Here is a 144179-nt window from a genome sequence, read left to right as displayed (position 1 = left end):
AAGACCTGCAAAGCCCAGCTTCTCAGCTGTGAGCTCTGAGAACCTAGGGGTGATGTGGCCACCTGTGGCAATGGGATCAACTCAATTTCAGATCCTCCAACCTAGGGAACCGCCAGCAGGTTATTCTGGAGAAGTAAATGATTAGCTTCATCATCAAAGCCCCACTGGCAAATAACTAGGTTAGCACCAGTTTCTTTAATGTGCTGGGTCATCTCTTCAAGCTTCTCCATTTCACACTTCTGAAGAGCTTTAAAATCTGCCACAGATGTCACATCCAGCTTATGCTTCATCTTTGGTTTCGGTGGCTCAAATGAACATGTGAGGATTGCAACCTTAGCATCTTCCACTTGCTTGGGCACCTGCGGGTGACTGAAGTCTTTGTCCACAATCAAGCCCTTGATTAGCTTGGTGTCCTTCAGCCACTCACCCACCTTGCCTTCTACCTTGATGAGCTGGAAGTCAATGTCCCTGTGCTGCATGTCAGCCACAGTGAGGACAGTGCACGGTGATCTCAGCCGTTTGTCAGTGATAGCTGTTAATTACTTTGGAGCCCAGCATGGTCTTCGCTGTCTGGATCAGGGGCTCAGTGTTCTTCATGTCGACAAGGACACTGTCGCTGATCTTGTCCAGGTGCTCAATAATGATGCAGGCGGCCTGCTCCTGGCCATCGGTGATCCTGATTGGGGGAATGTGGAGGTCCAGCAGCTGCTCAGCCATTTCCAACAGGACAACCACTCCTGTGGTTCCATCTCCAATCTCATCATCCTGTGATTTGGACAGTTCAGCCATCAGGTTGGTGATCTGATGGTCAACATCCATCATGCTTAACAGGGGGGCACTATCATTGGTTACAGTCATGTCTCCATGCTTATTCACCATCATCTTATCAAGCCCATTTGGTCCAAGTGATGTTTTCATTGTATTTGCTACAGCCTTTGCTGCCATTATATGAGATTTGAGGGCCTCAAGTACCATAAGATGAGACTTGCAGTCCTGATCCTTGATGATGAAGAAAGGACCGCCATAATTGTCGAAGTCAAGGGTCCCCACGGACCCCATGAGGCAGTAGCAAGAGTTACTCTCCCTCAACCAGCGGAGACCATGCCAGAACTCAGAGCCCACCTTCCTCTTCAGGGCTATCTGTTGCTTCTTGATCTGCATACAGGTTTCTCAGGAGGCAGGTAAGGTGGTCTGGTACTCTCATCTCTTTAAGAATTTTCCACAGTTTGTTGTGATCCACATAGTCAAAGGCTACATGCCAAGTGCTGTTCTGAACTCTTACAGTGAACAAGTTAAGCAAAATTTCTACCCTCATGTCCCTGACATTCTAGATGTAGGGGAATTGACAATAAACAAACAATAAAGTAATGATTTCAGATATGACTAGTCCTATGAATAAAATAAAACACAGTTGGGGATTGGAGTGACTTGAGTGGGGAACTTCTAGATAGATTAGAATGTATCTTTCTCAGAATATGGCACTGAACAGGGTCCTGATCGTGAGAAGGAATCAGACATGTGAAGGTGTGGGAAGGGAATTTTAGGCATAAGGAAGAGAAAGTGTAAGGGGTTGAGTCTATGATGAGCTGAGTGGTTCTAGGAAAAGCAGGTGGGGCAGAGGGGCTGGAGGAGAGTGAGTAAAGTGTAGACTTATTGGAGCTGAGATGACACAGAGGCTAGGTCAGGGGACTGTACTCCATGGCAAAAAGATTTAAATTTTAAGGTGATGGCAGGTCATGGAGGGTTCACATGGGCTGATTCACATTTTTGAAAGGTCATACTAGATGAGGAGATTAAACTAATAGGCAAAAACACATAGGAAATACTGAGGAATGCAAACCTTTTTTTTTTTTTAGACATGTTGAGTTTGACATAGGTATTATACATGCAAGTGTGGGGTCTAATTGGAGAAGGAAATGGCAACCCACACCAGTATTCTTGCCTGGAGAATCCGATGGACAGAGGAGCCTGGCAGGCCACAGTCCATGGGGTCACAAAGAGTCAGACACAACTGAAGTGACTTAGCACACATGTGGGGTCCAATAGATGGTTGAAAACGTAAATCTTAGTGCTTAGGAGATAGGTCAGAGTTGGAGATGTCTATGTGGGAGTCCTCACTGTGTACATATAATCATTATGCTGGGCTTAGTTGCTCGGTCATGTCCACCTCTTTGTGACCCATTGGACTGTAGCACACCAGGCTCCTCTGTCCAAGGGATTTTTCAGGCAAGAATACTGGAGTGGTTGCCATTTCCTTTTCCAGACGATCTTTCCCACCCAGGGATTGAATCCGTGTCTCCTGCATTGCAGGTGGATTCTTTACTGATGAGCCACTGGGGAAGCCCAGTGGCTGAAAGAGAAGCCACTACCCTGAAAGAAGGGCTTTCAGGGAAGCCCTACCCTGAAAGAGATTTTTAAAATACTATCTTTTTTTCTGATGTGCACAATGAATACCAGAAGTTAACAGAGTGTGACTTGAATACAATTTTTATTTTCTCATTTGCTTGTTTAATAGCAACTAGATCAAAATTTAGGTCTTAAATAAGTCTTATCTTTCAAAGGAGCCAGGTGGGAGGGCTAGCCAACTGGGCCAACAAAGCCACCATTGCTCAGAACTTTCTTGGAGTGATTGGGGCTCCCTTTTAGATTTGCTTTTGCCTCACAAGAAAGTCAGCCTAACTTTTTCAAAGAATTATGTCTCATTTTTGATTGAAAAATAGAACCAACTTGGAAACTCATCTGCTGTTGTACTTATAACAAAGTTAAAAAAAAAAAAACAACTGAATATTTCACCAGAGGGAGATGACTTGATTCCACTGATGATTTTAAAATGACTTTGTCATTTGCTTTGGCAATTCTCAGAATGGTGTCTAAATATGTCTGGGTCAATAAGGAGATGATCGGAATAAGTACACAGTCTTCCAGGTGATAAGTTTGAAGGAAATACTATTTATTTAGATTTGAAGTTTTAGCTTTATTCATTCATTCACTTATTCATTCATGAAAAAGTTTATCATCTGCCATATTCCTGGTGGTTTTTTAAGCAGTGAAAAGACAGTTACAAACAATGAAAGGCGTAAAACAATGCTAGCTTTTAGTACTTCATCTTTGAACTGAAGGATACCTTAACCATCAAAAATCCCACTTTTACAAATGGCTCAATTAATCAACTTATTGAAACAAAAACATTCAAGTGAAGGAATAAAATTTAATGTGCTTGCTTTTGCCTTCCTCATCTGTTTTCTTCTTCCTGTCTTATTTCCAGAAACCTGCCTCTCAACCTCTGAGAGTTTTTTTTTCTTTTTTTTTTTAAGTCTAAAGTGATCTGTTCCTTATGCTGTAAATTTCCCCTCAGACACGGAACATCCTTTTACTTTTCTTTCTCCTCCCATTTTGTTACTAGAAGATATTGATGAATCTCTGGGATAAGATTCTAATACATGAATTAATTCATAAGAGGTATAAATGATTTGATGCTAATTTACTACAGCCTGATTTTTTTTAAACAAAAGAACAAAACAGATTGAAGAAATGCATCTGTAAAAATGGAAATTAAAGAATTTGCAAATAATAAAGTAATATATTTCTTGGTTGAGAGACTTCTCCATGTTTCTGAAATCACAGCTATATAGTTTATATTGCCAATCAGCATCTCTAGGAACAAGAAACTTTCAGTTTCCCCTGATGCTACTATCTTTTTTTTTCTTTTTGAGGGATATTCTGCAGCCCTCATGTGCCATGTAATATACTAGCAAGATATTGTAATAGTTTTGCTAGAGTGAAGGGCCAAATTTTGCCTTGGCCTTTGTTTAGCTGGAAGGTGCCTACCCCTGAACTGGGGCTCTCCACCACCATAGCGCCTTCAGCCTCATGCAACATATTATTACAATCAGCTTTACTTGTTCCCAGGGCTTTCAGCATCTGTAGTGGCAGCTGGCACATCTCCCATTTCATCAGGAAGTGCATTCAAGGGTATCCGGCTAGAAAGTTCCCCCAGCAAGCACTTCTTCATACTGCAAAATGAAGAAGCAAGGTTTCAGTTGGAGGTATTCATATTTGGGGTCAAGTAAGGTAGAGGAAAGTTGGGGAGCTCTTCCATCACCACAGTATCTTCTTCATGGGTGAGAGCAGTAAAAAAAATCCACTCTTTTTCTTCTAGTAGACTGGCATTCCTTTGACCCCGGGTTTAATCAGAAAAAGGATGAGCAGAATTATGCGATTGGCACTGCCCTTGTTTGTTTTCCAAATTCTCAGAGAGAATTGCTCTCATACCATGGGTTTCCCTCAAGATCTACGTTTCTGATTTCCATGGTTCAGTTTTATGCAGAGTTTTCTGTTTTGCCTGTGAACACCCATATTTCTCTTTCCAGCAGTTAATAGGAAAATTCCATTGTGCCGAGTATAGCTTTGCTCTTCTTTCCTGTGAAAATAACCTCTATTGTTCTCCACCTGCTTTTACCTCCAGCCATCTGCACTAAATGTAATTGCATGTCAAAGAGGGTGGTGATGATGACCAGCATATGTCAGAAACACTTGAAAACTGTTCTGGATAATTAGAAAGAGCTATGGTGTAGGAGATCGAGCTCAAGTGAAAATAATGTGGCCCAGAGATCTAACTCCTCTTCAACATTTTCTCCCTTTGAGAATAAGAGCTTTGGGACAACATTGCTCAAGTTCATTCCTTTTTATCTTTTAATTTATTAGTATGCCCAGTGTGTAGCCTGGAGTAGGAAATGGCAACCCATTTCAGTATTCTTGCCTGGAAATCCCGTGGACAGAGGAGCTTAGAGGGCTATAGTTCATGGGGTTGCAGAGTCGGACATGACTGAGTGACTGAGGATGGCACTGGCATCTTGTAATCAACGTTAGAGCCAGAAGCATTGAGCCTTCAGGAGTCTTTGATGGATACTGAAGTAGATGTATCTCCTGAAGAAAAATTAATTGAAGTCTGATATGTTTAAGGAAGCTAACAATTATTGAGTGCTTATTTTGCCAGGCAGTATGTTTAGAATTTTTGCACATATTATATCATGTCATAAATTCTCAAATTTTCTGTTTATTCTAGTCATCCGTTGGTGTCTGTGGGGGATGGTTTCAGGACCCCTATTTTCCCCACTAAAATCTACAGATGCTCAAGTCCCTTGTATACAATGGCATAGTATTTGCATACAATCTACATATAATCCTCATACACTTTAAATCATCTTTAGATTACTTATAATACCTAATAAAATATAAATACTATATAAATAGTTATAAATTCAATTTAAATTGCTATGTAAATAGTTGCCTATGTGTGGCAAATTCAAGTTTTGCTTTTTGGAAATCTCTGGAATTTTGGGGGGAATGTTTTTGATCTGCAGTTGAGTTAATCCATGGATGTGGAACCTATAGATATGGAGGATGATTATAATTGGAATATAGATTTTATTTGGTTTTATTCAAATCTTATTTTTATTATTCTGGTATGAAATGTTACCTATGTAGTTTTGTGCTTGAGGGAAAATATGGTTAGTGTTCTAGAAGAGCAGTGGTGGTTGTAAATAATTTGTAATTAAACTTGTTCATGACATACACAAATAAATTCAAAGTACACCAACAAATTTAAATTACAGAATCAAAACTGGTTAACACAATAAGAGTGAAGTAAGTTCACAGGGCAGTTTCATGAATTTGGTACTATGGTAGTCATTAGGAATATGCCTCAATATTTCCAGGCAGTGCTCTTGTGCCATATAAGAGCAATCAGTCCTTATAGTTAGACTGCATTAATCCACATCTTTAAATTATATGTGGCCACGTCAAGGCTGTATATTGTCACCCTGCTTATTTAATTTATATGCAGAGTACATCATGAGAAACGCTAGGCTGGATGAACCACAAGTTGGTATCAAGATTACTGGGAGAAATATCAATAACCTCAGATATGCAGATGACACCACCCTTATGGCAGAAAGTGAAGAAGAACTAAACAGCCTCTTGATGAAAGTGAAAGAGGAGAGTGAAAAAGTTGGCTTAAAACTCAATATTCAGAAAACTAAGATAATGGCATCCGGTCCCATCACTTCATGGCAAATAGATGAGGAAACAATGGAAACAGTGACAGACTTCATTTTTTTGGGCTCCTAAGTCACTGCAGATGGTGACTACAGCCATGAAATTAAAAGACGCTTACTCCTTGGGAGGAAAGTTATGACCAACCTAGATAGCATATTAAAAAGCAGAGACATTACTTTGCCAACAAAGGTCCGTCTAGTCAAGGCTATGGTTTTTCCAGTGGTCATGTACGGATGTGAGAATTGGACTGTGAGGAAAGCTGAGTGCTGAAAAATGGATGCTTTTGAACTGTGGTGTTGGAGAAGACTCTGGAGAGCCCCTTGGACTGCAAGGAGATCCAACCAGTCCATCCTGAAGGAGATCAGTCCTGGGTGTTCATTGGAAGGACTGATGCTGAAGCTGAAACTCCAGTACTTTGGCCACCTCATGTGAAGAGTTGACTCATTGGAAAAGACCCTGATGCTGGGAGGGATTGTGGGCAGGAGGAGAAGGGGATGACAGAGGATGAGATGGCTGGATGGCATCACCGACTCGATGGGCATGGGTTTGGGTAGTCTCCAGGAGTTGGTGATGGACAGGGAGGCCTGATGTGCTGCGATTCATGGGGTCACAAAGAGTTGGACATGACTGAGCGACTGAACTGAACTGAACTGAACCTGCTTCAGCCAAAGAAATGTGAGCAGAATTGATGAACATTTTGTGTGGGTGCTCAGTTGCTCAGTTGTGTCTCTGCGATCCCATGGTCTGTAACCCACCAGGTTCTTCTGTCCATGGGATTATCCAGGTAAGAATATTGGAGTTGGGTTGCCATTTCCTCTTCCAGGGGATCTTCCCCGCCCAGGAAATGAATCCATGCCTCTTGCATCTCCTGCTTTGGCAGGCAGATTCTTTACCACTGAGCCATCATCTTCAGGTAAAAGCTTGTAAGGCCAGTGCATAAGTCGCCATCTCCCTATTCTCCAGCCATAATGACCAACACTATTTCAGATGGTGAGGGTCTGCCAGTCTGAGTCCTGTGTGAAGATCATGTGATGCCAAATTCATTGTGTGTGTGTGTGTGTTAGATGCTCAGTCATGTCCAGTTCTTTGAGATCCCATGGACTGTAGCCTGCCAGGCTCCTGTGTCCTTGAAATTCTCCATGCAAGAATACTAGAGTGGGTAGTCATTCCCTTCTCCAGGGGATCTTCCTGACCCAGGGATCAAACCTGGGTCTCCCACATTGTGGGCAGATTCTTTTATCATCTGAGCAACCAGGAAAGCCCCACCAAATTCATTCCTGACTTCATAGAGACTTGGGGATTGTTTGGTACAGTAGCACAATGTATTTGAACTAATGTAGGCATCATTCATCCAGAAAGTAGAGACCCAAAAAGTCCTTCCTAAATGTACCTTTTTTCATTATCTGTGTAGTTTAACCAGAGGTTTGAATTGACCAGACCCTTGGAATGATTAAATGGCATCGACATTAAGAGGTCTGTACAGTCAGGCTGCTTCTGTTTAAACACTGGCCCTGCTGCTTTCTTCCTGGAAAGATTTAAATGAGTTACTTAATCTCTTTGAGTGTCAATTTCATTGCTTGGAAATTGTGGCTAATAGTAATACCTACCTTACAGAATTATTGTGAGATGAAATAAAATAATGTATAGAAAACACTTGGCTTTTCAGGTGTCTCAGTGGTAAAGAATCTGCCTGCCAATGTAGGAGAGGTGGGAGACTTGGTTTCGAATCCTGGGTCAGGAAGATTCCCCTGGTGTAGGAAATGGCAACTCCCTCCAGTAATTTTGCCTAGAAAATTCCATGGACAGAAGAGCCTGGCAGGCTACAATTCATGGGGTCGCAAAGAGTCAGACGCAACAGAGCACACACACATACACACACACACACACACGCACACACATGAAAAACACTTAATGTGGGGAATCATGCCTTGTCAGGTCTTGAAAAGAGGTGGGTGTGGAGAGTTCCTAATTAACAGGCATAAACCTTCAGTCGACCAGATGACTGAACTGTTGTACAACATTGCACCCAATAATACAATGTACACAGATACATTTATTAAGAGGGTAGATCTCATGTTAAGTATTCTTTCTACAATAATAATTAAAGAATAAACATTAGGTAGCATTCTATTATTATCCAGTACACTTGACAACGACTTTATGGAGTCTATCTTTTTCAGTCTAATTGTCTGGATAATTGATTGTGAAAGCCCCTTCCAGCTCTAAAACATGCTTTATGGTCCCTACCTTTCCTTAGAGTAGCTTTAGTTGTGGTTTGAGTTTTGTGGTGCCTAAATGAACTGATTGTAGCAGAGTTCCTCTGGCTTAGTGAGAACTCTACAAAAATCAATTTATTATGCTGCAGCTTTCTCTTCCTTCTTCTTCTCCATCACTCTTAAGGTTGTCCCAGAATTCTGTTTGACTTTGTAGTTTTCTGCTTCTTTCTCATTCTGAAGTATATTTTTCCTTTTGGTTTTTGACTCTGGACAACATAAATTTTTCTTTTAATTGATTTGCCCATGTATATAGTAAATAAGATCAGGACTATGTCAGGGAAGTTTCCTCAAGAGATCAGGCCGGTTTTTGATGGTGAGGAAAAACTTGTTAGACACTTACACATGTAAAATATGTCAAAACATTTTATATTACACATATTTGCAATAGTATTTCTGATTTATTGTGTTTATTTAACAGTGTTCTTTCTAGGAAAGAATAGATTGTCCCCTGAAAAACTAGTCATCATTAGCTAAAACTGCTTTGTCAAATATAAAAGTACAATCTTAAGTATTTTATTAGTGTGGTTGGGATCAATGACTATTGCTTTGAAGTGCAGATGTGGGTGGTGGAGCCGGGAATGTGAAAGGAAAATGGCATTGTCTAGGTGAGGGAAAAACCTAGACCAGTGTCACATGTAGTTGCAGGTCATGCCAAGATTGTAGAGAAGATAATGGTGGGAGGGTGCCTGAATTCCTGGGACAATAGCCTGAGAAGTCAGGCACTGGAAAGAGTAGAGGCAGGAAAAGTGAGCCTGGGGATGGAGGAGGGGGAAAATCCGAGGCAGGAAGAGGGACGAGATCAGAGAGGATGCATAATAAAGGCAGGGCAGCAGACAAAGGCCTCAGGAGCAAATGCCAGAGAGAATCCCGGTTTGTTTAGTGAAGAGACAGGAAAAAGGACATCCTCTCAAAGGACCTAGGTTATGGGACTGGATGGACGAGATAGATAACAGGAAAGAACCAGGCTTCTCTAGGGACCCAAAGAGCGAGGCCTGTCTCTCCTTCCCGCCGCGATCCCCCACCCACCCCTTCATCCCTGCCCAAACCCTTCATGTGTGTGTGTGTGTGTGTGTGTGTGTGTATGAGTTATTCAGTCATGTCTGACTCTTTGCAACCCTTTTAACTGTAGCCTGCCAGGTTCCTCTGTCCATGGGATTCTCCAGGCAAGAATCCAGGAGAAGGTAGCTATTTTCTTCTCCAGGGGCTCTCCCTGACCCAGGGATTGAACCAGGGTCTCCTACATTACAGGCAGATTCATTATCATCTGAGTCACCGGGGAAGCCCAACCTTTCTCATAGGATAATATAATAGCTTGACTTGAGACAAATGGGACAAACTATCTGAAAGGAGATAGAACCAAGTCCTCGAGGCAGGAGACTGCCAGAGCAGGCCTGTCAGGAAGTTCCAGCATACTGATGCATCCCTCAGTGACAGGCTGTCTCATGCTTTTTTTTTTTTTAACTTTTAATTTTGTATTGGAGTGTAGCTGATTAACAATGTTGTGATAGTTTCAAGTGGACAGAAAAAGGGTTTAGCCATATAGATCCATTCTCTCCTAAACTCCCCTCCCATCCAGCCTGCCACAGAACATTGAGCAGAATTCCTTGTGCTACACAGTAGGTCCTTGTTGGTTATCCATTTCACTTATTTATTTATTTATTTCGTGGAGGGGGAGGAAGAAGGAGGAAAGGAGGGGAAAAAGGAAGGAGAGAAGGAGAGGGAGAAAGAAAGAAAAAGAGAGGAAGCTCTATAGTGGCTCTTTTTTAAAAAAGTTTATTTGGTTAGATAATATATGCCAGTGTCTGTAAATGTTTATATATTATTAGAATTAACAGTGCTGTTTAAACTTTTTATTTTGTGTTGACGTATATCTGATTAACAATGTGGTGGTAGCTTCAGGCAGACGGTGAAGGGACTCAGCCATACATACACATGTATCCTATCTCTCCCATGCTCCCCTGCCATCCTGGCTGCCCCTTAACATTGAGCAGAGTTCCATGTACTATACGATAGGTCTTTGTGCTTAGTCGCTCAGTTGTGTCCGACTCGGACTGGGACTATAGCCCACCAGGCTCCTCTATCCATGGAGATTCTCCAGGCAAGAATACTGGAGTGGGTTGCCATGCTCTCCTCCAGGGAATCTTTGCAACCCAGAGATCGAACCCAGGTCTTCCGCATTGCAGGCAGATTCTTTACTGACTGAGCCACCAGGGAAGGTTATCTATTTTAAATGTAGCAGTGTGTACATGTCCATCCCAAACTCCCTAACTAACCTTTTCCCACATTCATCCCCCTTGGCAAAGCATTCTTTTATCAAATAAATGAATGTGTGGAGTGGAAAGTGGTGAACTTGAGCTGGGCTAACCAGCCGCATGGCATTCAACTTCAACTCTTAAAAGCTGAGATCCTGAAATGCCCTCCCAGGTGGTAAGATGTCTTGTCTGGATTTGGAGCCCATCGGACGCTGGGGGAGACAGCACTGAAGCTGAGTCAGCTGTGAGCGGGCCGTAGAGAAGGGGCAGAAGGGGTATGGTATCCTGGCTGGAAAGTGAGTGCAAACGTGGGGTTTCCCTCTTTGGCTTTCCCGCCTCTCTCAGATCAGGTGAGTAATGTGGAACCCTGGTAAATCCATCACACTAAGTAAGTTGTGTTGTGTAATTCACCGAAACATTTAAATTGTTTAGTCTACACTGGGGGGTCACTGATAATCCAGAGCAGATACAGGAAGCATTTTGAAAACAACCAATGCTAGACAAAGATCCAGGATCCTCTGTCAATTCAGTGTCATGAATCCCAACCTACTTTTCCCTTGCAATCTCCATGAATCCCAAGCAAATCACATGTGAGTTAGTCTTAGGGAATTTGGTGCCCCCACTTTGGGCAACTAGACCCCGAGTGTCCCCTGCCTCCCCTCATTCCTCCTGAGGGGGCTTCTCAAATATCTTCTGGGAGGATGGCCTTGGCTCTCCACTCGTTAGTTTTACGTCTTTAGGAATCTGCCTTGCTCACCTGAGCTTCAGTTTCCTCATCTATGAATTGGAGAATCACCACTACCACATGCTCCTGTTGCTGCTAGGTCGCTTCAGTCGTGTCCGACTCTGTGTGCCCCATAGACGGCAGCCCACCCGGCTCCTCTGTCCCTGAGATTCTCCAGGCAAGAACGCTGGAGTGGGTTTCCAGTTCTTTCTCCAATGCATGCATGCATGCATGCTAAATCGCTTCAGTCGTGTCCAACTCTGTGAGACCCTATGGACAGCTGCCCACAAGGCTCCTCTGTTCATGGGATTCTCTAGGCAAGAATACTGGAGTGGGTTGCCATTTCCTTCTCCATCACTACCACATGGGGGGTTGTATAAACCGATGACATGGTACACTGGAAAGGTTCCAAGGCTGAATGTGGGCTTTTATTGTAGCTCAGATGGTAAAGAATCTGCCTGCAGTGCATGAGACCTGGGTTCGATTCCTGGGTCAGGAAGATCCCCTGGAGAAGGGAAATGGCAACCCACTCCAGTATTCTTGCCTGGAAAATTCCGATGGACAGAGGAGTCTGGTGGGCGACATCCACGGGGTCTCAAGAGTTGGACACAACTTAGTGACTAAACCACCACCAAGGCTGGATGTGGTGTACAGAAGTTCTCCAATAGATGCTTTCCTTTTTTTCCTCTCAAAATGCCAGGCATCTAGTACATCATCTTTGCCCAAGTAATCTTGGAGGATCTTGCCCCAGAAAAAAGCAAGGCAAATTTGTGTGAGAATCTTAAAGACTGCTTCCAGAAGATGAGTTTTCTCTTAGCCAAATGGGCTTGAGCAATAGACAATCCACTGTTACTTTCATCCCCCAGCTGTAGACCTGTTCTTGGAACACTGGCTGCCTGAAGGGTAGAGCCACTAACCCCTCCTTAAGTCCGTCAGAGGACAGGTTTGAGAAATGGTAAAAATGAGCATCAGTACATGTACATGTAGCTCAAGCAGTAAAGAATCTGCCTGCTGTGCAGGAAACTGGGTTTGATCCCTGGGTTGGGAAGATCCCCTGGGGAAGGGAATGGCAGCCCACTCCAGTATTCTTGTCTGGAGAATCCCATGGATAGAAGAGCCTGGAGGGCTACAGTTCATAGGGTCACAAAGTGTTGGACTCGACTGAGTGACTAACAGTTTCACTTTTCATTTCATGCATACATGTTATGTGAGTTCTACTTTACTGAAGGTCAACTTGCAGGCAACAGGTCTCAGCAAGCCTAAGGATGGTATCAGACAGGAGTATTTGCCTGGTATGGCTTCTCAGAAACCCACATATCCTAACGAAAGACACTTTTATCTACCTTGCTGACCCTCAACCACATCAGCCCAGAACTCAGTATGGTCACTTCATGGTTGCAGTAGCATTGCGTTGCTGTTTTAGCCATGGCTATAAAATAATCATTAGGAGTCACATGAGTGCATCTATAATAATGCCTCACGTTCCAGCCATAAAGCCTAGGAGAGACTGAACACCTGCCTGGCTGTGACCTTCCGAGGCCTGCAGTGTTAGCACTGCCAGAGCCTGGAGCTCAGGGGTTTGTATTGTGTGGACTCCTGTACCTTTTGGTGGGATCCCTGAAGAGCTTATGCCATCTGCATTGCAGGCAACTACATTTCCCAGGTTCCCTTGACAACTGGCTTTCAAGCAGATTTGACCAATGGGCGGTACTGGTAGAAGACTGGAGGGCAGGACAAGCCAGAGTATTTCTCCTCGTTTTTGCTTCCAAAGAGGCTTCCAGCTCTGGCTGCTTGTGTTTGCTTGCTTATTTTGCGGTTTCAAGCCCATCCTCTGGGTTCCCAGCTCCTGCAGAACAGCTCCTGCCACAGAGCTAACTCTCACCCAGTGGCTTCAGGTTCTGGCCCTGGTAATATACATCCTCCCTGGGTCCCTTCAGCCCTAGGGATGGTGGCAGCTGACTGCTCTTGCTAACATCTGAGTTGCTTCGCCATCCTCCCTTTGGCCTTTTAGCTCTTTCATTACCTATGTTACCAATTCCCTATGTTAAGTTGATCCTATTTAAAATGCCACGCGTGGAGTCTGTTTTCCTGATGAGTTTCTCATTGCTTCACCTCCTTCAGTCAGCTCTATTTTACCTTCATGTTGAACCTAAGCCTCTCATGTAAGGTCTCTCCTCTCGCAGGCCATCCACTGGGAAACTGGGCAATGGTTTCTTCAGCTCTCAGGTTTCCCTGAACGTGTCCTGGATTTCACTTACTTCTGTGGGCTTTTGAACCCATGAAGGAGACAGAGTATTTTTCATTTCTTGGTGACCTATTTGATATAAACACCAGTCAGATTTCTTCAGATTGTCTTTGGCCTCCCACTCATTGGTTAAACTAATTTCTTTTAGAGTCCAAAAATGGCTGTAAGTTCACCATCTCTTCTCCTCCTTTCTTTGGTTTATGATATAAACTCTATGTCATCCTCCTAGACTTTGCTGTTGGGAGACAAGCCTTTAATAAAACAAACACAAAACCAAGCTAACAAGCACTGAGGACGCTGTAGATCCATCCATTAAAGTGATTGGCAGCTGCATCAAGTTCCTAGGGACAGCAATGGTCCAGGGCTGTCAGCAGTGTCTAGTGATGGGAGTGTGGGTCTGCTATGATTGCTGGTGGCATGATTTCTTTACCACTCAGGCTCTGCGGCATAATTTGAACATGATCCCTGAATGGGTAGTTTCTGAACTTGGTTCTCTGACTTTCCTAGAGATTTTGTAAGCTACCCAATATAATTTTCCCCTTTAAATCCTTAAAAATTTGTTTCTGATGCATGTAACTAAGTAATAGGTATGGAAATTGGAACCATGCAAAATGTTTTCTGATTCACAAAATCATGCATTTAGTTGTGTTCAGGTGCACTCTAATCTGATATGCTCTCAAAATAGGTACACAAGGTCTGAGTTTCATGTAAATATTCACAGAAAGTCCTGGAGTACTTAGATGATCAATAAGATCCGCTCTTTGAAAGCTAGTAGCTCTTTATCCTCAGCTGAGCTCAGTGGGCTCAGTAGTTGAATGACCACGGTGGCAGGAATTGACATATTAGCTCCATTATGTGAACTTCTTCACCAAGGCTCTCCCAGTATCACCAGCTTGCCAGCTCTAGTGACCAACCACGACTTTCCCAACTGATAACACTCCAAGGAGGCTAGTCATTCACATGATGGTAGGTTCATAGCATTTGATTCCTTCCTTTGTGGAGAGAGAAGCAATATGTCCTTACTAAAATAGATAAGATTTGGATTTACTTCTCTTCCCTTAATGCTTCTGCCAAAACCATAATCTGTAGGTATTCCGAATGCCTTTTTCACTGTCACAGTATCTCATTCTATGTTGCTTCTCAATAAGAACCTCACCTGTTAGGAGAGGAAGACAATGTGCTGATGCCCATGGAAATTCACGGTCTTATCTTAAACTCTGTTTTGGAAACAGCTGGCTTTAAACAATGGGATGACTGAAGTAGGAATCAGTCATGGTGCCAACTGAAACTCAGTGTCTTGAAGGACTGGAGTGCTATCTTAGAGCTGACACTGATATCTGCTTGTGTTTGATAGATAGTGCAGGCTCTTGCAGAAAATGTGGATCCAGAGACTGAGGTGAGAAATGGGAATGTCACTTCTCACAGTTACATTTTATATCATACCTTTGACTTTGGGTAATGCTCATATATGGGCTTTAATACTTGAAGAAAGGAAACAACAGAGACTGCTACCCTGCCACTCCACATTCTTTTTAACACCAGGTTGGGCTTTCTTGGTGGTTCAGACAGTAAAGAATCTGCCTGCAACACAGGAGACCTGGGTTTGATCCCTGGGCCAGAAAGATCCCCTGGAGAAGGAAACAGCTATCCACTCCAGTATTCTTGCCTGGAGAATTCCATGGACAGAGAAGTCTGGTAGGCTACAATCCACAGTGCTGCAAAGAGTTGGACGTGACTGAACGACTAATGCTTTTACTTTCGGGGAAAATATAGGCTATAGTCCATCCTGGTTATCAAAGGTTCTGATACATAGCATAGTCAGAGGGGAATGTGAATAAAATTCAGAGGAAACTCGTAGGTCTGCCCTGTCCAGGCATAAATTACGGGGTGGGGGGGGGGAGTCTATAGAAATTCTTTATAACCAGGGACCCCTGAAAACTCAGATCCCTCTGGAATAAAGTTTTGGGTCACTCCCTGGTTGGAACACAGGCCATCCGAAGAGAAATTAAAGCAAACATAGGATGAGTAATGGAGAGTGGAAATAATCAACCTTCACTGTGGCCTTCAAGTCATGGTTTGAGAATGGACATGAAGAAAGCAGGAAGTATCTACACTTGCAAGAACATAAAGGAAACCTCCAAAGCTTGTAATGTCTGGGATCCTCGATTTTATCTCATGTTTATAGTATTCCCCAAATAGTAGCTTAATATCTCAGTGTTGGGCACATAGTAAGTACAGTTTTAAAAAACAAAAAGCAATTGATTGACAGATTTTTGATTGATGCCTAATTGAGGCTTTTACTGAAATATAGGTGAGTTAGTATGTGTATGTATTTGAATATCTTTACCTCTGTTTCAAACTTTTAGTAAAGCTACACTAGTTCTAATCTTTTCTTTGATTGACCCCATGACTCTGCAGTGTGGATGAGTGTCTTACAGCTTCATGGAAAATCCACTTTTGATTCTGCAACTTCAACTCCATTTCAAAGAAGGCAAAGAGCAGACCCTCTGTCCTCTTCAGGCCTCTTCTAGCCCAACCTCTGTGGAAGGGGAGGTGCCCCCAGAGACAGTTCAATAATGTGGGCAATCAATCAACCAACTACATCTATGTAATGATGCTCTAATAAAAACTCTGGACTCCGAGGCTGAGTTACCCAAGTTGGCAATATTCTGTATTGTCACACTAATGCCAGGGGGAGGGGGCGTTCCTGCATCCTCAGGACAACAGAAACTTTGCATTTGGAATCCTCCTAAACACTGCCCTTTGTGAATTTTCCTTTTGTTGCTTCTAACCCTTCCCTATGGTAAATTATGACCATATGTATAATAGCTTTCAGTGAGTTCTGTGAATCTTCCCGGTGAATGGTTAAACCTGGGGTGGTTTGGGGAATGCCGCAAACCAGCAGCTAGTATGAGAAATAAGGGCGCCTGGGGAGACTGTGCCTTGAGACTGCAGTTTGGCTGACTCCGGTAATGACACCTCTCATTCCTCCTCTTTCAAGAGCTTGAAACGTGATTGGAATCATAATTTTGTATTATCGTAATTTAGGAGAGACAGAGCTGACCCTTGCTTGTGTTCTGATTTATTTTTCTGCCTACTCTGCTGGCTTCATTTCTACTGCCTTTTTCAACTTTTAGTTTCTCTCTTCATAATGTCCCTCACCATGTACTCCACCTTACCCAACTCCAGGGCTTCAGGAAGAAAGGTGGGCTAGAGAGGAAGAGCCACTTCTCAGCTGGTGCAGCCCACATTAAGGTACTCTAAAGGTCTCTGGCCTCCTGGAACCCAGTGAAGACCCTTGGCCACTGCTTTGCAAACTTCAGACTTCCCCTTCTCCACATCAGATGTGAACTTTGTGCTACCACAGCAGGTCATTCTGTGTCTGGGGACACTGGCTTTCTTTTGCATTAAAAACTTTTTCTGCCCATTTTGAGTACTTCCTAAAGTTGTTTAACCAGGTGTTTCATAAATCTAAGTGATCCTAAGGTTCTTGTTAAACGTTCAGGTTCTCTGTGTATCTCATGGAAATTTCAATTGTAGGTCTGAACTTTGACTCAGACTCTGTGCTCTTTTAATATACCTCCAGGCTTCTCTGTCCAAGGGATTTTCCAGGCAAGAATACTAGAGTGGGTTGCCATGCCCTCCTCCAGCAGATCTTCCCAACCCAGGGATCAAATCCAGGTCTCCTGCATTGCAGGGGGAGTCTTTACCAGCTGAGCTACTAGGGTATCCCAATATAAATGATAAGTATCTAGTTATTCTTTATGATCACCAATCTTATCCATGAGCTTGGACTTCTGCTTCATATCTGCTTTTAACTTTCAAGGACCATCAAAAGCCTTTTCCTGTCCCTACTAATGTAGGGAAGCGAACCTGAACCTGTCTGTATGCCCTCGGTGCTGGAGGAGTCATGCCTTCACCCTGGTCCCAGGGCTGGCATTTCTCCTACCTGGCATTGTTATGGCCAGCTCTCCTCTCTGGCACTAGGATCCTTCCTGTGCCCTATCCCAGTGTCTGTAGTCTTGCCACACATAGATGGATGGATATCTAATATGATGACCAACTCTACAAACAGCTTCATTTTACTCAATAAACATTTACTGACTTGAGTTATGTCCCAGGCACTGTGCTAGATCCTGGCAAGATGAAAAAAGGAAAATACTCATAGTTTAAAGGGTGTGACAGACACATAAAGAAACAGCCATAATATCGTGTGATAAATGCTTCAGCAGAAGCATGTACCAAGTGCTATGGAAACTCAGACGGGGGAGTAATTAATTCCTCCTGGGAAGGGTCAGGAAAAGTCACAGGGAAGAGTTTACATTTGGAAGGTGACCGAAAGTTCTCTCAGAGGTCAGGGAGAGGGGAGGGCATTCCAGGCAGAGAGCGAAGCCAAATTAAAGCCAAGGAGAGGGAGACTGCTCACTGTACTCAGGCAGCTTGGATGAAGTGGTTTCATGGACCAAGAGCAGTGTTTTTTCCAAGTGTGGTTCTCAGGCCATCTGCACTGTAATTCCCCTACAAGCCTATTGAAAATGCACATTTCAAGGACCCCACCTCACAGCTAGTGATTTAGAGTCTTAGGGGTGGGGGCCTAAGCAATATTTATTCTTAACAGCCCCACTAGATGATTTTATTTTTAAAATTTTGGTGCTTGCCAATCAAATAGGTGAAAAGATGCTATTGCACATAGTGTTTTATTTTATTTTTTTAAGATCCACTGGATCTTCATTGTGTGTGTATGGGGGGTGGGGGGTTTCCTCTAGGTGTGGTGTGGGGGCTTCTTCTTGTGGTGTGTGGGCTCAATAGTTGCGGTATGCCACCTTAGTTGCATGTGGGATCTTAGTTTCCTGATTGAACCCACGTTCCCTGCCATTGGAAGGCAGATACTTAACCATTAGACCACTAGGGAAGTCCCCAAAAGATGATTCTTAAAACAATGAAAGCAGTGATTCTTTAGTTTGGTACACTATAATCACGGGGCAGGGAGGGGAAGCTTTAAAAACTCCTGATGCCTGAGTATCACCCTCAGAGAGTATCATATAATGGGCTTGGGATGTGGCCTGGGCATCTGAATTTTTAAAGTTCCCTGGTGATTCTAATTGGAGAACTCCTGTACCCAGCTTGAGAACCATAGAACTAGAGCATCATACGGTCAAGCAGGCACATGAACAGCTACAAATCATGATGAAGATGAAAAAAGTTTATGAAGGGCTTCCCATGCCAGGCTGAGGAGTTTGGTTTTGATTTTGTAGGAGATGGAGAGAGAATGGGTGTGGTGGCGCCTACAAGCTCATACTTCTATTTAGCTCTTACGAAATGGTAGTTTTCGGAAACAAGACCCAATCTGCTTTGTACTTCCTTTGTGTTCGGGAAGAGCTGTTCTCCAGGGAGCTTGTCTGCATAAAGTGTCTCAGCTGAACCCTCAGGAAAACTGTTCTTTCCTGATATCTGGGCACGGAGTATTCCTGTTACTTTCTTCAGAGATGCATTAGACACCTATCCTGTGCCTGTGGTTGAAAAATCCCCATCTGTACCCCAGGCAAATTCTGAGCCATGACAAGTTCAAGGAGGCAAGACTGTAGGTAGATTGGTAGTAGGGATTACACATCCACATAGTCTCGGTTAGGCTCAGAAGTTAGAGGTAAAAACCTCAACCAAGTCCCTGAGTTTCATGAATGGAAAGAAGTATGTTGTGTGGGTTATGGCGCCTTTAGTGTGTAGAGAGAAGCTTGCAATGGATCGCAATGGCAGAGAAGAGGGAGAGGTCCCAGGTGAGAGAGAAAGTCTAGGAAAACAGCCAGTCACCACCCCAGGCTGAGGTCCAGGAACCTTAGTGGACCAATTTGATCAAGATAGAATCAGATATTTTGTGAGTAAAGGTGTGAAGAAAAATGAAAGGAGGTCAGAAGTCCAGTCAGGAACCACCTGAGGGTGCTACCTGGCAAGCGGTCATGCAGACACTCAATGAAAGTTTCTCCTTCTTATAATCTCAATTTTCTTCTCTTTTCTCTTCTTCCTCTTTCCACTCTTCTTTAACCCTCTGCATCTTCAGTATTATCAACAGTACTCCTGGGGACAACCACCAAAATTCACAACACTCCAAAGTTTTTTTTTCACGAGCCTGTGAGTCACAGTCTTTGTTGAATCCCAGAGTGAGCCGAGAAAAATGTGGGCAGTTCTTTGGTCCAACCCTTTCAATTTGTAAATGAAGAAACAGAGGCTTGGAGAGGCGAAGTGACTGCCCAGAGAGACGGAGATCACATAGCTAGTCAATGGTAGAATTATGACAGACTCGTGTCCCTGGCTTACTCTCTGAGCCTGTTCTACTTGACTAAGCTGTTGTCACAGTCGTGAATTCTTGTGTTCTGCATGCTTTGAGTGGTGAATTTCACATTCATCATGCTCAGTTCCTACAGCAACTTTGTAAGAAGTCTATAGCAATTAATTCCTCATGTTTGCTGAATCAGCTGAAGGAGAATAGAACTTTGCTTAAAGATACAAGTTTTCTCAGACAGGAACTAGAAGTTTATAAAATAGGGAATTTCAGGTTCACATGCTGTTAAGGCATGTGATCAGAATTTTCGTACAGTAGATTCCAGAATTACAGCTTACCATTATCATGATTTAGAGTCCCAGAAACCCCACCCTGGGATGAGGAGAGACTTTGATAGTTCTGTGGTCAAGTGCGGGAAAGAACATTAAGTGGTTTTGTTACTTTGGCACTTTGAACTTTGTCTTGCTTCCTTTTTGAGTCTTCTGACTTTGTCTGCTGGTGCTGTCACACTAGATTGTGGGAAATGAGCTCACTACTTTCCTCACCAAGCAACACAATGACACCTTTGGCTTTATAGAACCAGGGAGCCCAATGTGGTGTCTGACTCAGTACCTGGCACATAGCAGGCACTCAAGGGATATTTGTTGACCTGAGTTGAGATGAAGTCAGAGGAGCTGCACTGAATTACTATCAGGGCAACCTTAGGTAAGTCATTTCCATCCTCTAAGCTCATTCTTTTCTCCTATAAAATAACAGACAAGAACCAGACAACCTCTGATGTTCCTTCCCGCTCAGAGATATGTTTTGGCATCCCTTTTTCAAAAAATCCCAGAAATTTGGACCTAGGAGTGACTTTGAAGGTCAATTAGCTCAACCCACAGTTGTTCAAGGCAGAGCCAGACTATTCAAAGAAGTAGAGATTTGGCAACTCTGTGGTTTGTGTAATAGTGAAAGTCAGCCAGGAAGAATAATTCAGATTAAAAATCATTTGAGGGCCAGAATTATTCTCTTTTGCTCAATATCCATCAAGTTAATGAGAAATAGTTAAGTCTCTGCTTTGGTTTTCTTCTTTATTTTTTATTACTGCATAACTTCCAGCAAAAAGCACAGATCTTAAAAGTATAGCTTAATGAATCTTTTACATAGATATCTATCCATGCAACTACCTCCCTCATCAAGACATAGAACATTTCAACACCCAGAGAAACTTCCTCATACCCCCTTTCAGTCATACCCTCTCCTAAGGAATAAAGATCTAGTTTCTACCACCATAGTTTGGTTTTGCCTAGTTTTGAACTTTGTATGAACAGAATCACATAATATATAGCTTATTATGTCTGACTGTTTCACTTAATATTTTGTCTGAGATTTATCCATGTTGTTTCATATGTCAGCAGATGCTTTTTATTTTTAATTTCTAGATGTGAATTGTATGTGTGTATCACACTATATGGGCTTCCCTAGTAGCTCAGCTGGTAAGAATCTGCCTGCAATGCAGGACACCCCAGTTCGATTCCTGGGTCAGGAAGTTCCCCTGGATAAGGGGTAGGCTACCCACTCCAGTATTCTTGGGCTTCCATGGTGGCTCAGATGGTAAAGAATCCACCAGCAAGGAGACATGAGACATGGGTTTGATCCCTGGGTTGGGAAGATCTCCTGGAGGAGGGCATGGCAACCCACTCCAGTATTCTTGCCTGGAGACTCCCACGGACAGAGGAACCTGGCGGGCTACAGTCCATGGGGTCGCACAGAGCCAGACAGGACTGAGCGACTAAGCACAGCACAGCACATCACACTGTATAACTGTGACAACTGAGAATTCAGAATATTAGCTATATCGTAAGAGAAAAAGCCGGGAGAAATATCAATAACCTCAGATACACAGATGACACCACCCTTATGGCAGAAAGTGAAAAAGAACTAAAGAGTCTCATGATGAAAGTGAAAGAAGAGAGTGAAAAAGTGGACTTAAAGTTCAACATTCAGAAAACTAAGATCATGGCATCCAGCCCCATCACTTCATGGCAAATAGATGGGGAAACAGTGGAAACAGTGTCAGTCTTTATTTTTTGGGCTCCAAAGTCACTGCAGATGGCGACTGCAGTCATGAAATTAAAAGACGCTTACTCCTTGTAAGGAAAGTTATGACCAACCTAGACAGCATGTTAAAAAGCAGAGACATTACTTTGCCAACAAAGGTCCATCTAGTCAAGGCTGTGGTTTTTCCAGTAGTCATATATAGATGTGAGAGTTGGACTATAAAGAAAGCTGAGCGCCGAAGAATTGATGCTTTTGAACTGTGGTATTGGAGAAGACTTTTGAGAATCCCTTGGACTGCAAGGAGATCCAACCAGTCCATCCTGAAGGACATCAGTCCTGAGTGTTCATTGGAAGGACTGATGTTGAAGCTGAAACTCCAATACTTTGGCCACCTGATGTAAAGAACTGACTCATTGGAAAAGACCCTGATGCTGGGAAAGATCAAAGGCAGGAGGATGAGATGGTTGGATGGCATTACCGACTCCACGGACATGAGTTTGGGTAAACTCTGGGAGTTGGTGATGGACAGGGAGGCCTGGCGTGCTGCAGTCCGTGGGGTCGCAAAGAGTTGGACATAACTGAGCAAATGAACTGAACTGAACTGAGAAGGAAAAGTCAGAAGACTAGAGTTCTAATTAAGCTACCACTAAGGAGCTAAGTGAACTTTCTGGACCAGTTGTCCTCATTTGTGGATGAAGAGGTTGAACTAAAGCCATTTTTCCAACCTGAAGTTCAACAAATAATGTACTAATCACACACTCAATAAGCAGTTGGAAGAGAGTAACAATCTTATACCTGTCGGGCAGTCATAACAGCAATGTATAAGGATAGGGTGGGAGGAAAGAGACAGGCGAGGGATATATGTGTATTTATGGCTGATCCATGTTGACGTATGGCAGAAACCAACACAATATTGTAATTATCCTTCAATTAAAAATAAATAAATTAAAAGGACATAAAAGGGACTCCTATAAATCAGTAAGCAAAAAATATATACAACTCAACTAAGAACAGGAAATATGTTGTATGTGTGTGTGTGTGTGTTACTGTTGTTACAATGGAGGAGAAATTTGTTGAATGGGAAATCTTGAGGTGCTATGATGATGTAAAAATTGTTTAGACACTCAGAAACATTTGTTACCTACATGCTGCAGAGGCTGATTTTGTTAAAAAAAAAAATCCTTTTGTATTGTTTTCTATAAGGGAGACACCATGTTTAATGTTAATGCATGAAATGCACATAAAAGGCTTCATAAACTGTAAAGCTTTCTGCGAATGAAAGGCATTATTATTATTCCCAGATACAATATGAATGCAGCTGATATCAACTGCCATTCATTTCAGTTGCAGGTGTAATGACCAACACAAGTATTTTCCTTTGTTCCTTTGCCATGGCCATGGGAGAATGTCTGAACCCAACACAGAAATAACAGCTGTGATTTTAATGGAGACTTCTGAGAGGATAAGCAAGGTGTACATGGAACACATAGCAACAGATAGATTTTCACTTGGGCAGCCACATTATTATTTCCTCAGACTTTGAAAAGGGAAAGTTTTAACAGACCTCTTGGAAGCGACCCTTGTTTTCCCCCCACCTGTTCAGTTACTGTCACAGAATGCGTCATCTCTCTCCCACGCGCACAGTGGGAAACAACTTTGCCATTCAGAGCAAAGGCAGTGTTTTGCTGTGTCAGGGATCGGGAGTCTGCTTATGGTTCACTGTCCATTTCTCGATTAGGCTCCCTCCCTGGCTACTGGAGTTTCCTGCCCAGAGAGCCTACCTGGGATCCTTATCTTTTCAGCAGAAGTAAGTCGGCGTGAGAGGCGATAGTAAACCAGAATTTTGCCAGAATGCTTGTGGTCTCTGCCTTGCCCTTTTGAAAAATATTTTGCAATTCTGGTTTTGCCTTAGCAGGGTGGGAAATCATCCCAACAACGTAATCAGCCCAGATTGGTCAACCAAAGGGAATGCAGTGATTTGTTCACATGTGTTGCCTGTATCTTCTGGGACCAGGTGGTCCCGGAGCTCTGCCCCTCAAATGGGCTGTCTAACTGTTGGTATTCTCTTTCTAGTATTATGCACAGATGTGTTTCAGACTTTGTATTTGCCCATGAACATCTCCCCTATGATAGATTTAGCAGCTCTGTAGTAACACACACACACACACACCCCAATCTAAATACTGTAGTCATACACACTGCTAAACTTAAAATGGATAACCAACAAGGTCTTACTGTATAAAAAGGGAACTCTGCTCAATGTTATGTGGCAGCTTGGATGGGAGGGGAGTTAGAAGGAAAATGGATCCATGTATAGGTGTGGCTGAGTCCCTTTGCCGTCCACCTGAAACTATCACAATGTTGTTAATTGGCTATACTTAATACAAAATAAAAAGTTAAAAAACACTGTAGTTGTGGGGGTCTTTCCTGGTGGATCAGATGGCAAAGAATCCGATTGCAAGGCAGGAGACCTGGGTTCGAACCCTGGGTCGGGAAGATCCCTTGGAGAAGGGAATGGCTACCCACTCCAGTATTCTTGCCTGGAGAATTCCATGGACAGAGGAGCCTGACGGGTTATGGCCCATGGGGTTGCAAAGAGTCAGACAAAGTTGTAGAGTGTAAAGGGTCTCAGAGTCTAGAAAACCTTGGTTTGGATCCTGAACTTATTATTATACCCAATGATAGGCCTCAGCTGCCTTATCTGTGAAATGGGGATAAAAATACTTCCCTTGTTTCCAGGATTCTTGTGACGTCAAAGGAGGCAATGTGTATACAGCTTCCCAGAGAGGTCTGGTCCATAGTAATTGTCTCATAAACAGTGAATGAGATGAGTTTTCTGTAAATGTTGCTTCTGAGACTGTCACCCAGGACACAGAAGTGGCCAGCCCATTTTGCAGTAAATTACTGGCAGGCGCAGGACAAAAGCTAAGGCTCTTTTCCACTCCAGAGCAAAGGGAGCCATGTCCAAGAATTGCTTCTGGGGCTTGGGGAGGAGACAAAACAAAACAAAATGGAATGAAATACACTTCAATGAGATGAATTAACAAGCTTTGGTGATTTCTTAAACTTAGTGGCCTATAGTTGACTGTCTTGAAAGAGAAGTTTTTGGTTTTGTTTTTGAAATACTAATCTCTCTTTAAGTTTCAGTATTTTTTCCCTAATACAGCCAGTAATCTGTATTACTTTGAGGAGAACTAGGATTGTTAGATAAGGAAAGCAAAAGGTAGGTTTCTAGTAGGCTGCACAGGTTACAACAGAAGCGTGCATTTCAGTGCCAGAACTTTTGATTTTGAAGAACCAGGTTTGGAGAGAGGAAACAGTCACTGAGAATCTGAGATAAAGGTTCTTAAGGAAGCAGGCTATAGAATCTATGACATAAAATTTGGTGACATAGAGAATAGGGAAAGAACCAGGTTACTGAGTCCTGAGCCCCCTCTCTGGGCTGGCAGGTGGTGGTCTGGTTAGCTGATTAGGAAACGGAGAGGTGATGTGGTGGGCTGGGGGTTGGGATGAGCCAGCCATACCTGAGGGGACCAGGTAGAAGGGAGCTGGTGGGCACACATGGGTGGTGTGTCCTCCAGACTGTGCATGGCCATTTAAGGGAGGGCCATATTGGCTGCTTCTTTAAGTCTTTTCTGTTGAGGACCTTCCATAAACAGCATCCTGCATGGCACTCATGTATTGTCATCAGAAGTGATACCCCACAATCTCCCAAGATTCTGCTAAAGTCCATATGAGCTACCTATTTGGACATGACTCTTTTTAAAGACCAAGGATACCAATAAAAGGCTGTGAAACACAGGCATAGTCCCCAGAAGATGGATGGAGATGTGGTGGGGAAACCCCAAGCACTCATCCCCAGCCATCTTTGTTAGATTTAATTTCTGTCCATGGAATTCTCCAGGCAAGAATACTAGAGTGAGTAGCCACTCCCTTCCCTAGGGATCAAACCTGGATCTCCTGCATTACACATATATCCTTCACCGTCTGAGCCACCAGGGAAGCCTCAGTTATTAGGATTGTGTTCTCTGGAGTCAAGATGATTGCTTTGTATCCTGGTTCAGTTCCCTGATTAGTTGGGAAGTTTTGAAGAAATTTATGTAACTCTCGGCTTCCTCATCTGCTAGAGGACATAATCCCAATGTCTGCTACATAGGTCTGCAATGATCAAATGATTAACACACACAGAAGACTTGGTTAGAACAATGCCTGATACGTAGTAGGGTTCAATAATTGTCACTGACAGTTGTTCTTACTGTCCATGTTTAGCCACACCAGGGCAAGTGTGTGTGTCGTGTGTGTGTGTGTTAAAGAGCTGACAAACTCTGACAGCATTTTATAATAATCAAGAGAGAAGTTACATTTTAAGTCTCTTGACTTTATGGGGTTGTTCACTTGATTTTCTGTGCATTCATTGTATATGCTTTCAAGAAACATTGGGTTGGCCAAAATGTTCATTTGGGTTTTTCTGTAAGATGGTATGGAAAAACCCAAAGGAACTTTTTAATCCAACCCAATATTTATTGAGCCCTTTCTATATGCCGTCGGGCACCATGAAGTTGCTAAGGATAAAATGATGTATCCGGCACATATACTTGTCCTCCTTTAACTTGTAACCCCAACTATTCTCTCTCAGTAACCCTTTTCCCTTCATCTGATCTGGGGGCCAGGGTGAGTTTCTTGAGTGCATTCCCCAGTGCTGGCAATCTGGGGTCCTGCAACAGGCCATAAAATGCATGGTATATGGGTTTAATAATGTCAAGGGAAATTTTCAGTTAATCCCTTGGACTGTGGGTACACTCAGGATTCAAAGGCCAGACCAAAACGGCACGAAGAGAAACAGAGAACTGGTAATTATCTGGTGAATTTGGGTCATGTGGAAAGCCAAACCAAATTACTTTAGCCAAGGAAAAAATGATTTTTTTTTTCTCCTTGCATGAATTAGTCGTTTTGGTAAGATTTTGCTGGGGTCTCCCTTCCCCTTTTTGCTTTATTCCACCAGATATTTCCTAGAAACCAGCTCACTGTGGGAAATATGCAGACAGGACTTAGAGGGAAAGGACCACCATCCACTCACGGGAACCCTGGTTGTATTTCCAGTGCATCTGTAGATAGGAAGGTTGAAGCAGGATTCTCGGCTGGACTAAGCTCTAAGCTGGCAGTGCTGTCACAGACCCAGCCAAGTCTTAGGTGCTCGGATTGTGAACTAGATCTGACAGCCTCTCTCAGCTTGTGAAACAAATGTTTTGAGTTAGATGCTCTCTTATGTCTCTTTTAGTTCCAAATTATCTTATATCATGAATTTGTGTTTCTAAGGCAAAAGTGAATGAAGAGAACATGCTTTAATTTTTATGTTTCAAGTCATTTATTACCCTTTTAATAGAAGGTTTCAGTGTAGTCCCCCTCCAGGAAATGGTAATGGAAATTGCCTACTTCCAGGTGTGATCTATAAAATCTCGTTAAGTAGTATAAAGAGAATTTGTCACTTTGTCACCTAACTGACCTTTTACAATGCTGAGACCCACAGTGATGTGACACCCTCCCCAACTCAGATGAAATGCCCACATATTTTACTGTGTTCTCACCAAGAAAAGCCTTCAGCCAAAATTTCAGCTAGTCCAAGTCAATTTTCAAGCAAAGTGCATAACCAGAAATTGGCACAAACATTTGTGTATCATCCTTTCCATATTCAAAAGCTGTCTGAGACTCATTTGATTAAGCATAAAAATAACTCTGTGAATGTCATTAGAAAGGCTGATGAACATTCCATGTCTGGTCCCTTGAATTTGTATTCTGGAGATGTATTATTAAGTCACCGCTAAATAGTTTCTCTTGTAAGAACCTGATCATGCTCTCTAGAGTCTGAAGGAATTATTTTCATATTGAGTTTAGAAGGTTTAATTTTTCTATTTCCACTCAACAGAAAGGAAACAGCTGGTAAATTAAGGAAGGCCGGTATAATTTATTTGGCTATGTGGCCTCCCCTGGCTTCTTCGGTTAACAGAGCATCTTTATTCCAATGAGGGTCCCCTCGCTGCCAAATCTCCTCATTAAACTGAGTTGTGATTAGAAAAGAATAAATGACATTTCATTTCATATGCGATTCCTTCCAAGCTTCCATACTCCTCTTTAAGTTTTCCTCTTACACAACTTTTCCTTTGCCTGGCATTTCTTCTCCCTGGCAGCTCTTCAACACAGACTGTGCAAAGCTCTCGTCCAGTCCTGTAGTCGGCTACTCAAGGCAGCATCTCCTCAGCCCTTCCTTGGGTTCAGTTGTTATCCATTCATTTCTTTCTTCCATAAACATTAATTCTTACACACAACATGGCCTTGTGTTCTTTAGACTCAAGCAGTCACCTCTGAGGATCATGTATTGGTTCAGAAATGGAAACCTCATTTCACTTCCTCAGATTTATTTCTCTGTCATGCGGTGGTGGTGGAGTGCTTCTTTCAAAAGTCAGGATCCACCACAATATACCTTGCATGTGGTAGTGTATGTTCCACATGTGGGCTGATGTTGACTGAAAAAGTGCCACTTGAGGACCTTTTTCAAAATGGGAATTTTAGGAGCCTAATTTTCAAAAGTTCTGAAGCAGTTTAGGTAGAGCTCCGAGAATTCTCATGTATAGCTGACTTTGGTCCCTGTACTATGTAGGGCTAAAGCAATAGAAGTGGTTATGGAACAAGAGGACACATTGGGAAAGGATGGACCTAGAAGGTAGAATGGGAAGGCTTGACTGTTACACGTGGTGAAGGGAGTGAAGAAGAGAGAAGAGCCTTTATACATATTGTCCTCAGTTCATTTATAAAAACAAAAAGAATGCTTCTCATTTAAGGGATGGAGAAGCTTCCAGAACAGTTTTAATAAAACCATACCAAGGAGTATTCCCTATGTAATTCTTAGACCTCAAAAACAAAACACCAGTTAGAATGCACATTTTTTAAGAAGAATTTATTTTTAATTGAAGGATAGAATGCACGCTTTTTGACTGACTGTAAGGAGTTTACTGGAGGTTGAAGAAAGTAAAATTTAATGCTGTATTTAACAAAGACTTTGACCTTTTTCTCTAGTATATGCAACTGATAGCCGTAGACAAGTGGTCACACTGGTATCGCTGTGTATTTGCAATTATCACCTTCAAATAGACATTGTCTGCTAATGCGTTTCTCTCCTGTATGACCTTCTACCCTCTGCAACAGATAGATATCCCCTAATTACCCACCACAACGAATATATTTTTTACCTTTTATTCCCACCTCAGACTTCCACCTCCCCTGCCCCCTCTCCTCATCCCACACTACCCTCAATTTAAATGATGATCTTGAATCCTACTTCATGGAGAATATAAACATCATCAGATAGGCACACCTTTTTTTTTTCTCCTACAAATTTATAAACCTACCTGCAGCTACACATTTTTTTTCTTTTTCCCTGCATTGTTATCACAGAGGAAGTATCCTTTCTCCAGTCAAAGACCTTTTTTTTTTTTTTTTTTTTCAATCTGTTGGGGTCGGTCTGGATCTCATCTTCATGTTTTCCCTTTTGTCTCTTTTTCATTTTAAACTTTTACCTTTTTTACTGGGTCATTTCTATATGGCTGCCTCAAATTCATATGATGAAATCTTAATGCCCAATATGATGGTATTAAGAATTGGGGCCTTTGGGAAGGGCTTAGGTCATGAAGCCCTCATGGATGGCATTAGTGCTTCTATCAAAGAGACTCCACAAGGCCCCCTACTCTCTTACGCCATGTGAGGACACAATGAGAAATGTGCAGTCTGGAAGAGATTCCTCATTTGACCATGCTGGCACTCTTATCTCAGACTTCCAACTTCCAAGACTGTCAGAAACAAATTTCTGTTGTTTGAAAGCCACTCAGTCTATGGCATTTTCTTATAGCAGCTCAAATGAACTCAGATATCTGTCCTCTGTCTATCTATCTATCAGGCTCGTGCAAAAGTAATTGCAATTTTGCATTGCTGAACTTCACTGTTTGATATTGGAATATATTCTTAAATAAATGTGGTTATGTTATACATCAATTTAATGCACATTTCTTGCTTTATGTTTTTTGCTGATGACTTATTACTTGTTGTTTGTCCTATATGTAATTTAGACTATGGAAATGATGTTAGACAAAAAGCAAATTTGAGTGATTTTATTATTCGAGTTCAAAATGGGTTGTAAAGCGGTGGAGACAACTCACCAACATACAACGTATTTGGCCCATGGAACTGCTAATGAGCCTACAGTGCAGTGGGGTTTGGGAAGCTTTGCAAAGGAGAGGAGAGCCCTGAAAATGAGGCGTGTAGTGGCAGCCATCAGAACCTGACGATGACCAACTGAGAGCAGCCACCGAAGCTGATGCTCTTGCAACTACATGAGAAGTTGCTGAAGAACTCAACGCTGAGCATTCTTTGGTCATTTGGCATTTGAAGCAAATTGGAGAGGAGAAAAAGCTTGATAAGTCGGTGCCTCATGAGCGGACCAAAAATCAAAAACATCGTCATTCAGAAGTGACTTCTCTTATGCTATTCAACAACAACGAACCATTTCTCTATCAGATTGTGATGCGCGATGAAAAGTGGATTGTATACGACAACCAGCAATGACCAGCTCAGTGACTGGACTTACAGGAAGCTCCAGAGAACTTCCCAAAGCAGAACTTGCACCAAAGAGAAAGGTCATAGTCACTATTTGGTGGTGTCTGATCCATTACAGCTTTCTGAATCCCAGCAAGATCACTATACCCGAGAAGTATGCTCAGCAAATCAGTGAGATGTACTTAAAACTGCAACGCCTGCAGCCAGCATTGGTCAACAGAAAGGGCCTGATTCTTTTCCATGACAACGCCCGACTGCACATCACACAACCAATGCTTCAAAAGTTGGACAAATTGGGCTATGAAGTTTGCCTTCATCTGCCACGTTCACTTGACCTCTCGTCAACCGACTACCACTTCTTCAAGCATCTCAACAACTTTTTGTAGGGAAAACATTTCCACAACCAACAGGATGCAGAAAGTGCTTTCCAAGAGTTCACTGAATCCCGAAGCATGGATTTTTATGCTATAGGGATAAACAAATTTATATCTCATTGGTAAAAATGTGTTGATTGTAATGGTTTCTATTTTGATTAATAAAGATGTGTTTGGGCCTAGTTATAATGATTTAAAATTCATGGTCTGAAACTGCAATTATGTTTGTACCAACTTTAACATCTAACATCTGTCAATCGTTTCCATAGAAAATGTTTTTTTTTGCTGTTGTATACATGATATGTTATTACACATATCTTTATAAATCTTGCTTTTTTTATTTAGCATTATGTCTTGAAAATCTGATCATATATTTCATAGAGATCTACCTTATTATTTTAACTGTATGATAGTGTTCATTACCATGAATACATTCACTGTTATGTAATTGTTCTTCATACTGTGGACATTGATATTATTTACAGATTTTCGCTCTAACAGACAACACTTCAGTGAATATCCTTGTTCTTTCCTTTGTGGACATACATGTAAAAGGACAGAAGTAAAGTCAATGGACCACAGGATATGGGCATTTAAAATATTAATTATTATTGCCCACTTGCCCTTTAATGAACCAGCTTATACCATCCATAAGCAGGATACACATGAGAATATCTGTTTTCCCATACTCTAGTCAATACTTGGTATTACCAAACTTAAAAATTTTGTCAATATGAACAAAAATTCTATCTCATTGCTTTTTTATCTTTCTGCTTATAAATGAAATTGAGCACTTTTTTTTTCAAACACTTTTTTTTCCACATACAAAAGACAGTCATATGTATGTTTGTTTCCATGAGTTCTATGTTCATATCTTTTGCCCATTTTTCTACTAGGTTATTTGTATTTTTATACTGACTTACAGGAATTTTATATAGATACTGGATACTTCTACTTTTTTATATTTCATATTTTATTTACTCATTTTTATTTTTATTTTTTTTTTATTAGTTGGAGGCCAATCACTTCACAACATTTCAGTGGGTTTTGTAAGAATGGAACTGGAGGAATCAACCTGCCTGACTTCAGACTCTACTACAAAGCCACAGTCATCAAGACAGTATGGTACTGGCACAAAGACAGAAATATAGATCAATGGAACAGAATAGAAAGCCCAGAGATAAATCCATGAACCTATGGACACCTTATCTTTGACAAAGGAGGCAAGGATATACAATGGAAAGGAATCGGGTGGAGAGGGAGGTGGGAGGGGGGATCGGGATTGGGAATACATGTAAATCCATGGCTGATTCATATCAATGTATGACAAAACCCACTGGAAAAAAAAAAAAAAAAGACAACCTCTTTAACAAGTGGTGCTGGGAAAACTGGTCAACCACTTGGAAAAGAATGAAACTAGAACACTTTCTAACACCATACACAAAAATAAACTCAAAATGGATTAAAGATCTAAATGTAAGACCAGAAACTATAAAACTCCTAGAGGAGAACATAGGCAAAACACTCTCCGACATAAATCACAGCAAGATCTTCTATGACCCACCTCCCAGAATATTGGAAATAAAAGCAAAACTAAACAAATGGGACCTAATGAAACTTAAAAGCTTTTGCACTACAAAGGAAACTATAAGTAAGGTGAAAAGGCAGCCCTCAGATTGGGAGAAAATAATAGCAAATGAAGAAACAGACAAAGGATTAATCTCAAAAATATACAAGCAACTCCTGAAGCTCAATTCCAGAAAAATAAATGACCCAATCAAAAAATGGGCCAAAGAACTAAACAGACATTTCTCCAAAGAAGACATACAGATGGCTAACAAACACATGAAAAGATGCTCAACATCACTCATTATTAGAGAAATGCAAATCAAAACCACAATGAGGTACCATTTCACGCCAGTCAGGATGGCTGCTATCCAAAAGTCTACAAGCAATAAATGCTGGAGAGGGTGTGGGGAAAAGGGAACCCTCTTACACTGTTGGTGGGAATGCAAACTAGTACAGCCGCTATGGAAAACAGTGTGGAGATTTCTTAAAAAACTGGAAATAGAACTGCCATATGACCCAGCAATCCCACTTCTGGGCATACACACTGAGGAAACCAGATCTGAAAGAGACACGTGCACCCCAATGTTCATCGCAGCGCTGTTTATAATAGCCAGGACATGGAAGCAACCTAGATGCCCATCAGCAGATGAATGGATAAGGAAGCTGTGGTACATATACACCATGGAATATTACTCAGCCATTAAAAAGAATTCATTTGAACCAGTCCTAATGAGATGGATGAAGCTGGAGCCCCTTATACAGAGTGAAGTAAGCCAGAAAGATAAAGAACATTACAGCATACTAACACATATATATGGAATATAGAAAGATGGTAACGATAACCCTATATGCAAAACAGAAAAAGAGACACAGAAGTACAGGACAGACTTTTGGACTCTGTGGGAGAATGTGAGGGTGGGACATTTCAAAAGAACAGCATGTATACTATCTATGGTGAAACAGATCACCAGCCCAGGTGGGATGCACGAGACAAGTGCTCCGGCCTGGTGCACTGGGAGGACCCGGGGGAATCGGGTGGAGAGGGAGGTGGGAGGGGGGATCGGGATGGGGAATACGTGTAAATCCATGGCTGATACATATTTACTCATTTTTAAATTAATTTTTATTGGAGTTTTGTTGCCCTACAATGTTGTGCCAGTTTCCATTGTGCAGCAAAGTGAACCAGATACACGTATAAAAATACATTCCTTTTCGGATCTCCTTCCCATTTCCTTCACCACAGAGCACTGAGTAGGGTTCCCTGTCCTATACAGTAGGTTTATACATAGTAGTGTGTGTATTAATATGCTAGGCCTAGTCTCCCCGCTCATCCCACCCTCTTCTTCCTCCCTTGCTAACCATAAGCTTGTTCTCTGCATCTGTGACTCTATTTCTGCTTTGTGAACATATTAATCTGTACCATTTTTCTAGATTCCACATATAAGTGATATTATTCAATATTTGTTTTTCTCCTATGACTTATTCGGTATGATGATCTCTAAGTTCACCAACATCTCTGCAAATGGCATTATTGCATTCTTTTTTTATGGCTGAGTAATATTCCACTGTATATATGTATCACATCTTTGTTATCCATTCCTTTGTTGATGGACATTTAGGTTGCTTCCATGTCCTGGCTATTGTAAATAGTGCTGCAATGATTGGGGTGCATGCATCCTTTTGAATTCTGGTTTTCTCCAGATATATGTCCAGGAGTGGAATTACTGGGCCATATGATGGCTCTACTTTTAGTTTTTAAGGAATCTCCATACTGTTCTCCATAACGGTACCAATTTACATTCCAACCTACAGTGTAGGAGTGTTCCCTTTTCTCCACATCTCTCCAGTGTTTATTATTTGTAGATTTTTAGATGATGGCCATTCTGACTGGTGTGAGATGATACTTCTTTGTATTTTGATTTGCATTTCTCTAATAATTAATGATATTGAGTGTCTTTTCATGTATTTGTTGGCCATCTGTATGGCTTCTTTGGAGAAATGCCTATTTAGGTTTTCTGTCCATTTTTCAATTGGATTGTTTGTTATTTTGATATTGAGCTGCACAAGCTGTTTTATATTTTGGAACATATATAAAGATATAACATATCTTTAACATATATAGATATATATAGATATATATATATCTATAACATATATAACATATCTATCTTTATAACATATATAAAGATATATGGGGCTTCCCTGGTGGCTCAGTGGTAAAGAATCTACCTGCCAATGCAGGAGACATCGGTTCGATCCCTGGGTTGAGAAGATTCCCTGGAGAAGGAAATGGCAACCTGCTCTAGTATTTTTCCTGTGAAATCCTGTGGACAGAGGAGCCTGGCCAGCTACAGTCCAGGTGTGTATATGTGTGTGTTAGTTGCTCAGTCATGTCTGACTCTTTGTGACCCCATGGACTGTAGCCCACCAGGCTCCTCTGTCCATGGGACTTTCCAGCAAGAATACTGGAATTGGTTGTTATTTTCTTATCTAGGGAATCTTCCTGACCCAGGAATTGAGCCCACATATCCTGCATTGCGGGCAGATTTGTTACCATCTGAGCTACCAGAGAAGCCCATGGGGTTGCAAGAGTTGGACACGATTTAGTGACTAAACAACAACCACAACTACAACATGAGGATATATATGCAGATAGTGAGAAAGCGAACTTCGGATATATTTGTAATGGAGAGGTAATGGGGTTTGCTGGTGAATTTGATTGGAGCATGGGAGAAAGATATCAAAAAGGGCTTAAGTTTTTTTTACCTGAGTCCCTGGGTGAATAGTGGTATCATTTCCTGATATGGAGAGAATAGCAAGTTTAGGGGAACAGGATTATGAAGACTTTCCCCATTTACTCTGATAATACAGCATAGAAATTAAGAGCAAGGCCTTTGGGGTCAGATAGGCCTGGGCTCACAACTGGTGTTGTGTTTTAGGGCATTTACTTCATCTCTGTGGACCTTGGGATCCCTATCTGCAAAATGGGTGTATTAATAATATCTCCCACATAAGGTTGTTGGAATGATTAAATGTGACTATAGATGGACACGAGTTTGAACAAGCTCCAGGTGTTGGTGATGAACAGGGAAGCCTGGCGTTCTGCAGTCACTGGGTTCGCAAAGAGTTGGACACGACTGAGCGACTGGACTGAACTGAGCTGACACGTGAGGTACTTAAGCGTTCATGGCAAATAGGCAGTACTCCCTCTATAACACTTCTCTATCCATTATTTTGAAAGGATCCCACAAGGATGCCCAATGTTCCTTCAGTTGTAACCTTCTTTGATTCTGTTATCAGTGTGTTAGATTTGGAAAACTGATATAGCATCCACGTACAGGTTAGATGGGAATGGGGAGATTTGCTGTTGTTTATTTGCTAAGTGTGTCCTACTCTTTGTGACCCCATGGACTGCAGCACACCAGGCTCCTCCGTCCTCCAGTATCTCCTAGAGTTTGCTCAAATGTGTGTCCATTAAGTCTGTGATGCTATGAAACCATCTTATCGTCTGCCACCCCCTTCTCCTTTTGCCGTCAATCTTTCCCAGCATCAGGCCGTTCCCAGTGAGTCAGAAATGGGAGATATGGAAGTGTACTACAGCCACAGCCCTTAGCACACGGCTGTGGCGGTGCCCCATTACTGACCCCACCCCCGTTACCCGGCAACAGTGACCCAGTACCATTAGTAGTCCTGCTCCGCCACTGGTCCGTGCCTGTCAGAAGACCCCTCCCAAAGCAGGCAGCTTCAATGAGCAACCGCTAGTGGTCCTCCTCAGTCACTGGTCAGGGCCACAGTGGGCCCCTCCCACAAGCAACAAACTGTCAATGAGCGACGTTAGTGGTCCCATTTGTTGGTGGAATAGTGGTCCTCAAGCAGAGAGTGAGGTAAGAGGCAGATCCCGACTTTCTCCCCTGGGGCCCCCAGCTCATCGGGCCCTGGGCCAGCAGGGGAACTGGTGTTTCAGGGAGCAGGCTGGGACTGCATGTTCCAGCAGCACGTGGCCCGCTGGCCTTGGCCCAGGTCTTGAGGGGGCGGTGAACCTCTCTTCCATCCCTGTCTCTGTGACCTAAGGGCAGCAGAAGTCTGCCTGGGTCGCAGTCTGTGGGATCTGGCCTTCCCCCACCTCCCCTCCCTGTGGGGTGGCCTGTGGAGTCTGAGGACCAGTTGGGTCCTGGGCACTGCTACAGTTGGGCAGGGTCTGGGGGCCTGGCCCTGAGGAAGCTGCCAACTGAGATCTGCCTCCTCTTAGTTAGGACTGGGCCATCGTGGGGTGAAAGCTGTGCCTTGGAACCTTGTCCTTTCTTGTTAGAACAGAATAACATTTGTTTATTGGAGGTTTACAGGAACATCATTACCTGATCATGACCTGACCTCAAGAATAAAGGATCTGACAAGAAGAAGTTTACAACCCATGTGCCTCCATCACCTTCCTAGAAAAGGGCTTTGCTGAAAGCTTGTGGGGAGTTCAGGGGTTTTTAAGGCATGAGCTACAAACCTCCTTGCAGGGCCTTGTTATAAATCTGTCTCTGCCCCAAAGTCGGAAGTTTCGGTATCGCTTGGCCTCATTGTTCATCGGGCACACGGACTTGTGTTTCAGTAACATGAGCAGCATGTAAGCTAAGTTACTTCAGTTGTGTCTGACTCTTTGTGACCCTATGGACTGTAGCCCACCAGGCTCCTCTGTCCATAGGGTTTTCCAGGAAAAATACTGGAGTGGGTTGCCATGCCCTCCTCCAGGGGATCAAAACCACGTCTCCTGCATCTCCTGCATTGCAGGCAGATTCTTTACTGCTGAGCCACAAGGGAAGCCCAACAGGAGCAGAAATCACTAAATTATTCTTTGAGAGACATCAACAGCAGTGGTGTGGGAACAGAAGGGAGGGAGGAAATAGAGACCATGCTACAGAGGAAACATGACAAAATTTGGCAAATGATGAGCTGTGAAAAAAAAGGATAAGGATACCTGACTTCCTAACTTGGAAAAGTTGGAACAGAATCGTTAACAAAGGTAGGAAGGCCAACATATCAGCTTCCCAGGTGGCACTAGTGGTAAAGAATCCACCTGCCACTGCAGGAGATGTGAGAAATGAGGGTTCGATCCCTGGGTAGGCAAGATCCCCTGGAGAAGGAAATGGCGAACCACTCCAGTATTCTTGCCTGGAAAATTCCATGAGCAAAGGAGCTTGGCAGGCTACAGTCCATGGGGCTGCAATACAAAACACGTATAATACATAGGAAAGCCAAAATACAGAGTAGCCTTGGGGAAAGGGAAAGACACCTTCAGTTTGAATTGAAGTACTAGCAATACTAGAAGTTAGGTATCAAGTAGAATCATGCCTAGTATACAGTAAGTGCTCAATATCTATTGAATGTTTTGTAGATCTTCTGGGTAAGCACTGTCTGATAGAAATACAATGAGAGACACAAATGTAAGCCATGTGTCATTAAAAAATCTTCTAGCAGTCACATTTAAAAAAGTAAAGAGAAACAGATGAAACTAATTTTGATAATATATTTTACTTAATGCCAAAATATTATTGTGCCAACACTTAGTCAATATAAAAATACCAAAAATACTAATATATTTTCACGCTTAGTCTTTGAAATCTAGTACATGTTTTATACCTACAGTGTATCCCCATTTTGACCTGCTGTCCAGTAGCTGCTGTACTGGACAGTTCTAGGTGGAGGTGATTGTCAGGCAGTGGGTTATAGTGACTGAATTCCAGAAAAGAGATCAGCCTAGCATCATCTTCATGGTGGAGAAAACCAAATGACAGGACAGGCTCTGTTAAGGGAGAGAATGCTAGAGGAAAAGTGAACCCAAGGCAAAATGGGATAGTAATTCGTTTTGTAAGAATTCGACTTCTCCATTGGATTGCTTGGCCCCAGAAAAGAGATGAATTAGTAATACTGATTCAATCCATGTTTTCTTGAATTGCTCTCTTGTTTTCTCTACTATTTGAAAGTATCTTGTTCATATATTTGTCTACTGTTCACATTCCTCTTATTATAATGTAAGTCTTTTTTGTTCATTATTATATTCCCAGGATAGTATTGCTCATATTAGGGCTCAGTAAATACCTGTGGGTTAAAATCCAAATCTCTGCCTTCAGAGATTTACAATATGATTGATAGACAAGTGTTCCATAGAATAAAAAATAACATCATGATAGATTAGTAGAGAATTAAAGTCCTAATGAATAGTACTGCTAACGTGAGGTCCAAGAGTTCAAAAGAGATAGATCTATAGGGTTTCAAGTAGCCTAGAAAGACAGAAATGAAATATGCACTGTGTCTTTAATGGTAGCTAGCCTTTGGATATTTAGAAAAGAGGGGCATATGCAAAGATGGGGATGAATAGAAATAGTTTAGTTGTAATAGATTTTGGGAAAATGTAAGATATCAAGTTGTAACAGTAGCCACTGAAGTTTCTGAGAAGGTGTACAAAGCAGAATTTTACAAATGGTCTATAAAATGGATCAGAGAAGCAAAAGCTGCTAGGCAGTTATTATAATATCCAGAAGGTGATGAGATTTGGATTGTGGTGATGCTTCTGGCGATAGGCAGGAGACGAGATATGAGAGATGTTTGAATAAAGGCCTTAATGAATTTCGTTTTGGACTAAATATGCGTTGGATGGTCAAATGTGTTGCTAAGGACAGCACCAAGTTTCTGAACTTGGTTGACTGAGTGATGGTGCCATAAACTGAAAGTTCCAAATGGTAAATTCCTTTCAGGGGTGGGGGCTGAGGGAGGAAAATGGTTGAAGTCAAAATGATGGAAGCTATCCAAGTGGAAATTTCCAGTAAGCCTTCAGATGACTAAGGGATTCAGAAAATGTAGGCACTTTCCAAAACGTCTGTTCTTTTTGCCTATATACAAAGTGTTTACTTTATGTGTTTCCCTGTGGCTCTGTTGATTACATTCTTAAGTGTGGTTTGAAGCTCCTCTGGCTTCAAACTTGTATTTGTTTTGGGCATGGTTGGAGTAGAGTGCTAATGAGCACAAGGTCATAGGTTTGATCCCCAGAAGGGCCAGTTCATTTCATGGAGAGGAAAGTTGTGTTCCATGGTTCACAGACCTTACCCTTAATCCTGTCTGCCTGTCTCTAAACTATGCAGCATGGGTCCCCAGGGGGCCCAGTGAGAAAGTGTGAGTGGTTGTTTGCAAATCATTAAAACTACTGGAAGAATGGCTCCACGTGGGTTTATCTCGGGTGCTCCTTCAAAAAGCTTAGTCTTCCTTCCTCCCTCAGCTCGTGGGATAGAGATCAGATTTTCAGAGGTATTAGCCCGACGAAATGCACATGGAACTGTCCTGCTGATGGCCACCCACATCTGTTTCCCACATTCATTTACTTCTCAGGTAAAAAGCAGTGTACTGATCCAGGAATATGTGGTACTCCAGTGCAAGAGTTTACTTATGAGTTTTGGAGTTTTATCTGTTTGACTTTTAGAATTGGCTTATTAATACTATACAAATAAACCCTGGAGGGCTTGAACATGCCCCAGAGCCTCTAAGCAAACCTTTCACTGACTGATTTTCCTTATCTTATCCAGCTGCTTTTAGCTTGCTATGTATTCTTTCTGGGAAATACAACTCTACAGTCAGAATTCTTGCAATGGTCATACAAGGATACAGCATAGAATGTGCTGTGTTTAAAAGAGTGATGGTCTCCACAGACAGCCGCTGGGCAAACCCACAGAAGGCATCTTCCACAGAAGTGTAGAGTTGCCAGCATTTGCTGGGATAGCATCTGAGGTCTGTTTCTGTGGATACTGCATTTTCAAAAATCAATCCCAGAGATTCTCAAGTTGCTTTTCCAGTGACTGATACACCCCCTGGGTCCTGCAGGAGCAACCCCAAAGAGGATTCGGAATAATGTTACACATACAACGAAAGATAAAAACTAAATTCTCACAGCTTAAGAAGGACTTGAAAATATATTCTCTTCTCTTTCAGGGATGTGTTTGCCTCATGAGGGATATTTCTATTATTTGATATTATGGAAAATGGAAAAAACTGAGAAGTAAGAGACCAGACCATCTAATATCATTTAACAGCAATTGCTAAGAATAATCGTGATGACTTAGAAGAATATGGATTGGAACAAATATGACTAAAAGTAAAAGGCAGAATAATTGAAGTTGTGTGTTGAAAAAGCCAGTAAAACTGGTTGAGAAATTATTGAAAAATACAAAGCCAATGGAGATTTTGCATGATGACAAATAACTGACTTATTTGCATTGTTTCTTTGAGTTACTTAGATTAACTGTTTTGGTATTATTTAGGAAGGGCCTGAAAATACCATATAAATAGTTAAAAATCATTATATGGAAAATCTGTAGCTGTGCTGACTGGGATGGGCTGGGCTAGGGAGAAGAAAGAGAAAGGATTAAAGTGACACAGCAAGAAAATGCTAGACTTGAACTTTTACATTTGCTTTTGTAGTATAAGGATTTTTTTTTTTTTTTGGCTCAAACATTACTTTCCCCCTGAAATACTAAGTCAGAGTAAAATTAGGTGAGGAGGTGGTCACTTGTTCAGAATAGCTGGGGCTATGAGTCAGAGTGCGTATGGAAAAGGGTGTGACAAAGCCAATGGAGAGAACTGTGCCTTGAATATCTTGTATCCTTAATAAGTACTGTCATTCCTAATAATAATAATAGAAGTAGTGACAACAGAAGTATCAACAAGAACTGAGGAGCAGACTAGTGCTGGACTGTGCCAGAGTTTTCAACCGTAGAAAAACCAAAAAGATGAAAGGAATGAATGGAGATGATGTGATGTTTTCCATAAAGATTAATTTATTGAATTTAAGAAACTGCTCTTAAGTCTGAGATTATATTCATGTCATGTTTTCAAATGATTCTCTTTGAATCACATGGTGGTAATGACTGGTTTTTTAAAATGTCCTTACTTTAACCAGATAAAGACTTTGCCATCCTGTTTCAGTTTCTTGAAAATTTTACTCTTATTTTTGGAAATTTTACAATTTTGAGAACCCTAGAAATTTAGGAACTGTTACATGATAGTGTTTAATCCTCAAATAGCAGTAAGAGGTAGATGTTGTTGTTGTTGTTAATACCATTTTACAAAAGAGGGAACTGAGCCTCACAGAAGTTGTTTGTCTAGAGAACCCAGCCAAAGGGTCAGAGCCACAACACACACCCACATCTGCCTGATTTTAGCACCAATGCTTCTTACCTCTGTGTGATTCCTGTGGGTGTTAGTTAAGGTCCAGAGAGGGGAGCAGAAAAGATTCTAGGGATTTTAATCAGAGGATATTTAGTACAGGTGATGGGAGAAATAAGTAGTCAAATAAGAGAAGGGAGTCAATCTAGAGATTAACAAAATCAGGAAGTCACAACCATCTCTAGAACTAGGGAGACACAGAGAGGAAGTCATGTTCCCATCTGAGAAAAACCATGTGGATGGATCTAGGTCCACCGGGGGGATAGAGTGCTGCTCCAGGTGGGAGGCTAAGACTGCAGTTACTGCTGAAGATGCTACTTGAAGCAGAGAAAAAAGGGAGGAGACCCCTGGCTCCTTCCTTCTTCCTGATCTCTATTGCTGTCAGTGCCTCCTGTTAGCCAAACCTGCCTGGAAATCACAGAAACAGGAGCTAGAAAATGTGAAACAGTGCAGATAAATAGAATGTTGGGAAATGGATATGAGAGCAAATAGATGAACATACAGTACATTCTAGCATACATATATATTAAATTATTTCACTGTCTCTTTTATTACTGCAGTGAAGACTAGAGATACCAGAAGAGACTTTTCAATATTAACTAAGAGAATGGCTCAGATGGTAAAGAATCTGCCTGCAGTGCAAGAGACCCAAGTTCAGTCTCTGGGTCGGGAAGATCCTCTGGAGAAGGAAATGGTTACCCACTTCAGTATTCTTGCTTGGAGAATTCCACGGACAGAGGGGCCTGGCAGGCTACCGTCCAAGGGGTCGCAAAGAGTCAGACTTGACTCAGCAACTACACTTTCACTTCAGGAAAGGAATGGAAATGTTTCCATTTCCAAAAGATCTTTAAAGGAGAGAGAGACAGAAAAAGACAAAAAAAAAATAGGGAGAGAATATTGGTCCTGGAGTAACCCTATCTGAATATTTTAGATTCTAGAAGAGTGGCTGAATTAGAAGATCTGGGCCAAATAAGGAGTGGGAGTACAATCCTGAGTATGATTTCTGCCTCTCTTACTGCTGTCTCCTTCCCTCTCTAGGAGGACACTTTCTCCATCTCTGTTTGGATCACATCTTTTGGGCACTTGGATTTGGGAAGGAGAGTTCCGTGTTTGTAGGATGGAATGGAGGATTCAGCCACAGCACTCATGTAGAGAAGTTGCTGTGAATACAGACTAGGAATCCCCCAAATTTCCATTTGGAGAGCCTCTCCCTAGTGTTCCCTCTAGTGGAGGAGTTTGGGGACTAGTGGGAGCCAATGACTTCAATAAATGCAGTAGAGTTAGAAAGTCATAGGACAGTTACTCTTAACTTGCCTGGTAGTAACCATTATAAAGAGAAACCTCCCTTCTAGGCCACATTTCCGACCTTGCTTGAAATCCAAGGTCGAATTTTACTTCTGATGTATTGCTGCTATTGTCTCAAATCCAATTTACATCTGTTTCTGTTTTCAGTGATTGCTTTATTCTTTTCCAAATCATCTCATCCCATCACAGGGTGAAGGAAAGAATATTTAGAAAACAGATGTTGTATCAACCATAACCATTATCCTTTATTGGATCCCAAAGAGGTTTATCTTTATCCATAAACAGGTGAGGAAGATACAAGCTTTCAGCTCAGCTCTACATTTAAATGCCTCACTGGGAAGAGGGCAAAGGCTCTGCCATCCATCTGTCATCATGACTCAGGTAGGATCATAATTGTTGTATTCAGCCCTATCATACCCAAAGCTCTCCTTTTTATAGCAAACATTTTATGATATACTCTTTAATATCCCAAAGTGAAATTCATAGATAATACATACACAAGTTCAACAAAAATAAAAGTGATGCCTGAACTGTAATATAAAGTAGAATGAAAACAGTTTGTAGCAAAATAACATGCATTGCAAGATAGAAATGCTAAGGCTCAATTCTATTAGAAAACATAGTGGTCAGATATTCACCCCATGTGGAAAATTATGAACATGACAGCTGCAAGACGACTGATACAGGTAGAGAATGAAGAGATTCAAATAGCACAGTTAGCATTGCCATCAATGATGCTTTTTTCTGGAACAGTGGGCAATGTTTGATAAAGTTCCAAATGAAATAAGTTACCACCTTCTACTTAGTTTACAATGGTAGCATTCCTGGAAAATTCAGTTTATGTTAAAATCATGCTTAGATAATTATAAATAGGTTTTATCATTTGCATGAAGTGTCTGGAACTCTAACCTCTGCCCAATAAATATCCATAATATCCCCTAATCATTGTGATTGACAACCCCAAACGTCCCTGCACATTTCTAAAATGCCATTTAGGACCAGAACTATACCCACTGGGAATCCCTAGAGTGGGATAATTGAGGCCTTTTTGAAAGACAGGGATATAGAAACTAGGAACATGGACCCTGGGAGTCCACATTTTTGTCTGTGGAAGCCTTGCTTTGACCATGTTTCTTGAGACCTCACTGACTTTGACAAAATGTCACAACAACAGTAGGCGTATTGTTGCCAGAGCCCTTGGCAAGATTCTTTGTGGTCAGTTTCTAGTTTTAGTTTTTTAGAAAGAGTTTATTTCTGAACTGTGTAAGGACTCAAGAATACCCTTCCTGGCTGAGACTGATTTACCCTTGGGTATTATCTGCATGATGGGAAGGGCTATCACAGAATGACCCTGGGATGTGGACTGTGGAGGAATGGCCGTAGGTAAGGTTAAAAGCCTGGTTAGACATATTGATTATTGAGCAGAAAAGCTGATTTACCTGAAGTTCATATTCAAAAATAGTTTATCACTCAAACGTCCAATTAGCTCTGTTTCTGCCTCGTACAACCGAATATGAACAAGAATGTATCAGTGTATGGAATTGTCTTTGTGTCTGGATTGGGGCATGAATGATGAAGTAGTGAAAACACATGTTTTGAGGTCTTCAAACCCAGCTTCGGGGCTGCTCTGCCTGTCTCTGAGCTTCAGCAAGTTAAATAATGTCTTTGAACCTCCATTTCCTCATGTGTATAATAGGGTTCATAATAGTGCCAAACTCATAGGGTTTTTATAAAGACTAATGATAAAATATGTGTGAACCCCTTAGTGTAGTGACTGATCCATAGTTAGTACTCAGCAAATATTAACCATTGTTGGGGTGGTGATAATTTGTCACTCACACAGATCTTATAGGAAGGGAAAATATAATTTTTAAAGAGAGACTATAATTTGACCTTGATGATCTTGAAAGGAGGCAATTCTTTTGTTTAGGAAAGAAACAAGTTTTGGGCATATGCAATGATAAAAGGCGAGCTGGCCTGCCCCAGTTCCCACTATGGGCAAAGCTGTGGTGGACAACTGTAGTAGAATTTTCTTGCAAGTTCTTTCAAGAGGGGAAGATGAAGGGTTGGATAGGAAGTAATTTCTGGGAGAGTTTGCAGAAGAGAGGAAGGGAACTTACTAAGATGACAGTTATGTTTGACATCTTTCTGCCCTCTGCCTTCACCATCCACAAAACTTCTAATGAAAAGGCTGTACCCAGACGAGCCACGCACATGTCACATCCGTACACAATGCACTTAGAAGCTTATGGTCACAGGAGGCGTGATGCTGAGCACAAGCAGAATGAGGAGGTTTAGTCCTCCCGTTGGTCCTAGGCAGAACCATGGAGACTCTGAATGAGTGAAATTGGGTGTAGTGGTGAGCCCCATGTGGGAAAATGATACAGGAAACTTTAGTAATATTATTAGTTCCTTAAAATCAAGTGCAAAACTTGTGAGCCTTTTTACATTTAGGTAAATTTCCCAATAACTCACGGAGGGTTTAAGTAAAGGGAAACAGAATGAGATGCTTTCAAACAACAAGAGGGAAATTATCAATACTAACTTCCACCTGGTGCTTCCACAAATGCTACTGTGAGTTTGATATTCACAGTGTCTATTCAGTAAAGAATTAGATTTATTGAAACAAAAATTCAGTGTTGAGAGATCACATTCTTATAACATCTCTCCACATGGGAGTGTATTAAATGCTGCTTGTATATTATGTACCCTGCGTGATAGAAAAGTTTTTCCCAAATGCTTTGTGTCATGGGTTATAACTCACTGTTGGATTACAGTGAGTGGGATGGCTTACTTAAAACTGCTTTATTGTTAATGCATCTATTGTACAATTCATACATCTCTTACATAGTTTATACAAGTTCTTTGAAACATTTATTTTTAAATATAACCTGTAAATTTTGTAAGATATCTCCATTCTGGTGTATGATTAGTTTTATTTTCTGGGTAAGTTTTCATGTTTTATTTGCTGCAATGATCTTAATAAAAATGCTACATTACAATAGAATTCTTAAGGAATGACACATTACACCAACATTGTCCAAAAGAATGAATTAATCAAACATGATTAATTTTAATGTAACTACTAAAGAAAGATATATCATTTTATTATGACGCTCTAGCCATACATTTTCAAAATATGCTTATTAAACAGTAAATGTCAGATAATGATTCAGTTAGTTACATTTTTAGAAGTCATTAGGATCAATATTCCTCTGCCATAAATGAATTGAATAATAATTTCAAATACAGAGTTAATTTAATAAAAAATATGTTTTGAACTAAGACAGATATAGTGAATGACCAATCATTATTTTCTGGTTTCAGAGTAGCAGGGAAGATTAATTCAGTGTCTGTAAGTTTACTTATCACACTTGGCCTATAAATGTGATAAAAACAAATGAAGCAAAACACACGATGTAATCCCAGGTTTCAACTTCATTAGCTCTTTCAGCAAAAAGAGATCTGACATAGTACTTGGGGCCTTTGTATAAACTGAATACAAGCTGCATGATGTTTGAAAGTTTTTGATATTTGAATAGACATTTTAATAATACACAGACACAGATAAGAGATGTGAGTAGGCGGCTTGAGGTTTCAGAGTCCCTCCTGCAGTGTGTTTAGCAGCAGGTACAAGATAAATACCCAAAAAAAATCAGATTAAGGGATTAACAGTAGTGATTTTGCTATGGGTAGGTGAGTGGGGCCAGTGGGTGGTTTGGAAGGGATTTTTGAGCTCTTCTTTCATTTTTCCTACTTTTACATCAGTGCATTTAGGCCTGGGCAATTAAAAGAGGGCATATCCTAAGGAGAATGAAGGCCATTTGAAGGTGACAGGTGAGATTCAGTAGGGGTTAAATTGGAGAAACTATATCTTAATTTACATTTCAATTGGGCAGTGACAATCGAATTTTTGTGTTCTCTTTTTAAGTGATTTTATCTTGAAAGACCTTATCAATGACAGTTGAAGAATGGGGAGAAATGGGGACCATGTTTAAGATCAATGTGGCTTCATAAATTAAGAAAACAGGTGAAATGTATGTTTTAAAAGAGGTCCCTTTCATTTCAGGGTTTCAGTTTGGTCAGTCCTCTACAAAATTTTGAGACAGATACTAAATGAATAAGGACTAAGAGGAAAAAAAGAGTTTGAAAACTTCCCTGGGCCTCTGTCTCATCTATGAGAGGTTCTCTACAAAAAGTATTGCTCCAGATAGGATTTGATTGTTTAAATTTGTATCTTTATCCTGTACCACACGCACTTAAAGCTCAGACAGTCATCTCATCTCATCTTTTTTTTTTTAAATAGAAATCACACAAAAAAGATATCTATGTATCAGTTTCTAATACCTAACAGAAAAGTCTTTTAAAATATTAACACAGCAATAAGCAAATATGTACTATAGGATTAAACACTAGCATAAAAAACAAACAAACCCAAAACAAAGAACCAACAAAATTTTCTCTTGTTTTCTGCCCCTTTCAGATTTTGGACTTTACGAGCATTGCAGGAGAGGGGCATGAAGAATCACACTTATTTTATTTTAAAATTTGAAAATAAATGATGCCATAATGATGCATAAATCAGATTATTCTTTCAAAAACATCGATGGGAAAGCCCAGGTGATTTGAAGGGAAATGCTCTTTCTTATGAAGAGAGCCAAATAGGATCTGTCTCTAATAAATTAGTACAATCTTTTAAGATTAAAAATAGCAAACACATTTTTAAATAGTCTGATTATAGCTTCAACAAGTCAAACATACATTTCTATCTAGCCTATAGTTTTAAAGAATCAGTCTATATGGGTTTAACTTATCATCCCTTATTCCAATATAAAAAAAGAAGAAAAAAACAAGTCATTTTTGAACATTAAGATATTCATAAAGACTGTATAAAGTAAAAACAAAAACAAAAAAATCTTCACAGATTGTTAGCCATCTCTTTCAACGATTTCTCATAAATTCTTCTCTGTCCTTATCAGTAGATAACCCCCATCTCAGAAGGAAATACTTTCCAACACTTCCCAATGAGATCAGTGATTGCTTTTATGAGAGCTACTGCTCTTTGAGATGTTTAGGTGAAGGGAGAATATCTTCTATTAAACCAGTCGATGCCAAAGAACTACTCAAGGGGGATGTGGCAGAAGCTATTTTTAGCAGGTGAATCTATGCATTTTTCTCTTTGTTTTTATTTTCTCCACTTGCTGAGTATGTTTTAGAGCAGAGAGTACACACACACACACACACACGCACGCACACACACACACACAAATCAATGAATAACTCAATGATCTTTTCAATTCTGCCATTTGCCTATAAGGTCTTTTTTTTTCTTTTTCTTTTTTCTTTCCCTTCTATACTCCATGCTCCTGAATCAAACAGCATGTTCAGATTGGATAATATATTGCTAATTTTGTTGAGTTTGAGAGCCAACAAAACAATGGAGCCTTCTAACTTAAAACAATTTTCATCTTCAGCCCTTGCACCCCCAAACTCACAATTTGGTGAATAGTACACTACTTGCAAGTGATAAAAAGTTGAAAGGTGGTGGTGACTAGACCTAATGCTATTTTCTTATGCCATCTAGCTATAGAATTGTTGTTTTCATACTTTAAAAAAATATGTCTATGCTTTCTTTTTTTTCTTTTTTTCTTTTTTTTTTTTTTAGTCAAGTACTTTCTTAAAGAAACATTAGCACCACATTGGCATAGCTGGCCAAACAATAAATGGGAAAGCAAAATGTGCTACATCTTCCGTTTTAAAGCATTCTCCCAAGTGCATAAACTAGTAACAGAAACCCTGAAGCCACAGTGCATGAGATGGTTTCATCTACACAAACATTGACATTCCAAGGAGGGGAAGGATTCTCCAGGGACACCAGGCTTTTTTTTTTTTTTTTTTAAGATTTTTCAAAGAAGCGATTTCTTCTCAATATTCCATTGGACTCTTAGGATGAGTGTGTGTGTGTGTGTAGGGTGAGTATTGGGAGAGTTTTCCCTTATCTCTAGAAGAGTGGATTCTAATGGAAAGATGCTTTCACTTTTTTAGTGGGTCTTCTTCATTTTAAAATGTTCTAATAATGCAATTATACTATTTGGGGAACTGGGAATGGACATTTGACCTAGGTATTGTGTTGTCAATTAAACTGAAAATCAACCCATAAATTGAAAGCTCACTCTTACATGTATTTATAGTTCTTTTGCAAATATCTTGATATTGCCTCATCTTAAAATTCTAAAGTAAAGCTTACAAATTGAGCTGTAAGATTTTATGTGCTTCCTTCTGTCAATACTGGGTCATTCTGCTGTACTGTATAGTGATCAGCTGGTTTTCGGAGTTGACAGCAATTTGACTTCTAGTTTTAAATCATTTGAAAATAAGACAGTGGGTTAGCATAATTAGCTAATTTTTAACTAGCTGATTTATGATACAGTTGAATAGGACTGTGTGTTAGAAAAAATTAAGAAAAGTAATATGGCTTTCCATATTTAAGCTTTCCTCACTGGAGTATTTTTGGTTATGAATAGAATTATTAGTGAATCAAATAAGTCATAGACACTCTTAGAATTAACATATTCACCTATGTCTGGAAACATAAGTCTGTTGAAGGTTGCATGTAACATGTTATTGGTAGTCAGTAATTTAAAAAGGTATACACTAGGAATAAGAAATAAAAATCAGAAGTGCCATTTTGGGAAAATGTATCCATTTTCCCAGTGGATCCACAGAACCCATATGTCTAGAAAACAGATGAAGAGCAAAACCGCCTATGGTTTCTTTTACATTGTCCACAGTGATCAGAACATAGTTCAGCATGCTGGAGGTGCTGAATTCAAATAACACTGTGGACTGAGGTTAAAATACCAGTTGGCTGAAAGGGACATCCATTAAAGAGGCCTCTTTTTGCATAAGTTTGGAGATACAAGAAATCTCTTTTTTTCTGGCCTCTGAACCTTGAGGTGAACCAGTGGAATGAAAACCAAAGATGCTATTTTTGTTTTGCATGTACACTCTCCAAGAATAAAAGGGATATAATTTACATGAAATAATCAAGTCTGGTTGCTTTTTACCAAAAAATTCTAAGGCAGATAAAAAGATATGAATGATGAATGATTTGTTGTTTTAGTAAGAAAACCTTGATATATAGACAGGAAATATTTTTCTAGGTTAGCACGGACTTGTTCTTATCACTGGGTTTTCTTGATACCAATTTTCAATTGAATGGATAAGATACATCCACAGAGGACTAGAAGCCACTCTTCTAAGCAGACAAGAGTTATGAGCTAGAAAATTTCTAGCTGTGAAAGAAACTTTTGTCTCTCAACTTGCAACTCTGGTTAAGCATGTTTTTGTGGAAAAAAAATTTAAAAATATATGTTTATGTATATACTTCCAAGGATAAGAACAAAATACATTCAGGAAAGTAAATTTGTGACTTTTTACTAGTTATTATTTCAGTATTTGAAATCTTGGGCTTAAAGAGAGGAAATAACTGTGACTTTCAAAATGAATAGTCTCATTTATGATATTAAAATAAGTATTATTAGATTGGGTTTCCCAGGTGGCTCTGTGGTAAAGAATCTGCCTGCCAAGCAGAAGATGTGGGTTCGATCCCTGGGTTGGGAAGATCCCCTGGAGGAGGTAGTGGCAACCCCCTCCAGTATTCTTGCCTGGGAAATCCCATGGACAGAGGAGCCTGGTGGGCTATGGTCCATGGGGTCACAAAGAGTAGGACATGACTGAGCGACTAAACAACAACAAATTATTCGATTATTAGTAAATGCCTGGAAGAGTCAACATGTGCTAACAAAAGGAGTAACCATTCTTTCACTTGTAGAAATCTGTTTTTCTCCTTCTTTCTTTTCCTTTCTCCATTTTCACTTTATATTTATAAATCCAAATGCAGAATTCAAAATCAAATTGTAGATGCAAATGTTTCTATTTTGAAAAGTGTTTTAAAAGAGATTGAACTGGTAGCTTTTAACAGATAGTTAGTTGGATAGCCATACTGACAAGAACTGGCATGTCAAGAGCATTCAGCTTATCAATTTTCTAGCTATGCTGTGAATGGGTTGTTTATAGAATTCTTTGCATCCTAGCAACTCAAGGGCTCTGATCTTGATGCCCTCATAGCAACTCAGGATAAAAATCTGGAGCTTTATCTTTTTAATCCTCATACCACCCCTGTGAGGTAGGTAGATTACATATTGCCCCCATTTTGCAGATGAGGAAACTGAGGCACAGAGAGGTGAAGTGACTTGCCCAAGGTCACACAGTGGTGAGTCCATGGCAGAGTCGTCAGATGTTTGTTTCTTCAGCGAGAATAAGAAACCAGGATTATTAAACTCCTAGCCTTCTGCTTTTTCTACTCCTCTCTGGACTCGCCAATCAAATTTGTATCAGTGGACTTTGTGTCTTATTTTCCTTGGAAGCCATAATTGGGGAGCTTTTCTTTCCCAAATGTTTGAGTTTTGAGTACCCTTCCCCTCTGTGTAACCTTTGACTCCAGGCTTCCTCTTCAGTTTTGCTTTCACCTTTTACCGTTTTGGCCAGACTCTTTCATATAACAAACTACAAAATAGCACCATTGTACTAAAAAACAGAGTTTTACATACTGTTTGATATATCCTGTAATATTGATATGCTAAATTTACATAGTGCTCTATATGGAAGAAATAAAAAGAGAGAAGTACTGATCAGGTCACACACTAACTCATCTCTTGAAGGAACCACTCAGAGTTTGAGACTTTCTATGCTTAAAACATACGCCTAAAATGATTGGCCTCAAAGTTGTAACTACTTGCATCTTTTAGCAAGATGTGGAAAAAATAAAGCTTTGTGTCTAAAATAAATGCATCCAACTTATATTTGGTACAAATGCCACAGATGGGATCTTGTGGGTTAAACACTGGTGTGCTACTTAACTGCTTGCTGCTGCTGTCTCGGAGGCCAAATTCAGCAAATATAAAGGTGATGGAGAGGGGGGCGGGATAGAGGAACAAGGTTTTCAGACACTGTAAAACAAACAGCCTGTGTTGCGTAGAAAGAAGTGCAAATAAAAAAATTAATAAACCACTTAGACAAGCCTGCTGAATGAATGTCTCTAGCAGCCAAGATTCAGAGATAAATTTAGTGCAACTGGATCTATACAACACCCATGCATTTGTGGCTCTCGAGAGGCAGGGACTAAGGTCTATATATATATTTTTTCTCTATAGAACATTATTGATAAAGGATCAACAGCAATCTACCAACTCCAGGGTCATTTTTGCAAGGTGCAAAGCTTTGAACAATCACTCCTAAAGACAATGTTGGAATGTTTACTCGTTTCACTGGGGGGAATGCCCATCTTCTGAAATGTTATCAAACTTGTTTTTGGTGGGTCTTCTGGTGTTTGACCGGTGACTCGTGCAGAGCGAAGGGTCCTGCCGGTGGCGCATCATTCTTCACTCTTTGGGGAGGTCCTCCTACATCCTGTAGTTCTTGCTTCCTGCACTGCCTCTGCTTGTGTTCTTCAAATGTACTTCCTAAAAACACGGGAGAAAAAGTGACATCACTTGGATGAATTTTTATGTACCCAACCCATCTATTTCTAACACTGGGTCTCAACCTTCATACCTTATGTCTCACCAGTCAGTTTAATAGACAACTTGGGCCAGGGTTTTCTGAGAAAGACATAAACAAGTGGATGGCCTTGGGTTTTTCATTTAGACAAACCTCACTAAAGCTACTTCAATTTACCCTTGATGGCATGGGGACCACAAATTGCTTTGTAATCACACAAAAATATGTGTTTATTCATCTGCCACTATCACAGGTTCTTTGGCAGAATGGGGATCCTTTAAAATCCAGTCTTCTGGCTTGGAACATCTTTTCCTAGTGAGAAAAAAAAATCATATGCTGGGATCATCCTCCATTGTTTTATTGCTTTTTGTTCTGTTTTAGTTTCTGTAAAAAGGAGATAACTTTTCACTTTCTTCTTTTTCTCCTCTGGAGAGAGGCAGAGGTTTTGAAGTAGAATATTGGGAAGTTTTGTACCTGATTTGGAAACTACAAAATCACAGACATTCTAAGCTGTGCTCAAATCCTGGTTCTTCTATTTTCTAGCTATGTGAACTTGTGTAAGTGACAATCTCCCATGTCTCGATTTCATCCATAAACTGTGATAATAATAGTTTCTACCTTTTAGGATTAAGGATTAAAAAATTAGAACATAAAATCACTTATAATAGGCCTTGAACACCGTGAAAACTACATAAGTATTACCAATTGTTATTTACTATTATTATTATTATTCAATATTTATTGGAAAGGAACTATTCTTGGATTAAACATTCTGGGTTCCTTGTTTTGGTGCTACCATTCACCTATCAACAACCATTCTGTTATCCAAGGAATACTGAGTTTTGCTTAGAATAGAAGCCCTATGATAATAGGGACATGTCTCTGTTCACTGTTACAGCTCCATGTCTACACCAGTGCCCAAAACATTTCAGGTGCTCAGTAAATACCTATTGAATGAATATAATGAACCCTCTGATAATGTGCAGGATCAAGTCATTATACTTCTTCTGTAATTATTATTTTATCCTTGAACATACTTAAATAGCAACATTTATTTAGACAAATAAGCTGCAAAATAAAATCCAGAAGGAAATGACATTTACATGCATAAACATCAGGTGCGGCTTCTCTTGATTTTCCTTCTAGTCAGGAGGCCCTGAGAGAAGGATGTAATGGATAATCATTGGTACAGAATGAGTTTTAAGGATTCCTTTTTCCCAGGAACATTTTCCATCCAGACCAAAACCAAGGGTTCTCATCACAGGCACTGGAATCTCCAAATCTTTCCTTCTGGCTAAGGAAATGATCACTCTTCCAATCATTGTTAGACATTTAAAGATCATTGTGAGGGACCTTGGAGATCACTCAGACCTGAGAACTGGAGAGGGTGAGAAGCTGAGGCAGAGTCAACTACTAATCACTGGAAATGATACCTTTTGACTCAGACCCACAGGGATTTGATCATTTTTCTTACACATATTTTCAGCTCTACCTGGAACATTAGAGTTATCACCAAGTCCTTTATAAAAGCAAGTTAGTACTTTGTATGTTGATGGTGAAAATAGTACCATTACACGCCAATCAGTATGGCTGCTATCCAAAAGTCTACAAGCAATAAATGCTGGAGAGGGTGTGGAGAAAAGGGAACCCTCTTACACTGTTGGTGGGAATGCAAACTAGTACAGTCACTATGGAGAACAGTGTGGAGATTCCTTAAAAAACTGGAAATAGAACTGCCATATGACGCAGCAATCCCACTCCTGGGCATGCACACCGAGGAAACCAGATCTGAAAGAGACATGTGCACCCCAGTGTTCATCGCAGCACTGTTTATAATAGCCAGGACATGGAAGCAACCTAGATGCCCATCAGCAGACGAATGGATAAGGAAGCTGTGGTACATATACACCATGGAATATTACTCAGCCATTAAAAAGAATTCATTTGAATCAGTTCTAATCAGATGGATGAAACTGGAGCCCATTATACAGAGTGAAGTAAGCCAGAAAGATAAAGACCAATACAGTATACTAACGCATATATATGGAATTTAGAAAGATGGTAATGATAACCCAATATGCAAAAGAGAAAGAGAGACACAGATGTACAAAACAGACTTTTAGACTCTGAGGGAGAAGGTGAGGGTGGGATGTTTTGAGAGAACAGCATTGAAACAAGTATACTATCAAGGGTGAAACAGATCACCAGCCCAGGCTGGATGCATGAGATAAGTGCTCAGGGCTGGTGCACTGGGAAGACCCAGAGGGATGGGATAGTGAGGGAGGTGGGAGGGGGGATCGGGATGGGAAACACATGTAAATCCATGGCTGATTCATGTCAATGTATGACAAAAACCACTACAATATTGTAGAGTAATTAGCCTCCAACTAATAAAAATAAGTGAAAAGGAAAAAAAAATATCTTATACCTCTTGAATAGAAGGAGGAAAACACCATTGTGTAAAAATGTTTATTAAAATATCTAGCTCAGTGGCCACTGAAAAAAAATCTTTGTGGGAAGAAGATGGGCATTCGTGTAGGAGAGCTTGAGATGCTATCTGTTTACAATCCTGGCACTTTCCCCTCTAATATACAAATTTTACCAGGTTCACTTGACATGCATTTGTTGCTCTACAAAGCATCTGCTGTTAAGCTACCGGTAAAGTTTTTATTTCTAAACTTACACCTTATTCTGCTTCCTTAAAGCAGTTCTCTGGAAAATGGAAGAAAGACATGTAGCGACAGAGTGGACATACTATTGTCCCAAACTCCTTGAAACATTTCTGTTCCGTTCTCAGTAGACCCTGCTGACGGTATATGGCTCATCAAACCCCCATAATCACTATTTTTAAGGATACTATTGCTCTATCTGACTAGTAACCAAATTAATTAACAGGACTAAAAATACCCTAATTTGGGTTTTAGCCTCTTTTTCTGTTTACAAGCCATGACAGCTTAGAAAAAGGATTTTAAAGAATCTGAATAAAGCCCATTCTAAGGAAACACTCCAGAATGAAATGGTTACAAGTAAAAAGAAAGCATGTGAGGTATTTAATCTCCAGTCTTCTCAAGCCAAATTAGTCACAGGCTTCCAGAAGAAAAAGTTCAGGTATCTTCCATACCTCTCTTTTCACATTCATGATCGCTGTAGCAAAAACAATTGAGGTTAGTTTGGCCAACCACATAGATCTTATCCCTTTCCCCAATTCAGAAACTTTTTCTTTTCTCTTAAAGCAGAAGTGTAAGGTGTAAAGTCTGAGTGGAGGGATCTTCTGGGCTCTTTCTTCTGGGTCTGTCTCGGCATCACAGCCAAGTCCTGGGCAGAAACTCACTCGATAAAGCTGACACTGCTCCAAGTAGCATGGTTCCCATGCACACAGGCGTATGATGGAGGCCATTCAGAACCAGCTGGGATGTCGTCTGGTTTGCATTTGGCTCTCTGCCCAGGCTCTCACATGTGACTTCTTTGTTGCAGACAATGACAGTGACAAAACAAAAGCACTCAGGATTTAGTCTCATTGCATCTGTTGCTTTGCTCATTGTTTTAATTTAATGACGCGGGCCCCCCTGGACAATGGGTGGCAAGTGGAGGCCTGCGAGGGGCAGCCGTCGGAGCTGGCATCCTCCCTCCTTCAGTGCTCTTCTTGAAGGGGTTATGAAACTGTCCCACATTCAGCCAAGCAAAAACTTTTCACTTCAACAGCCTGTCCAAGACAAACAAACCAGCTAAAACCGTTTCTAGTATGCAACTAGACAGATTTTTTGAAAGGAAAACAGTAGTGAGTAAATACTGTTTCCTATTGACACCAGAGAAGGTAAGATTATTTACCAAAAAAAAAAAGTTGGTCCTCAAGCTCGGTGGGGTTGGCTAAGGAAACATACCCTCTGAAGGAAGGGTTAACTGACTCATGAGCGATAGGTTTGCTAGGGGTTAATTTGTGATATACATTATTACACAGTGTATGCCATACACAGATATATAGGAAGTTGGAAAATGCCATGAAGGGATCATTCACATTCCCCTACTATCTCTTGGTGATCCTAGCTCTTAGTTCTCCAGTGGAAAACTGTCCATAAACTTTTTAAGTTCCCTGAGAGCTAGCGACAATGGCAGTAATAGTTCTTGATTAAGATTTGCACGCATTTTACAGTTTACACAGTCATCTCCGTGAATCCTCCCAACAACCTCAGGAGATGAGGTTGTTTGCATTGGTATCATTCACAATCTGAGGCTCCTGAAGATTTAGTGACTTGCTTGAGGTCACATGGGAACAAATTGATAGACCTAGAACTAATAGTAAAACCACCTATTATTTTCATCAAAGAATAACAGTTCCACCAGTTGAACATGTGTATGTGCTGGTCACTGTTTCATAAGTGTTAATTGTAGACATTTTATTATTTAATTCTCATAGTTCTCTCAGAGATGGGTACTAGTGTCTTACCCATTTTACCTTCATGAAATATGAATAAAAAGCAACGTGCCTGATTTCTTACAGTGAAGATGTGACCATGTTTGGGATTTGTATCAGTCGCTTCTGATCCTGGAGCTCACCAGATAGATACTCGACCATGATGCTTCCCAAAGAGGTAGACCAATATCTGGTGTTGCAAAACGCAACAGTAATTGATAATGTCATGATCCCAGATCATGCCCATGATCCCAGATGGTGGCAGATGCTGGTTTAGAGGGTAAGGCAAGACTCTAAACTAGGGAAGTGGGTACCCTCCCTTATCCCAGTGTGAGCTGAGTCCCGTTTGTATGCTATTAATGGAGATCTAGTAGCGCAATATTCCTTTAGCAAAAGCTAACCCTGTGAATATGATAAGCCCTTACTTTCTCCCCGCCTATCTTTGTGAGACATTGCCTGAGAGGCAGAATCTAAAAGGATGATAATAGCCCCTTTAAATTTTAGGGAGGAAGCAGTGATGTTTTCAATAGACTATGTTTCCATCTCCACCCACTACAAACAAGTTAAGTATTGTATGATATAAACTCTAAGAAAAGCCTGGCACCCTATAAAAAATGCTGGGAAAATACTGCCCATCATGGAATGTTAATAGCCTATTGTACAGCCTAAAGTTCTAACTCAGCATTGACTTTCTCCTAAAAAGGGCAAAATAGAAAAAAAAAAAAAAAAAAGCAATGGATGATTGAAGAGATGGCCCAGATGTCAAACCTGTTGAAAAGGATGTGCCCTGGCTATTTTGCTGGCTTAGCCTGGAGACGTGAAATATTGGATGATGATTTAGATGTCTCAGTATCAACTTTGATATCATTATTTTGGGGGATTGCAAGTCCAAATTCCAGGAGAGTGAGGTCAGTCTTTCATCTCTGGGAGCCACGTAGAGTGAGTGTCATGAGATCAACTCAGTGCTCTGGGATGTGACTTTTAAAACCAAAGGACAAGGTGCAGTTTTCAAGAGATGTATGCTCCTGGTAGAGTAACTGCCTCTCCAGCAAAGAGATAAGTCTAACAGTCTGGGCACAGGGTTGGTCTGCCCAGCCCCCTTTCTATTTATGTTTTTCTGGAAATGACCTCACCCTATCTTTTATGTGGTTAGAGTGGGAAAGGACATTTTTTCCAACATGATCGTCTCCTCTGACCATGCAAGGTAGATGGATCCCACAGCCCCCTCTCATAGGTCAAGAGTGTAGTGGGGACACCAGGGCAGACCCAATTTCTGGGAAACCCAAGACTTCTTTATTGGCCATCTTTGGCTCAAGGACTCCTCAGAGGCTTTGCTGACTTTTCTTTAGATGGTACAGCCATCCAGGATGCTTGTCCCCAGTCATCTCTTCTCCTCGGCTTCACTGAGGTCAGACTTGCACTTGCATGCTACTGACTTACTCAGGCTTTCCTGATCCTCTCCTGCTGCTTTTCACATGGGTATTTCCCCTCATCAAACCCTTGCTCCTGTAACCCAGTCTCATACATATTTCTCAGAGAACCTGGATTTATATACCTAGCTTGGATCCCAGCTCCCAACACAGAATTGTGTGACCTTTGACAATTTTGACAAAGCTTTGACAATCGCTACACTGTCCTCTCCTTCTCAGTTTCCTGTTCTGTAAAATGAAAGGGTGGCGTAAGAGCACCCACCTCATAATGTTGTTATGCTTCCATGTGATCACCCTTACACATTTACCTACCGCAGTGGTGTGCAAGAGAGCCAGTTGTTTCAAGGACCCTTGGTTTAGCTCTCGTTTGTGAACGTGATGGCAACAGCTGTCTGTTCTGGCTTCTGTGCTGTCAGAATCCACTCTGGGTCTGCCTTTGTTAGAGCACTGACGTGTTGTGGAACAAATTATCTAAGTGTTTGCTTTCCCACTAAAAAGTAATCTCCTTGAGGGCAGGTAGCATGGTCCCTTCACCTCTGTCTCCTCCTTGGATGTGTGAGCAAAATGGCGAACCCGGAAATGCTTGTGACATTGATTTGCATTTCCTGCAGGAGTGGTAGCATAAAGTTCAGGTTAACGGCAGCCTTACATGGCTTCCTACTGCCTGCTGCGCACAGAGCCCATCCTGTCTTGGAACTTAGAGCTGGCAGGCTGCAGTACAGTAAATATCAGTGAAGAAATGCAGAAGAGAGAGCACAGTGCATGGTTAACATGCTGCAGTCCACCTTGAGTTTGGATTCTGGTCTGACCACTTGTTAGGGCAAGACCTTGACAAGACATCTAGCCTCCTTAGTCTAGGTTTTCTAATTGTAAAATGTGGGAGGGGGCGTAATTATAACACTTACCCTTTAGGCTAATGGTGAAGATTAAGGAGGTGATTTGTGAGAGCCTTTACCTCAGGGCATGTGCCTAATAAATGACAGCTGTTATTATTGCCTTTTTAGAAATAGTTCCTGTTGGGAAGGCACACCCCATGCTCGAGTACTGCCCTTTCTCCGACTGGGGGGTAATAGTTACTTGTTGGGTGCCCAGGGCGCCCTTGACCGCTGCACTAGCAGATGCGTAGCTCTTGTTTCTAGTGACAGGTACACCCCTAGGAATCCCCCAGTCTAGGGAATGTGTTTATCCTATAATTATTCACAGATTATCCTGTCTTGGCAATTCCTTACTTTTCAAAGGATACCACCTGACTCTGTTTGAAGTATTTTTGTCTGTGATGTAACAAATCACTACCAAAATGGTGTAAAAGCCTGAAAAAAGAAAAAGGAAAGGGAAAAAAAGCTGAAGGGTATTTTCCTTGCTGGCAAGCGTTATTTATGTTGCCTTGAATAGTCTTGAAGGATGTTGTAAAATACTCCAGGGCTGCTTAGGCTGTTGATTTTACGGGCAGCCTGTTTTGTTAGCTGTTTGCGTTACATTTTTAAATTGAAAAAAAACACACAACACTTTGAGCACACTATCTTTCCCAGAGGGAGTTGATTTTAGAATTGCTGAAAGGTTCAACTGTTGTGGTATTTAAAAAAGTGAAACACCAGATTCTAGCAACTTTACTGATATGTGCTAAAGATTCAGCATATTTTTACCTAAAAACTGGATTTGATTATTTTTTTTCTCTTTAGCCTCCAAAATAGCATTGTTTCATCTGACATAAAACATATGTTGGAGTCCTTAAACTCATGTATGCAGTAATTTATATTCTAATATTCTGGGGAGATGTGGGGCTCAAGGTTGTTACCTTTTGGTATCATTTCAATGCAATAGTGATGAGTTCAGAGATTAGTAGGAAAGGGCGTTACCCTCTTTCACTCATGCTTTGTGTGTGTGACAAATCTGGGCAGAACATTCAAATACTGTGTTCTGAATTTTCCTCCTCTGAATTGAGAGAAATTTTGCAAGTTTGGAAGGCTCTTCTGAACTTTTAGGTTGAACAAAATAACACCATGACAAGTTAAAGTGATTTGCGTCTGTTTGAGGTTGACGTGAGTCTTCAGCATATAAAGTAAACATGAGTGGTGCCAGCCAGTGCTTTTCCAAGACAGAAAATGGCACAAGAACAATTCATGTGTGTATACAGTTTAAAAGAAAATCAGAATTGTGCTCAAAGTACTTTTACTTCCATCCTAGTGTTCTTTGAATAAGGAAACAAGTATCATTATTGACAGAGACAAACCAGAGCATCCAATAGTGGCCTTGGTCAGTCAATACTGACAAAATAATGCTATGTATTTATCGATTCCTTTAATATTTTCCATTTTTTTCTAGCCCTCCAATGCCTCATGAATGATTCAAGTTTGCCACACTCAGATTGTGACATAAATATCACATATTCTCAAGTCTACAATAGGATTCCTTATCCAACCCTCAACCTGCCATGGTCTTACTCCTAATCACTTAGAATTTTTGTCTTGCCATAATTGTCATCTACAGCTGTGAAAATACCACATCATATTTTCATGGATGGCAGAGCTGGCTGGTCTTTGATTACATGACCTCTTGGAGCTGACCAGACAGAAAGCTCCATGTGAATGTTTATATATTTTACAGAGAATTTTGTAAGAAATTCTGGCATGTGAATCCCACTGTGTGCGCGCACACACACACACACACAAAGTAAAGAGAAAATAATCTTCTTTCTTCCAAAACTAATTGCTGTAGTTAACTACAGATTGTAAGTTACCACCAAGGATATTTGGAATTAAAGTTGTATGGACCTTTAGCATTCTTATTTCTATCAAACCTCCACTTTTTCAAAAGACTTAGTTTTCTGACCAAATGGATCTGAAAACTATAATCTCATCAGTGAATAAAATAGATGGGAATCTTTGGAAATGTTTTCTAGCTCTTATTACTGATGGGGTAGTAGCCCATTGAGCTATGATTGAGTTCCTCATGTGGTGAGAAGTTTCTTTGCTGCTCTCCATTAGTACCAGACATGAGCTCATATGCCCATTGTCCCACATCTCTCATAATTTCCTTGCTATTATCAGTTTCCACTTCTCTCTACTTGAGTTTAAATGTAAGTCTATATTTCTAAGCCATCTCTTTTGTTTGCAAGATAAAAACAAGGTAGCCCTAAGGGTATTAAAGTGTTAGTCGCTCAATTGTGTCTGACTCTCTGTGACCTCATGGACTGGAGCCCACCAGCTCCTCTGTCCATGGAGTTCTCCAGGCAAGAATACTGGAGTGGGTTGTCATGCCCTCCTCCAGGGGATATTCCTGAGCCAGGGATTGAACCCAGATCTCCCGTATTGCAGGCAGATTCTGCACCATATGAGCCACCAGGGAAGGCCCCCTTAAGGGAGTTAAAGCAGTCCCATTAAAGAAGGAGTCCTAAATAGATGAGTATCAGGGAACGGTACTCAGATTTCAGTTAGAGCTCTGAGGATGAAAAAACTGACTTTGACCTTGCAGATCTGGAAATTTAATGACCACTGAAAAATTTTTCCTAACCTTGCCTGGTCCTTCTTTAAAAATGGACTTATCTTGCCTAGGCCAATATATATTGTCACTGATTTTCAGAGGATTCAGGTGCTGGGCTTTTAATCACTGGAGAATTCTATAGTGGATATTTAGAAACTCATAAAGGCACTCTGCTTCTTTTAAAACAATTTATCTTTATTTTTATTTTTATAATTATTTTCTATTGGAGTATAGTTGCTTTCTAATGTTGTGTTAGTTTCTACTGCAGAGCCAAGTGAATCAGCTATGTGTATGCATATATCCCCTCTCCTTTAGATTTCCATCCCATTTAGGTCACCACAGACCACTGTAAGTGATTTATCTTCTCATTGTCAGCAAAAGGCTTCCACCTTAACTCTAGACCATCAGATTTGTCCTGGATTAAAAATCAGCTCTCTGTTGTCTAATAAACATTGCTCAAAGCCCTATTCCCTTCATACAGACAAGCAAAGAGAACAGACTTCATCTTCCTCCATGGTGTGTAAGTGGACTTGAGAAATGGCAAGCCCTATTAGTTAGGAAAACATCGTTTCCTGTTGGTGCGGGTGGGAGGGAGAGGGTCAGGAGCTGGAGGGGAGAGGGAGGAGGGGCTCTCCCGGAGCTTCTTTCTCTGCCTCCTTTTCCACCCTTACATCCTAACAGCACGCACATGAGAAGCTGTATGAGGTTTTGTTTGTTTTCAAGAGATGTTTGAAAGAAGATCAAATGCTTGTGAGAGGCACTGAATCGGCAGCCCTAGAAACCGAAATGTCCCGGAAGCTGTGTGAGCCCGGAAATATCCCACATTTTTATTTATTTTGGCAATTTTACTTTAAACTAGTAAGGGCTGGAGTTCATGCTACAATTAAATTTTCCTCAGGCACTGTGAAATGAAAACACATATTACATTTGATTTTAACTGGTTGAGAAAAATGGTGGTTTTCTGAAAGTTCTTTTCTACAACCTCAAAATAAAAGTTAACAGTTCCTCATACAGGACAGTCGAACTTCCATTGAAGTTGGAATAATTCATAGAACTGGGGTTCTCCGGGTTGGAAGGGGTCTTAGGTCACTGAATTCTCTTTCTCTTATCATGTGCTTGAAAGACACTACCACATCACTGGAAAGTGTTGGTAAGCTTAAGCTTGAAGATTTTGGTGACAGGGGACTTACTTCCACTCGATGAGACCTATTTCTTTTTCAGATGGCTCTAATTTTAAGAACTAAGAAAAATAATATCAACTAAAACTTTAATAGTGCTTACTATGTGCCAGGTACCATTTTAAACACTATAATTTATATTTGCACACACATACACAATCTCAATAAATCCTCACAACTCTTATGAGGTAGATTCAATTATTACTCCCATTTGGCAGATGAGGAATCTGAGGTACTGGTAAATTACATTATTTTCCCAAGGACATACAGCTATTAAGTGAGATAGCCAGGGTCTGAAACCAGGCAGTCTGATTCTAGATTCTGTACTCTTAACCACTATGTTTTGTTGCCTCTCCTATCTTTATCATTCTCCTTCATGCCTTGTACAGAGGTTTACATATCGTGGGTACTCAGTAAAAATATTTTTCAACAATTTAAGGATCATGAGTCCTTACATATTCCTGTTAGTTTTACACACAATCATCAATTTGCCCTAAAAGAAGCAGTTGAAACAGAGGGCTTTTAAATTACTATGAATACGCTGCCTACTTCAAGAAAGCATTGAGGGGATGAATAGGGACCACAACGTTCACTATAAAGTACTCAGCTGGTTTCTACCTTTAGCAATAAGTCCTTGAATGAATTCAATTTTGGCTTGAGTATAGCAAATTCCAAACATGCAAAACTTGTGCAAGCACAACTCCTCTGCCTTCCCTCTTTTACTCTGCACTTGTATCACTGTCTTAGGCAAGGACGAGAGGAATTATTTCATCTCAGCAGTGCTTCCCTGGTGGCTCAGACGATAAAGAATCTACCTGCAATCAAGAACCCTAGGTTTCATCCCTGGGTTGGGACGATCCCCTGGAGAAGGGAATGGCTACCCACTCCAGTATTCTTGCCTGGAGAATTCCATGGACAGAGGAGCCTGGTGGGCTACAGTCCACGGGTTTGCTAAGAGTCAGACATGACTGAACATCTAACACATATACAGTGCTACTTAACTTTTATGGTCTATTTCCCTACCACTCTTCCCCTCCCTATCTCACTCATTTGTCCATCCATCCTTTCATTCATCATTATATGCCATGTATCACTAGTGCTTGTTTTAATAGTAGAAGGGAGGAGATGAAAGACAGCAATAGATTCTTTCTGTTTACTTAATTTATGTTATTGAGAAATCACATGTAGGCATTCAAGATGACTGCTTTAGTTAATATAACCCATTGCAAAAAGAAAGAAAGTGAAATCGCTCAGTTGTGTCTGACTCTTTGCAGCCCCATGGACTGTAGCCCACCAGACTCCTCCATCCATGGAATTTTCCAGGCAAGAGTACTGGAGTGGGTTGCCATTTCCTTGTCCAGGGGATCTTCCTGACCCAGGGATCGAACCCAGTCTCCCGCACTGCAGGCAGATGTTTCACCATCTGAGCCACCAGGGAAGCAGGGTTTTAACTGATAGTCTGATGGTGAAGCAGTCTTTAACTGGAAAGTTCTATTGCTTTCTTTTCCTTTTAAAGTCTTTGCCTTTTTTCTTGAATGAAGTTCATTATTGGGTATAATTGTCATTTATCCCTGTGTTATAATGGCATTGATCCAACCATCAATGAAAAAGGGAAGGGATAATCCTCTAAGAAATCCCATAGGACATCAACTGTTACTTTTTTGCCAAACTGCGGTCCCTTGAAAAGCCATCTCAGTTTGAGGGTTACTCTCAGGTGGTAGAAACAGTAGGTGTTGGCTTATGCTTGAGGCTTATATCTGAGGCTGGTTCCAAACCATAGGTGTAATAGCAGGAGAACTGGGAGTCTCCTGAAGAAGGTGGCTGGCCAGATGGGCTCAGGCTCCAGCCTGGCTTTTATCTGTTCTGATAAGCCAGGACCCACATTGCAACCACAACAGAAGTGTCTTGGCTCCCATATGATACTCTGACAAGCTTGTGATCAAACTTTTTCCTCCTGGCTTGAGACTTGGACATACCTATATATCATATATCCTGCGTTTTCAGTGAACCATGGACAAAGGATGATCCTGAAGTAGAAAGCATGGCTGGGGCAAGAAGGACAGGTAGAAAGGATGTTCCTTTATACCTTGACATCTTCTAAGAGGGCTATTTGGATGAAATGCTTCACTTCTTGGCTTATCATCTTCTTACCCTGTGTCGTCATTTGCTTGGCTGAGCACTTCTCTCTTGCACCCTCCCTTAGCTTGTATAATTCACAATTTGAATGATCTTGAGACTTTTTGCTTTATTATCTATGAAGATACTAACCCTACTGCTTAAATCAAGGAAACTGAAGGAGGAAAGTCTCTAAGACTCAAATTCTGTGATTCTACCTGGCATTTCTTTACCCTCAAGAAAACTGAGTGCTTTTGTTCTCATTCGCTCCCATCTTTTCCTTTTGGAATTCTTTCTTAGTCTATGTTGATTTTGTGCTGCTTTCTCCTGGCCAGAAAGAGGGTGTGGCTTAGAAACCAAGCCATTTTCAGCCATTTCAGCCATCCTTCAGCCATTTATAGATCTCAGTATCCTTATCTTTAAAATGAAGGGATTGAAGCAAATGATTTGAGTCCTTTTGCAGCCCTAACATAACATGGCCCTGGTATTTCATGGAACATAAACTCATAGGATTTCAGGTCTAAATATCTAGTGGGGGGCTGTGTGAGGGGGGAGGGGGCGCATAAGAGAGAGACGTTTATAGGTGATAGAATCATAGGGCAGTAGTCAGACATCAGGAGTCTTTGGTTTGGGGCTGACTTGTGTTCCCCCCACCCCCGCCCCAAATTCACAAGTTGAAGTCCTAACCCCTAGTACCTCAGAATGTTACTGTATTTGGAGATGGGGTCTTTACACAGATAACTTAAGTGAAAATAAGATCATGATGATCATATTTTAATCCAATATAACTAGTGTCCTTATAAGAAGACGAAATCTGGGCACAGAGATTTGTACAGAGGGAAGATGATGTGAAAACACAGGGAAAAGAAGGCCAGTTCCAAGTGGAAGAAAGAGACCTGAAACAGATCCTTCACTCACAGCTCCCAGAAGGAACTGATCCTGCCAATATTCTGACTTTGTACTTCCAGCCTCCAGGAATGTGTGAAAACGAATTTCTGTTGTGTAAGCCACCTAGTCTGTGGTGTGGTACTTTATTCTGGCAGCCCCAGAACATTAATACATCTTTCATATCTGATTCCAAAGTGCACACACAAAAAGTTCAGTGACCTCCTTTCATAGGTAAGCTCTCAGGCCTCACGGGCCTTTAGGCAAATACTGGGTGCCCTTTGGCCCAAGCTTGACTAAGAAATGCGGCCTCCAGTCACACTGTAGGGAAGGAAATCTGGGGATGTTTATGACACAATTCAATCTTGCTGAAAATTTGAGGTTAACATTTAACTCTGGACATTTATTGACGTGGAAATTCTTGTAAAATTCACACAAAAAATTAAAATGCATATAAAAACCTTCATTTTTATTTTAATGCTTGTTTTTCTGTGGGGAAGGGAATATTGCTTTATTTCCCTCTTTCGTAATTTTTGTTCATGTTTTCATTCTTGCCACTGTCTTTGTTTGGATTTTCCCAGGCATTATATGTTACTTTTCCATTTCTCCATGTTTATCAGCCACTTCCTACAACAGGTTTCTTCTCCTCCTTCTGTCCCACGCATTCTCTAGCTCCAGCTGGCCTACTTTTCTTCATTTCCTTTATAGCATCTCCCACTTTTCTCTCTTGCCATCTGCTTCTCTCTCATCCTCCTCATCTCTGTCTTAGTCTTTCTTTCCTCCATGTTCCTTTCTTGCCTGTGTTCAGTTCCTAGCTCCAGTCTCTCTCCTCTGCTCTTTCATCTTCCCTTTCATCTGCTGACTTGCTTCCGTCCCCTCCTTCTGTTCCCCTCCTGGGTGTTTCTTTGGCCCACCTTTCCTTCTCCTCTGAGACTTCATTTTCTTGTTGGTAGATGGGGGCTGATACTGTAAACATCACAAAAATAATTGCATTGAGAACAGGTAGTCCCCTTGGTGTCCCGGAAGACAGAGCCTCTGAATGCCTTGGCTCCATAGATGCAGAAGACAGCACTGGTGTTGGAGAGGTGTCTGGACCTCAGTCACTATTAAACCTGCCATTCCAGAACTTAGGGACTCATCTCTGACACCACCCACCCCCTCCCAAAGTGGAAATTGAAAGGCATTGGGTCACCTGGAATGAGAAAGATTTAACCTGCCTCTGCTCACCTTGAGCACACATCCCAGTCACATTCACCTGAAAGGTATGTGGGGCTTGCTCCCTGACACATCGACAGGCTCCCGTGTTCTCTCTGAATCAGACTCTGCCCAGTCCCTTCCATCACTCAGGGTGGCTCCCTGGGGTCACATCTCTGCTAAGGCCCAGCCTCAGCTGCAGATGAGGACCAGGAAGCCGCAAAGGTGCCATTATGAACTTCTTGATCTCTTATCACGTGCCCTCTGCACGATGCTAGTTTTGACTCCAAAGATTAAAACCACCAGTTGGTTTTTTTCAAAAGAGTCCCCAGGGAAATCTGAGAGCATTTAACTTTCCTTATTCATTCTTCCTCATTTTCTTCACCTTCTCTTTAGTTCTCATTCTTTCTACTTAGTGACGAAAATGTAATCACTTACATACATTTGTTCATCCATTCACTCACTCAACAAAGGTTTATCTAGTGATCAATGTGCATCAGATGATTTACATATTTTTGATGGCATAGGCAGTACCTCTAAGGCTTGTTTAAAGTCTTGCTGTTAGTAACAGACACCTGCAGATTTTGATCATTAGAATTTTCTTGCTGTTCTTAGAGCCAAACTGAAATTTCTATTTTTTTTCTCTGTGTTTGCCACTAAATGTGAATTTCTATTAGTTCCAATTTTAGAGTGTTATTTTTCTTTGCATGTTTACAGAATACCAGGATTTGAAAGGTCACATGCTTTGTTCATACAATTATGACAGAACTTAACACTTGTCTGACACTTACTTTGTGCAGGAGTGTGGAAAGCATTGCATGTGCATTAATGACCTGATGAGGTAACTGGTACTGCTATCCCATCTTTACTGATGGTTTCATCAGCAAAGGCTTGGGAGGCTGCATTATTTGGCCACCGGCTCTCAGCTGGTGATTGGCAAAGCTAGGATGTCAGTTTTGTCTGATGCCAAAGCCCAGGTTTAGTCACTCTTCTCCACCAACTTCTGGTGATCAGATGGGCCACAGCAGTGGAAGGGAGAATTTACCATGTGGAGTGATGGAATTTACAATGGAGCTCTTTTGACCCTATGAGCCAGAAGTCTATGAGGGTATGAATTACTATCCGGCCTCTAGAGGCTCAGCCGCATCACTCAGCTCTCGCGAAGCTGGCCGACCCTCCCCGCCACCCCTGGCGGGCTTACCTTCTGAGCCTTGGGCATGTCGGTGTGGCGCTGGGCACGGACTGAGCGGGCCGCCTTGGCGGGCTTGAGAGGCGCACAGTACATCTCCAGCCTCCTCAGATCACAGCTCCGGAAGCAGCACTCATCCACTATTCCTGTCTGGGGCGCCCTCCGACTGCTCGAGCCGTACCCCGTGGGCTTGTCTGTTCGGATCAAACAGAGGGCCTGGCTTTAGAGTGGGATAATACGCTGTGTTCACTGCGACACCCAGCCGCTGAACACTCCTCTCCCCACGCCAGGTCAACCTACACCTTTACAAGTTAGTCTTCTTTCGAAACTCCTCCAACAACTCCTGACCCTCCCAGATTTTTCCAGATTCCAGTATGCCTCCAGCAGTCAGTGTCACTCTCATCGGCAATAGCTCATTCATCATTCATTTATTTGTATTAATTGTCCTCAAATTCTTAGCCACCTGTAGTCAAGGATCTTGTCTATGCCCAATCCTCACCACTCCTTATATATTGGCTTAATTGGGAGGCTGCTAAGAATATTAATTAAAAGATCATGTTTTCCATTTTTTGAATCTTTTTAGCAAATCTGCATGGTTTTCGTGCACAGGATGGCTCCAATGTTTGTTCTTTGTCTTATCTGCTTCCATTATAACATTCCACTGAAAATCAGAGAGGTTTTAAGTCTGGGAAGGTCTCATCACTTAACTGATGTGGAAACCTAGACTCAGGGTTGGGAATGACATACTCAAACGACAAGTCATTCAAGTTTCCTGGGCCTCAGTTTACCCATTTGTAAAGGAGAGTTAATATGTTCTTTCTAATCATCGCTTGAGGATTACATGGCATACTGTATGAAAAGTACTAAGTGCATCACTTGACACCTAGCGGATCCTAAATATATGTTAGCTTGCTTTGAGCATCACTTTCTAGGATCATATAGGGTCTGTGAAGAGACAGCATTGCTACTGACTGCATCCAGAAGCTTTAGAACTTGAACTGATAACAATACCAGTGTGATAGGACTTCTTCTCCTATCACCTTAGAGGGACCAGAACCATCAGCTCTGTTTTCTTGTAGAATGATCACTAGACTAAGAATGAACTAAATGTCCACCTCTCATTTGATTTTGATTGCCCAGAGGGAACACCATGAATCAAATTTCTTTTGATATTTGCAAATCAATTAGGCCTCTTTACTTGGCAAGTAGGTTTTAGTTTGATTCTATTTTGTTTTGTTTTGACTTGGACACACTTTCCCTGGCTCTAGAATTAAAAAGAGGGCAAAACAAGTTTATATGAAACTAAATTAAAAACGTACTTGAATTCTTTGTAAACTTTTTGTCATAGTAGGACTTTTGTTACACCAAATCTTGCTTATACATCAGTATACAAGAGACAAAAGTGAAACTGCCTTGGCTTATGCAAGAAAGCTATGGATCTTGACTTTCTCTGCCTCATTTTCCTCCCTTGGGAGGTGGAGGGCCTCAGTCTTCTTCACTGCTGTCCAGGCTTCATGGAAGAAAATCTGTGAACCATTGACCCAGAAGGATCCAATCAGTCAATGTGATGTATGTCCAATCTCAGTTCCTGACACAGAAGACAGCATTATATTTTAAACAAAATTCTTACATTTGTGTAATGATGCTGTACTTCAGGATGGAGTTTTGACAGTCAAAATCCCCATATGTATTTTGAACTCCCTAGTTGAAGGAGATCAGACCCACGGTCATGGCCTGCTACCAAGCTAGTTTGGCCGCCTTGCAGCCCAAGGGGCCAGCCATTCGTGGAATCTTCTGAGAACCCAAATGTGTTCCTGATGCTTGGCAGTAGAACACGAGGATGCCTTCTCCCTTTAAGACAGGTTTATTGTCATTCTTAGGGCAGCTGGGGATAGAAACTCAGCGAGGGTTCCATTGTGGTCTCTCTGGGTGGGGTGTGCTGCTTTTGCTCAGGGCAAACCCTGTGGGCTCCTCATGGCTGAGGGATTTGGAAGGGACGGGCAGCTGTGCCCAGCTGGAATCTCAGTGGTGCTTTCACTTGCCATCGGAGGATTGCCCAGCGCAGAAGACTCTCTGCCTCTGCTCACCAGCCGGGGCAAACCAGGACTCATCTGGTCCCTTGAGCAATGCAAACAATGCTTTTTTGCTGTTGTTGTTTTGTTTGTTTGTTTATATAATATTTTCCTGTAACTATAAATTAAGGACAAAAATGTGCTTACATGGTTTTTTGTGATCCACAAAGGACTTCTACATACTTTTAGCTCAGTGGCCATTTCAAGAGGCTGAAGCGGTCAGCCAGTGGAGAGTAGCTGATACACTTTGGTTTTCTCTTGGGGAGGGAGAGAGGGGAAGGTGACTCAGTCTACTTTGAGGTAACTGTCCCCATCATCCACCACAGGTAATAATTGCTTTCTGCTAAAACAATACATTTCTTAATGGGATATAACTGAGGTTCACTTGTTGAATTTGGAATGGTAATTTGAGGTTTAGAGGTAAAGTGGCAGGAGTGGTTTCAGAAACCTTCAAACTTGGCTAATTTAGAAATGACTAATTTCAAAATTCATCCTTATGGGTTGAAGATGGGGAAGGATAATCTCTGTGATCCTAGGACTTACTTAGCACCTCTGTTTTAAGTATCCCTTCTGTTTCCTCCTGACACTTCATAGGTTCTGGAGCTCCTTGCGTGCCACTGGAGGAAGACTCTAACCTTCATCTGAGAATAACATTAAACATTGTGTATAGTGCATATTCCCTTCTTTGTGACTGTCGACAGGCATGAAACTCACCACAGGTCTGTTTCCTCTTGTGAGACAGAAGGTAATCCTCAGCACAGCAAAAAATAATAGCACACACCAGGCATCTGGTTTGTCACCTCTTAGATGAGCTCAGAGTTTGACATGGCCCAGTCTATAAAATAGCTGTGCTTTTTAGTCCATAGATCAGTGAATTTAGGAACAGAGAAATTTAGGACTCTTCTGTAATGCCCTAAAAAGAAAGTTTACCTTATGTCTATATCTGTTTTTTAATATTGTTGAAATATTATCGGCTTGGATTTTGCCATAAATGTAACTACCAGTTATCTCCAACCACTGCAGTCCTAGAAAGATGCTTTGTCTATTCATAATGTCTACAATGGACTAATTGTACTTCATTGAAAATATATGAATATAACAAGTGTTTACCTTGCCTTTTAAAGTTTAATTGATCCTTTGAAGTATCTTATAGACTTGATTTCTGGTTCTACATCAAGATATTTAATAACAACAACAAAAAATTTCTCACCAATTGAGAGGCCAGAGTTAGAGGGTCAAAGTTTTTCTCTTTATCTTCAAATGCCTCATATTTCTTATTTTTCCAGAGCCAAAATAAAAATATTTGTTGCTGTGGGCTAAAACTAGGAGCCTGATGCAATGTGGTTTTCCAGGAAAGCAGTAAAATTATTTGCAACAATATCAATTTTGAGAAAAGTAGAGATTTTTAATGATCTCAAAATTGCACCTATTGTCAGTATGGGCAATTTTTAAATGAGATGGAATGAACTGTTTTAAAAGAATCCTTATCTTTAAAAACTCCTCATTAAGCACTTGTTATCAATAATTGTGCTCCAGTGGGCAAAATTGTTAGACGAACAGGAAACAAATGTTGGATTAATATAAGAAAAAAATGTTTAACAATTTGAACTCAAAAGTGTTAAAAAATGGGACTGACTTCTTTTAAAGGTAATGAATATCCCATTGCTGGAATCAGTGATGTAAAGGCTGTATGAACACTTGTTAGAGATCCTAGGAGCATATTCCTATACTGAACAGGGTCTGACTGCTATGGTCCTTTCTATTCCAAACATTCTGCAATATGTAAAGAAATGGAGAAAACTCATCAAGGCCAACTAAACATTCAGTATGATTGGAAGCCACTTACATTGTCTTCAAGAAAGAGGTCCAAATATTTTCTAAGTTAGAAGGTTAAAATTTGTTTTCTATTTGTCACCTGAGTTCCTGAAGATGCTCAAACCATTTTTCTATACTCAATACTATAACAAAAGACAGGTGACTGGGATAATAAATATTTTCTACAACTAAGTATACTCCCAGAGTCCTGATACACCAACATTTTTATGAAGGATCCATATACTTCCTCAACTGTTAGAGTGAACAAGTATGTATAGAATTTCACAGAATTTTCCTTGCTGATGAAGTACTGACTTTGGAAATCTATGTATTTATGTATTTATTTTTCAGTAGATTTGCTCCAGAGCACGCAGACCAAAGGCTGCTTAGCAGACAAGTTGGCTACCACCTGACTAGGCTTGAGCCTTCCATAAGCTGACACAAAGTACCATCACAGTGCTCTCCTCTATCCTGAAAGTTGGCCAACAGACAGAATTCCAATGATTAAACAGCTGGCTTCTATAATTATAGCACTTCCTTTTAAATAATGCATGGTCAGTGGAGTAATTCAATAATCTTCAGGGCAAACTTGCTAGTTATAAGGCTTTGGGGCAGAATTGTGGCATCATCAAAACCATCCCAATTAGCTAAGTGTCACATTTTGTCATGGATGCAAGATGCTTCCCTCCATCTCTGAAGGAGAAGGGGTAATACTGAAATTAAACTGGGGTCATCACTTCTAGAACAAAGAACTCTGGTCATTCATCATTGGTAAAAGAAAAAACCAGTACTGCCTTTATTGGTGCTACATAAACTGGTGTTTCTTGTAGCTTTCTGAGAATGTAGTTGGGACATTGTACTCAACTTTAATTTCCTTTAAAACTTTGTCTCTTGGTTATTGGGACAGCTTTCCTTTAATTATTTTAACTATGTCATTAGAAAGAAGAGACATTGATTTGAAGAATCAGTATTTAAATAATGAAAAAAAGCAAACATTTTCCAAATAGGGAAATATTCAATTCTGAAGACATACACTTGTTACTCTTTGAGTTCCAAGGACTAAAACTGTTCACTAGAAATTGCTAAAAGAGGGAAGTTGAAAAGTTGATTGTGTTTTGAAAACAGGAAAAAAGTAAGACAGTTCACATACAGAGTGAAGCAAATCAGAAAATCAAATATTGCATATTAATGCATATATGTGGTATTTGAAAAAAAATTAGCATAGATGATCTTATTTACAAGGCAGAAATAGAGACATAGACATAGAGGACAAACCTATGTATACCAAGGGAGAAAGTGGGGGTGGGATGAATTAGGGGATTGGAGTTAAGATATATACATGATCGGTACTATGTATAGAGCAGATAATGAGAACCTACTGGATAGCACAGAGAATGCCATTCAGTGCTCTGTGGTGACCTAAAGGGGAAGGAGATCCAAAGAAGCGGGATTTATGTGTAACGTGTAGCTGGTTCACTTTGCTCTACGGCAGAAACTAACACACCATTGTACAGAAAGAAGTAAGACAGTGCAAGTTGTATCTTCAGGGCTATTTCTAGAAAATTCACCTTTTTGTGTCTGCTAGAAAATGCACATGGATTATTAACTAATAAAAAAATTTGCATTTAACTTTGATCACACAATCAAACACTGCAGTTAATATGTGTAGAAGTCAGACAGTTAGGTTTCCTATACCAACTATCTATCCAAAACCTCTAGATGTTTTTAAAACTTAGAAAATTCTAAATTTACACAATTTAGAATAACACAGAATGATTAGCTTCTTAGGCAACAATGATCCATGGAACCACCTTATCTAATAAAAATTCATCCAGCTGACCTAATTCTGCGTGGGATGCTAGTAGGAAAGTTGGGTAAAATGTAAGTAATCTTAAATTTATCTCCATGTTAGCATTTTAACTGCTATTTGCATGTGTGGAAACATGAGATTCGCTTCTCAGTCTTTCCTGTTTTATGGCTTTATGTGGGAAAACAACTCCTTTCATGAATTCCTAATATAAGGAAGATTGTGATAGGGCCATTACCTAGATCCCAATTGAAATACATTCTATAGTCAGTATTTCCTGAGTTCATAGGATTTGCATTTAAATTAAAGCCTTTTGATGAGTCAATATTTGCCTTTAAAAATTCTACAGAAATTACACTTGAATTGAAACAAATATTGAGATATATGTGGTCATGTACTTAGTAAAGATATGGAAAGATGCCTTCACTGCTGTTAAGACTATCCACATCATAATGCATTTAGAATAGCAAGGGTCTATACACACATGTACTCAAACACATATTGGGGAATTAAGTCCCTGTCAGTATCAAGACTATTGTCAAAATATTTTGAAATTAGGATTGTTTTTGAAGAAATTTTTCAAAAATATATACCTATTGCCTGCCTCATATGTTGCTTGTGGACTCTGCACATTTCTGCCTTTTCTGCAGGTCTTTCCAAGTAGGACCGGCCTTTGGCATTTATAAAAGCGAACACTGAGAAAATGTCCTCTTTTCTATGAAAGGCATGTCATAAACTTTTCTTGAAAACGTATCAAATTTCATCACTGATTTCACTTTGGCCTGTGTTAATTTTTAATTGCCAGTGTTTGCTGGTCCCACTACTTCTCAACTGGACGAGGTCGTCTTTTCTAGGAATTGTGGTCCTATTCGACCTGCCACCACCCCCACAACCCAGCAACTCATTCCCAGCTACTAAATCCCCATAACCCCAAAGACCAAAGTCTTCCCATTACCCAATCAAGTCAATGTTTGTGTATCTCTGGGCAGAAAAGGAATGAAGCAGAGCTCGGTGAGGCTGCTCCTCTCTCCAAATTTGCTTTTCTTTTGGAAGCCCCAACTCAAGGGCAGGTGTGAAACCAGCGCTGTTCAGTCTGCCTGTGTCCCAAAGGCCAGGGAGCTAAAGCGTAAGGCCTGCGGGCAAGAAAACTAGAGACTCAAAGAAGAAACATTACTGTTTTAGGGCTCTTTGGAGAAATGGGCCGACAGAGTGGGAAGCAACTTGATGTATTACTTTAGCCTGAGACAATGCCCTGGAGGGCGAGCGTCTTGCCAGGTCAGCAGAATTTACTAGTTTAGGTTTGATTCCAGGGCTTGGAGGAGACAGATGTAGCCAACAAAATTATACTTTGGCAAGAGAAATGCTTTGCTGGACAGAAATGTTGTCCTAAGGGAATGGTTTGGTTTATCAATGTCTAAGGTAAAAGATAATCAAATGCCAGGAGGTCATTTTTATTTTTGAATTATTTCAGTTGGGCCTGCTATATAACTTAGCTACCATTTTCCAGTTACATAGTTTTCATTATTTAGGACATACTGCAGCATTTGAGTATGATCTGCCCGTGACATCTGTCATACCAATGAAGGAGGCAACATGTGGCTAAAAGCACAGGTTTTGGAGTCAGACAGATCTGGAATCTGCCACTTATTCATCATTCACCTTGGGCAAGGCACCAAATCTTCTAAGGCTCAGATCCTCTTAGGTAAAAAAGACTGTTGTGAAGGTTAAATGAGAATGTATGTAAAGGGTTTTGTACAATGTCTGGGATGCAATAAACTCCATTAGTTCCATTTTTTTTTTTTTTAATGAGGAACTGAGCCAGAGCAATTGTTTTTTTTAATTTATGTTTGTTTATTTGTGGCCTCATGACACAGCATGAAATCAGGGATTGAACTTGCACTCCTTGCACTGGAAGTGCAGAATCTTAGTCACGGGACCACCAGGGAATTCTCATAAATGTTAGCTGTTATAATTACTATTGTTATGGAATTGAGTTGGTCAACAGGGCTAGCTGGGCAGGTATGCTCCTCCTTTCTTCCTCTTAAAAATGTGTCTTTCCAAAGTTTTGTTAAGAGATGGCTTTTCTAGATAAAACAGGACTGTTCTCCATTAAAGTGAATAGTTTTAATCTGGAATAGGCACTTTACAAGAACGGATCCTTCAACTGAGTCAAACAAGTTATATGGGCTTATCTGGAACTCTTGTTACCTTTGATTTCTCCCAAACAATCCACTCACTAAAATAATTGGTTTTTCAGCATTAGTAACTATTTACTTATTTCAAAACAATGCTGCAAGGCATGGGATGGGTGTGGACAAAATACATGGTCAGAAGTAGTTCCCCAATCACTTTTTTTTTTCTTTTTATTTATTTATTTTTTTTTCAGTGGGTTTTCACTTTTTTTTTTTTAACCTTTACAAATTTACTTATTTGGCTGGACTGGGTCTTAGTTGTGGCATGTGGGATCTAATTCCCTGACCAGAGATTGAATCCAGGCTTCCCTGCATTGGGGAGTCTTAGCTACTGGACCACCAGGGAAGTCCCCCCAATCACTTTCAACCAATGTATGTATTCCTCCCTTCTTTCTTTTCTCTTCTTCCTCTAGATCTTCTCATCTTCTGTTATCGACAATCACTAACATTCTTTTTCTCACTGGTGCATTTTAGGGCCAAAGCTCATATTATGCAGAGTTCATAGAAGGGTAAGAATTAGAGTTTAGTTCCCTCTCTGAAATGACTGAAATTTAAGGCTCCCTTTCCTGCCAACCATACTTTGGAAATAAGCAGCCGCCAGGTATACAATATCATCAGTCCCACTTAATCACTACTCCACCTTGGACCCATGCCTGAATGAGATGAAAACAGACAAAACAAAAGAAAGAATAAGAAGGGATGTTGAGGAATCACTTATATGGACCTGAGTTATCTCACTTGTTTGAGAAAGACTGTGACGGAAATTGTAAGATGAATCCGGCTCCAGTGTGGAGATTGTAGCCATGCCACCACCAGCATTATCTCCTATACTTACACTGGTATTGTCAGTTTACCCTTTCAGATGTGGGAAGAGAGGCCTCGTAGGCAAAACATAAGGCATTCATGAACAGAGGGCAACGCCCCTCTTTCTGGTGCCACAGGAAGATGAATCAGCCAAAGGGGTATTAAAACACATTCTCTTTATTTTTAGTTTCACTCTGAAGTCTATCATTTCTCTTTTCTTTTCAACTTGGCACCTGCCCCGTGTTCTCAGGGGCCCTACTCCCCATCCGTCTCCTCGCCCAGGCCTCTGTGTTTTGCTCCGGGTACACCTGGAGGTTTTCCCAGGGGTGGGTGTGACGCGCTCAGCATGGCAGGTGAAGGGGTGGCGGCTGCCAGGGCGGCCTGGCGTGTCTGAAGGGAGAGTGTCGGGAGGCGGAGGCCCTGGAGGGAGAGGCATCCGGGCCTGCATCAGGGAGTGAGCTGCTGGAAAACGGCCTCCACGGCAGCAGAGACAGCCCTTGGCATCACTGCAGAGAAGCAACAGCCAGAGTCAGCGACAGGTTGAACACAGGAGAGAAGCCGGGAGGGAGAGAGGGAAGGAGAGGTGGTTAGAGCGTCACAGGGTATAAATAACTGCGGTGTGTGCACTTCAGTGCCAGTTGGGTTGTATGTGATGTCCCTTTCATGCTGGTGTGTCAGCAGCGTTGTTCCTGAACTGAAAAGGCCTGGGGAGTGTTTCTATAGCACCTAGCACTGTGCCATATGCAGAGAGGAAATAAGAAAGCAGGCAATATGGTATACTGAAAACAACATTGGCTTCCAGCCGCGGATTTTTTGTGCAAACTCACAAGTCGCACAGATTCTCTGAGATTCAGTTTTCTCATGAAGACAAAGTACTGGGTAACATCAAGCAGTCCTCCTAACAACGTGACTCTAAGGATTATCTAGATGGCCCTGGGGCCCACTTTTTAATCAACAATGCATATATGGCACATAAGTGTTTTTCCCTGAAAGTGTAAGTCGCTCAGTCATGTCCAACTCTTTGTGACCCCCTGGATTATACAGTCCATGGAATTCTCCAGGCCAGAATACTGGAGTGGGTAGCCTTTCCCTTCTCCAGGGGATCTTCCCAACCCAGGGATCTAACCCAGGTCTCCCACGTTGCAGGTTGATTCCATTACCAGCTGAGCCACAAGGGTAGCCCAAGAAGGCTGGAGTGGGTAGCCTATCCCTTTTCCAGTGATCTTCCCAACTCAGGGAATTGAACCGGGGCCACCTGTATTGCAGGCAGATTCTTTACCAACTGAGCTATGAGGGAAGCCTGCTTTTCCTTAATAATAGAGAAGAATCTACTGAAGAAAAGTTTGATGAAAGAACTAGGACTTTCCTCTTTGTCAGGTTTAATTTTAGACAAAAACAAGATTGATATTTCAGATTAATTTAAGAGAAGTAGGGATCAGCATTGAGTATGATGGAGGAAAACAGAGGAAATGCTCAGTATAGAGGCGGGTTTGGGTAAGGAAAGGGAACAAGGCCCTGTTGGGACTGCAGAAGCCAGATCGAGGCATGATACAGGGGGGAATTAGGAGGCTAAGAAAGGTAAGAGAGTCATCTGCTGGAGCTGTTGAAACAGAAACAGTTTCCATCTCAAAAACCGAGATCCTAAAGGTTTTGAGGCATGAGGAAGTGGCCTCGTTTGTGTGGGCACTTAGAAATCAGAATGAGTATGAGAAAAGTCTTTCTAGAAATCACTGGACATGGTCTTTTAGCATTTCACAAAGCTGTATCTTCTAAAGGTAAGTGACTAGTCCGAGAAGGGTTGTTAATATTGTTGACCAGAGCACTGAACTTCCTAGTATTCAGTATGGGTAACACTTTATTTCACTGGTTTCCTGAGTGTCTCTCTATGGTATATGAATCCTCTGTGTGATATTCAATTCCTTCCTGGGGGGACAGGTGCAGAGTCCCCAGAAAATCCCATCTACAATTGCATGGTATTTTATCTGATAACATGAATGGGCATCCAGACAGGTCATCATCTCTGTCCTTGGTATTCAACATCTGCCCAGAGGACAAAATAAAAAGTGGACCATTATAAATATGGTTTTACAAATGCTACACTTTTATTTTTATTTTTTTTTTTGATAAACTAATGTTGAGGTTGTTAAAATTTTGAAATCTGTACAGGGAGTTCTCAAGCAAGTGATAATATTAATATGATTCATCTGAATATCAAGCAAGTATGCAGACTGAGGCTGACTGCTTCCTTTGGAGAGTGATTATATTATCTAGGGGCTTCCCTAGTAGCTCAGCTGGTAAAGAATCTGCTTGCAGTGCAGGAGACCTGGGTCAGGAAGATCCGCTAGAGAAGGGATAGGCTACCCACTCCAGTATTCTTGGGCTTCCCTGATGACTCAGCTGGTAATGAATCCATGTGTAATGGGGGAGACCTGAGTTACATCCCTGAGTTAGGAAGATCCCCTGGAGAAGGGAAAGGCTACCCACTGCAGTATTCTGTCCTGGAGAACTCCACTGATTGTACCATTCATGGTTCACAAAGAGTCGGACACGACTGAGTACTTTTCACTTTCACTCTCTTTCTTTCTATATTATCTCAGAAACTTTCAGCTAAAATCTGGACTCATCCTACCATTCTTTATTTCTTTTTTTATTTCTATAGAATTTTGCTATTATAATTTTCTTCCTTCCTCCTTAATGTTTACTTGCTTAAACATGACTAAGACTTCAACAGTTTTCCTCAAATTATTGTATTTTAGAAGTTTATGTATCTTTGGATATGATAGCTGTCCTTAACATTGACTTCAAGGTCAACTAAGAAGTATCTTAGTCATATGACAATCACAGAACTCAGTTTAGCCACCCCACTTCTCCCAATCTCTTTCCCTACCCCCAAATATTATTTTTCTGAATTGAGCAAGTGAAGTATGAAAAAAGAGAGAGGTGTGGCTAGGTTGCGACTCATCTCCAAGCTAAATCCTGTTTTGATCTTTACTTCTTCTGGGATCAATATCATGTCTGTTATTTCCAAACCTCATTCAATGCTTTTAGCAAATATTATTATCAATCAAGAAAAATCTCTGCTTCTCTTATTGATGTTACTAACGGAAAACATTTTCAGCTTGTAATTTTGGCTGGAGAAACCAAACTTTTTCATTTTTATTTTTTCTCACATACTCCAACACACTTGTGAATGACCCCCTCACTCTACTCTGGGATCACACTCAGAGGCAATGTCCTCCTGGCCTTTGAGCCAGTCACTCACTTCTGTGAATTTTCTTTCTGAGAAGTGGAGACAATTGCCCCAGAAGTCACTTTCCAATTTATCACAGAACCTGTCCGTGGCTGCAGAATTAGTTGGCCTCATTAGAAGCAAGCAACGTGAGGCCTGATGTGTCCTACAGCTGCAGAGGCTCCTTTGTGCAGGGACACTGGGCCAGGATAGCTGCTTGTGGGATATTTTATTTCCCTCAACACTTGCCTCCTGTCTGCTCGCTTTGGCTCAGGTCTGGGTTTGGGAAGCCTGCATGAAGGCACTGCTGATGCTAATATTTGGCATGATTGTTGTTGTTTAGTTGCTAAGTCATGTCCAACTTTTTTGCAACCCCATGGACTGTAGTCTGCCAGGCTCCTCTGGCCATGGGTTCTCCCAGGAAAGAATACTAGAGTGGGGGTGCCATTTCCTTCTCCAGGGGATCTTCTCAACCCAAGGATCGAACCTGTATCTCCTGCATTGGCAGGCAGATTCTTTACCACTGATCCACCATGATTAGCTCTGACCTAACTCTGTTAGAAAGTCAGGGCCCAAGTTCAGGGGCAAAATACATAGTTGTCAAACAAGGTAGCCTCTATTCTCTCTTTCCAGCCTGCAAACAAGTACCTGCTTCCTTACAACCCTACAACTAGCCTCTCACATGTCTGAGAGAGGAGAATATAAAATCCAGTGACTTCTTAATGGGTATGGTCTCCATAATCACCACAATGTCAATTAAATACCTATTTGTATAATATTTGTTAAACTGCATGTATAAACCTTTAGGTTGATGAGAAGAAATGATTGTCAAGGTCTTGCAGCACCTTCTGTGTAATAGGGATGGGAGGAGAAGTGAAGCATTTTGATTCGAGTAGCAGGGATTCTGATAAGAGAATGTAGAGAGAGCTACATCCTCATTGTTGGATGTCAGTTCAAGTCTTTGGCAATGATTTTCACAAGAAAAAGTGACAGGAAAAAGAGGGCTGTTGCTTTAGAAATATTTTAATCTACTTCTAAAGACTCGCTAAATTTATTAATTTTTCTTCTCAAGCAACTTCTTGTCTTCCTCTTCCTCCTCCTCTGCTCCTGGTTCAGGATGATACTCTGAGAAAGGTACTTGTGAAGTCCTAGTCTTCCTGTATCTTCTCAAAGAACCAGTGCTCCCGCGGCCCACTGAGATCTGCCCTCTACAGGCATTTCCCGCCGTCAGACTATGAACCATCATAAATTCCTTGCATTCTTCAGAACATCTGTGCCTTCTTTTGCCACATCTTTTTTCCTGGTACTCAACAGGCCACAAATCACCCTGGACTTCTTCTTCCAGGCTGTTGATGTCTTAACACTCCCCTTTCAAATCAAATTCCTCTTGTCCTTGGCTGTGGCTCTTGGCTTTCCAGTCTTCTCATCTCCCCCATCTGGGTTAGTCATCTGTGGCATCACCACCTGTGGTTCTTCCTCCTAGCCTTCTATCTGGCCTGAAATGATGCAGTTCTTCAAGTGTCAGAGTTACTACGCAGACCATACTACCTGGTTTGATGCTTAGTTAAGCTTCCTTTCCTTGGTTTAAACACAGTGGTGCAGACAACATCTTCACGTGCAAGAACACTTGAGAACACTAAAACTTAGAGGCTATTGATTAGCTAGTGAGAAAGAAGGAGCTATACCAAGACCTAAAGGTATAATGAAATGAGGTTTGAACCTTTTCCATTAAACACAAGTTTCTCTGGAGACTGAAAGGGGCATTTCATTCTTCTGTCCATTTTACATTTAAACTTATTTCTTTCACATTTAGAACAGATGGATGCCTTTGCAATAATATATTACCAACAGTTTCCCTTTGTTGAATGCTTTCTATTAAAATTGTATAGTAAATATTACTTTTCTTGTCTTATTTCATTTATAGCCTCTGCATGGAGTAGGCATTATTACTATATCCATTTTACAAAGGAGGAAACTGAGGTTTAGCAATGTTAAGTAACTTGACCCAAATTACATAGCTAGTAAGTTACCGAGCCAATTCACCTAAACTTGGGATACCTTGAAAGTGGGAGATTTCTCAGGTAAGGAAAATTTCTGAAGCTGATACCATTACCGGGATGCTCGAAGGCACATAATGCTAAAATCCATGATGGATGTGGGGAAGGCTATCTAAATTAGCCCACTAACTCCAGTGTTAGAGCTCATGCGGCAGACAGAGGTTTAGCCTAGGCATTCCAGGGAGTGCCAGAAGTAATGTCATGCATGGCTTTTGCCCTCGAGAAAAAAGTCTGGGCAGCCCTGTGGTTTAAGGCATGGCTGGGTGTTCACATCTCACCCAGTACACTGCGATTCTTTCCACTTTCAAAAGGGGTAGTCAGCTCTGTCATGCAGCCAGACCATCTTGTTTCCAATCCCCTTGAATTGCACAAAGTCATAACAACTTTAGCAGAAATTGAAAAGAGAAATGTTAACCAGACTCTTGCTATCCCAACAAATCAAATATCATAATTTAAAATTTTTTTTTAGTTTTCACCCAGATGCATGCATCAGTTTGACACAGGTACGTCACAGCTTAAATTCAAGGTAGCATTTTTGTGTTTTTTCACTTTTTTTTCATTTTTGTGTTTATATTGTAGGCATTTTTCATACTGTTATATAATCTTTATAATTATAATTTTAAAGCTGAGGAATATTTTCTTGAGTTGATTTGCCACCATTTATTTTTTAAACCATTTTCCTGTAGTTAGACATTTAGGCTATGTCCAGCTTTATCACTATTTTAACTAATGCAACAATAAGTGTCTTTGTGCACATAACTTTCTACTTCTAGATCATTTGTAAGAATAAATTCCCAAATAATATTATCAGACAATCCTAATTTGATGAAAGCCCACAGTTTCTCATAAGGACCAAAACAGAGAATTATATCCAGATTTCCCCCCAGGATTAGAAAAGAGAGCGTCAAGGTGGAGCATAAACAGAAATCTTACCTGCATCCCATGAATTAGAATAAAAGAACCAATTTCTGTTTTCAATTACTAGTGCAGTAATTGAATTGCAGTTTCCTAGTGCGTCCAAAAGTTTGCCAAGTAGAAGAAATACCAGGAAAAATGAAATTGATGACAAGAGACCCTGGTTCTCAGTTTTCAAAATCACCAAGTACCTATATGAGTTTTCTTCTCTGGGGTGGGGGAAGGGGATGCCCAGAAGCATAGCTGTTGACAGCATCACACCCCCGCAGGGAGCGGAGGAGTTTGTGGTCTAAATAGCAAAGGCTCTGCTCTCAGGAGCCTTCTGAACTCAGGTCCTCTCTGGAATGCCTTGTTCTGCCCTGCCTGGAGTCTCTCAACCTGCTTTCAGGGAGTAATACCCCTGACAGCCCATCTGACTCCAGATTTGACCACATCTGTCCTCCTTTTACTACATTATTCCTCTCTTGCTTATAATCATTCCATCACAAATGTTCATTGAACACCTACTATATTCTAGACACTGCTCTCAGTCCTGAGGATAAGACATGAACAAAACAGACGAAAATGGGATCACAGGTCACCATGCCCTCCATGACCCCGGTTCCTATGACAACCTGAAAGGAAGCTATAGTGCAGAGATGCTGACTTCAGCAGTTCAAAGACCACTGCCCAGAGTGGCTGGAGTCTGAGTCTAGCAAGGGAGTTTCCTTCCAGTCCCTGAGAAAACTCTTGTCTGAGGGTTTCATTCCCGCCAACCTCTTTGCTATGGTTTTTCCAGTGGTCATGTATGGATGTGAGAGTTGGACTGTGAAGAAGGCTGAGCACCGAAGAATTGATGCTTTTGAACTGTGGTGTTGGAGAAGACTCTTGAGAGTCTCTTGGACTGCAAGGAGATCCAGCCAGTCCATACTAAAGGAGATCAGTCCTGGGTGTTCACTGGAAGAACTGATGCTGAAGCTGAAACTCCAGTACTTTGGCCACCTCATGTGAAGTGTTGACTCATTGGAAAATACCCTGATGCTGGGAGGGATTGGGGGCAGGAGGAGAAGGGGATGACAGGGGATGAGATGGCTGGATGGCATCACTGACTCCATGGACAAGAGTTTGAGTAAACTCTGGGAGCTGGAGATGGACAGGGAGGCCTGGCGTGCTGTGATTCATGGGGTCGCAAAGAGTCGGACACGACTGAGCAACTGAACTGAACTGAACTAAACCTCTTTGAAAGTGCAAAATGATTGTTTTGTGCATCACAAACTAGCACTTCATCTATACATTAGTCTTTATTTTCTGTTTTATTTCAAATGGTAAACATTCTCCACTCACATAACTGCCTCCTAATTCCCATGAAAAGACCAACTTCAGGTTCATATGCCTGTGGGGACTCTTGAAGCCGCCAGGGCCCAAGGTGACTCAGACGTCATGCAGTGGGTGATTACACAGTGATACGTATCAGTGCTTCTCAGGTTGTGCATCTATCAGTATCATCCAGAATTCTGGTTAAAACAACACTGTTGGGGTCCACCCTCAGTTTGTGTATCAGGAATTGTGAGCTGGTGCCTGAAAGCCTGCATTTCCAAGTCTTCAGATGATGCCCTTGTGTTTCTGGTCTCCATGGGATACAGGCATCTAACATGAGGATGTAATGTATGACTAAGTGGTGGAGCTCTGGTTAGGAGGAAAGGGCCAGTGAGGACTGACATCCAGAGAAGGACCCCTTACCCTTTCAAGACTCCATAAAGACTTCCTATCTCTTTTGATAACTGGTTAATAAAGGTAACCATATGTTAGTCTAGTAGCAGATCTAGTTTTACTGCAAGAAGGAAAAAAAATCATAACTCTCCAAAGTAAGAAACTACACTGAAACACAAAATGCATGTTGACCTTTTTCCCTTCCCTGCCTTTTTATCTGCACAGTCTGTGTCGTTCTGACTGCAGCTAGCACCTGAAGACAGCAAGCCAGTTTGCAGGGAGGGAAATTAGAGCCTCAACAAATTCCCTGGCCACGTGGAAAGCTGGAAACACAGGGACGTCCTCTGATATGGAAAGCTGCCTTTTCTAAGGATCAGGTTCAATTTATTTTTATGCTTCCAAACTGTCAGGTGGGTGTTCAAGCCAGTCTGCTCATCTGTAAAACTTCCTTCTAGACGACAGACTTCCCAAGGATCCACATCTATCGTTTCTATGTCCTTACCCTTTATAACCTCCCAGGCTAATGCAGAGAAGCCAAACAGGGGTGGGGTGGGTTTTTGGCACACTCTCAGGACCACATCATCAAAACCTCTTTTCACGGGTCATTCAAAACTCATGGCAAAGGAGTGTGCAAGGGAAATACAGAACCAGGTGGTTAAATCTACCAGAGGGCATCCAATTTTGCAAAAAAGAAAAAATCATAATTTGTTATTTGTCAGTCAGGCTACACATACGCATCAGCATTTCTTGAGCAAGTGTCAGGATCAGCCCTGCTGAGGAAACAGGGTTAATTAATCCAACTGCTTCCATGCAGAAGTGGCAGGAAGAGGACAAACGCTGCTCTATTTCTTTGCCGAGCCCTTCTCATGAGAGCGTCTGTGAGGCTCCCATAGCTTTAAATCAAATGGTGCCCCGCAGGCAGGAAATCCATATCGGGAGCAGGGGGAGGAAAGCAGGGGCCACTGCTGGCTTGGCAATTATAACCTTCCTCCAGGTCCCTGTTTCCATTTCCCTTTAAAGAAGAAGTTGGGTTTTTAATGATTCCCTTTCTAGTCACTTCCTTCCCGTTGCCTTGCGAGGTCATTTCAGTGCACGCCTTCTTCACAGATCTATTTCTGGAAAACATCAGAGGGAAAATGACCTCATTCACTAATTGGGAAGCCAGTTGGGTATCCCCAGGGTTGGCTGGTACTTCTCTGTTGAGGGGTCTCCCCACCCTTCCTGGCTGTTACTTATTAGCATCCTTTGCGTACTGAGCACTCCATCAAGGCTGAAGGAGCTTGGGAAGAGGTAGAATACTTGGTCTAGCCCCAAGAAACTCAGAAGTTAATAAGAAATATGAACCAACAGGTCAACATGAGCGCAGAAACTTAGTAGAACTCTAGCACCGAACAGGTCCTTAGAAACCCTCTAGTCCAGAGATGAGTTTTGGTAAGAGGCCTGTGAGTCCTCTGCATGGGGTGTAATTATGTGTGTTTATGGATTTTCCTGGAGAGTGGAAATTCAGACACTCAAAAGGTCCCATGATCTGAGGAAAGTAGGGAAATACAGGCCCAGGCTTGCAGAGAAGCCAGTCGTGTTCCTGTTTTACCTTTCACAAACATCCAGCTGGCCTGCACGGCATATACCAAATGCTGCAGTCAATGTCAAAAGACACCAGAGGGTCTAAGACCCCGCTTCAGCCCAGTGTTCACCAAAAAGCCACACAAAAAGCTCAGGAAACAGCTATGCATGTCATCCCATTAGAGAGTCTGAACGTTCACCAGCCTGTTCAAGTTTGTGAGAGATGCTATAGTGAAGAAACCTATCTGATGGTACTGAAGTCCACTTTCCCTATATTTAATGGACCATTGGACTCCTATTTTCCAGAAATGTCTATCAAATTCCTAGGGAACTAAGGCAACCATATCCTGAAATTCCTTCCATTTATCACTTCTTTTGATTAAAGCACATGAAAGAGTCCTTTGGAAATGTCAATAATTTACTAAGGAATAAGGCATTATCTATAAATTAAATTAATCAATAATTTACCAAGGAATAATGCATTATCAGGCTTCCTCTGTGGCTCAGTTGGTAAAGAATCTGCCTGCAGTGTGGGAGACCTGGGTTCGATCCCTGAGTTGAGAAGATCCCCTGGAGAAGGGAAAGATTATCCACTCCAGTATTCCAGCTTAGAGAATTCCATAGACTATACCCATGGGGTTGCAAAGAGTTGGACATGACTGAGTGACTTTCACTTCACTTCAATGCATTATCAGCCATCGACATCCCAGCAGAAGTGAAGTCTAGGTCTAGGAGAATAGCCTATAAAGAGCATTGGTTTGCTAACGGGAATTGGTTCAGAATATCAGACAACTGCTAAATTGTAAGATGTTCAGAGCTACCCCCACCTCTTGGGAAGCTTTCTCCTTGGGGAATCTACCACATTGAAGACAGCCACCATCTGGACATCTATCATTCCATTGTTTTTTTCAAAACATTGATCAAGATTTGATTGGGTTCTGTTTATTTATTGCTTGACTTGTACCTAGCCTCCTTCCTCCCCACCCCCACTGGAATGCAAGATCCATAAGATTCTGTTCACTGCTGTAGCCTCAACACCCACTGCAGACCTGCAAATAGTACAAGCTTAATGAATACATTTTGGTGGTATACACTGTATGGACATGCTACTGAATGAATAGAGAAATTGTGATTTGCTCACTGCTGTATCCCCAGTGCCTTTCATTAATGCTCAAAAAGATGTTGAATCAAATGGATGGACAGAAGTGGTTTGCATTGCTTATCATGCTCAAACCATGCTTGTGGGTATTGGGAGAAGTGAGTGCTATTCAGATTCATATAGGATTGATATAAATTGAGATTCCTTTCTCAGTGACTGAAATAATATACTTAGAAGGTTTTTCAGATTGCACAAAGGCAGGAAAAAGATTCTCAAGCATTAGGAGGTAGGATTACAATTTAAAGTGACCTTTAATAGTGTAGAAGGGGGTGGTCATTAAAAACAGGAAGATGTTTAAAGTGAACAAAAATGGGCTCCGATTGGCAGAGACAAGTACTACAGCAAGATAGCTGTGGACTCTGAGTGAGTGAGAAAGTTCAGCAACAAAACTGTATAATAATGTGGACGTATGTCGAGAATTATGAAATGAAAGCCTAGAGAGTAATCTTTCCACAAAACTTGGCATTGCTGAGGTTTTAATTAGAGTGGGAACTCAGATTTCATTCTCCTATTTTAAGACTCATTTGGAGAATCTGGAAAGGATCCAGATAGGAGTAAAAAAAAAAAGATTAACTAGATGGAAAATAGAATGAAAACTCAGCCCAAAAAAGGAAAGACTTAATCTTCACCACCAGGTATGATAAGGGTTATTATTACACGGAGTATTCCTTCTCATCTCCACTGAGGACTAGACAAGGGTGAACAGACTTGCGCTGCTTTGAAAGTGTTTCCACTTTAGCATCAGGAAGAATTTCTTGATTGTAAGGGGGAAACATGCCGACCCAGTGTGCTGTGGGAAGCTGCCCTGGAGATCTTTAAATGTAGGATGACAACCATCTGCCTTGGAAGGCTTAGATAGAAGCAGGGGACTGGACCTAAGGACCTCTTGGCTTTCCTTCCATCTTTGATTCTGTGTTCAGAATCCCAGCCACTAAGCACCCCATTCTACACTAATCCTCCATTCCCGTCATAAGACAGACCCCACACTGTCAAAATCCGAACGGCTTCCCCCCGGGAGGAGCTCAATTGTTCTCTCGTGAACAGGAAGGAAGCTGATAGTGTTGCTTCAGCTGCTTCCCTCCTCCAGCCCCCACAGAGCGAGGCCAGCTCTGGTCCTGACGGGCCTCCCCAAATACTGGGACGGGTCTGCTCTCCATCTTGTGTGGGACTGGAAGATGTGCATCCAGTTAGAGACAGTTGATACCTCCAAGAATCAAGGAACACCAGAGCCGCCAGACATGTCAGAGCTAATCCAGTCCAATCACCTGCTGCTCAAATGAGGAGACCTCAAAAGCTGCAATGACTGTCTTCAGGTCATTCAGCCAGTTCTCTCTGCTTGGGACTAAAATATACACCTTGTTTTTCCTTATTCCACAGTGGCTCCTCTCTAATTGTTTGTACACTAGTTGGAAGGAATATTTTAAATGCAGATAGAATGTCTAAAACCGTATCTGCAGTAGCTTAACTGTAGGTGTAAAGATAGGAAAGGAAGAGCAGAAACTCCTCTGGCAGGTTACGGATACCTGGGAGCATCATTCAGCTGGAATGAGCACACACAGCTCACCCTTGGTCTCTAGTAGGTCACCGTCTCCTGTCAGTGAGGTCAGTGGACCAGGAATATTTTAAGGCTTATTCCACTGCAATATGTTGTGATTCTGTGATTTTAAATTTTTGTTACAAAATAATAGTGAACAGAAACTCAGTTGCTGGGCTAAAGGAACGAGTTTGGGGGGGAGATTATTTGTGATGTAATCAGATAGCTGCTCAGTTTATTTGAGACTCCAAAATGGCAGTTTTCTTTCTTTTTATTTAAAAAATAACGTAAAAGTTTTATATTGGGGTGGGGGATGGCCAAGCTTCAGCTGCCACCTGTGCAAAGAAATTTCCAAACCTGTTCCTCTGGACTGTCCTCTCTGAGCTTTGGACCACCACCACTCATGAGCCTGGGGATTATCTTCTGAATGCCCCATTATTATTCATTATCTCTAGAACCAAAGTGAAAGTCCTTGTCATTAACAAAAGTTAACCAAAGTCAAATATTCCTCTAGACTTGCCCATGTCTGCACCATCATCCTCTTGCTTATCCAGACCCAAAATCCTACAATCATCCTTGACTACTTTATCCACCTTTTTCCTTTTGCCCAGAGAGGCAACATATTGTATCAAGTCTTCCTTTATCATAGCTGACAGATTTCCCAATTTCTGCCCATTCCCACTATTCCTGGAAAATTCCAGGCACTCATGACTGTTCTGTCTCCAGCTTTTTTTTGCCCTTGTTTATCTTTCAGATGAGCTAGAGCAAATGAGGCAGGTGACAGAGGATTGCAGTTTCAGAAGTCAAGAGCGATAACTGGGAGTGGGAAATAGCTGGAAAGCAGACTGTGGCAGGAACTGACTTGGGGGAAGCTTGGCACCGCAAATCTTCAGAGGTTGGGCAGTGTGTGGATGTCCCACAGAATGTGGGAAGGAGGTCACAAGACATTTCGTATAGATATTATAAAAAACTGTAACCCAAGTAGACTACAAACTTGGGGACATCTGATTTATCATTTAATTCTTGAAACAATTCTATAAGATAGTAATTCTGTAATAATTTTATTTTTCCCATCTTACCAGTGAAAATACCAAGCGTTAGAGAAGTTTATTGATTTGTCTTAAGACCATTTACCTACTAAGTGGCCAAGCCAGAATTCAAACTCAGGTCTGCCCAAGCACTAAATCATTCTACCATAGTAATCCTGCCTAAAGCATCTTAGAGCATTCTCAAAGAGGAACTGAATATGAAACACTAGAAAATAAAGCCTAGTATATCTCTTAATCCATTTACTTGATACAGCAGTGTGGATAGTACCAAAAGAGATATATTTTTATTTACCCTTTTCCAGAGTGACTTGTCACATTATTTTGCTTGGCCTAATAAATAAAGTTATGTGAAAACAAATGATCTTTGCATTACAAAAAATATACTCCCTCCCTCCATCATTTTAGGCTCCTTTTTAAGTTCTGCTGATCCTAATTGTCATCTCTTAAGGTGCTGAGAAGCTTGTTAATAGCTTTTGTCTTGTTCAACATCATCTAACAAAGGCAGAAAGGAAAGGACAACTGAGGATAAAGTCATTCTCTTGGGTAGCCATTCATTTGCTCTAATACAATTGGTTAATGGACAGGGCATGAAATTGCTCAAGAAACGTGGCCACCAGGAGTTTTGTTAATATTTTCTATACCCAAGTTTAAATAGTTTAAAATCTGGAGTGAAGCCAGTCTCATATGCAAGCAGAATGATAAAAATAATAATAAATGTTAGCTGAGCATCTACTATGTGCCAGGTGCTAGTCTAAGCACCACTGGTCACCTCATATCATCTCATAGGAACAAAGAGAGTGTCCCTATACCTGTGCTTGATAGCATGGAAAGTAGTCCAGAGATCACAGAGCTCATCAAGTAATGCTGCCAGGACTGGCATCTGGATCTGGCTGATACTAGATCAACCTTTGATTCTGTGGTGCATAGATGAGCACCCAAGTGGTATGACTTGTATTTGGGGGTGGTCCTTCTGGCAGGGACTCCTACTCATTGCTCAATACCCATTTTCCCTCTTTTCATAATAACAGAAATCCTAATTTTTAGCTAACCATGTTTCTCAGACTCCCTTGCAGCTATGTATGGCCATTTGCTGAAATTCTAGACAATGGCACATAAGTGAAAGTGTTATGTGACAGCTTCTAGAATCCTTCCTTAAAAGACAACCAAATATATATATATATTTTTTTTTGCTTTTTGAAAATCTTGCTGACTGCAGTGCTGTTCCTAGATGCTCCAGGAGCTAGTGTGGGCCATACAGATGAGGCCAAAATGTAAGGATGATGACATAGAAAGCTATTAATAGAAGGAACCTGGATCCCTTAGGACCTTGTGGAACAGAGCTGATGTTCAACAGCCCTGATCTATGTATCTTGGGGTGTCTGCATAAGAGAGAAATAAATTTCCATGTTGTTTAAGCCAGTATAATCCTAGAACTCTGTTACTTGCAGAGTATCTTAATGATAACCACTTCTTGAATGAACAAAACTCGCTGGTCACCAAATGACTCCTGCTGCCTCGATTGTCCCTGTTATAGCTTTGTTCATTTGGATTGTGAGTGAGTGAAGTTGCTCAGTCATGGCCTACTCTTTGCGACCCTGTGGACTGTAGCCTACCAGACTCCTCCATCTGTGGGATTCTCCAGGCAAGGATACTGGAGTGGGTTGCCATTTCCTTAGGGTATACTTATACTGGGCTTCTGGGAAGGAAGGTAACAGACCACACGGGGTGCATGGATGGAGCATGAGGAGGCATAAAATAGGTAAGCTTAAGATGTTTATAATTTTGTGGCGGGCCTTGGGAGGTGCTGCTGTAGTGGTGTGTGTGAGGGGCCAAGATGGAAGGGACAGAGTAGAGTTAGGGTCTTCCTCACTCTTGACAATATGGAGGAGGCCTAACTTGTATTTTGTCTACTTAACAGTTTAGTTCAGGGGCTGCACTCTTTTAGGAAATTCACCCAATTCTGTGATTACACAGAGCAAAAGTTCAGGTTATATAAGAATTGGATAAGTGGTGATGATGACCCTTTGTATCAGCTATACTAGACTGAAACAGGAGAGTCATGGTCACACAAGTAAAGCATTCTCCCAGCACTGCCTCAGTTTCACAGGGAAAAAAGAGAGCGACCTCTGTAAGCAGTTATTCATGGGTGTATTCACTCAGAAATTCATGCAACAAATGTATTTACTGAATACTATTTGGTAGGCATACTTTTGATGGATTAAATATTAGAAAATGTTAAGGAAATTCAAATCTATGGTGACAAAATGACTTCTAATCTAAATAGTCTTCTGCAAAGTTAAAATCCAGTTTAAATACAAATCACTTTAAAAAGCAAACAAAACTGTTAATAACCTACCATGTTTAAGGCACCATCCTAAGTGTTGTGGAGTATGTGACAGTGGCTGGGTAAGGCAAAGTCCTGGCCTTCACAGAGTTTCTGATTCTGCAGGGGGATGAGATAGCCCTTCATATAAAGCAGAATGAGGTTAAGTGACATAGCAGGTACGGATATAATGAAGGTCAGAGAAGAAACACTGCTGAATCTCTACTCATGAGAGAGACGACTATCTCGTGGATTCCTTTAGTACTCCATTGCTATGGTTTTCTGCTTGCAGAATAGGGGAGGCAGTGGGGTTGTTCTACCACTGATATCCGCACCACTGTAGGGTTTCAGCAGAGGCTTTCTGTCAGGACATTGACGATGGGATTGCTTTCTCAGAAGAGAGATTTTAGGAATTGAAAGGTCTTTTCCAACCCTATAATTCCGTGGTTCTTCTATCTCCATTCTTAACAGAAACTCTTACCATCTGGACTACCTAGAGTTTCTAGGTTTTGTCATCTGATATGTATTTGGCAGAAGGAAAATATGAACATGGGTAGTACAGAGACCTCCAAGAGACGCTACCTCATGAATTCTGTTTTTCATCTCTTCCAGTAGAATAGATAGAGGTGCCCTAAAGAAAATGTTCAACAGCATTGAATGAGGGTTGTGAGATGAAGACTTAAGCATTTTGGTAAAGTGATGGATTCTTCAGAACTAAGAAAATCCATCCAGAGTATCTCTGTGTTACAGACGTGTGTGAGTTTTTACACAGTCGATGCTTTAAAGAGGATGCACTTTTTCCCAGGGCTTTTACATTATTCTCCTATCACTGTTTCTTTCCCTCACTAAATTTCATGCTTTTCTTGCCTGTTTCGCTCATTTGTTGCTCAAAGCCCAAAAATCTCCTTATTTTTACATAATTCTCATAGAAATTTCTCCATTACAAACAGTAAAGGAGTAGCACAAAGAGCTAAGTGAAACATTTTGGTTGTGACAGGAACCTTATTTGCCTTTTGGCCCCGCTTTCTGGCTTTCTTTGTGAAGTTTCTCTTGTTCTGATGGCCCCAGCAGCTTTTCACCATGAGCGGAAACACAGCCACCAGGCAATGCTCCACTTGGAGACAAATGGACTCCTGATATCTCTAGGACTAAATTAGATCTGATAAAATACTGTCTTTTTTTTTTTTTGACTCCTCAATCTATTTTCACCCCTCATTTGAAGGTCAAGGGAATGTACCGTCTAATTTGGAGACTGTGATTATTACCATATGTTGGCAAATACAGATAAAGGACACATTTTCTTTCTCTTAAACTCATTTTGGTGCCCTTAAATTCTACTGATAGTTTAAATTTCATTTTCTCAGTATCTACATGCTGCTGGTCATTATTATGTTATTCTATCTGTGGATCTAATTTTGACTCATTATTTCCAATTTGAGTAAGGCTGTAATAATAAATTGGGTAGACTTTCAGAAGAAGGGTCTTGGGTCATTTCTCCTAAACTCCTATTTATTGCAGGCTTTGGGATCTAGGGATACAAAATTGCAGAGGGTTAGCCTTCAAAGAAGCTTCCTATCATCTCATTGTACAAAGTTAATCTACTAGTGCTCATTACTAGTGGTAGAGGAGGGCAAAGAAAAGGATTTTTCAAAAATGAGCAATGTTACTGGCAAGAAAATAAGCTAATGTCAAAATATACATCCTAATGCCATATCAAGTCACAGTTTCATATCTGGAATTTGATCAGTGGTTCCCCACACGTAGTCTAGCTTCTATATTCTGAGAACTCTTTCAGGGAGACCAGTTGGCTCCTAGATAGGGGATTGGGTTTATGAACAAAGTTTGATCAAAACCAGCTACTTACAGACTCCAGCTCGCTTCAAGGACCAGAGAGACCATTGCTTTCCCTTCTACACAATCAATTGTATATTTCTCAAGCAAATAACTGGAATACTGCCTTTTTAAAAAAAATTCTATTTTGCTTGTTTGTAGAGTTGGTAATAAATTTCTAGGAAGCTAGTGCTTCCAGAAGTTTAAGAGCAAGAGACCAAGTTATAGTCCAATGGAGATTTTATGGTGTCCTTTCCTTAATACCTTCCCAGGACAAGAGGCTTCAGTGTACCTGGAATTTCTCAATACTTGTAGGAAAACAGAGAGGACCAATGAGTCTGACTCCAGATGGAAACCAACATGTCACACAATTTTTCAAGTTGCCTCCCTTGGTTGGCTGGATTAAGAGGAAAGATTAAGAGCTCAAACTGAACCTAACAGTGAGACTTTCTTCACAGAAGAAATCTAAAACCAGGAACTGTATCAGTGGCAATGCATGCTGTCAAGAGAAAGAAGAAGAAAATAAGAAGAAAGGGGGGAAAGGAGAAGGTGGGAGCTTGAGTAGAAAGACAGTCCTACAGTTGGTAAGGAAAGAAAACTTGGTACTGTAGAGTCTCCTCCGGGCAAATCCAGGGCACATGGATCTCACCAAGCCTCATTCCCCCTTAGCACTGGCATCCTGTATCTTTCTGGCAAAACTCTAAGCACCTAAGGCAGAAGCCCTGTCAGTCTGGTTCAATACTATATTCCTAGAACCTGCTGGAGTGCAGGTTGCAATAGTTGCAATAGTTGCTCAGGAAATACCTCTGCACGGAGCACATTTTATTTTAGCACTCAACTCTGCAGAAGTATAATGCTCAACATGCATAATGCTCTTGCCAATTAGAAAATTGTAGACCATTCTACGTGCTTGTTTGTTTGACATCCTTCCAGAAGGCAGAGTGCTGTGTTTGTTGCTCAGTCACTCGGTCGTGTCCGACTCTTTATGACCCCATGGACTGCAGCATGCCAGGCTTCCCTGTCTTTCAGTCTCTGTTGTCATTGACTATCTGCGTTTCAAGGTAATTAAGGACACACATTAAAAGTATAATTTTAAAAGACGATAAGCCCTTCTCTTCCTATTGGCTATGGGAGAACAACATCTTGTAGGCCAGAAAAGAGTTGGGTGAAGGAGGAAGAGCATGGGCTGGAATCTGCCAGAGCAGTTTGGCCCTCAGGTATATCTAAGCAGCAAAGCAATTTAAGGACATGGGCCCTAAAAAAAAAAACAGCACCTGCCTTGCTGAACAGTCTAGTCTGGAAACTGCTAGGTTAGCAACACGTTGTACCCTGTGAAAACTTGTGACTTCAATGTGAAAAAAAAAGAGGTTTTAATTAAATTGGATGTTTTTGAGTCTCCTGCAGGGAGCTGGGATTGGGGGGTTGAGAAGCTGAGAACTTTATTAGAATAGAGGGAGCCTTCTCAGAAACCCTGGAACCCCACAGCCCTTGGTGAGACTTCATCCATGGGTGGCTGCGTTTTTGTCTTTAGCAGCTCTGTTACCATTAGCCTTCTTTTGCAGCCAAGCAGGACTGAACCTGGAATTGTGTTCTTGGTCTGTGGCCTGAGATAGTCCACATCATGCTTTTCCAAATGGTTTTTTAACGAGTTGTAGGTTTTCAGGCGTGAGAGAGTTCCCTGTGAGGCCTAAGATTTCTTAGGATTTTTTTTAAAATTGTTTTGAATTTGGAAAGATGATCTTAAGGAGATGTGGTGGGATTAGGGGACATTTGGGGCCTCGGCCAGTGGACTCTGATACTCAGTTCAATTCAGGCAATGTGAATTGAGCACTTGACACATGCAAAGCACTGTCTCAGGTTCTGAGGATTCTAAGGGGAATAAGATGTCAAATCTGGCCTGAAGAAGTTCACAAATGAGCACATCCTGAACTCTAATGTAGAAAAGATTGGAAAAAATCACTGTAGGTAAAAGAGAGAAGCCAGGAATAGGGAAAGATAAATTCTTGCTGACAAAGTGAGAAGAGGTCTCACTCAGGAAGGAATATATGAACTTGGCCTGAGAGGTTAGCCAGTATCTCCACAGCCAGGGAGGAAGGAATGAAGGGAAAAAAGCAAAGAATAATGGCATGCTATAGGTAGGCAGCTGAAAAGGCAGCCATGGACCATGGGTGCTGGGATTCGCTGCCTGAGAACACTTCAGTTTCGTCTTACTCAAAAGCTATGTGGGAACTTCCCTGGTGGGCCAGTGGTTAAGACTTCACCTTCTAATCCAGGGGCTGGGGGTTCGATCCCTGGTAAGGGATTAGGATCTCACATACCTTGCAGCCAAAAAAAAAAAAAAAAAAAACCAAAAAACAAAACATAAAACAGAAGAAATATTGTTTCAAATTCAATAAAGACTTCAAAAATGGTCCACATTAAAAAAAAAAATCTTAAAAAAAAAAAGCTATGTGCCCTTAAATACATTATATACTTCTGGGTGCCTCAGTGGCCTCACTTGTAAAGTGAGGAAAATGCGAGAATTCACTTCACAGGTTTCTGTGAGGATGATAAGAGTTGATGTGTATCAGTGCTTAGAATAGGATGGTGCACACCTATTATTGTTCTTTAACACAGATGTTGCTCTAAGCTATCTTCTGGGGCTTATCCTGAGCGACTGTCCCCTAGCATGTGACCCCAACACCCTCCTGGATAGTGTCTGCTCCTGCAAGAGTCCTCGACATTCTGTTTATGTGCTTTTCCACCCACTGACTTGGTTTCTCTACCCAGTGTTTCCCCAGCTATCAAAATCCTATCTATTCAAGGTCTATGTGAAATATCAGATATGGCTTCCAGACAAAAGGGAGGAAACTCATTACACTTTACAGGCACTGTGGCCAATTTTTGGAAGCTCCCTTTCTGAAACTTGCCATTAACCAACACTACTACTGACCCTCTTGAGTCATTCCTGAGGTCTGGGGAATGTCAAAGTTTTCCCCCTGTCTCCCTAGAGGGGAGTGCATGTACTCGGGGAAGGGCCCGTTTGTTCTTCTGCTGGTCCTAGATTTCCCTAAAGGTGACAGCCACAGAGAAGGAACAAGGTGAGTTGGCCACCTGCACATGCCAACGTTTTACCTAACCCAGTCTGAAGGCCACCGCCACCTCTGTAAATAAGCCAAGACTTAGAGCTCTTCATGAAGCTCCTGAGAACATTCTAGGCCAGCCTGTTTTAGAATGGGAAAGAGTCTTGCCTTCTCAATTTTGAAGTTTGTTCCACAGTTGAATCTGAGAAATCACCCAACTGGTTAAAACATTTCCCATCAAGGGGTCAACCAAGTCAGAGGTCAACATTAGCCACTGAGTCGGGCTGTTGGACAGAACCCCAAATATCCGATGGGGAATGCCAGAACACGTGGAAAGAAGCCCTTCCTATTTTATGTTTACCTAGCAGTCTGGAAACAAATTGATGTTCAGTCTCAAGTTTCCACAGCCCACTGTGTCAGAGAGCCCAGCGCAATGCAGTGCTCAGCAGAGCTTGAGGACTGAGAGCTGCTTCTCGATTCCGGTCTCTCCAGCCTGGAGAATCTGGCCTGAAGGGCTGGGGAAAGGGAACTAGAGGACGGGAGAACATGGCCCCAGCCACCCACCGTGCGATTCCTGGGTTTTGATGAAAGAAGAAATGATTGGCTCTGACACTCTTGAGTTGCAAGATCCAAATGTATTTTGACTGTTTAGAAGAACCAAGGGCTCAGGTTTCACGGGAATGATCCCACTCAGAACTTCTGACTTAAAACCTAAAGCCGCTTGGCTTCTCCGTGGTGAACGCACAGCAAGTGCCGTGAGCAAAGTGACATTGTGATGCCTGGGAGTTGCACAACTGCATGATGTCAGCCTTCTGATGGGATCTGGGCTGTTGAGCAATGCCACTTGGAAGAGAGTGGTCACACACAGAAACCTGTCCAACGGTTCTAAGAATTTTATATCTTTAAAAATATTCAATAGATGTCTTTATGTGTTGGAAGCCAGGCTTTCAAAATCCCTGATTAGTGTTTTTCCAGAAATCTCCCCCTGAATCTTGGGTCAGGCAAAGAATTTCCAGTTGACAAGCTAAGTTCTCTTTAAAATATCCCACAATGAAACCAGAATTGGGCATTTGAAGTAGAGGAGGAATCTCCCAGACTGGTCCCTGCTTATTACATCTGCCCTTTCCTCCCAGTTCTCTCTACCTACAGCCTGTCTCTTTCTCTCTTTTTATCAGGGTATAACTGCTTTACAATGTTGTGCTAGCTTTTACCGTACAGCAAACTGAATCAGCCAGGCTTATTCATAATCCCCTGTTTCTTGGATTTCCTTCCCATTTAAGTCACCACACAGCACTGAGTAGAGTTCCCTACAGCCTCTTTCTTAATGCTGAGTCTGGAGTAGCTGGCATTAAGACCTTGCATGAGGCAAGGTGGGTGGACTCAGGTAAGACTTTTTCCGTTGCCTCACCCTAGCAGGCGGGAGACACACAGTCTATTGCATTCCATTGCGCCTGGTACAGGACCGAGGTACCCTGCTGCTCCATCCACAAACCCTCGTCCCAGGATGAACCTCGCAGACAGCTTGGATGGGAAGCTGCCATTTCTCTCCCTGGCCCTGGGAAGAGATGAGTCATAGACATAAGCAGAGGACAAGGAGCTGGCTAAGTAGGCCTGCAGAGCTGGGATCCCTCTGCATATTCTTCCCTCCAGAATGAGAGAAAATGATCGCATATCTGATCATGTGCTCAGTAACTGCAACCTGTGGTTTGGGACCCTTCATAGAATGATCTTTTACTTTATCCCTTTACCCATTATGCTCACTAACATGTTAATAGCTGAGGATCCACATGTACACAGTAACTTGGTAAAGAGTCTCCTTTGTGAAAAGGAGAACTTTGGTAATAGATCATGGTGACCTTCTTGAGAGGTGTCTGAGGGGAGAGTTTTGCCCTTTTTGAATTCCTAACTTTGACAGTCAGTTTTTCCATTTTTTAAAAAAGGTGTGTGTGTGTGCGTGTGTGTGTTCTAATCGGGACGGTAAGGAGAGATCCTAAGGAGCTGATAAAGTATGAACAAATGTACTTCAAAGACTAACAACTAAATTCTAAACTCAAATGAGAAGAGTGTCTTCATTTAGGGAAAATCAGAGAAAATACCACAGGGAGGAAAAGGTATCAAATCTAACTGTTAGCATGTCATAATATTTTGTCAGGAGTTTTTCCCTCATTTCTGTTCAACTACCGACTTTCAGCTAGCATTAATCTTCTAATCAAAAGGGAGCAAATCTATTTATAATTGACATAAATGATAGTCCTATTTATAGTTCTCTTTGGCGTTCTATGTTTCTCTGTGGGAGATTTTCTCTGAAACAAAAGCCTACTTTCTGAAGCAACTGTGTTCCAGGGACAGCCTTGATCATTTCTGTTGCCCGAGAGATATATTTAATTAACCTCTTATCCTTACTCATGGGATGGTGGATTATGAGAAGCACTGACCAATAATACAGCTATTCCTGCTTCTGCCCTTGTAATTCCAGTCCACAGAAAGCACACATGCCCCAAAAAGGAACGGCTGCAGAGGAAGCTTTCGAGGAGGATGCAGGAATTGAATACCATCCTGACTAACTCACTTGTAACCTCAGTATGGACTCCAGTCTAGATCAAGTAGGTATTTCGCTCAGCTGTGTCCAGCTCTTTGTGACCCTATGGACTGTCGTCGCCTGCCAGGCTTCTCTGTCCATGGAATTTTCCAGACAAGAATACTGGAGTGGGTTGCCATTCCTTCTCCAGGGGGTCTTCCTGACCCAGGCATCGAACCCAGGTTTTCCACATTGCAGGCCACCAGGAAAGTCATTCAAACAATACTTCTTCAAATTATCTCTGGAAGCTTGTAGCTGGCCTTGATTCCCTAAGCATTTTGTGATGACTCCATGGGTTTTATCTAAACTGATACTCACAAAAAACCCTTTTGGGAGGTAGGGAAGGGCTGACTGTACCCATTTTACAAGCAAGAGAACTGCCCAAAGGTAGCTGGGTTATAATCAACAAAGCCAAGTCTCTGCAGGTTCTCTTCACCTCAAATTCAGAGCTTCTTCTGATATCTAATATCTCTTCAGTAACAGAAGAAATACTATTGAAGTATACCCAGGCATTCATAGTTGGATTTCTGTTTAATTCAGAAAAATCTCTGTTTTGAGGATTTCTTGTGCTGAAAGAAAAGGAACCAGTGATGACCATGTTCTTTGTGTCAGATCCTATCTGGACTGGGGGCTACGGAGGATCAGGTGGGAGGGGGAAATGCCTGACTCCAGGGAGAATTTGCATTGACCTTGTAAGAGAACTATCCTTGAGTTGTCCCTGGACATCAGTTGGAAAGACTGGTTCAGCAACTCCACAAAAGCAAGGGTTCTTTCATGAGCTTTCCATCAACTCAAAGTCAAAGCACTTTGTTTGCCCTTATTTCTGGCCTCTCTCTGGCAATATAACTTAACCATACCTCTACCTAGTCAAGAACCCAGGCAGAGAAAAGGTACATAAAAGTGAAAAATTCCACCTTACTATTAAACATCAGTGGAAAACCTCATAAGATGGTAGATAGGGAGAGGAAAATGAAAATCTTTGGTCTTCATTTGTAGACATGATTTGAAATTGGCCATGTTCTGGAGGAATAGGGGGAAAAATGCCATATTTGTATTTATTATTTATTTTATTGCTGTCAAATTAGTTTGATGATGACTCCTACACATGGGTAAGTGCTACATTCTTAAGCAGGTTGAAGACAACCTTAAGGCTAGTTTGATGTCATACTTTGAGAATTTCATAGGTGCCCATTAATATTCGTTGTCTCTACTGGCTTCCCTGTTTCAGTTTTCTTGATTTCTAGCACTATCCTGGGTACACAGTTGTCCATAAGACACTGCTGAATTAAATTACACTTAAGAAGAGTGGATTTCTTATTTTTTAGCCCACAGTTTACAACTGATCATTTTGATCAAAATGGTTGGATCCATTTCTGAAGTCACTGAGTTTTGACGTCATAATCTAACTTGTTGACAGCTCTTCTGCCAGGGCAAGAAAGACTGAGAGCACCTTTCTGGGCATGCAGTAACTTTAGAAATAGACATTTCTGGGTGTAGTGTGCACAGCTCTTTCTATTTCCTGTTTTTTTTCTGGGGCATTTGTGCTCTACCTGGCGCTGGCTCAATTCACTCTTTCAGCCGGGCCCCCAGGAATGGATGGACTCCTGTAATTCTGACACAGGATGAGCATACAAAGGGGTTTGCTGAAGTTCCTTGCGAGACATGTGACAGTGATTTAATCTGAAGATCATAGCAGCTTCCAACAAAAAGGATCGTGTTCTGTTTACCTACATTCCCTCAGTAGTGTCCTTCAGATACAGCGTTTCTCACTCCCTACTTGAAAATGCCTAAAAGTCCACAGGAGTCTTCCAACTCAGCCGTGCCTGCCTCTCAGCTGAGTTACTGCCTTCTTATGGGTACACGCAACTCCTACGGGCTTGAAAGGCCAAAGGAAAATGGATAACTTTATTAATTCCATGCAAACACAGCCTGTACCGTCTGGGTACAAGAGAGTACCCAGGCTGTGGGACTCAACAGCCTTCACCTTTGAGGCGCTTTTAGTTAACTAGGCATAAAGCATGAATACCCAATTTAAAAAAACACACACACAATATAGGATAGATTATGTGTTGTTAGAGGAATATTATTGCTATTCAGAGTTAACATCTGGTAGAACATTTTACAGAGGAGGTGACATTTAAGAGAGGAACAGAAGGAAAACTCAGGAAAATAAAATGTGTGGTAGTAAGTCATCTAGGTCGGATATTGGAATATCTAGGGGGCATATGTAAACTCAGATGTCTATCAGAGCCATGCAAGTCACATAAAGGAGTGAAGTGGACCAGAATAAGGTAATAGAGAATGGTGAGGATTTTGGTAAAGCAGAAAATATGTGCCAATCTAGAGGAAAGAGTCCTCTAGTAAATATTGACAGATAATTCAGTTTCATGAAAACACTGTATTTGCCAAACAAAATACTTTTGAAGACTGGATATCACTTACAGACTGCCAGTTTGTGAACACTGCTGTAGGGAAACATTAGTTAGACATTAGAAACAAAACATTACAAACAAAAATACATTTGGGAAGTTAGATAGAGGCCTTGTATCAAATGCGTTACCATCAAGCTGGGGAGTTTGGATTCAATTTACTTAGCCACGAATGGTCACTGGAAATTGTTTAGAAGAGGGATAAAGTGATTAGGACTGTGCTTTAGGAAGATTAATCTCATGGGTGGGATGGCTGGTGTCAAGCACTGTTGGACACAGAGCCATCACTGAGGAAGTTGTTGCAATAGTTTCGGTGAGTGATGAGGGGGACCTCAACAGTGATGGGAATGGAAGGAGGCACACATGTGTAATCTTCTAGGGAATTGGTAACAGCTGTTCTGGATCTTGGTGCAAAACAAACTACAATGCTACAACTCTCTTTGTCTGAAGAGTTGGGTTTGATGATCTCCACTGTCCTAAACACTCCGAGTGATTGTGCAACTTGTCCATCGCTCTGGCTGGGAACCTGGCCTTTCCTGCTTTACAAGGTCACTGGCCAAAAACTCCACTTGCTCTTGAAGAAGTATCTCTTTGATGATCTCTAAATTACTGAATGTCCAGTTTTTCAGATTTAGGTTTCTTTCTTCACCAGCGGGATTTTCTTGTCTTTTCAATGCTACCTGAACTGCGCTCTTGCTATGTTTGAGGAGAGCTGCAGACTTTGTTAAAAATAAAATGTGTATCTTGTTCATATGCATTGGCAGTAGCTATCCTAGTGCCTGGGTGACAGGACACAGGCAAGAATTGAGTGTTGAACTGAGTAAAAAAAAAAAGGATATATGATTGGTATCCAAAGAAGTCTTGCATATCTGGAACATGAGGGTCATGGATTGATGTATGCTGAGGCCATAAGGGTACATTGAATAAATCAAGCCTGTAAGGCAGTGGTCCCCAACCTTTTTGGCACCAGAGACTGGTTTCCTGGAAGACCATTTTTCCATGGACCAGGGGGTGGGGATGGTTTCAAGCTGATTCAAGTGTATCACCTTTATTGTGCACTTTATTTCTATTATTATTATTATATCAGCTCCACCCTGTATCATCAGGCATTAGATCTCAGAGGTTGGGGATCCCTGCCCTAAGGTACTGTGATCAGCTGAGGGGGTACATACTCCACTTAGAAGACTCTAGCCTATAGCTGCCACTCAGGAGCACCAGCCAGCAGAGTTAGATCACCCAGTTTTTCAAGGGAAGCTGTTAATCTTCGTCTCTATTCAAAATCTCTTGATTTTCAAAATTTCAAAATTTGAAAAGCTTATCAAGTAGATCAAAGAGAATGTGTTTGTTGACTAGGTTCAGGTGGGGTGGGAGTAGGGTCTGGGACCATTTGGTGACATCTGTTCTAGAGTATTAACTCTATGAGGGCAGGAGCAATGCTAACTCTATGAGGGCAGGAGCAATGCTAACTCTATGAGGGCAGAAGCAATGCTAACTCTATGAGGGCAGGAGCAATGCTAACTCTATGAGGGCAGGAGCAATGCTAACTCTTTGAGGGCAGGAGCAATGCTAACTCTATGAGGGCAGGAGCAATGCTAACTCTTTGGGGGCAGGAGCAATGCTAACTCTATGGGGGCAGGAGCAATGCTAACTCTATGAGGGCAGGAGCAATGCTAACTCTTTGAGGGCAGGAGCAATGCTAACTCTATGAGGGCAGGAGCAATGCTAACTCTATGAGGGCAGGAGCAATGCTAACTCTTTGAGGGCAGGAGCAATGCTAACTCTATGAGGGCAGGAGCAATGCTAACTCTTTGAGGGCAGGAGCAATGCTAACTCTATGAGGGCAGGAGCAATGCTAACTCTTTGAGGGCAGGAGCAATGCTAACACTATGAGGGCAGGAGCAATGCTAACTCTATGAGGGCAGGAGCAATGCTAACTCTTTGAGGGTAGGAGCAATGCTAACTCTATGAGGGTAGGAGCAATGCTAACTCTATGAGGGCAGGAGCAATGCTAACTCTTTGAGGGTAGGAGCAATGCTAACTCTATGAGGGCAGGAGCAATGCTAACTCTATGAGGGTAGGAGCAATGCTAACTCTATGAGGGCAGGAGCAATGCTAACTCTATGAGGGTAGGAGCAATGCTAACTCTATGAGGGTAGGAGCAATGCTAACTCTATGAGGGTAGGAGCAATGCTAACTCTTTGAGGGTAGGAGCAATGCTAACTCTATGAGGGTAGGAGCAATGCTAACTCTTTGAGGGTAGGAGCAATGCTAACTCTATGAGGGTAGGAGCAATGCTAACTCTATGAGGGTAGGAGCAATGCTAACTCTTTGAGGGTAGGAGCAATGCTAACTCTATGAGGGTAGGAGCAATGCTAACTCTATGAGGGTAGGAGCAATGCTAACTCTATGAGGGTAGGAGCAATGCTAACTCTATGAGGGTAGGAGCAATGCTAACTCTATGAGGGTAGGAGCAATGCTAACTCTTTGAGGGTAGGAGCAATGCTAACTCTATGAGGGTAGGAGCAATGCTAACTCTTTGAGGGTAGGAGCAATGCTAACTCTATGAGGGTAGGAGCAATGCTAACTCTTTGAGGGTAGGAGCAATGCTAACTCTATGAGGGTAGGAGCAATGCTAACTCTATGAGGGTAGGAGCAATGCTAACTCTGTGAGGGTAGGAGCAATGCTTACTCATTCCTTTCGTCATTTCATGTTTTGCTAACTAGAAGGCACTCAATGAGTCATGTGAACTGGAATAAAATAGGGGAGAATTATTCCTGTCTGAGTCAAGCTTGGGGTTGTCTGATTGATATAATTTTTTAAATTGCTTACTAGGACTTTATTTAAGATCCTTTTACAATGCTGATTTCCTGTGCAATTTAATCTAGGGTTCACATGATATTAAGTATCTCATAATAAGTTCAATGAAATTCTGCAGGGACCCAGTTATGATGCCATAATAATGAGAGATTAGAATGAGAAAATGCATAAAGGTCCAAGTCCAGAAAAAATCCACTGTGATGCCAATTTGATAGCACAATGAATATGATAGCAAAACTATTATCGTGCAAGTCTTTGGAGAACCACATTGAGGGATGTGATTATAAATGGAGGCCAGTACATATTTTTTACTTGATATATATAATGAGTCCTTATTTGCTATTATGAAACCTCTTTGAAGGCATGGCTACATCATCCCTTGGGTATTGCTTAGGACAGAGCACATGACTAACCAATAATGCTATAATGAAATTGATTAGTTCATGCTATAATTTTATATCCATACATTTTACTAAAGTACTGAACAAGAGCAATGAAAGAAGAATGCTAATAAAGCAACATACATGATCCACATCCAGTTAGATCCCTTAAAAATTTTTACAGATTTCCACGAAATAACAATAAATGACAGTTCTGGAAAGGTCTTAGAAATTATCTTGTCAGCATTCTTTCAATGGGTAGAGTGCCAAAGAGTCAGGGATATTGTTGTGTTAAAATGCTGTGGGTTTAAGTCTAAATGAATTCAATATATATGTGTGAGCTAAGTCCAATGCCACCTTTTCCTAGCATTGAATACAGTGAAGACGTGGCAGGTACTTACATTTTAAGAAAAATGTTTGTGAAAAAATATGAACATTCTATCCATGGCTTATTCCCCTCTCCCACCCCTGGAAAATTGTGAAAAGAGACCCCAATAATCCCATTTCAGAAGCAGACTGTCTTGGTTCATCCTAATACCATTGTTCCAGTGGAAGCATGAAGACCCATGGGACTAATCACCAAATTTATCAAGCTATTTCATGGAAGAGCTCTGAGTAAATCCAAGATTCCCTGACTCCTCAGTGCAAATCCTCCCTTTCTTTTAGTGTCATTCAAGGAAGAGAAGTTACAAACTGGCCTTCTCTCACCTCCACCTACCCAGCTGAGGCATCATGTCTTTCTGAGGAGGCCATGTCTTTCTGAGGAGGCCATGTCTTTCAAATAACCAGACCTTCATTTATGGGCTCCTCCTGGGGAAACAGCCCAGCTCCAGAATGGGTCTAGTGAAGGCTATCAACTGGGGAACCAGCTGTCCCTTTGAAAAGCAGATGTAAAGTTTACCCCTCACCTCTCAGTAAGTGACAGAAACCCATTTTTTCTTAGTTTAAAACTATTTCTCTTACATCCCAATGGGAGTCCTAATGGAACTAATCAACTTGGAGTTAGAAGAAATAATACTAGAACCTGGCTGAGGATGACAAAGGCAGGAATATGATATGAGTAAAACACATTTCTCCCTCAATGCAATTAGAAATATTTTTTTAAAGGACTCTTGCTTGGCTGTTCTTAAAAATGTAACTATTGAAAAAGAAACTGGCAAGATCTTAAGGCCTGGATCTGAGTTCCTGGCCCCAGTGATGGGTTTGGAAACTGCAGCTACAGCAATTAGGAGTTCCAATTTCCAGTTCACAGAAGGTCAGGCCATGGGGTTATGCGTGGAGCAGTTCTATATTTCCTCTGAGGAAAGGCTCCACCAACTTCAGAGGATTAGGACTTGATACTGTCGAATCAGCGTATACATTGTTAACCATCACAAGCAAGTTTGGCCCCAACACCATTTTTCAACTCCTTAGTGAAAGTCCAGATCTGAATATTTTGTGTTCTCTCTCTTAGATGAGAGAAAAAGAGAGATATCAGTCAGCAGGTATCTGCTATTTCCTGTGATTCAGTAGACCAGGGCTCCTCAAACCCTCACATGCATAAAATCTCCTGGGTATCTGCTAAAATGCAGGTTTTCTTTTAATTAGCTGAGAATAGGGCCCCTGGTTCTGAATTTCTAAGAAGCTCTCAGTTGGCTCTGAGCAGCACGGCTCTAGATCCATCTACATTAGCCTGTAGTTTTACCATGTGACACTGTAACATTTGTTAATTAAACCCAATTTTCCCATCATTAGTCAGAGATTATTTCTTGTCACAAAACCTTTCCCTGGCCTTCAGTCAAGTCTGGCTTTTTCTAAGAAATAGACTGTTTTGTTTGTTATTTTAGCTGTTTTTGCAGGGGAGCATTGAAATCATTTTTATTGATTGAAACCAATTACCCCTGGAATGACTTTAAGACACTAAGTGACCAGTGCCTACTTCAGAACCAGCCAGAAATAAGCCCTTATGTATCTTTAGCATACGTTTGATGGTGGTTGAGAGCAATGTTACAGAATCTTTGTCTGATTTCCCTGGTAAGGGAGATCTCCATAATTGCATGCAAAGTACTGGTAATCTACAGAAATGTCAGCCAGATTTGTGGCACTAATACTTTTACAAGTCTTATGATTCATATGTTTCAGGGCCCTCAGGAAGTCTCTCTTAAAGTAACCCTGAAATAATGCCTACAGTGGGAATAGGTCATAGATCTTCTCAAAATCTGTCCCCAAATATCTGTTCTATAGTGAGAGGCAAGAATCAGAGAAGGACACTTTGGAGAGCCAAAAACATTTCTATACCAAATGGAAAGAGTGGAATTACAAGGAGAATGAAATTAGCTGGCAGTGGCATCTATGCCTAAAACATAACCATCCCTTTAATAGAGAACATTTGCTGTGCTTGACAAACTCAGAGTGAAATGGTTGGATCCATAGGAAGGAACATGCTGAAAATGGTTTCAATATGATCCTGCTTTTTCACTCAATAGCCATTGATTGAGGGTGTCCAGCCAAAAACAATGAGAAAAGGAGCCAACAATAGTCTTACCCTTTGACCATATTAGATATAGTTGCAGCTGAAATTTGTTACATGTTTCAGGAATAACAAAGCATCCATATGGAACAAATATTTGGCAGTATGGCAGCTGATGAAACCAGGAAAAATTAGACAAATTATCAATTGCTCGCTCCCAAATTACCCCAAAAAAGAAATTAGATCCATTTCAGTAGCTTTGCTTTCAAATTTCTTCATTCCATGAGTCACCACTACCTTCTGCCAAACTAAATATGTCTATGAACGGCTGGAAACTTTAATGGAAAGAAACATAAAACTCAAAATACGTAGGAAAATTTAAGCTTCTTCATGGAAGGCCTTCATGGAAGACTAGCAAGTCAGGAATGTTTAGAGACAGAAATAATGCATCAAGAATACCTTTTGTTTTGGGTAGCTTCTGGGTTAACAAGCAATACAAAATGCATCAACCAATCAACTTGCTAATGTGACTTTAAAATGGCCTCTAAAATGGAAATTAGTTCTTTCCCTTTTTGTTTGTTATAAGCCTCCAAACCATCAAGCTACTAGAGTCTATGAAGATCCATAGTCCTACAGTCAGATTGATCAGATTTGGGATAAAAAGACTTGATAATATTATCCAAATGGGTGATAGAAATTGGGGAAAAGTTCTTATGAGTGGTTAAGGGCTTAACTTTTCAAAGACTGTTCCAGTGCATGACATCAGAAGAATATGACATAGCTGTTCACTTTGAGTTTATGAACTGTGGTTACTAGTGCTACCTTCACAATGGGTTTATCAAGGTTAAGTTTAAAACATCCAGCTATGCAAAGAGCCCTAAACAGAAGGGTGAGGTGACTGAATTACAGTCCTGGCTTTCCCATCAGCATGCCTTGTGACCTCATGCACATCGTGTTTTTTCTGGATTTTTGTTTCCCTCATCCGGGAAGCGGGAACACTGAACCGGATTGCTCTATACGGTTCTTTCCAGCTCTCCAGTTCTTCAGTTATACTTTGGTAAGGAGAAAGCACTTGTGTTCCCTGAAGGCTGGTGCTCTTGTTGTTATACCTACCTTGGGATTTATTTGCCAGGAATACATAATTTGTTACATATCTTCCCTGCCTGCCACTTCTTTTACTATGCTGCCTCAGTTGAAGTAAGAAAGAGGAATTGAATGGAGGTTCTGTTCTCAAAACCATTCTCATAGGTGAAATCTATCTGTGCGGAATCCTATGATAGCTCTTGAAAATTCCCTGCTGACTAGAATTAGCTTACTGTTGTTCTAGAAGTTTTCACTGGGGCCACAGTTAAGGAGTCCCGCAGGGCGACACCTCAGGGAGCTTTTTCCTTCTACACCTTCAACCTCAGATTCACAATGGCGGCAAGAGCAAATGCAAAGTCATGGGGGTATACAGCCCTGGGGGCCGGTAGAAGGAAATAGCTTTTGGAATGCCTTTTTAAACATCAAGTCCAGGAGTTTTATTACGTGTCCTGCATGCTGCAGAGGACACAAAGAACTATTAAAACTTAGTCTCTGTTTTTTTTCTTGAAAGCACTCAAAAGAGAGAGGATGAGAATTCATGGCAGCAGTAACCAGTATTTGACCGTGGTTTTCTACATCAAACATTGTGTCTCTAGGAGTGGTTGTATGTGAAGCTTCTGGGTTAGAAGAATCACATGTTCACAGGTCCATATGGTGATCAGACTCAGAATTTTTATTTCACCAAAGCCATGCTCAAACAAAAAGTTCAATTCTTCTAAGTCAGACCGTGATAAGGAAGCAGTTGAGGTGGACAAAGATACTGAGAGCACAAAGATACTTTTCTGATTACTGAGTATATTCCCTCTGCTGAGTGTTGCTTTTTTGAGGGTAAGCAAAAATCACCAGTAGCTGACTTGGGAGAATGGAAATCTTTTTGCTTACGTGTGGTACCTCAGTGACTACCTAACCACTATCTAGAGTGTGGTAAAGTGATAGGTTCCCCCCGCACCCCACCTTTTTTTTTAAATACTTTCTCCAATAAGGATATAAACAGTAATACTGAGTAAGTATTCTGAAGATCCATTAATAGACTTTTGGTTGGTCTAAATTCAAAGTGATAGGTGAATAGAAGATACCAGCATGCTTTTATTTTTAATTAATTAGGTTGAGAAGATACACCGCCAAATTAACTTTTCTAGACTGTAATTATTGCAGAACCATTGAACTAATGGTTCAAAGCCACTAAAGGCTGTCAAACCACTATTCAATTCAGTCCACTAATAGTGACATATTTGGATTCTCTTTCAGTTTCCAAAGCCCCTCTACAGTTGAGCCCTAAAAGAACTCAGTGGCATAGTATTTTTACTCTTATTTTAAAAGCGAGGAATATAAGACCCAAGGAAATTAACTGGCTTCTCCAAGAGCATACAGCTGTTAAGTAAGGGGGCTGGGTGAGCCTCAAATGTGAAATCTCTGATTTCCAAAGTAATACTTTATTGATCTGTTTCTGCTTTCTGGTGGGGCTGTTTATAGATAATAAAATGACTAAATGACACTCAGATAGGAAAGACACAAGCAGGAAAAATGAGCCAGCCTTTCACTCTGAATTGAAAGCCTTTGACCAAGAAGGGAATAGCTACAAATACTGAAGTCAAAGAAAAACCACTTTTTTATTTCATTTACTCCAAGAGGTCACACTCAAACTTCTAAGCACACAATGTTGCTCATTTCTGCCTTCCCATACTGCTGTTACTAAAATAAATGAGTTCCCTAGCTATCAGACGAAAAGGAGGGCTTGTAAATACCTTTTTTTTTTTTTTTTTTGGTAGCCTATAGGAAGAGAGCTTTATTCTCAGAAAGAAGCTTTCAAAACTCCAGTAATTCTTCTCATTTCTTTACTCTGGGCAATGAACCATGGACCCCATTAACCAGTGACTGATAATTAGTTTGTGTGTCTCTTGCACTCACGGCTTTCCCATCTCTCCAGTTGCATTTTTCTGGAGCCAGCTCTAGTCCAATAGTCCTCAACAAGGTGTAATTTTGCACCACTCCCCTCCCCAGGGGATTTTGACAACACCTGGACACATTTTTGATTGTCACAACTTGGAGGATGGGACTTCTGGCATCTAGAAGGTAGAAGTCAATCAGATATGGTGCTGAACATTTTACAATGCACAGGACAGTCCCTCTCCACCAGCAAAAAACTTATCTGGCCTAAAATGTCAATAGTGCTGAGGTTGAGAAATCCCGGTGCCGATGGCATTGCTGGGGGAGGTGAGTAGGGAGCGGGAGAATAAAGTAGAATTTTAAGACATGCCACTTGGTCTTACAAAAGGGCTGGGGCTGGAGGCAGGAAGGGAGGAGGAGCGAGGAGGCTGAAATGATATAGTGTCCCCAAGTCAGCTGAATCCAGAATTCCCACCCTTGGCGCTCCTTTCCCCAGTTTCATAGATTATCAGGAGCTGGTTGCATGTAGGTTGGCTCAGCACAGACTTTCTTCATCACTTGCCTCTGATGAAAGACCCATTTCATCAGGGTAAATGGTACAGAGGTAGGACCATCTTCTCACAGAATTGACTCTATGACTAACCCATTCTGAAAGCTTAAAAGACCCTTCCAACAGCCTTTCTAGTACCTCAGAAAGACCACAGGTGAAAGAAGAAAAATCTGAAGAGATTTCATAGAGTATTTGCTTGGAAATGTGCAAAAAAATCAGGTGCAAATTTCTTTTGGCTTAGGGCCGTCAGAGAAATCTCCAGAAAAGAAGCTGATCCAATGACTCGTCAGGCTGTTTCAGATTTTCCAGGAGCACAGCTTTGCTAAGTCATTCCAAAGCAGTTCTACCCAAGTTGACATTGGAGAGAGTGACCAAAGAGTCAGAATAATATAATATATAATAAAACTCTAAATCATGACCTGAAGTGGATTTGGAATTCCCCAGGCACATTGAAAGGCTGAGTGCATGGTATAGGAAAAAGTCAGGGAATACCTTTGGTTTGTACAAATTTCTACAGCAAGGGAGTAACAGTCTCTTACTCTCTGAATTCTCTAACTTCAATCTCAGGAAATTTATTGGAATGAGAGCATCACCGAGATCTATGTTCATTTGGATGAGACTGATTGAAGGCATCTCCTGGTCATTTGAAATTTACCAGGTAACTTAGACATAAGCTTGGTCCATCATAGATAAAGGTGGAACACAGCATGAAATCAGGAAACAGAATCAAAAGTATCTCCTCCTTCTTACTTCTGCACTAATTAGCAGGGGCATGACCTTAGACTTGTCCCTTCTCTCTGAGTTTAACTTGTCATGTTTGACTAGATTATTTTTCAAGGGCTTCCAAGCTTATAGCAATCTTCAATTTTACTTTCTGTGAACAATTAGGTAGTTTTATTACAGAGATATATACTTAATCAAGAATCAGGTTCTTGGGTATCTTCCCAGGGACTTCAGCATGCCCATTCTCTCTCTCTCTCTGTTTTGGCATGGAAACCCTTATCCCTGCACAACGCCTGAGCATTTAATGCAAAAAAGGTTTTCATTTAAAAGACTGTGTGGTCTCTGCTGATTGCACAACTTCTTTTTGTGTCCACACTGCTGCTGATCAAATATTGCAAAGCCATTAATTACCTTCGGACAAATGCAGAGGGCCATGTGCAAAAGTTCTGGGCAATTGCATAAAGTAATATGCCAGATGTAAAGTAACTGAAGGGTTTTTCTTGGTATTTAAGGTTCAGTGAAAAAGTAAGAGGGGCAGCTATGCCAAGAATGAAAAACCAGAGCTTGCCAAGTGCTTCTTTAAGGGGCTTTAGCCAATGTGAGACTAAACAATGCATTAAATAGGCATACAACTTACTGCACTTAAAGAATCACACGTCAAATAACAGCTCTTTGCTATGTTTTAAACATGATCTCACATATAGATAAAGACAAGTGAAATGTTCTGTTGTCATCTCCTTAGTCTAACAGCTAATAAGGCCTGGGGACTTGAACTTTCCAGGCAACCAAAAGTAATTCTTTGCGATGTAAGAGCTTGCTGATGTTCCATGGAGAGGTGTAGGATGGAACTCTGCCAGGGCAGCAGCTCAGTACAGGAATGATTTTTTGCCACCATGATTGTCAAAGACTCTGGCTGCATAAAAGGGCAAAGGCTTCGTAGCCCATCATGAAGAACAATGAGCAATCTCCTTGGGAGAAATTGCCTGCCTGTTAACAAGTGTTTGATTCTTTGGTGTAGGCTCTGAAATCAGAAGAAAGTCACCTAGAGGCTTGAGGTTGGCTCTTTACAGAGGCCTTGAGAAGTACTGGTATGGTCCATGATGTCTGGACTAAGTATACAGAGACACAGTGGTTTGGAAAACACCAACACTCTTCCGGATCCAAAATGGAGCTATGAGCCTCCCAGCCATGAACATCTGAGACCTTCCAATACTGATGGTCTTCAAGCAGCTGGTTGAGAGGCACCTGCCCCAGTGGGAGCCTCCCAGCCAAACCTTCCGCAGCTCCTTTCATGGTCAAGTTGGGGAAGACATGTCCTGCCTGGCCCACTCCCATATGCTGCCTTATAGCCACTCCTCCTTTACCATCTCTCTTATAAAACCCAGAGAGAGAGAGATGTCTGGTCCAACAAACAGTTCTTCTTCAGCAGGTCTTTGAGAAAAAAACAACAGAATTCGTAGCTACTAGGAAAGAAGCACTGGAAGTGTGGTGGCCAAGAAAGAAGAAAAGTTGAAGTTGGCCAGTGGAAGTTCCCTGGATCATAAGAGATATCCTTATGCTCAGCAGGGAGCTGCAGTGTGCTGTCTGAGTGGAGCCCAGTCTGTGAAAGCAAGGGACTCAAATGGCAGCAGCCTCTAATCGAAGAAGCTTTTCTGGTGCAGCCTGAAGAAATTCTATAAATATTTCCTAAACTGTAGGGTCGGTCATTCCATGGATGTCTCCCTTGAGTCTCCTTTCAAAGAAGTTCAGAATCAACTGCGCCCCCAGGGGTTTCTGTTCCTGCTCTCCCAGAAGATGCCAAGGCCTTTTGGAAGCATGTCTCTACATTGCAACACTTTGGACCTTTAGGCGATGTGAATGGGCAGATGGCTATGCTTCTTGGACACAAGACACCTTGACTTTGTTTCTGGATCCATCCAGTAAGGTAAATCACAAACTCTCTGGGTCTCACATTTCTCACTTGTCCAGTAAAGCAATGATTTTTACCTTCTAAGACTGGGGTAAAGACATAGTGAGAGAGTTGCTACAATTGGATTTTGAAAAAATGAAAATGCTAGTGAAGCATAAGACATCCTTTGTGCTACTGAGACTACTGTAAGTGTTCCCATTAGCAACAGGTTTTATCAGCTGCCCCTATAGAGAGAAATAGGTTTCCCTGGTGGCTCAGATGGTGAAGAATCTGCCTGCAGTGCAGGAGACCCGGGTTTGATCCCTGGGTTGGGAAGATCCCTTGGAGGAGGAAATGACAATGCACCCTAGTATTCTTGTCTGGAGAATCCCACGGACAGAGGAGTCTGGCAGGCTACAGTCTACAGGATTGCACAGAGTTGGACATGACTGAAGCAACTTAGCACACATTGAGGGAAATGAGTGTGTAATGAATTGGGCTGCCCAGACCTTTGCAGTAGACTCTGTGACTGATCCCAGAAGAGAATAAATAAGTATAATTGTTAATGTGTTTATGATGCTTCCTGTGCCAGGCAGTATTCTAATTTAATATGTTCTAATAGATTAACCAGTTCTGTGAGGTAGTCCTTGTTTTGGGGATGAGGAAATTAAAGAACAAAGAGGTTAAGTGACTTGCTCGATGCCACCCACCAAGTAAGTTACAGAGCTAGAATTCACATCCTGGATTCTTGGCAGTAGAGACCACACTTGGCCTTGACTCCTTCCCTCTCTTGCTTCTTGTAACTGTTCATAAGGGAGAAGATGGTCTTGAGGCGCTTGACCATATCAGAAAAACGTAAATTATTGCATTTGCAATATTGCAATAGTTTCTAAATTTGCACAGAAATCATCAGTTTCTGAGAAATCCCTTGGTTGCCCAGACTAGTCCTCTTGGGCATATTTAAAGAGTAGTAGCCACTAGTGAAGGTCAATATAAAAACTTACTGTTGCTCTTTAAGCATCTCTGTGGCCTGTTAGCTTAGTGGTGCTAATGAGGCCAGGGCCAAGGTCAAATCCCACATGTTCCAATTAGCTTCAAAGAGAAAGTAACAGCCAGTGACTGTACCTCTAACTTTGACCAGCTGTCACACAAATGCATAGCTGGAGGTCTAAGGGTTGCCAAGCCAAGGAATGCAAACAGTGTAGCTCAAACCCGGCCCCATTCAAAACGACGCTCATGGTGGCTGAGTGTGTCTTTGGATGTCCCCAGTGCTGTACTCTCTTTAATTGGATAGGCAGTCTCCATAGCCTGGGAAAAGGCTTTTAGTCAAGGTTTAGAAGACTACAGATTCAATCTGCCCTCTAATTTATAAAGAGCAGCTAAAAACTGACCTACTTAACTGGCCTCACTTTCAGGAGACTGGAAAAATGTAAAGATGAGAACTGTCAGTGAGTCCTTCCTAGCAAAGAACAATGGCCATCTGTTTTCATGAGGTGTGTGCTCCTTTGGCCAGATAACTTGCATGTATTTGGTCATGTCTGAGCTTCTATTCCATCCCTGAGGGGTTGGAACTCAGCTTAAAACAAACTAAAACAAAGGCACTGGCTTGTCTTGCTTTAAGTAGGTGGGGTCCCCTATCTGGGGATGAACAGAAACTATGTGAAGAAGATAAAGGAGTCTAAAATGTTCTTTGGTCACTATTTAAATCCAAGATTCTCCTTTCTTGAATAGTACCAAATCCTTGTTAATTACAACCTAGACTATGAGTCTGTTAAAAGTTAGAAGAGGTCATTTACTTGAACAAAATCCCCTTGTTTTATAGACAAGGACATTTTGGCCCAGGAAGTTTAAATGCCTGCCAAAGTCATACAGCTAATGAATGACAGGTCTGGGAGCAGTTTTCTGAGCACTATATTTCAAATGAAAGAAGCTTGAGTTAATAATAATAACCTCAATCTAGGAAGGTTGTTGCAATCAGTAACACTGAAATTCATTGCAAAGTTTTACTTAAACTCTTTATAAAACAGTATGTTTTAACACATGAAGAATGCCATTCATTTATTCAGACCTGTTCTTAATAAGTATGCATTGGAAGTATATTTTATAAAAGCTATAAATCTGGACTAACCAAAAGGGTATCCAACTTTCCTTTCTAATTGATTTACTTCTCCTTTTTCCCAGACCACAGAGATAAAGCATATACAGTTTATTTAAGGGACTGTTTATAGACTCTTAAAACTAAAAAGGACCCCAGAAACTCGCTTTCTTTTGGTTGCTCTTAATTGAAACCATTCAAGGTGGTTGGTTGTCTGTCAATTTTAAAAGTATCTTCAAGGAGAGAAATTCCACAAGCCTCTAAAGCACATGTTAAAATGGTTAATCACCATGACTGTCAAAAATAGTTTCTATGGCAAGCTGAACTTCTCCTATTTCACTTGAAGCTCTTTTCCTCTTGTTCTGTTCCATGCCACAGCAAGGTTGTGACAAACTGCTCTCTATGAGGCTCCTCCATCAATCTGGAAAGATAATAGCTAGCTCTTTCCCAATGTGCCAACTCCATTAGGCCACCATTTTTCTCCCAAGACTACGAAAGTACGAGACTGGTTGACATGCTCTCATACTATGATACATAAGGAAGAATCAATACTTAGCTCTTTTATTGCATGTAATGTGTGGTGAAGCTGTGTTAATTATAGAGGAACTTTTGCACTTATGCTGGGAAGATGGTCACAAAACAGATAATCGGGAAGGTGGCATGCTCTGTGCTCTAGTGGAACTTAGGCTTGTAGAGAAATAGGAGCTCGTTTAGAACATTGGGTTGATCAATACAAAATTAAGTGTTACCAAAAAAAATAAATGTTATTCAGGATAGTTTTGTCTCTTAATAGGGTTAAAAATTCCCCTTGTTAAATATTCTGGCCCAGTAAGAAAGATAGATACGGAGGTAACATTTTTTTAGATGTTTTCATTTCAAACTAAGATCAGAAACTCCCTTCCACAGTTAAAAAAATACATACGTTCAAAACGGATTTGAAGCAGCTTAAAATGAAGAACGCAGCCACAATAAAACTTTGAAAAGGGTAAAAACAATAATAAGAGTCAATTGGAAAAAAAAAAAAAAAAGAGTCAATTGACAGGGGATAGAGGTAGGGGAGACTGCTTTCCTCTAAAAAGTATTTCAAAGGCTGTAAATGCTTAGAGCTGACTTCTTCACACACAGTAAATCTCAAGGGACAAAAAGGAAACTCAATAAAATTTGTTGACAACAGTTAATGCCTTTAAGAATAATTGGCTCAGACGTGAAACGGACCATCAATGTAGCTTAGGGAGGATCTAAATGCCGCCTCTAAGTCATTGTTGGTATACATTGTATTCAGTTGAAAAAAGATAAAGTTTTATCAAATAGCTGGGTAAATATGAGGCAAGAAGAATTGTCCAAAGTACCTGACAAACCTAATTCTTGATGATTCTAAAGACTAAGATCTCAAACAAGTCATGCCATTACATTCAATGGGATTCAATTCAATTCAGTCCTGCCAGTTCAACAATCAAACTTGAGCCGCAGCTATATCAGCCAGGCATTGAGCTAGATACTGGGATTCAGTGGTAAACAATCTGGCCTTTGGTATCAAGGAGCCCATTGAGAGGGTAGATCTTGGTCAGCTGATTTTAAAAATGGGAAAAGTATTTAGGAAAAGCATAAAGGATTGCATTTTTCCTCCATGATTATTTTCCTCTCTGATACTTGATAATACTTTTTTTTTTTTAACCTCCTAACTAGACTGTGAGTTATTTGAAAGCAAAGTTAATCTCTCATTCATTTCCAGGTATCTCACTCATGCCTTGTACAGTGTCTTACACATAGCAGAGGTTCCATCAATGTTCTGAATTAAACAATTTAAAGGGGTTAACTTCTCTTGGGCAAAAAGGCTAGTCCAGTTGACTAGAAAATTAACAAGAACACTTTTGTGCATGAAAGTTTATGTCAGACAAATAATTTACATTGTCACAGAGTTCTATAAACCAGAACTTATGAAACCTAGACTCTCAATAATAAAACACAATTTATAAAACCACTTTCTATCCAAAGTTATATTCTATATATGGCATTAAGAGTTGCCATGTAGAACCTTCCCCTTTCAAATTAAGAGAGAATTAAAACACATTTGTAAAATTTGATCATTTGAATAATAGAATGCCTTCCAGTGAGTTGAAATCAGTTTCCATCATAGCTGTCCAACACCCTTAATTCTTTGTGTGAACATATATAAGTATCAAAGGGTAACTTGGGATCAAATTATTTTTTTTCTTTCTCATTTTCTGTCATTTAATTATAAGCATCACAGTCATAGAAAGATCCAGTTTTCATGCGCTGTGCATGGATCCTGGAGCATGTCACATCAAACGTGGCAATTCAACCTGGCACATAACCCAAGACACTTGGGGACTCGGCCATCACCTAGTGAACTGGATAAAAAGAAATGGCACAAATGGATTATCAAAGCAAAAAAAAAAATCCTCTTGGGCATAATAACTGAGACCCACTTATCCATTTTTTAAAATGTGGCTCAGTAGTAGCAAAGTAAAGAGTAGTGACAAGCCATCGCCGGGTGATGTCGATGTGACACATTTGCCTTCTGCCAGATACTCTGAAGGTAAAACGGGTCTGCTATTCGAAAAGCACTCACCAAATGAACTCATTCGTCTGCATAGAAACAGAGAATGGGACAGAATTGCTCTATTGCCAGAAAAATAAATGAACTCACTCAAAGCATTGGCTGGAAACAGAGGGTGGGAATTTGCTCATTCAAAGAGTAGAACGCACTTCTCACTCTCTGTCACTAGTTGTTGAAAAGCTATTTGTCACCAAATCTACAATGAGTATAGACCATCAACATGCCTACCAGCCTCTTCCTTCCCATTCTCCCTCCCCACCAGAGTGCTACACTCACAGACCACTCCTTCCAGTCTCTCTCTCTCACACACACACCTTCCTGGGAAGAGGAGAGAGACTGGAAGTGTGAGTCATCACAGGAGCTATTCAAAGCCTAGTGGGTAACTGAGGTAAGCTGTCTACACTTAAGCCACATGAACCTCTAAGAATGATTCACGGTCCTGAAGACCTGCGTGTCCGTTTCCTGAAACTCTCTAAATTTGCAAAGAATTAAACAGAACGAGCATATGGCTTTCCATCACTCAGTGTCCTGTAACACAGACGAGCCAGATGCCTCTGAGGTGTGTTCTCTAAGTGATCCATTCCCTCAGGCAGCAGGGACTCCCGTTTGTGTTTATTGTTTATCTGCAAGCGTGGACTTGTCTGTCTACTTTTTATTGACTGTTGACTTTTTAATCACCTGAGACCTACTTCTGGAATAAGTGACCTTACACTTGTCAGAAACCCTTTTCCAGATGGAGGCATCACTGGAGAGCCCCAGAGAAGGGTGACATCAAAGGAAGGCAACAGCGAAGACTCAAGGTCAGTGTGAACCGAGGGCAAATGAACTCAGCGTTTCAGTTTGCACTGAGCGAGAGCCTGTGTCTTTGCAAATGTGCCTTTTGGCGATGTTCACCTTCTGCCTGTTCGGGGTGATTTCATATCACATGGAGACATCTGGGATGTGCCCCTTTGCCAAGCCCACCTTTCTAGTTTCCTCCAAGTGACCTAGCACTTAAAACATCCCTACATGTTCACATATGTCATTACGTGCACCCACAGATCTGGAAAACCAAAACTTCAGTCCCCCAGGGCCATCTTGTCCTGTCTTTTCCCTGGAAGGAATGGAATAGTGAGGGCAGAGCAGAATAGTTGCGGGAAAGCCTAGCGGGAAGTAGTTAAAAGACAAACTGCTAAGGAGGAAAATTCCATCCAAAATCTGCAGAACGTGCCACGGCCCCGCCGAAACACTAGGCTTGCATTAAGGTGAGGAATCTCGGAGGCCGAGGACGGCTGCCAGCCACAGGCAGTCATTCAGTTCTTTGCACACTCCCCATGGTTGTAAACCCACAGAGCAGCGAAGGGGAGGCTACTTACTGAAATAAAAGCCCCTGTCTCCACACACGAACTGGAGAGCGTCCACCAACTCAGCCCCGCAGAGGGTCTCGGGTCCCGCCGTGGCAGAGCTGGTGAAGGCGAGCAAGCACAGGGCCAGGTAGAAGAGATGCGAGGAGGATGTGACGGGCATCTTCACCTGCTGAAAAAGAAGAAGGAGGGTCATCTTCCTCCTGGGTCTGTGCCAGGGCAGTGGGGGCAAGGCAAGGGTGCCTTCACCCCAGCTCTGCATTCCTGTTATTAATCAAAACTATCCCCTCAGGAGTGCAACAAGGTGTGTGAGTGACTTCTGAGCAGGTCTTGGCATCATGCTATCTGACTTTAATCCTCTTGCTACTGTGAAACCTTGGGGAAGTCCTTCTTGAAACCTTTCTTTATGGGTTCCTATTACAATTCAATGAGATAAATGTCCTGAAACATTTAATGTGTGAAGGTGAAAGATGCTCTTATTGCATACCACTCAGAGATCCTGGTAAACCTTTGGAATCATCAAAGCTTAATTTGTGCTCAGTCCAGACTTGGGACCAGATATGTTTTATTAATTTAAATTCTCTCAAATTGGCCGTTCACAGATGGCATGTGCATTCATTACTGACCAGAATATTAAATCAACCAGAATGTCATTCCCCAGCTACTGATTAAAGAGAATTTACTGCAGCTGAAAAAGAACTTGTGAAAATACTATATATCATTATAGCTTTTTTTTCCACTTAAGAGAGGCAGAGACAGAAACAGAGGGAGAGAAAGAGAGACTGAGAGATTTCTTACCTGCTGAACGTCAGCAGTTAACAACTACAAGTAAAAGTTAAAAACCAGGAACAGGAAACATCTGAGAATTTCAGAATGAAACTGGTTTATGGTAAGTAAACCCGACTTCTTTTGCATTCTAAAGCCCCTTGTGTCAAGCTCAATATCAGATCAACACACGTGTAGATAGTGCCTTCCACAAACAGGGAACTGGGCTCAAAATCTGCAAAAGGCTTTTTTATTTTTTTAAGTCTCAGGAATTCTGACTTCATCTGTTGGAGGGACTTGAGTGTCACTGTATCCTTTTTATAGCAGAGACCCCTGGTTGGCTTGACTTAGCCAGTGACAGCCAACTGTCAGGCCTGCCAGAGGCAGGATTCCTGTGGCTCAAGTCTCCATCCTTGCTCTCAGCAGTGAAACAATGCAAAGGTGATCATTAAGTTTTTCCACATTGCTACTTGTGGCACAAAGATGTGGTTTCTTCTAGGAAGCCTCCCAAGGTGAGTAGCTTTATCCCTCTCGGATGCATTTACTTTCAGCAGCATCAGCAGAGTCAGTGACAGGATGTTAAACCAGGGGCCCTATCAAAAGGTCATAGAGTTAAACTGGAAACTATCATTATGAAAAGAAGCTTTTCTGAACCTCCCAGTGGTGGCAGGCCCATTCAACTCCATCACTTTCAAAGAAACAGGCTCAGTCATTTATTTTCCGACCACCTTCCTTGCCCTCCCTGGACTCTTAATGGCTCTCTACATCAGTGGCAAAGTTTGCTCCATCACTGTAATTAAGATTTCCATTTTTGTGGCCAGACTTTCAGTTCAGCAATTGGGGAAAAAACCCTAAACCCCTGATTCTCGTTAACACAACGTAAATATTTAGTTAATGCTTGTAAAACAGCTGAAGATGAAAAGCGTCCTCTATTTGCAAATCATCATAAATAATAGACATAAAATAGAAGAGGAGGTGAAAGCTTGATGGAGAATTTCTTCCATTTTCTCCATAGGACCTGTTCATGGAAACCGTCCACCCCCACATAGCCAAAGCCACAGGGACTGCTAGAAACAAGTCATCCAATCCTCATCTTTCTTAGTTATAAAATAATTGGTGGGAGTTTTCCCTTTCAGTATTTCCAGTGGAAATCTCAACAAGTCCAAGCCAACTGGACTTCCTTGCCCTTTTCAAAAGAGAACACTCATAATTGATCTTACAGAACATAGCCCGCACTCTGGCAACCAGCCAGTTCTAGAACGTATGTTACTTTGCCAGTCCTATTTCTCCATTGCTCCCGTCTCTGTTGAGTTAATGGTGAAGCTTAAGGCAAAGCACCTGCAACTGTAGATGCCTTCAGGTTCTTCAGTTGTTGTGAAATCCAGGGGAAAAGGAACTCAACTTAAAGCCTTAGGGAATTGAGAACTTCATTAGATGTCAACATTATACTTTTAATAGCTATTTCTTTTGTATAACACATTTAAACTCAGCAATACCTATCAGTCTCTGGCATTTAAGAACTTAAGATTTATTTTTTACAGATTTCCCCCTTTTCTTTCTTCCTTTCCCCCTCTTTTTGCTGAGTTATGTTCTCAGATAAATATCAGCACTTATAGTTCTAGGACAAGATAGAACCTCTAGTGCATTTTCTTTTAGTTCAGGAAACAGTCCATCACACCCACAGAAAACCAGAGAATTTATCACATTATGTTCCCCCAAAAGAAAACAATAAAGAACTTGCTTAGGAGTTAAAAGTTTGAAATGAGTGGCCCCATATGTTCATCATTTCCTTGGCCTTTTATTTTTCCAAACACAAAAGAAATGAAGAGAGAGAAAGGAGAGATCTGAAAGAAAGAAATGAAAAAAGAACTAGAAAAAGAAGAGAAAAAAAAATTCCAGAGCACTCTTTCTCAAAAATCATTCACAAATCTAAAATTTTAAAGACCTTTCTTTTTATCTTAAATAAATGGAATATCAATTGGTTCCAGATGTCTGGGTTATAATAAAAATGCCCAGCAAAATTTGAGGGCAATAGTCATAAGAAAATACTCACTGTAGGTGTAACCATTTTTGTTTGTTCCAGATCTTTTACAGCAGGTCAGGGTGGGTATTATGAGACTGATGTGAATAGAAAACTGAGGACTTAAAAACATGTGCTGCTTTGTGGGTGGGGTTTGTGAAAGCATCTAGTTACATTTGGACACCCAGGCAGGTATGCTATGAGCCTGGGTGAACTGCCTTTTGTCCATTCAGACAATAAACAAATTGCACGGCTGGGATTTGAGTCAATCTTTTCCTCCCAATCAAGCCACCAATTTCCATCGTGTGCCTATTGTAGCCAGCCTGGACAGGGACCCAAGCTCCAATCCTCCCCTGTGCCCTCTTCCCTCTGACTCAAACACTTGGAAATATCTTGAGACTCACAGTACAATCAGCTTGTGAGCTCTGCCTGGCAGACACCTTTACTCATTGAATTACATTTGAAAGAACCACATAGCTCCCTGAAACCACTTCCTGCTCCAAGTACAGGAAAAAGCAACAACTTATGGCTAGCTAGCTCTACTTCTGAAAAGTTCAGCATACACAGCAAAGTTCATTTGGAGTTTTCCAAACTTGTAATTAATGCAGAGACAACACTACACAGTCCCTTTTAGGATCATCTAAGCAGGGAGACAAAACCCCCAGCTGTCAGACCACATAGCATATGTGTATACTGACTTCATTTCTTTTAAAAGCAAGGTAGCCAGTGTGCATCTTGGCATCTCAAGGGCGGCAGGATCAGGTGCCCGACAAGGATGTATTCTTAACTCCTAAGCCACGGACTTGACTAAGAAAAGTCCTAGTGGTGGAGTACTTGAAAGCAGCTGGACTAAGCGGTAGGGATGTACCATGAATTGAGCCCACAGGCAATTGCATCGGGGAGCCAGTGACAGCAGCTTAAAAGTGCTTGCAAATTGGAAAAATACAAGTCTTGGAAGATATAATTTTACTGAGAATGGAAACTTGAACCAGGGCCAGTTATTGGAAAGGAGAAGTCAGTGCATTGACAACGCTAGCCAAATTTACCTAAAGAGACTTTACAATCCCAAACACAAAATCCGAGTTTTACAACACAAAACCCCAAGTCCAAACTTCGCCCCTGAGAGTCCTCTTCAAAAGAAAAAACTTGGAATAGCAGTTGCTAGAAAGTTTCCGCTTTCCATATACAGTGTGCATTTGTTTAAATTATCCGAATATGCAAGGTCAGCAGGAGTTCTTAAGGAGTTCTTTTTCGGAAGAGCAAATGAAACTTCACTCTAACTCTGACTCTCTGGGCATAAGTGCAGAGAGTTCCGGGACCTTAGCTCCAAAGATCGTTTTTAAAAAAGCTTTAATATCATTTAAAATGTAACTCTTTGTATGTGGCATGCCTTATAATCAAAAGTCCTGGCAAGTTACACACACACACACACACACACACACACACACACACACACACACACCACACACACACACAGTCCTACATATACATGTACATGGTCTTAAAAATAAAACATCTGCACCTGCAAAAAAAATCCAAAAGTTCATATCCATGCCCTATAGCCCTTAACCGTAGACAGGATTTAAAGGAATCTTCTATAATGACACCACTCAAGCCCTGAAGAAGTGGAGGATTTAGCATAAGTACCTTGCAATAGTTTTTACTCATACAGATATCTGTGCAAAGGCATTTATCTCCCGGAGCTATTTTTTCAGATCCCACAGAATTGCATATTCAGCAATTTATAAATAACTCCCAGTGCCGAAACAATGAAAATTCTAAAGTGAAGAACATTTCTAAGCAGAAGCAAACAGTACACAATTTAAAGAAAATTCCCCAATGACTTCAAAGAGTAAGAAATATTTACCTTCAAGAAATCACAAAAGCAGCACTTAAATAATTGGGTTGGAAGACTGCTGATTTTTCCCATTGCTTCTGAAGTGCAAAGTCTGGAAATGAATTGGTTAGCAGGAATAATGAGGCAAAAAGAAATCCAGGGAGATGGGAGATGTTGAGAGCAATGTCACATTTCAATTTTGAGGACTTTATTCCATTGCGCAGGCTCTATCTGCTCTGAATTTAGCAGTGACAGTGAGATTTAGCAAACAGAAGAGGGATTTAGAGAAAATCCTCACATTTATCTACAAAACACAGACACTGTAGACAGGAAACAGCTGGGGGAACGCTTGCCTTCTCTCTCTCTCCCTCTTCTGGCAAAGTTATCGAGTAAGGACTTTTTTGGGCATGGTGACAAATAACATCATACCTTTGCATTTTAAAACTAGAGCACAGAAGCATTTTTTTCCCTTAAAAGAATGTGTGTTAGTGACAAGAGGAGCAGACATTAAAATACTGATGTTGTCCTCTGATTAACTTTCTCCCGGGCACGAAGACACACACATCTGCTAATACACCTTACCAGTATGAAAGGAATATTCGTGGAGGATGGGCGAGCAATTTTATATTCCAGAGCCAACACAAAATTTAAAAAACAAGAAATGAAAAAAAGACCATCTCAAGCATACTCTACGATTTTAACCCTCAAACGACTGGGGTAAACTAGAGTGGAGGACAGCGCTGGGATGACCCCTCGTCCTAGTTGCCAAGTGAGGGGAATGATCTCATTTCCTAGAACCTGGAAAGGGGCGGGCAGCTTTGTAATTGGCTCCCCTCAGGACACTGTCTCATGCTTTTTGCCCACGACAGGGCAAAGATTTTGCTGAGCTGTAAAGCCAACTGAAAAAATAAAATCGAATCTTTTTCTTCCTTCCTCTCCTCTGTTGCTTGGCCCCCACCCCGACCCCCACCCCACCCCAGGGGAAGGGCATCTGAGGGGCAAATGATTTTCCCATTGTTCATATTTTTCTGCATAACTTGAACCTGTGTGTGTGTGTGTGTGTGTGTGTGTGTGTGTGCACGTGAGTGCATTTTCTTTCCCCCATTTTTGTGTATTCTAAATAACACCAGCTGGCTAGCAATACCCTCTCAAGGGTTATGATGTCATTCAAATCTCTCAGCTGGATGAGTGGCCAGCAACATGGTCCAAGCCAGCTGTTTTGCTATTTATAATGTATACTTGCCTTTGCCATTGAGGATCAAGTTGTGATCTTTTGTCGATAGAATTTGTACCAATTTCTCATCAGTTTTGTGAAGGAGGAGATAAGAAAGTGGATTATGAAATAAGATTGCAAAAGCCCAGGTTAGACATCCCACTTTCCCTGGGGTCTATCGGGGCATGGTTTCCTGGAATGGTCAGAATAGCCTGGACTTTGCATTTCTCCCTCTTGATTCTCAGGGGACACAGTGATCCTGACGCTTCAACTAGAAACAGAGGTCTGCTTGAAACTCTTGTCTGGGTCTTTACGGCCATGGCTAGGAAGTTGTTTGCAGAGGTGGGTGCTCTCAAAGGAAAACCTGATTGGTTTTGAAAGGGGGTTGAGTTTGCTCAAGCCTCCTCTGTGATTAAACTTGGGGCAACTTGTTTACCTTCGAGAAAGACAAGTTAGACATGAGGAGTGATGCCCTTTCAACAGTGCACTACATTCAGAGTTCAGTGAGTGCGTACCTACTGTGCACCCAGTTACACACGTCACAGGGGCTTTCGATGAAGCGGCAGAGACAGAGGAGAACAGCACGGTCATGTGGTGGGATGTGCTCTTTTAAAAATGTGAGAAGTGCACACTTTCTCTGGAAAGACAGGGAAGTGGAACTACTGAGAATCCAGGATGGGGGAGGAGGGGTGTGTCATGAGAGGCTTTGAAGTGCAAAGTTGGGAAGTTTCAGGGGATGTGGTTTGACCTGAAGAGTCTAGAGATATGCATAATCAAGAGGTAGGCTGGGGGGCATCTTCAGGTGTGGGGGCAAGTCCTGTACTTTGAGAAGAATCCAAGACCTCCTTTAATGAGCCCCGCTTCATGCATTTAACTTAGGAATTGTTCACTAAAAATCTGGGGTTTGGGTTTTTGTTTTTTTTCCTTCAGCTCCAGCACATCACACCTTTCGTGAAAAAAGCCCAGCCACCTCTCATGGACACTGAAGGTGCAGATTGTCTCACGGGTTGAAAGATCTCTGATTTCCATGCCTGCAGAGTCTTGGTGATGAGTGCCTCACTTCACCGCTGGGCATCTTCACCGGTAGAAGGCCACAATGTTCCCATTTTAGTTTTCACTTGTTTGAATCATTCCAAGGTGTCCTGGGAGCTCACTGCCCTCTCCAAGGCTCCCCCCTGGTCTGATGTGCTATCCTGGAGCGCCGTGTGCATGGATCACCTTATCCCCAGCCGTTTCGAGGGAAAGGCTGCTTCGGGAGACAGAACGCACGCCGTTCCATCTGACACAGGGCTCCTGCACTACCGACACACTGACTCACAGTCTCTTGGTTTTATAACCCCAATTACCCTTAAAGAATAATTGGGTTTTAATTTACGTCCTAGTTTTTATGTCACAATCAAAAGAAAACTGAAATTTCAGTGAGTCGTAATTATCATCAGCTGTACTGTGGAAACATTCCGATGTGAGCTCTCAGTTTCCAATAGGGAAAGCAATTTCCTGAAGTGATTATTGTACACTTCAGTGCGGAGAATGGTCTAGATTTCTGGGTAGGGTGAGCAATCATTCCTAAGGAAATGCCCATTTTCTTGGCTAATTCCAGGAGTCAGCCTGAAAGCCAAAGGGCAATAAATGTGCCATGTGATGACTCTTTAACGACTGAGTCCTGCACCTGTTTAGGAGGAAAAGAGGAAGGCACCAGAGGGTCCAAAGTGGTAGTAAATCTAAGCCTCAGGAAGAGTTCAGGTCAAGAAGCCCTACTGGAGAGAAACATACAGGGTTGTTCTAAAATTACTGAATGATTATGTCGTCTCCTGCCTGGAACAACCTGACAGTTAGATATCGGAATGGTGTGCCACCAAAATAGCAAGGATGTGCTTATCATGAGAACATCCACTCCTGGAAATGCGGAGATTCACAGCTTCACCTTTTGCATGTGTAATGCCTGTGGGATATAAATAACTCTCCCCTAAAGCCTTCTTCTTGAGTAGTGTATTTGCATAAAGCTGCAATCTCAGACTTCTGACACCTTTCTTTAAAAAAAAAAAAAAAAGGTTGTTCATCTCCTTAAAGCACAGGCTGCCTGAGATTCACAGAAATGGGAGGTGCTGGACCTTCCACGCTTTTTGCTTGAGCCACATTTCCAGTCTTCCCCATGTCAACTGCAGAGATGCCCATTCAAAAAGTCATCTCCTATCCACATGTGATGGGGAAGACTTACAGCTTATTTCATGAATGTCTGTGCTGACTCCTGAGAAAAGCTCAGGATGAGTATCTGGAGGTAAGAGGACTTTGGAACCAAATAATGGGTGAGGTGTAAGGTTCTGGGGCCATCCAGCAGGCAGAGGACTTGGGGTAAACTGCTGGACCTATCTCTTGGCTCACGGTTTGTGTGGTGGGTTGGTCTGGGAGTGTGTGGTCCAGTTTCTAAGATCAAGATCTTGTCAATTCAGAATGTAAAACTCCGAGGAAAAGGCTGGGTCTCAAAAATATAACGTGCTGCCGAACAAGGGGACCAATGTCAGCACCAGAACTGCTCAGAAGCAGCTCTGTGAGCCCGGAGAAAGATCTTCAGCTCAAAGGAACTGCTTTAAATCCTTAGAGGCGATTTTTCCCCACAGCTAGGGAAAACAGTAATAGGGAGAAGAAATCCTCCCACTAGAGAAATCAATGCTTTCTTTTCAACATCAAACTTGGATCTTATTTCTTCTAAAATGTCAAAAGGGCAAATGCTGAGAACAGTCAGAAGCAAAACTTCTGTGGTTTGGGGAGCAAAAGAATTCTCCGTAATGGCAGACGAGGAGTCACTGCATGGGGCGAGGATGGCTTGGTGGAGGGAGAGAACCAAGGGCTCACCACAACTACCCCAAGTTGAAAAGAGAGTAAGGAAAGGAGACACCAGCTCCAAATTTCTGGGGCAAGTACCCAAAGAGCGCTTTCTTTTGGAATCGAAAAATGTGCGCGCCCTCTAGTGGGCTGTGGGGAAACTGCCACCGCAATCTTTACCGTTGATGCGTGGAGTCTGGTAGGCGTGGGGCGTTTTGAAACGTTCTGGGTTCAAATATACTTTAAATTGCACTAATCTTTTAAACAAGCTAGGTATTTAATTCACTCTAGTTTTTTAAAAGATAAGGGTACTAAGAGGAGAAGAAAAGATGATAAACTTTATGAGAGCACAGATGCTCTCCTTGACTCTACTCCCAGCGCTTACTCTTGGGCTCCAAATAAGATTTGTTGATTGAATCCAAGTCTGGAAAATAATGATAATGAAGGTAAACTATTTCACATAAAAAGGCAATAAACTCTCTGAGAGCGAAATAACCAATTTCTCCATTTTATAAAGAAGAAGAATGAGGGGTGGGGGAGTGGTGAATAGAAAAGTGACTTGTTTTAATATAACAAATTTAGATTGCACGCTGAGCTCAAGTCCAGCCCCTTGGTCTGTTCTCCACTGTTCCTTCCACAGCAGTGTTCAAAATGTAGGTTTAACACTGATGGTCAAAGACATGGCATTAAAGAATCATGTAAGAGTGGAAGTGGTTCCATTTTTAATTCTCTTTCTAGCCTGAATTTACTGAGGGAAAAGTCTGCTTGGTACATATCTGTGTTCAGTGCCTGACAGTTGCTAATCGGGTTTTTTTTTTTTGACAAAACAAGAAAAAACAGACAAAACAAAAACAAAAAAAAGGAAGCTTAAGTCACAAGTCTTTGCATGCAGTGGTTTTATCCAGAATTTAATAATACTGTTTTGTTTCATGTTATTCCTTTTTAATAATACTTTCTATTTAGGACTAGTGATGCTGTTTTTGAAGTAGGTATTTTAAAGCTTAGTTTTAAAATATATGTTTCTAAGTCTTAAAAAATCAATCTAAGAAAAGATATTTTTAAAGTGTGTAAATTATGTTACAAATGGCAGACAGTTAGGACAAAAAGTGGTATTACTTGGTGTTTGAATTCTGATGTTTGGGCATTATTGTTGTGTAACATGCTGTGTGTTAGGAAAAAAAAAAAAAAGAAACATAGCCACAATGAAAAAAACAGGGAACAAAGACCCTGTATACAAAACATGCCACCCTATAAATGTATTAATTATGTTTCCTGAGGTATGAGTTCATGTCCAAGGTAATAAAAACGGTAAAGTCTCTTTCAGGCAGAGGAAACACATTATATGGAGATGAGGAGATTCTCAGCATTGTTGTAAATATTTATTTATCTATTTGAGTGCACCGGGTCTTGGTTGCAGCATGAGAACTCTTAGTTGCAGTATGTGGGCTCTAGCTCCCTGACCAGGGATCGAACCTGGGCCCCCTGCACTGGGAATGCAAAATCTTAGCCACTGGACCATGATGGAAACCCTCCTAGTGTTGTGATGTGGGAGCTGAGGCTGAGGGCATGCTCTCAGACTCCTGCATTGTGGAGGCCTTTATGGTCTCTCCTTTCCCCATCAGTAGCCTTCACAGACCTGCAAGACTAGAAAACAGTTTAATTCCCTCATGATTCCCTTGTAAACAAAGATCTGTATGTAACTGAATCTGTGATTAATTCTGGGAATGGCACAGTGCCTCAAAGTAAATAGGCACCAGCAGACCCAGGTTACATTATAACCCAGGTCAATCTGAGTAGTGCTGGGTAAGGGGAACGAAGGTGGAGATTGATCACCCAGTAGTCTTGCCAGAGATTCCATTTTGAATGATTTAACTGCAGTGTTTATCTTTGATAAGCAGATTTTAATGGAAAAAATGAAATGATTACACTTGATAAAGGTTCTCCACAATAAAGGCTGAGGCAAAAAGATCTTATTTCTGGTGAACTCTGAACTTCCTGGAAAAGCTGGTTCATTAGAGCATCCCACTGTTTCTCTGGGTCAATTAAGGCAGTTTTATCATCCCCTTTGAGAGCAGGCCACACAGCCTCTAGCCTCAATTCTTTACTTGAAGGTGGCTGCTGAGAAATGTTTCAGATTGCTTCCTGTGAGTGTTCCTCAGTAAACAGAAGTGTGAGTAGTCAATTGAGGAGGAGACAGAGAATCCAGGGGAACCCTTGGAAATGACCCGTTTGGGGAGCATATATCCTTGGAGACTGTACCTCATCCTCTGCCCAACTGAGGGTTCAGTGCCGTAGAAGCGCACACTTTGCTCCTCTTTATAACACCTTGGTAAAGCCCTCAGCTTCTTCCAGAGCTCAGAATACGTGTTTAAGCCCAGTTACATTAGTCAGAGTTCTCCAGAACAACAGAATAAATAGGATCTATCTACATATCTATCTTTCTGTCTCCTCTCTCTTTTTTTAAATTTAATTTTTATTGATGCTAATGGTAAAGAACCCACCTGCCCATGCAAGAGACATAAGAGATGCAGGTTTGATCCCTGGGTTGGGAAGATCCCCTGGAGAAGGGTATGGCAACTCACTCCAGTAGTCTTACCTGGAGAATCCCATGGACAGAGGAGCCCGGCGTGGGCTGCAGTCCATAGGGTCTCAGAGAGACACAACTGAAGCGACTTGGCGTGGCACAACATGCATTTGATTTACAAAGTTGTGCTAGTTCCCGTGTATTACAAAGTGACTCAGTTACACATATGTCCATTCTCTTTCAGATTATTTTCCCATTTAGGTTGTCATGGAATACTGAAGAGGGTTTCCTGTGCTATAGAGTAGGTCCTTGTTGATTATCTGTTTTATATATAATAGTGTGTATTTATTAATCCCTCTCTCGATCAATATATTTTAAGGAACTGGCTCATGTGATGAGGAGGTTTAGCAAGTCCAAACTCTTCAGGATAGGCCAGAAAACTTGAGACTCAGGAGAGAATGGCAGTTTGAGTCCTAAGGTGGTCTGCTGGCAGAATTCCCTCTTCTTTCAGGGTGATTGGTCTTTTTCTATTAATAAAGTGGCTAACTTGATGAGGCCCAACTTCTTTATGGAAGATAATTTGCTTTACTCAAAGTCTACTGATTTAAATGTTAATCTTATCTAAAAAACACCTTCACAGAAACATCTAGAATGTTTTCTCACACATCTGGGTACTGTGGCCTGGCCAAATAGACCCATATAGTTAACATCACATAACCATCACAGTACACTCACTGGTCCTCCCTCCCAAAAACTGAGCAATAAGGATAGGTGCAGAAAAGCAAACTCAATTAATTACATCTCCCAATCCTCAGTTTTCCTCCCATACATTAAACTTCAGATCTTGGGTTTACTGTTCCTTGGTTGTTGCCAAAAAGAAGTCACAGCAAACTTGCCTTGACTACATCATTAATATTTTATGAGGATTCTGTTCGTTGGTGACGAGTTTTGTTTCTTCCTACCGCTAAGGGAACGAGTGTGCACGTGAAACTCGGGCACACCCACACTCAGACCACTCAAACACATGCACACAGTCACACATGTGAGCATCTGTGCTTGACTTCCCTAGACAATAAGAAGTGTGTTCATTCCCTTACTTGAAAAATTGCAGTTTTGATCAACGGAAAGAAGTTTCAGGCATAAGGTGGTGTTTGGGGTGGGGTGATGTCCTGCTTTCTGGCAAATGGAAGGAGAGGTTTCTTTCCCATATGCTTTGTTCCTGAGAGACCCACTCTGTGCCTGGTCTAATGGGGGGGAGTCCCATGACCCTTTGAGTAGCAGGACGACAAGTGATTTTAACTTTTTATTTCATACTTTTCTGCATTTTCTAGTTATTATTTCTATTTAGCAGGTATTACTTTTATAGTCAACAGTTGTTAAAAACATCATTGATTAGAGCTATCTGTCCTTAGTATTAACTGAAGATGTAGCTTATACGTGTATGTTTATGTGGATGTATGTTTAGTGACTTAGTTTACCTCTTTATTCTTCAAAGCTTAAACCTCTACGCTTAACGTCTCTGACTTGGCTTGTTTATGTGGCATCCATATGCTCTTGCTCATCAAACCTCACCCTCATTTCCCCTTCTTTTCTTAGTCATATCTTTGTCTTTGAAGTTCAGCTCTCCCTCTCAATTTGCCCAGCGTTGTTCTAGATTGGACTGATGAATCGCTGGGTTAGTGCATGGGCTTCTAACCAGCCTTCCCTCATTGAAAGAAAGAAAGTGATAGTCTCTCAGTTGTGTCCTGCTCTTTGCCACCCCGTGGACAGACTCCTCTGTCCGTGGGATTCTCCAGGCAAGAGTACTGGAGTGGGTTGCCATTCCCTTCTCCAGGGGATTTTCCCAACCCAGGAACTGAACCCTGGTCTCCTGCAATGTAGGCAGATTCTTTACCTTCTGAGCCACTGATGAAATCTAGCCAATTCAGTTAGCTAGAATCATCTTCTTCAAACACCACATTCATGTTACACTTCCTGAGAGTCCCTTGGTCACATCTAAGTCCCCTCCTGCCACTCAAAACACTCAGCAGTCTGCTCTTGCTGATACCCATCATGGCTTCTTCACAACCCTGTTATTCTTCAGCTGTACATCCCTTGTCCCAGCCTAGTGTTCGGTCTTTAACTGGTTCTTACTAAATATTTGTTAATTAATAATGATAAATGGAAACAGTGACAGGCTGTATTCTCTTGGGCTCCAGAATTACTGCAGACGTTGACTGCAGCCATGAAATTAAAAGACACTTGCTACTTGGAAGAAAAGCTATGACAAACCTAGTCAGCATATTAAAAAGAAAAGACATCACATGGCTGACAAAGATCTATCTAGCTAAAGCTATGATTTTTCCAGTAGTCATGTATGGATGTAAGAGTTGGACCATAAAGAAGGCTGAGTGCTGAAGAACTGATGCTTTCAAATTGTGGTCCTAGAGAAGACTTGAGAGTCCCTTGGACAGTAAGATCCAACCAGTCCATCCTAAAGGAAGTCAGTCCTGAATATTCATTGGAAGGACTGATGCTGAAGCTCCAATACTTGGGCCACCTGATGCGAAAAGCTGACTCATTTGAAAAGACCCTGATCCTGGGAAAGATTGAGGGCGGGAAGAGAAGGGGGCAACAGAGGATGAGATGGTTGGATGGCATCACTGACTCAATGGACATGAGCTTGAACAAACTCTGGGAGATGGTGAAGGACAGGGAAGCCTGGAGTTCCGTAGTCTATGGGGTCCCAAAAGTCAGACCCCTCAGAGAAACTGAACAACAGCAACAAATTATTGAGTATATATTATATTCAATTCTTTATTTTATATTATTTAATGATCTCACTTAATTCTCACATACCTCCATTTCCACTTTTGTTTTAAAGTGCCTGCTGCTGTTTTGGAAGCATGTCAGATTCTCAAAAATATTTGTTGGGTGAATGAAGAGAAAATTGAGTTGGGAAAAGTTAAATAATTTGCCTGATGTCTGATGGTTAGTAAATTACAAAGCCAGGATTCAAATTCAGTTTGGTCTAATACACAACACTGCATGGGAGATGGGTAATCTCTTTCAATATTTTGTTGTACTCCCTCCAACATTCCCCACAGTACAATGTTGGACTTTCTCCGGTATTCACTAAGGGGATGATTAATTCTAAACATGAGCTTAGAATAATTGTGAAGTTCACTTTCAAAACAGGCAACCTGAAAATTTCAGAGATGAGCACTCAGGATGGAGTCTGGTTACAGCCATGTTTGGAACATTTTTAGGGTCACAGCTATGTTAGAAGCATTTTAGGGGAAACTATCAATGAGAGACTATACCTACTGGTCCTCATTCCTACCACTTCTAGCCTTAACTACTGCCTCAGAATACATAGAGAGGAAATCAAGTCCCTGCAGATTTTTCTCTGTACCTTGCTGCTTTTAATAAGGCAAAGTAAGCAACCAAAGCTCAGAAAGAGACAGTTACTCTCCAGAAACAAGATATACAAGAGTCTAAGCCAGAAGCAGGCAGAGCCTGTTTCATAAGCTGAAAGCTACTTATCCTCTTCAATCACAGTAAGAACAAAGGACAGATTTTCTGGGGTGTAGTGTTCCTAGAGTTTGTGATGTGGGCAATGGCAGTAAAATCAATTCACACTTTTCAAACATCAATCAACTGAACCCCACTCTGATTTAGATAAACGTTGTTCTGATGAGACATAAAGACTTTGACTTTTCCCACTCTGTGACAATTTATGCTCTACTTCTTGGAGCCCTAGAGGCTAGGGCAAGCTCAGTCTTTGGTGTCTATACTTCCTTAGTTTAGGGAAGACTCCACAGGTTGTTGTGGAAGAGATGACATAGCTAATCCACTCTCAATTTGCTTTAGAGCTGGTACAGCTCGGGGGTCCTCAAAAGCTATTGCTTTGCCTCTCTGGCAATTCCCAAATGGAACTTATGATCAACTGGGGACAGTTCCTAAAATATTACTGACTCTGCTCCAAATTCAAGATAGGATGGTTTGACCAGATTATATTCTCACTGACTAGTATTTTAGCCTTTTGCTCTCAGTCATCCTTTGCATTTGTTTTGTTTTACTGCTCCCTTCTTTCCCTGGCTATTGGATGCTTGCTGAACTAATTCCTTTTAATCAACTGCTCTCTGGGTTTACATCCAAGATTCTTTGCAAGGAAAATGGTGACTTCAGATTTGGACCTTGCTGGGGCTAGAGCACTGCCAACTCAACTGGCAGGCTCCTTTTCAGCTTGGGTTCCCATCAAGGTAGCAATCCCACATTCTGGACTGGCTAGCTTCTCTGCAAGGTGCCAAGTTTGTTAAACTCACTCCACTGCTTTGGAGAGCAAGAGATAATCCAGAGGCAATTGTAGCATCTGCAAAGTTTGGAGAGAGACTGGGACTGTTAAGTGAGGATATCTGTTGTTCCCAAAGGGCTATAGAGGTCAAGTCTTCCACTATCTGGACTTCTCTGACTTACCGTCTTTTATGGGTTTTGCAGATGAAACAGAGGTTTGCCAGGTATTGCCCCCATGGACAGCCTCGTTGGGGCAGGGGACTCTTGCGATTCAAACCCAAGTGACTCTCAAGACCCAGACACAAAACAGACAATACATAAACTCCCAAACTCCTGGCAGAATGAAAGGAATCTGTTCAGTGGGAGAGAAGAACCAAGAACAGACACTAAATGCAGTCAGGAATAACCAGACAATAGCAATCATCAGCAGTTAGCACCAGTGCTGATAAATTTGCATTTTTATGCTTTATAAATAACAATTCCACAGGATCTTCATTAAGTCCTTTGAAAAATTTCAGCAGCAACCATGTCCCAAACAGGCCAAACCCAGGGCTATGTGATCCTACATAAGAGGGAATTTTCTTTGTGAAGGGAAACCATTTCTGAAACACATGACTGAAAGATACAATTCATGAGTTGGGGCAGTCCAACCAGCCATGCTAAAGCTGGGGTCACGCTCGACTAGAGGAAGTATCATTCTCTTAGAACTACTAAAGCGCTGCCTGGGGAGGAAGTTTACACAGCTCAGTGTCAAGCAATTTGGTTAAGTCCAGAAAATGGGCAGGAAATGCAGGGCTGGGTTAACATGGGTGCCCTGAGCTAAAGCATGACCTTAAATGGGTCTATTATTTACTTTCTTAAATACATATCATGTGGCAAAATCTTGCCTTATACAAACCAGCTGAAGTGTGTGATGTAACTGTGTTAACACATTTTTATAGTCCTGGAAGAATGCTACAGGATTGGGTCTATCAGTAATCATGTGAAGAAGCCAAGTACACATTCCAGATGTTCATTATGTCCTAATCATTCGCTAGGAGCAAAGTAGAGGCTTTCTCCTTGCTCAGGAAGTCTGATTTTAGTAATTGAGACAGAGACACACTGGAAATCTGATACATTTGGAATTATAAGGCTAAGTCCCAAGTTCCAGTTGGGTAGATGGATGTGTGCAAACAAACATGTGAAAAAGAGTGGGAAGAAAGAGAAAACGAAAAAGAGTAAGCCAAGGCAATTCTATAGGACCTTTCCATCTGAGGTCTGTCTTTTCTCGTTTAGCCTCACAGGGCTATGCTCATTTCTACTGTCAAACAGCCTTCGCTGGAAAGGTCCAGGGGTACGGAAAGTGAATGCAGATGTAGATCAGCTTGAATGGATCACTGAGTAACTGACCTTTGTAGAATCAGACCGTTCAATGTCCTGTATGGTCCGAAAAAGATGCTTTTATTTGTTGAGTTGCTTACATTTCAAAATCTCCTCCAGAAGGAATTAGTTCTAAGCAACCTCTACTGAGTCCTCTTAAAACGTGTTCAGACTTTTAGACCAGAGCTATCTGCCTCATAGTGTGTTTTATCCTGGAGGGTAGTGTATTGAATCACGCTAAGTTTTTGGTTGAGGTTATTATGGAGTCAGTACAATTCCCAAGCCCTTTACAATCCAGCTTGAACTGATCTTTGTGAACAAAGGTACCTCATCACGTAACTTTGTCTGCCCCTCTGGCCAAATTGGGACCTACTTACTACACATGCTTTGCCCCATTTGACCCTTTAGTTCCTGATGAAGTATCTTCCTTAAGTTGAAAATTTCAGCACGTTCATCTTTCTCAATCTTTCTGCCATCTCTTCGCATCTCCACTCCTGCACCAGCTAGAAGTAATGATTCATCCCATCAACTTCCATATCTATCTGTCCCATGTTTTTTTTCTCTTATATGCACTTATGTCATATGAAGATTATTATTCATATATTTACTCCTTCATTCATGAAATAGTTACTGAGCATAATATGCAACGGGCTAAGAACTAGAAATACAATCTATGTTTTTCTACATGTATTCTTCTACCCAGCACCTGGATTAATTGATTGTGACCTTGACCCACTTTGAAAAAAAGGCCTTTTAGAAACACGAAGAGTGTGTGTATTGAGGGTGCTAATTGTGGGCTTTAACTAAAGAACATGAGCTCCAAATAATTTTTTCTAATGCAGGGTGACTTGAGAGATGGTAGTTAATTTAATGTTGAAATAAGACTAGAAATATAAGAATCTAGAGGCTGTTCTTTTTTTAAAAAAAATGAGTATGCAAAAATTACCTGTTACAACAATCATGGTTTAAAGCAGCAATAATAAAAACTAACATCTCAAGTTGCTTCAAATCTCTTAGCTGGCAGGATAAGCTTAGTGTTATAAGCTGAATCCAATGTTCTCCTCATTTGAAACTGTAGTTCCTATAAATTGAAAGCACAGAGGTAGGAAACAAATATCCAAATGTTCTTGAAAAATGAGCAAGCAAATGGATTAAGAATAAACCTCAGCTAACTCATCTAAATGCTACAGATAAAGATTTTACTATATTTGCCTTGAGCCAGATAAGGTTTCATATGCTTGCCTGGCAACATTATAATAAACACAAGTAAGGCTTCCAAAGCGGCCTCTGTGGTCTGAAGTCCACGTGGAGCAGATGGCTCTCCAGTGTGGATATTTGTATCCCAGTTGACGCCCTCCTAGTTAATGATCACCCCAAGTCAAAATCTCTTACATTATAAAATTCAAGGAGCTCAAAAGCAAGCGTCCTAAAAGACATTCCCTTTCTGTGTTGGCATCAGGATTGTAAGTTTTACCACATCATCTCAGTTTCTGATCCTATGTAGGTAGCAGATGTGATTCTAATTGAATGTGGTGAGTATTCATGAAACCTCTGCTGTGTGCCAGCTCCCTTGGCAGTCACTATAAAGACACAAGTACATGACATGATCCATGACTTTGAGGAGCTTACTATCTTACTTTGGAGACAGTAAACACACACACAAATCAAACATGATACAGCCGTGAAGTGGTAAACACATGATCAGTTTCTAAATTATGTGATTATTGCTACATGTGTGCTCCTGTGGTGCGCAGAGAGTGGAAAATGGACCCTTGACCTTCCCTGGTGAGCTTACTCCATTTCTCTCTCTGTTCACTCACCTCCTTTTGTGGATCACTGTTTCAGATCTTCTCTCCTTACCCTAATTCTCTACAACCTCCTCACTCTTAGTTGAAGACCTTACTTCATGTTTCATCAAAGACATAGGAGCAATTATAAGAGACTTTTGGCAAGCTTATTCCATAATACCTATTCTTTTTTTTTTTTTTTTTTTGGTCTTATACTCTTTTCTTTCCTGTTAGTAGACATAAAGTTCCATGCTTTTAGTTGAGGCCAACCACCACTTGCATCCGCTTTTGTCTATGCAAGGACCTCACTCTAGAAATCCCTGCCCCTCCTGTATTTCTACTCTCTCTCTCTCCTGCATCCTTCTCATTGGCACATTAATATTCTGGCCCTTCTCTCATCTTGATTCTACTTCCCCATCCAGTTGCCACCTCATTTCTCTCCTCCTTTTAACCACAAGCATTATTTTGTTGAATTTTTTCCCACTTAATTTTTAAAAATTATTGTCATGGAGAGCAGGGGAAATCACAGTTTATTAGCACTAAGGATTCTTAAAGGTCTGGTTCCAACTGGATAGAAATAAAACGTTTAGGGAAAAAGAAGACAGCTCTTAAAATTAGGTACAGTAAAAGGAAAATTGAGATAAAATCAATGACTTGTGTGCCACAATGAGACATCACAGCCAATAGCCTAGCAAATAGATTAGTGCCCCTAAGCTTCAATTTCTTCATTCAGCTCAGATTTCTTGGAGTGGATGAACATTGAGAACACAAATTATTGGTGAATTAGGTACTGTGATTATAAAACTGATTTATAACAATAATTTTAGTCTTTTGGTAGTGAATAATTTATTCTGTAGAACTGAACCAAAATTACGGTAGATGTAGGTAGATAGCTATTCGAGAAAACTCACGGAAAGTCAGAAGCTACAGTAGACAAAGGTTAATTGGTAAATTGTCAAGACGATTTTTAAATCAGTTGACCTGTAAACATCTAAATGAACATGAACTATTTGATAAATATATATCTATCATCAGCCTCAAAGACTAAAGCAATCAATGTCATCATTTCATCTTATTGGAGCACTTGGAACTTTGAAGGGCCAGTGACAGAAAACCATGACCATCTTCTCCCTTCAAGATCAAACCTTGTTACTTGACATAACAGAAGAAACTACAGCAATGAAAATCCAACATTTAAAATAATCACTATGCATATTTTTGCTGAGAGGGATAGGAGAGGAGCAACCAGAACATTAGAGCTTTATGTTCCATGTTTCAAGACAAGAATCAGGAGTACAGTATTGATAGACTCATGGAACTTTAGAATTGGGAGGGACCTTAGAGACCATCTCAGGTCCAACTGCTTATTCATTTAATATCTGATTGAAATGGAAAGAAGATCTAAGGAGGGATAGTGTACAGAATGATGAGGTACAGTGATCCCAACTGGGCAAGAGAACAAGAATGAAAAAAATGTGTATTTTTGCTACATATGTTCACTAGTATGTCCAATTCTCTGACTACTAGAAAACCAGTAGTCATGTATGGGTGTGAGAGTTGGACAATAAAGAAGGCTGACCACTGAAGAATTGATGCTTTTCACCTGTGATGTTGGAGAAGACTGTTGGGAATCCCCTGGACTGCAAGAAGATCAAACTAGTCCATCCTAAAGGAGATCAACCCTGAATATTCATTGGAAGAACTGATGCTGAAGCTCAAATATGTTGGCCACCTGATGTGAAGAGCTGACTCATTAGAAAAGACCCTTGTGCTGGCATCAGTCTTTTCTAAAGATTGAAGGCAGGAGGAGAAGGGGATGACAGAGGACAAGGTGGTTGGATGGCATCACCAACTCAATGGACATGAGTTTGAGCAAGCTCCAGAAGTGGGAGATGAACACAGAAGCCTGGTGTGCTGCAGTCCATGGGGTCACAGAGTCAGACATGACTGAATGACTGAATGACAACATGTTCACTAACATGGCACTTTGTAGACTAGTCAAAGGGTGAACAGAACGGCTTCTTGCACATATTGATGGGTACCTGCCTGGAAAAAGCATTTCTTCTGGATTTGTGTGCCTCAGAAAAGAAAGGCAACACTAAAAGAAAGGAAGTTTAGAAACATATTTTTGGATGGATAGGCCAAGCTTAAAGATGGTCTAGATGGGGAGTAGAAGCATCATGTGAGAAAGAGTAAATAAACGTCCCCCAAAGTAAGTGTCACCAAAGTTGAGACAAGACCTGGGTTTAAATCATAGGAATATCACTGAATAATTATATGGCCTTAGCAAGTTATTCATTCTCCCTGAGCTTCCCTTTCAACAATCCCAGGATGAGACAGACTGGGATGGGAATCCTAGAAGCATCACTGATGTGTGTGTGTGACCTTGGGCAAATTATTCATTCTCTGGCATACTACTTACTTATAAAATTGGGATATGAATACCTACTTCCCAGATTGAGCACACAAAAAGTGCCAATAGACTAGATGTTATCAGTGGGAGGACGTTTGTACATATTTAGTATTAACAATTGGCTTGTAAAATTCTCCAACTTGGAAAATATTTTGTGCTATCTGCATACAGAGTTTGTCTAATGACCTCTCCTTGGAAGAAAAGTTGGGTCAAGGTCAAGGTGACCTGTTTCAAACTGCTTTGGGTAGTCCCAAATTTATTTAAGACTTGAGGAATAATCCAGCTAACATGAATAATGTAAAGTTCTTAGGAAGTATCACCTACTATGAAATTTACCACCTCCTTCATCAAGCCATAGTGGAAACCAAATCTAAAAACTCAACCTAAATAGCTACCCAGAAGAATTTCTGATTCTGAAATTGTATTCAAATTACAAGTGATTACATTGATCTTTCTGTCATATCTACCAGCTGTGATTTCGAGAGACATGACATCAAATGAGTATTTATCTGATTCTAGTGATTTAATGATGGGAGAGTTGCAGCTATAATCTTTGTTCTGCCATATTGCCTCTCTAGACAATTAGCTGAGGTGAAGTGGGGAGCATGCATAAAGGTTGGTCAGAGGAGTCAAGGTGCAGAGGCTCAAAACCTCTTTTTTCCATCTGCTAGAGGAAAACAACTTCCCTTGAAAATACAAACAACACTGGAAAGATTACCATTTACCCAGAGCTTAATAGGACTTGCTTTGATGTTCCAAATAAGGCTAATGGAGGTCCTCATACTTTTTGGCAAGAACAAGTGTTGCTTTTCAACCCTTCCCAAGTCATCATTGAAACCTGCTTCAGAGACCAGTTTCAGAAAGAAGGCTACTAACTTTCTTCTAAAAGACCACATGGACTGACTTCCTTATGCTTTTGATCCCAGGTCTTGCGTCACCATGGGGAATCTCTATACTTCTCTACACATCTCTTAATGTGACTTACTCTTCTGTGTCTCTTCTGCTGTTTCCTCTGGAACTCATGACATGTCATCAGTAAAATCCCCTATTTCTTCATCATCTTCTGCTTCCCCTTTTTGTTCTAACAGACTCCAACCTGCCTCTCCAGGACAGTGGTTTTTTCCCCTAGCCTTCTCTTGGGACCATTTTCTTTTTTTCATGTATTTCATAAACAACAGGGACAAGACATGATGGATTGCGTGTCCCTTGGGGCTTCCCAGGTGGCACTAGTGGTGAAGAACCCGCCTGCCCATGCAGGAGACACGAGACTCAGGTTCAATCCCAGGGTTGGGAAGATCCCCTGGAGGAGGGCATGGCAACCCCCTCCAGTATTATTGCTTGGAGAATCCCAGGGACAGAGGAGCCGGGAGGGCTACAGTCCATAGGATCTCAAAGAGTCAGACATGACTGGAGTGACTTAGCTACTTCATTTTTGCTCTCTCTTCCCTAAGTTAGTCCACTTCCAGTTCCTCTGGACCACAAGCTATCAGAATATGCCACCTTCTCTCCCATCTTGTTGCTGTTATCCATTGTCTTCCTGATCATTCCCTTTCATTTGCTGGAAATTTATTCTCTATATTGTTGAGTTCCTTTCCACCATTGTTCTGATGCCATTCTTGAGGACTTCAGCATTCATATGCACAGACTATTTGACAACTATTTGACAACTTGGCCTCTGAAGTCCTTGACTTCCTTGCATCATCTTCCTCCATCATCTTCCTTCCAATCATCTGTTCCTCCATGTTCATACCTTAGTCATTGTTAACTGAATTTCTTCTAGCCTGGATAACTCAGTCCATAGAATGTCAGACTTTCAATCTGAGGGCCCAGGGTTCAAGTCCTGGTTTGGCAGTCAGTTGTGGTTTTGCCCCTTACTGAGGTTACCAAATATTATCTCATGAAAATCTCAATGCTGAAGTGTGCTTGCTTCTACCTTAAACCAAAGTTCACTTCAATTTTACACTGATTTTTGGGATACACTAGATAAACATGGTCTCAGGGAAGAAAAAAAGGTTTGTCTCCAAAATCTTCCTTCCAAGTACCTCACTCCCTACGAGACATCTTCTATCTTTCCAGCTCACTTATTTTAGTACTCTTACTCTAACCATTGTTTCTCCCTTTAGTATCTCTCGTCCTTTCATTCTACCATGTTTTCCTGTCGATTGTCTCCTTATGCCCTTGCTTCCCTCTTTACGCAACTTAAATTCCACGACACATCACTTGAATCCATTCTCTTGTGTTCATATACCTTGTCCATCTCCCCTCCCATTGTACTTGTCTGGCAAACTACTAACTCCAAATTTCTGTCAACTGCATCATACCTGCACCTGGGCAGCTGAATGTGGCCAAAGAAAACACATAATCAGGTGAATAGCCTCACTTAGATTTTTTGACCTCAAACATCAAATCAACCTTCAGAACTGAACTGCCTGGAAATCCATGACATTTCCAGAAATGATGTGGAGAATACTGGGGGAAGGGACAAGACTACAACCAAAAAACTGGGTAGAATTTGGATGAGAGATTCAGAAGAGATGATGGGCTGTGGGCTAAGGAGTTGGTCACAGGGATGGAGGTCAGAGCATACTCTCCAGAAATATTTAGGAGGTAGAACTAGCATGATTTGGTGAGTGAAACTGAACTTGGGCAATTAGGTAATCAGCTTTGTTCACATCATGAGTCATTGGGTAGAAACTAGAAACAATACACAAATGAAGTCACTTAAATTTAAGAACTTTATTCAGAGTGCTTCACTAGGGGATTGAAGGGAACTTCTTAAGATGGCCATTCACTTCTTTCTTCCCTAACCATCTTTCTATAAGCGTCCTACTTCAGACTTCTCCAAAATGGTCTTTGTAGCTTCTCTCTACTCCTATTTTTGTCGCTTTTACCCTA

At 41.3% G+C, this 144179-nt stretch overlaps 1 protein-coding gene and 1 pseudogene across 9 annotated transcripts; both read right to left on the bottom strand.

The window, feature by feature from the left end:
* The window catches only part of LOC133043359 (T-complex protein 1 subunit epsilon-like), a 1605-nt pseudogene extending 546 nt beyond the window's left edge, over positions 1–1059 (bottom strand).
* A 44921-nt stretch (positions 1060–45980) lies between these two features.
* Positions 45981–125646, bottom strand: IGF1 (insulin like growth factor 1). Of its 9 annotated transcripts, none has more exons than XM_061125505.1 (5): positions 125473–125646; positions 124921–125002; positions 120281–120437; positions 68377–68558; positions 66416–66947 (listed from the first exon to the last, which is right to left on the bottom strand). In XM_061125505.1, the coding sequence occupies exons 2-5, from the start codon at positions 124981–124983 to the stop codon at positions 66786–66788; spliced, it is 564 nt and encodes a 187-aa protein (XP_060981488.1). In that variant the 5' UTR covers positions 124984–125002; positions 125473–125646; the 3' UTR covers positions 66416–66785. The 9 variants fall into 9 exon arrangements, with proteins under 9 accessions (XP_060981492.1, XP_060981493.1, XP_060981488.1 ...); XM_061125503.1 differs by having other exon boundaries at positions 66425–66947; positions 120281–120440; XM_061125509.1 differs by lacking the exons at positions 66416–66947; positions 125473–125646 and adding an exon at positions 45981–52445 and having other exon boundaries at positions 120281–120440; positions 124921–125361.
* Positions 125647–144179: the final 18533 nt, after the last annotated feature.

The sequence above is a fragment of the Dama dama genome, chromosome 22, assembly GCF_033118175.1.
Source record: "Dama dama isolate Ldn47 chromosome 22, ASM3311817v1, whole genome shotgun sequence".
NCBI lineage: Eukaryota > Metazoa > Chordata > Mammalia > Artiodactyla > Cervidae > Dama > Dama dama.
Note: the sequence above shows the minus strand (reverse complement) of the source record. Positions and strands in the feature narration are given on the sequence as shown.

Bases quoted from the DNA above. Each gene is read 5' to 3' on its own strand.
- IGF1 (XM_061125503.1), bottom strand. From the start codon at position 124,983: ATGGGAAAAATCAGCAGTCTTCCAACCCAATTATTTAAGTGCTGCTTT. The intron at 120,441-124,920 runs GTAAATATTTCT...CTTCTTTTTCAG, and splicing joins GCTTTTGTGATTTCTTGAAG to CAGGTGAAGATGCCCGTCAC. The intron at 66,948-68,376 runs GTAAGCCCGCCA...TGATGTTTACAG, and splicing joins ACATGCCCAAGGCTCAGAAG to TATCAGCCCCCATCTACCAA.